Source organism: Odocoileus virginianus, chromosome 2 (genome assembly GCF_023699985.2).
Source record: "Odocoileus virginianus isolate 20LAN1187 ecotype Illinois chromosome 2, Ovbor_1.2, whole genome shotgun sequence".
NCBI lineage: Eukaryota > Metazoa > Chordata > Mammalia > Artiodactyla > Cervidae > Odocoileus > Odocoileus virginianus.
The window spans coordinates 44,970,080-45,095,309 of record NC_069675.1 but is presented as its reverse complement, the minus strand read 5'-3'; the positions used below and the strand labels follow the sequence as shown (position 1 = coordinate 45,095,309).

The window sequence follows — 125,230 nt, the reverse complement described above, 5'->3', positions numbered from 1 at the left end:
GTGATGATGTCCAGCCATCTGGACAGCAATAAATATATGATCCCAAATATTTATCCAAATAAGAGACTGAATTCTAGAACTTATTTTTGGAATACTTTTCTGTAATTAAATAATTAACACTTTGATAACTTGAATTTTTATATTAAGGACAATTCTAAAAGAATTTTAAAAGTTTTGGTTTTGGAAGTAGAAGTATTACTTTGCTCTATATGGAGAGCTTATACAGTGTGTAAGTCTAAGTCTCACTTCTTGTTATGGTTTTTCTAATACTTCAGGTTTTGGTTTCAGTCCACTTTTATTTAAAAATGTACTTTAGAGCTAAAACACTTTGTTAAAAATTTCTTAATCTGGGGGACATGGAGTGGTAAAGAGAGATTTACTTCCCATGATTTTTCTTCTGTACTGTATGAATGTTTTACCAAGTTCATGGATTACTTTTCCAACAATTAAATGGAAACATTTTCAGTAAAATATTCAATGCCTTTCAGTGTTTTTCATTAACCTATTTTTGCCTTTTTAAGTACTTTCCAGAATGGAAGGAAGTAGGCAAATGAATGTGAGAAGTTAGGGAGAAGTGACTTAATTGACTAAAGCATATATCTGTCCCTAGACATGCAATGGTAATTTATTTTAGACAATTGTCTAAATGTAAAGTATTTTCAGTTTTCAATCCAGAATGGCTGAACTTATTTTTATTGTTCATGTGTCACTTGATAATAAAAGATAATTTTGGATTCTGAAAAGTATTTCTGTAACTGATAGAATTTAACCTTTCAAATCACTTAGTTCAAGCAATAAGCTCCCATATTTGTCAGGTTAAATAATGGTGCTGTATTTACTCTAGGCAGGGTCTCCACGGCTAGAGAATGATCTGCCCAGGGCCTCTCACAGAGGAGGGATTGTGTGCATGTGTGTGTGTGTGTGTGTGTGTGTGTGCGCGTGCATGCGCGCGCACACGCACGCGGTCTCAGTCGGTCAGTCGTGTCCAACTCTTTTCGACCTGATGGACTATAGCCTGCCAGGCTTTTCTGTCCTCGGAATTCTCCAGGCTAGAATACTGAAGTGGGTTACCATTTCCTTCTTCAGGGGATCTTCCAGACCCAGGGATCGAACCCATATTTTCTGTGTCTCCGACACTGGCAGGTGGATTCTTTACCACTGAGCCACCTGGGAAGCCCTTTGATCTATCCAAATTGGAAAATAAAACAATGGTTTACTTCTGACTTTCACTGTGCAATCTTAGCAATGTTTCCCCTGTGCTAAATATTACTTATTGGAAAATGATACTCTGATAACAAAAACTTTGAAGGAAGAACGTTCATAAATTTTCAGTTTAATAGAACAGCTTAATGTTTTGTCCATGTTTTCTTTCCTAGCCTTGCTTGTAGGCACATGCATTTTTACATGGAACAAACTGTATGTTTGATTGGGCTTCTCTGGTGGCTCAGAGGGTAAAGAATCTGCCTGCCAATGCAGGAGACTGGAATTTGATCCCTGAGTTGGGAAAATCCCCTGGAGAAGGGAATGGCTACCCACTCCAGTATTCTTGTCTGGAGAATTCCTTGGATAGAGGAGCCTGGAGGGCTAGAGTCCATGGGGTCACAAAGAGTCAGACACGACTGAGTGACTAACTCACTATACTGTTGCTGCTGCTGCTGCTAAGTCTCTTCAGTCGTGTCCGACTCTGTGCGACCCCTTAGACAGCAGCCCACCAGGCTCTGCTGTCCCTGGGATTCTCCAGGCAAGAATACTGGAGTGGGCAACCCACTATACTAGGTTGGTATTAATCTTAGCTAATCATCAGAATCACAGGAGAGCAGACAAAAAGAAAAATGCCCTAGTTCAGAAATCACAGGAACCCCTTACAATGGTGAAGCCCTTTATAGTTTATAAAACTCTTGTACACTCAGAAGTATGAATACATAAAATCAAATTTATTTGCTATTTTATGAAATAGTTTCTTAATTGGCCAACATTTTGCCCCTTTATAGTACTACAGTAATCTTTTGTGAGATTCTGAAGTGACATTTGCTTTATTAAAGAAATAAAATTACTAGAGAAACCAGATCTACTGATTTCCTTTGCTTCCTGGTTTTATTTAATTTCAGTTGTGATCTTTTAAAATCTATTTAATTTATTTTAACTAGAATAATACATTTGTTAGGTAAGGCAGCAAAAAGGGAATTTTCTGAGGTTTCTTAGCAAATTTTGGCAATTTCCTTAGCCCTGCATTGGATGTTTTAATTTCGACTTCTGTGAAAGAAATGGGGCTTGTGGATTTTGATAACGGCACACAACAGATATTAAGTCATCAGGTTTTGATAGAACCAGGAGGTCTAATGACAGGATTTAAAGTGAGATCTATGGAGTCCTTTGAGTTTGAGTGTTGGGTTCTTGGGAGGAGGAGGAAGATGGTAGAGTGTATCCTGCTGTATCGTTAGTGGAGCTCTGAGGATGGGATTGATTGCTTCTGTTCCAAAGTGAAGAAACTCCAGGAAGTATTTTGTCTAAACTTGCAAATAGTAAAGCAATGCTTGTGTGTAGGTTGGTAGAAAGAACAAGGGTACTTTCTTTTAACCTAGGCCCTGGACTCGGTTCTTTCATGGTGCCACTGTTCTTACAGTAACCTTAAAGAGGTGCTCTGTTAATATCTTAAAATTACAGACTAAGAAACTGAGCTTTTGAAAGTGTCACTCACTTGCTCAAAGCCAGTCATCCAAGTTATAACAGAGTTGGATTCAAAGTCAGGTCTGCCTGCTCTGAAGTCCATCATCTTTTCATTGTACTTTTATTATTATACTGAGGAAACTATGATTAAAGGTTTTTTTCGTTTTGCTTTTCTTGGCAATTTGTTCCAAGATTGAATGATTTCCTTTTTCTGGACATGAGTGGGTTCTTAATTTCTCTGCCTCTGACCTATGGCTGGGCTGGACCAGACCTTCTGTTGTTTCTCATTCCTCCTGCTTAATCCATACACGGGGGTGGGAGAGGGGGACTCTGCAGGAGCCAGGGTATTAAACAATCCTTTTCTCTGACTTCTTCTTGGCTTCCCTGTGATTCAGATGGTAAAGAAACTGCCTGCAATGTGGGAGACCTAGGTTTGATCCTTGGATCAGGAAGATCAGCTGGCAACCCACTCCAGTATTCTTTCCTGGAGAACTCTGTGGACGGAGGAGCCTGGTGGGCTACAGTCCATGGGATCGCAAAGAGTCAGACATCACTGAGCAACTAACACTTCACTTCTCTTTTTCTTACTTTTTCCTTGGTACTAAGAGGACAAACTTTGTAGTAACTGAAATTGGGAATCTTAGGAGGGAAGGTCCCACTCGTGGGGTACACGTCAGCAACATTTTGCTCCTCCATCGTGGCTTAAGCAACCTGTGAGTGGACCCTCACTCCAGCTCAATAGTGAAAAGAGCCTGTTTTCATTTCTTCTTTTACCAAACGCAGCTGGATAGCACAGGTGCAGGGCTGGGCTCTTAAAATAAAAGTCTTTGTTCCATGTTGACGTGGTGCTATGGAAACCCCCTTGCTGCTTCACCTGTTGTTCAGATTAATGAAATGATGATGATCTGTTTTCCATTGTGCCGTTTTCAACTTCTCTGAGACCTTTCATTTATCCGTGGACATTTCTACTATCTTCACGTGTTAAATACAGTGGGCTTATACATGGTAACATTGAGGATCCCTTTCAAGCTTTAATACTCTGTGCCCATGTTTCTGATGAGGGCTCAGATCTTAGAATTCACCATCTTTATTTTGTTTCATTTTCTCAGCAATATTATTCTAGCAGGAGTAGCTGGGTCTGCAAATCAGTCTTGGTGGTTAGAGTAGGTTATCTCATCATCTTGTCTTCCCATTTGCCCTGTATCAGCAACCCTCTGGAAAGCAAGGATCAAGCATCATTTAAAACCTTGAAGAAATCTCCATGTGTATGTGTGGGATCACAGAAAACAATGGATGATTTAATTTAACATCAGGGAAGTTTATTTCCATGACAGTGGTTCTTCCTTTCTGACCTAAGAGTCAAAGGTTACTCTCAAAAGTTGTAAATCTTAAGAAATAAGACTTTAAGAAATTGATATTTATATATCATATGACATCCCTTATATGTGAAATCTAGAAAGAAGTGATACAAATGAACATACTTACAAAACAGAAACAGACTCATAGATTTAGAGAATGAACTGGTGATTATCCCAGGGGAAAGTTGAGGGGAAAGGATAGTTAGAGAGTTTGGGTTAGATATGTACATACTCTTATATTTAAAATGGAAAACCAACAGGACCTAGCATAGAACACATGGAACTCTGCTCAATATTATGTGGCAGCCTGGATGGGAGAGGAATGTGGGGGAGAATGGATACATGTCTTAATATATGGATGGCTGAGTCCCTTTGTTGTCCACCTGAAACTCCTAAAACATTGTTAACAGGCTATACCCCAATACAAAATGAAAAGTTTATTAAAAAGAAATGGATATTTATAAAACAGCCATGGCATTTTTTCTGGTGGTCTAATCAATCGTTGAGTCTTATTCTTCTTTTTTGGGGGGTGGGTTTCCCTGGTGGCCTATTCAGTAAAGAATTCGCCTGCAATGAGGGAGACTTGGGTTCAATCCCTGGGTTGGAAAGATCCCTGGGAGAAGGAAATGGCAACCTACTCCAGTATTCTTGCCTGGAGAATCCCCATGGACATAGGAGCCTGGTGGGCTGCAGTCCATGGGATCGCAGAGTTGGAAATGACTGAGCGATTAAGTCGAATCAATCTTTGAGTCTTATTCTCTCTCTTTTTTTTAAATTTAGGAATAGTAATACCTCCTTTATGGGATTGTTGTGTTAAGTACATGAGAAAAAGGATGTAGCCCTGCTTAGCAAGTGTTTGACACATTTTAGGCATTCAGAAAATGTTCACTTAGGGTCAAATAATAACTTACATTTTTTTCTGCTCATGAGGGCTAGCTGTTGATTGACCTTAAGGCTAAAAAATTGGCCCCATGATCTTGAGAAGCTAGCAATATTTAAGCTAGCAATATTTTAATGAAACAAAATAAACATATATGAAACAATTAGAGAACAGCTGAAGTCAGGGCATGACCAGTTGTTGTCCTGGAGACAAAATTCCCCAACCAGAGTAGACAGATTCTCACAGTGATGGTCTCTGAGTCAGATTTTCAAAGAGAGCGGTGTGCCAGCATAGCTGACCACCCCGAGTCAAGGCTGCAGGTTGTGGGTTCCAACAATAAGGAAAAGAGGAGCCCTCTTGCATTTACATTTCTGCGGCCCTTCCTTCTGCAACCTGATATTGAATCCAAAGGAAGGAAGAAGCCCTAGAAGCTCTGATTTTGAGCTTTATGAATTTGTTTTGCTACTTTTATAGAAAATGTCTGGTTCCATTAAGAATCAGTCAACCCCAATAGAGGCTCATAAACTTTAAGATTAAAAAAATATACCCATAGTCAACTTGGCAAATTTATGTTTTATTTTGGTAGATGGGCCCTTCATTTTCAAAAGAATTCCCCATAAATGTCCCTTAAAAATACGCTAACCTTTCAGAGACACATGGATTTCACTCAGTGATTTGCCCTATAGGTCAAGTCATGAATACTTAGGATAGGTTCTTCCATAGATTGATTAGGTGGGTTCTTATTAAAGGAAAGATTCTGAGAAAATGCAGCACAACTGGGACCCTCAGTCAAACTGATTCAACTCTGTGCAAGCCCATCTAACGCAAGCTAGTCTCATCCAACCAATCAAAAAAACACACGGGTATTTGAGCCAGTGACTCTGAGGCTCAGTCATTCCCTTTGGATCAGAAGTTAACAAAGCAAATTGCTGTCAGTGGCATGGGAATACATTCCCCACCATAGTAGAGACAATGCAAATCTCCACGTCAACCGCATGATATATTATTCTCACACAGGGAAGGAATAAATGAGAATGTGGAAACAATTTCTACAAATCAAGGATTTACTCCAAAGCCCACATTCTCATGGCATGGCTTTATCTATCTAAAAGGTGGTTGACAGCATTTATCTCATGGAGATCCAGTGAAGATAAAATGAGATAATTTATCTATATACTGCAGGGAATAATATCTGGCATTATGAACAATCAATGGTGGCTTTTATTATTGTTTTTCATGTTATACTTTTATTATTTTTATATTATTAGCTCTTTCATGTCCTTTTGATTCATGTGAATTAATAGATTCTTGATCACTTGTTTACTCTTAATAAAAATCATCAAACAAACAAACAAAAAAGAAGTTAACAAAGCAGCCTGGCTCCAGTTGCCCTCTAGTCTTTCCTGCCACCTCAGGGAAGCCTGGGGTCCTTTTCCACTCACTCTATGTGCCAACTTTTCAAAGCCTCCTTGCCTAAGTCTGCTTGAGAAGGTAGAGGAAGGGGAAATGGGCAGAGAGCCTCAAAACTGACTTCTAGTGTTGGCTCAACTTCAACTACTAAGTCACTGAAAGTTAAGCTTTGTTACTGTTGTTCAGTCACTAAGCTGTGTCTGACTTTTTAAAAATTAATTTATTTTTTAATTGAAAGATAATTGCTTTACAGAATTTTGTTGTTTCTGTCAAACATCAATATGACTCAGCCATGGGTGTACACATGTCTGACTTTTTGTGACCCCATGGACTGAAGCACTCCAGGCTCCTTTGTCTTCCATTATCCCTCAGAGTTTGCTCAAATTCATGTCCATTGAGTTGGTGATGCTGTCTAACCATCTCACCCTCTGCTGCCTCCTTCTCTTCCTGCCCTCAATCTTTCCCAACATCAGAGTCTTTTCTAGTGAGTTGGCTTTTTGAATCAGGTGGTCAAAGTATTGGAGCTTCAGCTTCAGCATCATCCTTCCAATGAATATTCAGGGTTGATTTCCTTTAGAATTTATTGGTTTGATCTCCTTGCAGTCCAAGGGTCTCTCAAGATCCTTCTCTAGCATCACAGTTTGAAAGCATCAATCCATCGGTGCTCTCAACACTTTGCAGTTGACTAAGTAATTAACTAGTTAATTACTTAGTCAACTACAAAGTAAGTCAGTCAACCTTTCGAGGGCTTAGTCTCTCTCTTCTTTTTTTTATCTGACTGATTTTTCTGGCCATTTCTCTTCAGTCCTAATGTTCTGTGAATTCACCTTCAACTCTTTTATCCACACTTCATGATTAATTCAAACCAAATCTCAATCACTCTGATACTTTAAATTGGTTCTTCTTGGGGTGATAGTGTTCAATTTGGCACTGTTCTAATTTTCCTTGTTTATACCCATTTTAGGGGATGAGGGTTATGTTTTATTTTTTACACAGACTTCTTGATGGTAGAACTTGTGACTTCCATGTCCTTATATCTCTTCACAGTGACTTGACTTCTTAGGGCCGTTGTCAAATGATATTCTTCCCGGTGAGTCTATCCTTTGTGTTAGAGTTTTTCTCATGTCTATAAAACATTCTTAACTCAAGAATAGAAAGTTATCAAAATTTTAAATAAATCCTGGAAGTTTTATAACTCTGATATTTCTTTTTAGAGTAAGTGTTGGAAATAACTTTATACACAATTTTTTTTTGGAAGATTTCTTCTTTTAACTGAGATTGTTTGATAAATCTGTCTGGTGAGAAACATAAGCAATCCTTTCCAGTTGTGAAAGAGCAGTGATTCTTAGTCATTTAGTGCAAATAAGTTCTTTCCTGTCCACTCAATGACTGCTTACCTCTGGTCAAACCAGTCTACCCAAAAGTGTACTTCCTTTCCACTCAAAGAGGAAATGCCCATCATGTGTGCACAGAGGTAGAGAGAGTGGCATGGTGGTGGATGGGGGTGATGTTGGTGGATTTGAACTAGAATTTTTGGGATTGTGAGAAATGATGCTTAATTTCTAGGTGGCTGGCTCCAGAAGGTGCGATTTCCTATCCTTACATGAAATCAGAACTTACATTCATTGTGACTGAAGGCAGCAAAGAGCAGGTACACTATACATGGACAGCAAAGCAAGAAGACCAGACAGGTGGATTCCAAGTGTAATGGGACTCTTCAGGAAGACCTGGATGGTCAGATCCAATGGAGTTTCAAGCAGGTGGTTGTGTTGAGCAAAAGGAGGTTTGAAATCAGAGGGCAGGTATCTGAGAGACGGCTTTTCCACCTGGGCAAGTCTCTCAATCTTTCCGATTCTATTTCTTCATCTGTAAACTGGGTTAATAATGTCACACTCTATGAGTTTGTCTATCCAAATAACAAATAAGCACAATCACACACACAGAAAAACAACCCTTATAATAGTTACACAAACATATATCAACCATAAATAATTCATACTCATTTACTCATTTATTTATTTAACAAATATTTTTCAACTGAGGCACTGTGCCTCATGCAAGGCACTGAAACAAGTATACAAATGCATAAAGATGAAGGTACAAAAATTCTAGTTCAAAGTCTTAATACACGGTAGAAGGATCATCAACCAAAGTATGAGAATAAAGAATGACTTTCAGTTGTTCTCAAGCTACTATTGTGATCTTCAAATATTGTTTTGGTGCATAGTTTTCAAGCAAAACACTATCAGTTTCTTTATAATGGACGGAATGCCCTATCTTTTAGGAGCTTATATTTTGATGGGAAATAAAGACAGAAATATTTGGGTCTCACACAAATCAAATACATAAATGATGGATGGTAAGTACTGAACACAGTGATGCAGGGAATCAAGAGAGTAGACTGGGTGAAATCAGCAGAGTTTCTCATTTTTCAGAGATGATGAGATGGGATCTCTGGAGGTCAGCTGAAAATAGAACCAAGTTTTCATTGATTTTCAGACATACCTGCTGATAAATAGCTAATAAATTATGAAGTGAACAAGTTTGATATTGTGCCATTGCACAAATTACTTGTGCCTCATTATTTTGGAGTGTGTCATGAATCTGACAACACAGGTTAAAAGAGCATTTGCAATTGTCATATCAGATAGTCCTATGAAAACAGAACTTGTTTGATTTCACTTGTTAACTGTGACTACAGAATAAGTAACTGGAAGACATGCATTCCTTTTTCTTCCATAAAAATCAGGTGTAACCATATTTCTGAGCAGAATGCACAGTTGAAAACCATGTTGAGGTTGAGGGTGGAGATGCTCTTGTCAGACACCAGTCTATGGGTCTGAGTGTGTGTTGGGTGGAGGCAAGGAGGGTTGCACTGTGTCATTTTCCTCTGTCTGATTAGTGTCTCCTGTTTCAAGAACTTTGGCTTTTTATAGTCAATTTGGGAAAATAATCCAAGAATAAGTGTTGGGTCAGAAGTTGTAACAGGATGAGTTGAATATATTCTGAGTCCCCGATTTACTTATCTATTTTCTTAAAATGTTCTGTGGTGTTCATTTTCCTTGTTATGTGTCTTCAAGTTTTTTCAATACTCAAAGAGTGGGAAGGGGGAGGGGAGGAGAAGACAAACTCACAGCAGAGCAGGAGGCCTCAGACCCAACCAGTCCTTGGGCTTGGGGCTCTTTTCACAACTGCTGAAATCCGAGGAAATCTTTCTATCTTAGGGCAGCTGCTCTGGTCAATAAAGTCAATGGAGACTCTTTGCTAGATCACCATTACTAGAGTATTTAATTCCTAGGTTATCATCTGGCAGTGGAACCCTGGTACAGCGCGTGGCAGACCAGCTGATCATCACCTCGACACAAGTTCTCAGAAGCCTGTGGCCTGGGCTCTCAGGGGAAAGACCTAATGAGAACTCTCTTTAGAGCTACCCAGTCTCTCTGTTTCTTTTTGTCTTTCTCTTTTTAATTCCCATTTCTATTATCTTTTGCCTTTCTTCCAGCTCTCGTTGGGCTTCCCTGGTGGCTTAGATGGTAAAGAATCTGCCTGTGTTGCAGGAGACCTGGGTTTGATTCCTGGGTCACAAAGATTCCCCTGGAGAAGGGAGTGGCAACCCACTCCAGTATTCTTGCTTGGAGAATTCCCTGGACAGAGGAGCCTGGTTGGCTCTAGTCCATGGGATCATAAAGAGTTGGACACAGCTGAGCAACTAACACTTTCTTTCACAGCTCTCTTTATTTTTCCTTTTCCCTCTAATTTTTTAAAAAAATATTAATTTATTTGGCTGCACTGAGGTTTAGCTGCTCTACATGGGATCTTTGATCTTCTTTGCAGGATGGAGGATCTTCAGTTGCAGCTTGCAAACTCTTGGTTTTAGCATGTGGGAGCTAGTTCGGTGACCAGGGATCGAACTGGGATCCCTGCCTGGAAGCCCCCTGTCTTAACCACTGGACTACCAGGGAAGTCCCCTTTTCCCTCTAATCTTTTTCCAAATGTTCTTTAATTCAACACACTATGGAATTAAATTGCAAACATGAATTTGTTAAATAAAACACTGTGTACCCACACACAAAACATTTTCTATTTGTTAAAACAGACGAAGAGAATTTAAGCAGCTCCCCCAGAATGTAGAAGTCTAGGATAGATTATCCATTTAGATTGGTGACCCTTAACCCAGAATTTCCTCATTTCTGGATCATTTTCTTTGGTGAGTAATGAAAGAAAACATATGTGGGAAGCTCAAATGTGGATCTTTGAGTCTGTGGCGAATACAGAGACATGAATGGGGGTAGGGAAAGTTCTTATTTTATTCAGGTCCAGGGAACACATTCAAGCTTCTGTTTGGTGGCTGAGGATCTTAAAGGGCCCAAGGTGAGTGTTTGTAGGTCATCTGCAGCCTCATGAAGTTAGGGACATCTGTGTCTTCCTCTTCACTGTGCATCTTCCCTCACCTACCCACCAGCCCCCAGGACACAGACCCAAGTGCTCATAAATGTCTATAGAAGTGAAAGAATCCAGGAATAGGTGTAGGGGCAGAAGTTGTAAGGGAATGAGTTGAATATATTTTGATTCCCCAAGTTATTTATCTATTTATTTTCTCATTCCTCTCTATCTGTGATGCTCATTTTTTTCCTTGTTATGTGTCTCTTTCCAATAGGGAAGGGCAAAAAACCCCAGATCTGGTTATTAAAGGACTTCAGTAAATGAGCCTTCACCTGTGTCCATGTGAACCAAGTGGGTGAGAAGCCAGGTCTCGGCCGGCAGGTAGTCCCAGAAGAGTCTGTGATGTCTTAAGGCTCCAGAGCCTCCTTTCCAGAATGATATAAACACTCTTAGTTCACCATCCTTCTGGTGAGAAGAGAGCTGAATGGTTGGACCACTTGAAACCACGTGCTGATGTTTGGAGAGCATGTTTCTTTTTCTTTTTTTTCAATATGAAATTTTAGTCTTTTGGGAAATGCACCTTCCACCTTAATCCTACAACACTTAAAATATTTTTATTTTGTATTGGGTTATAGCCGATTAACAATGTGGTGGTAGTTTCAGGTGAATAGAGAAGGGACTCAGCCATACCTATACTTGTATCCATTCTCCCCCAGCCTCCCTCCCGTCCAGGCTGCCACATAACATTGAGCAGAGTTCCCTGTACTATACAGTAAGGCTACTATTCATCAGGTCATTGAGTGCAGATAAAATCCCAAACCTATAGGATTACGATCAGAAAAGGAATGAAATTAAGGCTCAGAGCAAAATTCCTCAAATAGCTACTGTCCAGTAATTTCAAGGACTGTTTGCCAATCCTACAAAATTTTTATGTTCCATAAGGGTTTCAGGCAAGATGCCCTGGGGGAGGAAATACACTGAACTGAGGTTGATCCTTAGGCCTGTGGGTGAAATATTGTATCAATAAATGATTCTACTTTATGTCTCAGTATTTCCACTTTTCAGAAGGTTGAGAGAATTATCTTGCCTTTACAGATCAACTCGGTGAAGAGGAACAGAATGTATTATTATTGCAAATTGGGAGAAATGAAGATTTCACACAAAACTAAAAGGCCTCCTTGTGGAATCACTGCAGGGAGATTATCCACTGAGCTCAGACATGGGAACCAAGAACCTATGAAACATTAAAATCAGAAAAGATTGTGGATTGATCGCATTCTCTGTGACATGCCCTATCCTAAGTGAATTACATGCAATATTTCATTTAATGTTCATAGTAATACTGAGACAGAGGTTTTACTTCTATTGCTTTATTATAGACAAAGAACCTAAGACCTAGACAGGGTAAATAAGTTTCTAAGTGATGAATCCCCATGTCAGAGTGCCTTAGCCCATGGCTTCCCACTCCAAGGGTTGGAGCACTGGAGTGATTCATGAGAACATCCTTTTGTTGTTGTTGTTTAGTCACTATGTTGTGTCTGACTCTTTTGCTATCCCCATGGACTATAGCCTGGCAGGCTCCTCTGTACATGGGATTTCCCAGGCAAGAATGCTGGAGTCGGTTGCCGTTTCCTTCTCCAGGGGATTTTCCCCACCCAGAATCAAACCCGTCTCTCCCACATTGACAGGCAAATTGACAGCAGATTCTGAGCCACCGGGGAAGGCAGAGAGCACCCTTGGGGTCAGGCAAATCCCAGGTTGGCTACTGTTTGGGCAGAGGATGAAGCTATGTATCTTTCCTGACCTCCAACATGTTATGGGCCCATCCTGTCTGGTTCCACAAGGCTCTGTAGACATTCCACTGCTCTGTGTGGGATTTCTGCTAGCTTGTTTCTACACTAGGCTGGGAGCTCCTTGAGGCTGAGAGCTCTATCTTGTTCACCATGTTTCTGCAGAACATAGCACAGAGCCAGGTACTGAAGATGCTAAGAAGAAAATTTGTGGAATGAATGAAGGTGGGCGTCCATACAAATGGATATTACCTATATTAGTTAGGGTTGCTTGGTGTAGAAGCACAAACAATTAACCCCGTGACTTGAGTGAGGACAAACACATGGCTGAATGTATGTGTACATGGCTACATGCATAGATGGAAGGGGGAAAAAGTAGAGGAGAATGCTTCTGTCCTGGGAGCTGGGAAATTTACTGAACTGTGATCTGAAATGTTTCTATGACTCATCCCTATATTCCCTCCTACCCCTGAAAGGCTCAAACTATTCAACATGAGTGGTTTCTTTAAAAAATGTTTTTAAATTTAAACTTTTTATTTTGTGTTGGGATATAGCCAATTAACAATACTGTGATAGTTTCAGGTGGACAGCAAAGGGGCTCAGCCATACATATACATGTCTCCATTCTCTCCTAAACTCCTTCCCATCCAGGCTGCCACATAACATTGAGCAGAGTTCCTTGTGCTATACTGTAGGAACTTGTTGGTTATCCATTTTAAATATAGCATTGTGTACATGACCATCCCAAACTCTTAAATATCCCTTCACCCCTGGCAACCATAAATTCATTCTCTAAGTCTATTGAGTCTCTTTCTGTTTTGTAAGTAAGTTTGTTTGTATCATTTCTCTTTAGATTCCACCCAATTGTTTCTTGTTTCTTTTAGACACTTCTTTGTGGGCCTCATGAGGAACCTGATTGCTCACAACTTCCTTCTCACATGCAGCGTATATGTGTTCTGTTACCATATCAAGCCACTTAGAAGATGCTGAGCTTTCTGGGCTGAGGTTTTCAAGGCTCTAGGACTGGAGATGGGGCAGTGGGGCTAGGTAGTATGGTATTAAACAAGGTTAGGGTCCATGTTGCTTTCAGCCTAGTGCTGGACACAGACTTGGTCAGGTGCTGTGGGGGTTCCAGGTGCAGGGGGCCATGGAAACTAGCGCAAGGGTGTGCAGTCTGTGAACCACCCAGGCTGTTGAAGGAGGATGGGAGTGAAACCAGCAGATGTGCTCAAGGTTCTGTTTTCAGTTCCCCAAAAGATCTTCTCCTTGACCAAAGCACTGTGACCGTTGCTATGACAGTTGCTATCTTGGTCCTTGGGGTTCTCTCTTGTTAAGATTTCATTACTTTTTTGGTCTTAGGCCAGTCACCATGAAACTCAGTAATAACCAGTCTGGGGTTGGGGTGGTTTGGGTGTGGTTGGGGCCTGAGTACTGTGATGGTGGAAAACACTGGGGATCCAAAGAGGGACCCTTGGTTAATGAGTTATGTTTCCAAACTAGACCAACACCCCTAGTTGTCTTGGGCTTGGATGACTCTCCATTTCTGCTGAGGGTCATGAATTCCTCCCTTGAGAAGTCTTTAATTAGTTCATTGATGCATCTGGTAAAAACAAAACAGGTAGAAAGAACACTGACTTCAAATCTTGATTCTGTCTCCGAGTGACCATGTCATACCATACTTATTAGTCTCTAAATCTGTTAATGAGCGATTCAATTTCTAGCTCCTCTCACTCAAAGTTCAGTGATTCTTTGCCACTGAAAATTGCAACCATGAATAGTAGTTTTCAAGGGACTGCATTTTAGAATTTGGGCTCTTGATCAGGCTGCCTGAGTTTGAAAAGAGATTTTAGTGTTTCCTGACTTAGAAAATGACCTTGGAGGCCGTATGTACTCTAAGTCTTAGTTTGCTTATAATACAAACTACAAATGGGTTGTTGGTGGATTCATTGACATGATCTCTGTTAGTGTTGAGACATTACTATCCGTTACTTTATCATAGTTACAAATCTGTTACAACTTGGTATGTGTTGCGCCACCAACAGTATTACAGAAGGTCTTCTCTGTGTAATTTTTGTTTCCTACCTTGACCATCAATATTTTGTTACTGGTTGGAGGTTGTTCTTCATTTGTTCTTTGAGCCTATCATGAAATAAAAACTTGTGTTTTTTTCCCAAATAAACTTACTTACAAAACAGAAACAGACTCACCAACTTAGAGAGCGACCTTATGGCTGCCAGGGAGGAAGAGATAGTTAGGGAATTCGGGATGGACATGTATACTCCGTTATACTTAAAGTGGGTAACCAACAGGGCCCTCGTGTAGCACATGAAACTCTGCTCAATGTTACGTGGCAGCCTGGGTGGGAGGGAAGTTTAGGGGAGAATGGAGACATGTACATATATGGCTGAGTCCCTTTGCTGTCTACCTGAAACTATCACAAAATTGTTAATTGAGTATAGCCCAAGATAAAATAAAAAGTTTAAAAAAACATATATTTTTTTAGAAGGACTCATTCAGAGAAAAGATCCATATTCACTGTAAAGTTCAACTGTTTTGTTAGTATTGAAAAGTGAAAATGAAGTCACTCAGTCCTGTCGACTCTTTGCGACCCCATGGAATGTAGACTATAAGACTCCTCTGTCCATGGGATTTTCCAGCCAAGAGTACTGGAGTGAGTTGCCATTTCCTTCTCCAGGGGATCTTCCCAATGCAGGGATCGAACTCTGGTCTCCCGCATTGCAAGTAGACTCTTTACCATCTGAGTCACCAGGGAAGCCCTTTGTTAGTATTAGAGAAGTTAATTGAAGCTTAACTAGTACTGTTACAAACCAGTAACATCGAAAACTTACACAGAAACTTCCATGTGCAAAACTATGAGAAAAACTGATGTTTTGGGTTTAGTAATCATGGTTTAAGTCATAGTTCTACCTCATATGAACTCTGTAATCTTAAGCACATTATATAACCTTCTTAGTTTGTGCATCCATAAGGCAAGGTTAATGCCATCAGTGCCTGTGGACACCCCCTTCTCTTCTGTTACTGGCTGAGCTGTCTGTGTTCCTAGGTAAGGGTAACATCTCCACTTGTGCTCCACCTTTCCCACCTCACATACTCCATATGCCTCAGCAATTTTTCTTTCCCTCTCCTACAGCGCCAATCTTCTTTCTCTGCTAGACGATTCTCATAAGCCTTTGTCAGGAAGGGAGACATTTTCCCCTACTGTTTTAGATTCTTCTGGCTGGTCTGACAATTAAATTGACCTGAGACACATTAATAGGAGAAAACATAGTTTAATCACATGGATAAATGGGAGAGATCTAGAAAAACTGAGTAACTTGCCCAAATGGCTGAAACCGTCATCTTAAATACCATCTTCAGCTAAAGACAAAAGAGGATGTTGGAGGTAGTGATTTGACACTTCAAAGGAGAGGAAGGCAAATCATATGAAGATGGAAAAGTAATGTTTGGTATCACTTCGTGGCAAACAGATGGGTAAAAAGTGGAAACAGTGACAGATTTTATTTTCTTGGGCTTCAAAATCAATGTGGATGGTGAACATAGCCATGAAATTAAAAGACGCTTGCTCCTTGGAAAAAAAGCTATGACAAACCTAGACAGCTTATTAAAAAGCAGAGACATCACTTTGCTGACAAAGGTCTGTATAGTCAAAGCTATGGTTTTTCCAGTAGTCATGTACAGATGTGAGAGTTGGACCATAAAGAATGCTGAGTGTCTGGAGAATCCCCATGGACAAAGAGCTTGGCGGGCTGTAGTCCATGGGGTCACAAAGAGTTGGACACTACTGAGTGACTAACACTTTTTCTTTCACTTTTATGGTTAACTTTTTCAACAAATGTGCCAAAGTAATCCAACAGAGAAAATTGAAATCTTTAAAAATAAATGGTGCTGGGGCAACTGGATATCTGTATGAAAAAAAAAATTTATGTTAACTCTCACACCTCATACTCTATGCAAAAGTTAATTCTAGATGGATCAAATTGAGCACCTATCTTTTCTCCCAGACCTGCAACTTCTGTAAGCGTCCTCATTTCATTAAATCAACTCCATTCTTCTAATTCCTGAGGCAGAAAATCCTGGATGCAACCTTGTCTCCACTGTCTTTTTCTGCACCCACACTGTCAGCATGTCCTGTTAGTCCTGCTTTCAAAGCAGCATGACTTCTTGCCTTGGGTTATTCTAGTAAACTCCTAGCTAGGGGTCCTATTACCATCCCTGCCATCATCCCACCCCTGACAGTGTATTCTCATCTGAGCGCTCAAGAAAGTCTTGTTATGTATAAGTCATGTGAAAATATTTTGCTCAAAATCCACCAACATTTGTCTTACTTCCTGTACCCAACGGGAGCCTGTAGGGCCTGCCCCTCCCGCTGTGACTCTGTACGTCAACACTGGGTACTCACCCACCTTAGGACTTTTCATCCATTGCTCTTCCCGCTGCCTAAAATGATCTTATCCACCTACCATGATTCACTTCCTCACTTCATCTAGGTCTTTAAATCTAAATGTTACCTTATTAGTGACAGCATTCCTCATGACTGATCTGAGCTTTATAACCTCACTCTAACAATCATCGCTCTCTTTCTCTGCTATAAATTTCTATTTAATACATATCAATTATTTAAGATATTGTTTATGTATTAATCTTATTTATCATTTATCTCTGCAGCTAGACTATAATCCTCACAAGGGCAGGGAATTTTACCTGTGTTGTATCTCCAGCATTTAAAACAGTGCCAGCAATATTTTAGGCATTCAGTCAATACTGAATAAAAGAATGAGAAAAGGAAGTCTCTCAAGGAAAACTTGGAGGACCCTACACTGGCATATCCCCACCTTCAGCCGGGTTGCTATTTTTGTCCTGGGCAGAGACAGTGTTTCAACAGGGTTTGAGACTTACCAAGCATGAGAATATCAATCATTTGTGAGAGAAAAGAGGTCCACGTCTATGGCATGGAGCTGGGCATCACCTATTTGGAAATAAAAATAATTGGACATTTGAAAGCAGCATGTGGATTGCATGTACACTAAGACACAGTTAAAAGAACCAAAACTTCCTGGTAGTTGGGAGTGGGTTTAGAATAATAATAAATATCTAGTGTCACAAGATTGGGATAGTCCAATGGCTAGCCCTCTACTTCCACCCACCACTCCTAAGCCACCAGTTCCACCCACAGAACCACCCCATGGACTCTCGGATGCATCATTTCCCCTCTGGGTTTGTATGATAAAAGACATTTGCATTAAATTAAGACAAAGCTATGGATTGTGGATCCTGGAGTCTTTTTTTTCCAGCTCTAATGTCTATATGTACATTAGAGTAGCTTCAAAACTGTGCTGTAACTTTCTATTAACTTTTTTCTTTTTAATAAGAAAAGACTTTTCCATAATTAACCATGGGTCTTAGATTTGGTGCTAACACATCCCACATCCCCATAGGATCTTAAGCAAGTTGATAATTAAATGTATCATTTGGATAAAACGAAAGAGAGAAAAGAGGGTGAGTTAAGAAATAGTAACAAAAAAACCAATCAAGAAATGGATGGTGGAGAGAAAGAATTGGGGGACCAAAAGGGAGATAGAGTAGGAGGAAGCAGGAGCAGATGCTGATCGATGGAGGATGAGCAGTGAAAGAGAAAAGGGAAAGAGGAAGTGAAGATAGATGCTTGTCTGTTTGTTTTTTTACACTGTACCTGGTCCAAGCACTGACAGTTCCAAGACCTAGCTCTTTCATTGTGTCCCCCAACCTAGTAAGTCTCTTTGTATTTTTTTGAGACGCTGGACTTTAGTGAGCCCAGGTGGCTGCCTGGCCTCTTCTTCCCATAGAAGGTGCCACAGATCTATAGACTATTGGTTTTTGCAATTTCCCTAAACCATTTTCCTTTTTGATGCTGTCATTTCATGGGGCTGATTCAGCTTCCTTGTCCTATTAAACAATAAGAGCATTAGTGATTTTCTGATGCTGACTCATCTGTACAGATGGACGTTTGCTGAGAACTGAACTCTCATTCCTGCTATCACCATTATGTTAGTTTGCTTGGGCTGCTGTGACAAAGCAGTTGTTGTTGTTCTTCAGTCCCTAAGTCATGCCGGACCCCATGGACTGTAACCCACCAGACTCCTCTGTCCACGGGATTTCCTAGGCAAGAATACAGGAGTGGGTTGCCATTTCCTCCTCCAGGGAATCCTCCCGATTCAGGGACCAAACCCGTGTCTCCTACGTTGGCTGGTGGATTACCATTGAGCCACCAAGGAAGCCCAACAAAGTAATGGGCTGCCTAAATAGTTTCACAAGATGGTACGGGCAAACCAGAATGAACTTTTTGGCCAACCTGATACCACGAACTTGGTGACTTAAAACGACAAAAATTTATTCAGTTCTGGAGGCCAGAAGCCTGAAATTAAAGTGGTTCCTGCTTGAAGCTCTGAGGCAGAAGCCACCACAAGCCTCTTTGCTAGCTTCTCTGGCTCCCCAGTGATCCTTGGGGGGCTTTCTTGGTGGCTCAGCGGTAAAGAACCCGCCTGCAATGCAGGAGACATGGGTTGCATCCCTGGGTTGGGAAGATCCCCTGGAGGAGCGCACAGCAACCCACTCTAGTATTCTTGCCTGGAGAATCTTATGTACTGAGGAGTCTGGTGGGCTTCAGTCCGTAGGATTGAAAAGAGTCTGGCATAGCTGAAGCGACTGAGCACACACACACGCGCAGTGAACCTTGATGTGAATTACCTCGCAGTTACTTTATTCCAATCTTTGCTCTCATCTCCACATGACCTTCTCCCTGTGTTGCTGCATGTCTAATCTCTTTATAGAAGGACACTGGGCATTGGATTTAGGGACCACCTTAATTCCAAGTGACCTCACTTTTTAAAAAAAATTCATTTTGAAAAAATTAGAAATTAATAGGAAGCTGCAATGACAGAACAGAGATGTATGGTGTGCTCTTCACCTATTTCCCCCAGTGGTTACTTCTTACATAATTACAGCACAATATCAAACTCAGCAATGTGACATCACTACAATGTGTATGTATCATGCTATGTCATTTAATCACATGTCTGAAAGTGAAACTGTTAGTCATTCAGTTGTGCCTGAGTCTTTGAGACCCCATGGACTATAGCCTGCCAGGCTCCTCTGTCCATGCGATTCTCCAGGCAAGAATACTGGAGTGGGTTGCCATTAGCTTTTCCAGGGGATCTTCCTGACCCAGGGATCCAACCCGTGTCTCCTGCATTGCAGGCAGATTCTTTACTGTCTGAGCAACCAGAGAAGTCCTATCACATTTCTAGATGTATATAACCACTACTGCAATCCAGAAATAGGATTATTCTCTTATCACCAATTTCTCCTCGTATTTTTTTTAAATTTTTAATTAATAAATTAACTATTGGATGCACTGGGTCTTGGTTGCTGCATTTGGGCTTTCTCTAGTTGCAGTTGTGAACCTGGTTGTGGCGGTGATATTCTTTAGTTGCGGTATACAGGCTTCTTACTGTGGTGCTTCTCCTGTTGCAGAGCACAGGCTCTATAGAGTGAGCTTGGGCTCTGTAGTTGTGATGCACAGGCTTAGTTGCCTCACAGCATGTGGAATACTCCAGAGAAGGGATTGAACCTGAGCCCCCTGCATTGGCAGGTAGATTTTTAACCCCTAGACCACCAAGGATGCCCACCAAGTTCTCCCTTTATAGTTACATTCAGTCTTCTTTTCCTCCACCATCCCTCACCCCTGGCAACCAGTAATCTGTTCTCCACCTCGATAGTATTATAATTTCAAGAGAGCTGAGTGATGAAGAATTGATGCTTTTGAACTGTGGTGTTGGAGAAGACTCTTGAGAGTCCCTTGGATTACAAGGAAATCAAACCAGTCAATCCTAAAGGAAATCAACCCTGAATATTCATCAGAAGGCCTGATTCTGAAGCTCCAATACTTTGGCAACCTGCTGCGAAGAGCTTGATGAGCCGACTTATTAGAAAAGACCCTGATGCTGGGAAAGATTGGGGGCAGGAGGAGACAGGGATGACAGAGACGAGATGGTTGAATGGCATCACCGACTCGATGGACATGAGTTTGAGCAAGCTTTGGGAGGTGGTGAAGGACAGGGAAGCCTGGTGTGCTGCAGTCCATGGGGTCACAAAAAGTCAGACATGACTGAGTGACTAAAGAGCGACAACATCAACAACAACAATAATGTTATGTAAAAAGAATCTTGTACTGTGTGACCTGTTGAGACTGGCTTTTTTTTTCCCCCCCACTCAGTATAGCACCCCACTCCAGTACTCTTGCCTGGAAAATCCCATGGATGGAGGAGCCTGGTAGGCTGCAGTCCATGGGGTCGCTAAGAGTTGGACACGACTGAGCGACTTCACTTTCACTTTTCACTTTCATTCATCGGAGAAGGAAATGGCACCACAGTCCAGTATTCTTGCTTGGAGTATCCCAGGGACGGGGGAGCCTGGTGAGCTGCCGTCTATGGGGTCGCACAGAGTCGGACATGACTGAAGTGACTTAGCAGTAGCAGCAGGATCATCCTAGTTGTTGCATATATATCAATATTTTGTTTCTTTTTATTGCTACATGGTATTCATGAAATGGAATTATCACAATTTGTTCAGCCTATCATTGAGAGGCATGTTGAGGGATCTGCAGTTTTTAGTTATTACGTACGAAACTGTTATGAATAACTACGAACAGGTTTTTGTGTATGCATACTTTCTCATTTCTTGGGGATGAATGCTGTGGAATGCAATTGCTGGTGTATTTTGTTTAGTTTTTCAGGAAACCAGCAAACTATTTTCTAGTGTTGCCTGTATCATCTTACATTTCCACCAGCAATGGATGAAAGATCCAGTTTCAGGGCATCTTTACCAGCATTTCAGTATAATCTCACTTTAATTTGATTATATCTGCAAGAACCCTATTCCCAAATGAGGTCACTTTTACAGGAATGGGAGCTGGAATTTGAACATATCTTTTTGTAGGATACAAGTCAACCCATAATACCTGTTTCTACTTCCTTGAGTCAGAGCAGGTCTGTCTTCAAAGTCTTGCTTTATGAAAAGACCCTTGCATGGTATTAGAGGTGCCATTGACTGTTGAGTTTTGCCTCCAGAGATGGATGAGAAAGTTTATGTCATTTAAAGGGACCTTACTGAGTCTTTCTGAACTTTGTTCAGCCCTCCAAAATTTCAGAGACTTGATAATAATAAATATTCTCAAGATGGACAATGTCAATGTCATCTCCCTACCCTCTTTTCCCATGAGAGTCCTTTCCCACTTTCTCCAGTACAGACAAAGGAAGGGGAAAAAATGGAAGAAAAACTGGATTATAAAGTTCTTGAGGGAAAGGACACCATCTTAGTTACTTGTGTACCTCTTTTAGGGTATCAGCTGAAAAAGGTGCTCAGTAAATGTTTGTTGGATGGATAAGTAGATGAGATGGGAGAGGCTAGGATGCCTGCACAGAAGTGGGGAAAGAGAGTCAAGGTTGGTTTTATATGTGGCCTCCTCCTGACCTCCCTGCTTCCCAAACACATAACTTTTCATTCATAGGATCCTAATATCTGGGTCAGGTTAACTACATTCTTTTGCCCATAGTTGAACATCTTTTCCATTCCATTGCTGCTTATGTATGTATGCCTCTGATTTCCAAATGGAGAAGTTCCTGAGAAGGTAGCATTTGACTTTCTGTTCTGTGCAGCACCCTAAGCTCCAGAAGGCAGAATTGTATAGGTGTCAAGAGAGCAGAATTAAGCAGGTGGGGATTTTATCCTTGGCCCACCATTTACTATCTGTGTGGCTTTGACCTATTACTTATTCCTCTTAACCTCTCTTACCTGTAAATTGGGTATAAGATATTTATGTGAGCTTATCTTGAAGTACAATGCATATACAGAAATGTGCACAGATTATAATTTCACAGCTCAATACATTTTCACAAAATGGCATGCTTCACATTACCAAGAATATAAGAAGCCTCATCTTATATTCTCTTAGGCACTATCTTAGCCCAAAGTAATTCCTATCCCAATTTATAATTGTATTTTTCCTGGTTTTGAACTCTTCATAGATGAAAATATAGGGCATATCTTTTGTGTTTGGTTTCTTTTGCTGATTGTCATACTTATGAGAGTCATCTATATTGTTTGGTATAGTTATAGTTTAATATACAAGCATGCTACAATTTAATGACTCCTTCTACTGTTGGTGGACATTTGGATTATTTCTAGTTTGGGGCTTTTATGAATGAAGATGCTCTGAAAAATTCTTACATAAGTTTTTTTGGTGGGCAGGGACATGTTCATTCAAGGGCAGGATTGGTAGGTATTAGGGTATGAATATCTCTCAGCTATATAGAACCTGACTTACACTTTAATAAACATTTTGTGTTTTAACTGTGTTTTCTGGTAGCTCAGATGGTAAAGAATCCATCTGCAATGCAGGAGACCCCGATTGGATTCCTGGGTCAGGAAGATCCACTGGAGAAGGAATAGGCTAACCACTCCTGTATTCTTGGGCTTCCTTGGTGGCTCAGCTGATAAAGAAACCACCTGCAATGCGGGAGGCCTGGATTCTATCCCTGGGTTGGGAAGATCTCCTGGAGAAGGGAACGGCTATCCACTCTAGTATTCTGGCTTGGAGAATTCGATAGACTATAATGGGGTCACAAAGAATCGGACACTACTGAACAACTTTCACGTTCTTTCACTTTAACTGTGTAGTGTACTAAAAACTAAATTAGGTTGTGGAAACATTTAATGGGGTCTTTGGCCGATGAGTGAGTGAGTGAGTGAGTGAAGTCGCTCAGTCGTGTCCGACTCTTTGCGACCCTGTGGACAGTAGCCCACCAGGCTTCTCTGTACATGGGATTCTCCAGGCAAGAATACTGGAGTGGGTTGCCAGTTCCTTTTCCAGGGGATCTTCCCAACACAGGGATCGAACCCAGGTCTCCCTCATTGCAGGCAGACGCTTTAACCTCTGAGCCACCAGGGAAGCCCTCTTTGGCCGATAGGAGGCCCTCAATATGTATTGTATTTAAAATGTAATGAAGGCATCGTATTCCCTTAAGTCAAAGTGCCGTAATGGACTTAAATATTTCCCTATTGCTTCTTCATCCACATTATTATCATTGTTTTGTCACAATGAATGACTCTGTTTCTAGCCATTCCCTTCTTTTGAAAGATTTTCTGTTGGTAAATTAGATTCAACTGGATCAAAGAATATGTGATCATAAGAACCATTACCCTGAAAAGGGCTCTGAAGCCTGCTGTGAAGGGGAAATCAAAGAGGCACTAGTCTCAATCCCGATGACATATATAACTAAAGAGAACTTATTGTAAATCCAGGAAACTACTCTATACCCTGTGATGACCTGTATGGGAACAAAATCTAAAAAAGAGTGCATATATGCATACGGACAATTGAATCACTTTGCTGTACGCCTAAAACTAACACAACATTGTAAATCAACTATATTTCAATAATAAAAAAAAGAAGCAAGCCTCTCATACCATGGCCCAGGAGAGGGCTATGAATATAGATGGCTTATGGGTTTCATGAAAGAGTATCTTGTAGCTAAAGTAGGGTAGACTAGAATGGAGGCTGATGATTTTTATAAATGATGGTATGGTTTTTATCAACTCAATATTTAATTCCTTAGAAGATAAACTGGATCATTAGAAAAAGTGTTTAAAAACCTTTAATCAAGGAACTTCCCTGGTGCTCCAGTGGTTGAGAATCTGCTTGCCAATGCAGCAGACTTGGGTTTCATCCTTGGTCTGTGAAGATTTCACATGCTGTGGCTGGGCAACTACTGAGCCCATGTGCTGCAACTACTGAAGCGCGCATGCTCTAGAACCCATGCTCCACAACAAGAGAAATCACCTCAGTGAGAAGCCCCTTCACTGCAACTAGAGAGTAGCCCCTGCTCATTGCAACTAGAGAAACTCCGTGCAGCAACAAAGACCCAGTGCGTGAGTGTGTGCTAAGTCCCTTCAGTTGAGTCCAACTCTTTGTGATCCTAGGGACTATTGCTTGCCAGCCCCCACAGTCCATGGGATCCTCCAGGCAAGTACACTGGAGTGGGTAGACCCAGTGCAGCAGTGCCCCCCCCACCAAAAATAAAAAGTTAAAAAACAAAACAAAACAAAAACCCTTAAATCAGAAAGGAGAGAGAAATCACAGGTGCAAAGATTTACTTTATTTATTCATTGTCCCCCCAACATTAGCATGATTAAAGCCAAAGAGGGGGAGGGGGATGAGGTGGGGAGATGGGTCAGAGGATTGCAATAGGGGCTGATCTGTGGGAAAAGGGCCTGAGGAGGGGTGAGGGGCTGGGACCGAATTAGCCCAGGTGACTGGGGAGCCTATAGACCTCTTGCTCTAACATTCGTTCTTATTGAAGCTCTTGGCGAGGGTGGTAGTCAGGCTCTTGTGGCTGACCTCGCATGCATAGACGTCATGGCTTAGGTACTCTGAACTGGGCAGTGTCAGGGTGCTGCTGAGGCTGTAGGTGCTTTTCGTGCTGTCCTGGTCTGTGAAACTGTTCTGGAAGTTGCTGCTCTGGGTAACCCCATCCACTGTCCACTTGACATTGATATCTTTGGGGTAGAAATCATTCACCAAGCACACGACAGAGACAGTATCAGTCGTCAGCTGCTCGTCAGATGGTTTGAAGAGGAAGATGGATGGCTGAGCATCAGACCCTGAGGACGGAAGAACAGAGAAGGGTGTTTGAGTAACAGTGAAGTTCTCTACTGGGGTGCACTGTCTGGGGATGACCTTGGAAATGCAAAAGACAGATGTGCAGAGAGCTGCATGCTTTTTTTGTAGTATCCAAGGGCCACCCAGGGAAGTCAGGAAGCAAATTCACAATTGCCATGATTTTGAGTTTCCCCTTAGCCCCTATTCCTTAAGAAAGCTCTGAATTTTTTGTACTCTTTGCAGCCATTCTAAGGCTGCAAAATAATATGAATTTTACAAAAAAATGAAGTGAAATATCCCATGAACATACTCTTCTTTGGGTCAATCCTTGATAGCTTTAAACATTCTCTCCTGCATTAAAATATTAAATAATTAGGATATTTGATATAGAAATTCTTGTAAGTCCTTATATCTTCCAGGGGATCATCTCAACCCAGGGATCGAACCCAGGTTTCCCACATTGCAGGCAGATTCTTTACTGGCTGAGCCACCAGGGAAGCCCTATCAACTTTTTAATGGAGTTTAAAAATTCATTAAAAGATTTTTTTTAATTCCTAAATAATTTTAGAACAGTTTAAAATACTTAAATAGTTTAAGCAGTTTGAAAAGAGTTTTAAGTTTTCTGACCTTATCTTTCTTTCCTTCATCTGTGTTCCCTGCCTCCTACAAGGGAACCCAGTGCAAGAGGGCAAGAAACAAAACCACTTCATCAGACCCTCCTGAAGTGAGAACAGATCTAACAAGATCACTTCCCCCTTGCCTCTCCTAGTCCTGTGCAGTGATGTCAGGCTGTCTTCCACTTCTGGGTTTCCTTTGGGCATGTTGGGGTGAGACTCACCCTGCATGAGTGAGCCCCAAACTCTGAGTCTGGGTCCAAGAGTGTATGTGTGGGTGTCAACCCCTTCACCCTCTGTGATCAGGTCAGCAACTCTCCCACTCCTTGCAAAAGGCCTCAAAGTGAGACCCCCCAGCCCTGGCCTTATGACTGTCGCCATATGAGGCAAGTCTCAGGCAGACTCGCAGGGTCAACTGTAACTTCAGCCACCTGCCCAGGAGAAACTGATGAGCTTCACTTTTGACTGTGAGCAGCTGCCAGATGGCCTGCTAGAAATCCCCTTGGTAGGCCTTTGAGTTCTTGAATGGGAGAGCATGAATTAAATAACAAATTAAGAATTCTTTCCTGGGAGAAGTCACAGATAAGTGAACAGATTTTATAAAGCTATAAACCTCCATGTTAACCAAGCAGTTCAATATCAGATACTTAATTTTTAATGTTTTGATATTTTCCTTTCTTTTACCCTTTGTATTATTTTTTTTCAGAGAATTTTATAAAATAGCCTATGCAGTAAAATAAGATGAATTCTAGAAAAAAAGGAGATGAAATATCCTATGAAGATACTCCTATTTGGGTCAATCCTTGGTAGCTTTAAACATTCTATCCTGCATTAAAATATTAAACAATTATCATATTTGACATGGAAATTTTTGTAAGACCTCGTACTAACTTTTTAATAGAATTTAAAATTCATTGAAAGATTTTTAAAAGGCCCTAAATTATTTTAGAACAGTTTAAAATACTTGCATAGTTTAAACAGTTTGAAAAGAGTTTTTAAATGGCCCTAAAATAGTCCTGTCAGGTTGTCTGCAAACCAAAAATAGTCTTTTTCAAGTACCACTTTTGAAATTAGCCAGAGTAAGCAACAATGACAACAACAAATTTTTAAATGATTTTAAAGGTTAAAACACCCAGATTAAAAATTTTCTATCATGGAATGAGGGGGTTGGAAAATACTTTTCTATTTTTTATTTATTTTTTTATTATTATTTTTTTTTTACTTTTTTAAACTTTTCTATTTTTTATGAAAAATTTATAAAAAATGCCATTGAGTTTTTATCAATGGCATTTATATACATTTAGATATTTTGTACACCTGAAATATAATCTTACTGAAGCCATTACATTTCTGAAAATTAAAAACATCACAAATTTATCTTATTTTTTTCCAGCAATATACCTATAATGATATTTAGTTTGAACTTTTAACTCAGTAAAAGTTAACTGATCAAAACCTGAATGGCCAGATTGCTAGTCTTCAGTTAGATTTTTGCTGGTGTGAATTTTGCCCTAAAAGAGTTTTATGTATATAGAGAAAATTATATGTATGTATAAATATATAATATTAACTTTTATATATATTTCATTTTGATTGAACATTTATTACTTAAATATATTTGATGAGAGAATATTGAAATAATTATAGATCACTGAAAAAATAACTAAGTTCTTTATAGACCCCTACTGGAAATTTTTATTAAGCAGATACAAAAATATAAATTTTATTTTGGGAATTGCTGATAAAAATCAGGCTTCTCCCTATTTTCCCCATGTTAGCTGGTGTCCATCACATTTCTGTTCTCTACTGTTAGCGACATGATTCGTATCACTGTGTCAGGAAAGCGGGCCATAACACAGCTGAATGGGCGATCACGGGGTTGGCCATGCCTTTCGCGGCCTTTAGCGGCCGGGTGAACGGCCACTATAGCCCAAGGGCCTGGCCACCAACATCGTTCAATCATGAAAGAAGACCGCCCCGAAGTCTAAAGACAGCCGTGAGGTCTACAGACCACGTTAGCAGAGCCACGGCCTCCACAGCGGTACCAAGACACCACCAAGTAATAACAAAAATCATACTCATTAAAATATTTCCTATCTTTTTAACGTCCGTGAGCATCTAAAAAGTGCAATTATTTTATTTTCCTTCTCCTAAACAAATTTCTTCAAAGCTGAGTTTTTGGGAACAACCCTCTTTCCTTCATTTAAAAGAGGAGATGCATTTATACATTTCTAGTATTGTCTAACAAAGAAATTTGTTGTTTTTTTTTTTAAAAGAGTAATCTGTCAAGGTATAGATCCCCTATAGCATTTCTGAATATTGACAGTTTATCACTCATTTTAGACTCTAAAAATAACACTGCTGCTGATTCTCAATCAAGCAGAAATTTTAACATAGAGAAGTATATTTTTCTAACGTCTTACTGATTTTTTTAGTGCATTCCATTAATTTTTATTGGTATAAAATAATTTATCAGACAGAGAGAGAAGACAAACACATTTCTCTACTTTTTTGTTTTGTACATCTAGCAAAAATCAGTACAATATTTGGCAAATCTCAATGAAAATTAATTCACTTTGGCTCTTTAGAGCTGCAAAGATTCCTTTCTAAGGAGATATTTGAAATTTTTTCATATCCTATCCCAGGGACATTCTACAAATCTTAAAATGTAAAAAATTTAAGTCTCTGTTCTGATTTTTAAAAGCTAAACATCTTTATCTTTGAAAAAGTGTCCTTTTTCATCGACACTTATTTTTTTCCCCTTTGAGTCATTTGGTTTAGATTAAATTAATCTTTTTTGTCTACAAATCCAGTTTTGGAGCTGAGTTTAACTTTTCAAACTGATAATAAATCTGAAATACTCTCATTTACCCATCTCTACAAAACCCATATTTAAGCCTCTAAAAGTCCATATTGGCATTTAGACCCACATTTCAGAAGGTAATAGAGAAAAATTATTTATGTCTAATCTCCAAATGTGTCCCTTGGCCAAAGATGATCCACAGATTTAACTTACTTTCCTCTCAACAAAAACCGCTTTTCGCTGCTAATCTCTTTCGATGGTCAGATACAGAGAAAATCTGGCCATTTAGGTGCCACATCAACTAACTAGCTCTTTGCTATTCCTTGAGACAAACTGATTTCCAGCGCCCGACTCATCTGATTTTTCAGAAGAATCCCATTCTCTTCAAAACTGACCTCAACTCATATCCCAAGCATTAAAACTCCCAAATTTCACAGCTCTATAAGAAAAAGGAGTTGAAAATTGCACTTACGTTTGATTTCCACCTTGGTCCCGCTGCCGAACGTAATTCACAGTGATGTCCCTGATATATCCCCCTTAACAAAAACCTCCTTCTGAAGCCAATCACAGGAAAAAGCCCAATCCACAGAAAAATCCAGCCATTTCTCTGCCTTTCTCTCCACAAACCCTACTCTCTTTACAAATTCAATGATTTGGCTGTCTGTTCAGCTTAAAAATTGACTGTCTTCTGACTTTCTCTCTTTTACTTTTTGGGTCACCAGGCATGACTCATGTAACCAAAATGTCACAAATTTGCTCACTGATACAAGAGGACAAAAGTCTCACAAACAACTGAACAAAAATGTACTCACGTTTGATCTCCACTCTGGTCCCTGGGCCGAGAGTGAACCACAGTGATTCCCTAATTTCCGCTTGTACAAATACCTACCCTGAAGGGGCATCAAGCCCCCTTCCCCAATTACATTCAAATTAATCCTAAATTTACCATCAGCTAGACTCCTATGGGAGAATTTCCCTTTCCTTCCTCTGTACCTAACCTGGGAATGAAATTTGTTTTAGCCCTGACACTGAATTAATGAAAACAGGCAAAAAGGAACAAAAAGTAAATAATTAGTCAGAAACAGCAAAGGATTAGCTGAAAACAATACTTACTTTTGATATCTAGCTTGGTTCCTCCGCCGAAAGTATTCACACAATGGTTCCTCTTAACCTTGTTCCTATACAAAAACCCTTTCCCTTCCTGACCATTGAGCAAAGCTCTGTTTCAGAACAGATCCTTTGCTCACCAATACATTTCTGAAACTATCACTCAGGCAAGTTATTCCCACCCAGAGACTGACTGGTTCTTCATAGAAAATGTGCAATCAGTTCTCCTGTTTGATTACAGATGAACTGTAACTTTGCCCTGGAGGATGGCAGAGTCTGGTTTCATAGAGTCAATGTACGGATCATTTCAGAGACACAGGGATCATAAGACACAGACAACTGAGAAAGGAAAGTTTGGATTTTACTCACGCTTGATTTCCAGCTTGGTTCCTTGACCCAACGTCCGCCACAGTGATAGCTGTATGTTATCTCGCTGTATAAAAACCCTTCTCACTAAAGGGGAACAGAGCTTTGGGTCAAGCCGCTGAAGCTTAACTCCCAACTCAAGCAGGTGTGGAGGCCCTGGGGCTTCTCTGATAGAGAATGTCTGTCATTCTTAGGTGAATTCTAAAATCCTAGATGATTTATTTATGTCTATGGCCTAAATAAATGGTCCCATATGTTAGCAATCTCCCACATCTGGACTGCTGCTTACCTATTTACTGGAAAGCAGATTGAATATAAATTAGAAAGAAAGATAAGCTCATTTAAAAAAACACTGTACTTTTAGACAGTTGAAGCATAGTTGATTTACAGTGTTGTGTTAGATACATCAAAGTGATTCAGTTATACACACACACATATATATTATTTTTAACATTCTTTTCCATTATACACTATTACAAGGTATTCCAGTAGTCATGTATGGATGTGAGAGTTGGACTATAAAGAAAGCTGAGTGCTGAAGAACAGATTCTTTTGAACTGTGGTGTTGGAGAAGACTCTTGAAAGTCCTTTTGACTGCAAGGAGATCAAACCAGGCCATCCTAAAGGAGATCAGTCCTGAATGTTCAATGGAAGGACTGATGTTGAAGCTGAAACTCCAATACTTTGGCCACCTGATGGGAAGAGCTGACTCATTTGAAAAGACCCTGATGCTGGGAAAGATTGAAGGCAGGAGGAGAAGGGGATGACAGAGGATGAAATGATTGGATGGCATCACCGACTCAACGGACATGAGTTTGAGAAAACTCTGGGTGTTGGTGATGGACAGGGAGGCCTGGTGTGCTGCAGTCCATGGGGTTGCAAAGAGTTGGACATGACTGAGAGACTAAACTGAACTGAACTGATTGAATGTATTTCCCTGTGCTATATATAGTAGGACCTTGTTGTTTATCTCTTTAATATTGTATATCTGTTAATCCCAAACTCCCAATTTATCTCTCCCCCATCTTTCCCCTTTGGTAACCATAAATTTGTTTTCTGTCTATTTCTGTTTTGTAAATAATTTCATTTTAAAAACTGTACTTCTTTATACCTTCTCCTGGGGTGAGGGGGGGTGGGCTTGCACATGAAAAACCTCATTCAATGTCATTATGAAACTTCTTAGCTTTTCTCAGTTAATAATACTGAAATAATGTTTTTTCTATTTGAACCTCTCTTTTGCCACCATGTTGTTTAAAAAAAAAAAAAGACTAAATGTATTAATATATCAAACCAAGGCCCATGTCTTATTCCGAAATATATTTTGGAGTGAAGCTGTAGATGGCCCATGAAACAAAAACAAAGATCAAAAGAGTAGAAAAGTAGACTTTACTTGGTTAGTTGTCTCTTGTCATAGGACAGGTAGAGCTGGAGGGGTACCCACCATGCCACAATGAGCTGAACCGGGTATATGCTGTCTTTGGAGCTGCTAGAGAATTGTGGCATGCCTTGATGTTTCCATGGTAACTCCATCAAGGGCCCTGAAGACCTCATTTTGCTGTGAGTCCAGCTCTACTTATTCCAGTCCTGTTTCCCTTTTAACTTTCATTCCCACTTCAGCATACTAAAGTCTTTACTGTTCTCCTGAGACCTCCAGCTTCTACATAGCTTCCCCTCTTCTTGGAAACATTTTTGTTCACCTACCTTAACTTGTGAACAACCAATTATCTTTCAAGACTCAATTTAAGAGAGACTTTCTGTTGGATTCAGTTCAGTTCAGTTCAGTCGCTCAGTTGTGTCCAACTCTTTGTGACCCCATGAATCGCAGTAGGCCAGGCCTCTCTGTCCATCACCAACACCCAGAGTTTACTCAAACTCATGTCCATCGAGTCAGTGATGCCATCCAGCCATCTCATCCTCTGTCATCCCCTTTTCCTCCTGCCTTCGATCTTTCCCAGCATGAGGGTCTTTTCCAGTGAGTCAGTTCTTTGCATCAGGTGGCCAAAGTATTGGAGTTTCAGCTTCAGCATCAGTCCTTCCAATGAACACCCAGGACTGATCTCCTTTAGGATGGACTGGTTGGATCTCCTTGCAGTCCAAGGGACTCTCAAGAGTCTTCTCAAACACCACAGTTCAAAAGCATCAATTCTTCGGTGCTCAGCTTTCTTCACAGTCCAACTCTCACATCCATACATGACCCCTGGAAAAACCATAGCCTTGACTAGACAGACCTTTGTTGGCAATGTAATGTCTCTGCTTTTTAATATACTATCTAGGTTGGTCATAACTTTCCTTCCAAGGAGTAAGCGTCTTTTAATTTCATGGCTGCAATCACCATCTGCAGTGATTTTGGAGCCTAAAAAAATAAATCCTGACACTGTTTCCACTGTTTCCCCATCTAGTTGCCATGAAGTGATGGGACTGGATGCTATGATCTTAGTTTTCTGAATGTTGAACTTTAAGCCAACTTTTTCACTCTCCTCTTTCACCTTCATCAAGAGGCTTCCTCTTCACTTTCTGCCATAAGGGTGGTGTCATCTGCATATCTGAGGTTATTGATATTTCTCCCGGCAATCTTGATTCCAGCTTGTGCTTCTTCCAGCCCAGTGTTTCTCATGATGTACTCTGCATATAAGTTAAACAAGCAGGGTGACAATATACAGCCTTGACGTACTCTTTTTCCTATACAGAACTAGTCTGTTGGTCCATGTCCAGTTCTAACTGTTGCTTCCTGACCTGCATATAGGTTTCTCAAGAGGCAGGTCAGGTGGTCTGGTATTCCCATCTCTTTCAGAATTTTCCACAGTTTATTGTGATCCACACAGTCAAAGGCGTTGGCATAGTCAATAAGCAGAAATAGATGTTTTTCTGGAACTCTCTTGCTTTTTCAGTGATCCAGCCGATGTTGGCAATTTGATCTCTGTTTCCTCTGCCTTTTCTAAAACCAGCCTGAACATCTGGGAGTTCACAGTTCACGTATTGCTGAAGCCTGGCTTGGAGAATTTTGAGCATTACTTTACTAGCGTGTGAGATGAGTGCAATTGTGCAGTAATTTGAGCATTCTTTGGGATTGCCTTTCTTTGGGATTATCTCCCAGCAAACAACTCAATTTTGTAGAGTACAGAGGCAGGTCACTGAGCCTGTAACACCTAGTTGCCCTTATCTGCAGTTAGATTCTTTCTGCCCTGCTGGATTGTAAGCTGTTTGATGTTTCATTGCCTTATATTTGGAAGGTCTAGTCTAGTATCTTCACTTGGTAAATGCTCAACAAACATTTGCAGAATGAATGAAAACAACAAAACAAAGACAAAAACAAAAAAACCATAAATAGTTGAAAAATCAAGACTAGATCAGGGCCGATAAATTATAAAGGACCAAGGGTTAATACTGACTATGGTAATAGTAAGTTTTACAAAAGAAATTGTGATAGTAATTCTGAAGTAGGCTCAATACTATATACAAGACTGCATATGAAATGTTGCTTAAAAAGTAAAAGAAAAAAGTTGTGGTAGGCATATATAATGGAATATTACTCATCCATAAAAAGGAACAAAATTGGATTATTTGGAGTAATGTGGATGAACCTGGAGTATGTAATACAGAGTGAAGTAAGTCAGAAAGAGAAAAATATCATATATTAATGCATATATATGAAATCTAGAAAAGTGGTACTGATAAACCTGTTTGCAAGAAGGAATAGAGATGTAGACATAGAAAATGAACTTGTGGATGCAGCAGGGGAAGGAGAGGATGGGATGAACTGAGAGAGGAGCATTGACATATATTGTGTGTAAAATAAATATTAAGAGCTAGGGGGAGACTGTTGCATAGCACAGGCAGCTGTTTGGTGCTTAAGGGTGACCTAGAGGGGTGGGATGGTGGGGGGAAAGGGAGGCCCAAGAGGGAGGGAATATATGTATACTTAGAGCTGATTCACTTATAGCTTATAGTAACTAACACAACGTTGTAAAGCAATTATCCTCCAATTAGAAAAAAAGGTAAAAGAAGAGAAAATAACTGACATCTTCAACATAAACTAATTATGACTGAGCTTTGCAATGGAGCACAAAACAGCCAATAAGAGGATAAAGTAGGTTTCTGCATAGTCACAAAGAAGGTGATTGCAAAGATATAGGCTGAATGGTATGTATTGTATGATACTATGATCCCATTTTAATTGAATATGTATGGATATGAATAGAGGCTAATTGCAGAAGGAAGTACAATCAATTGTGCTGAGTAATTGTCTCCTAAAATTGATTACAGTAGTTGTGGAAGAAAGAGGAGCCATGTCTTCTCTTTCTACTGTACTATTGTAGATTATTTGATTTTTAAAAATTATGGGAATATATTCATTTTTTGATTTTCAGAAACACTAAGGCTGTACCAATTTCGATAGTTTGATATCATCAAGTAGAATTCTCCATAGTCATGTGCAATTGTAAATATAATTTTTAAATGATATATACATGTTTAATTTTTCTTTGTCATTCAAATACTGTTTTAATAATCTTTAAATTAAGAGTGCAAAAAAGGTAGGAGTTTTCCTGTTTTGTATAGGAGATATTGTTTTAACAATGTAGGATATGTGGGTGTGACGTGGGGGCTGAAAAATGTATGTTCCTAAGTGAGTAAATAAGAGGTTGAAAGTGAAGCATGTAAGTAAATGACTATTAAAAGCAGAATTTGCTACTAATAAAAGATGCTTGTTATAAGAACTGTTGTGCAAAAGCTAGTTTTTTTGACCACACACAGTAGGATCAATAGGAATGGTTGTTGTGATGTTTGCTGTAACATCATATGGATCACTGAAAAGTGGCTGAGAACCTTAATGTGTATGTTTTTTATTATTTGAAGGCAAAGGATGTCTTAGAAGCAACTGTGAGGACCTACCATTCTACAGAGTGTCCAGGATGGGCCTTGATAAGATTGATTTACTAAGGAAAAATAGTCAATAAACTAGTCTGAGGGGTTCTTAGATTTATGCATGAGTGATGGAAACAGAAAATTTAGGGGAGCATTCCAAAAAACTCTTCACTAAAGCTGCTTTCCATGTGGCTGCCAACAAAGTCAGATTCTTAGAATAAATTCTCAGCAGCTCATGGCGTGTGTGTGTGTGTGTGCTCAGCGGCTCAGTGTTTGACTCTTTGCAGCCCCATAGCCCACCAGGCTCATCTGTCCTAGGGAGAGAAAGAAAAAACAAAAGAGAGAAAGACGAAATACATGTGTATAAGTCATCCTGAAAACTGTTGAGAAGCTTTCTGATCAGTGTTCTCAGGTCTAGCATTTCAAGAAACACCTTTTTTTTTTTTTTTTTTAATTTGACACAAGTAACCAGCCTATTTGAAAGGTCTGTCTCCCATCAGTACCATACAGAAAATCACCCAACATGTCAGAGACACAGTGACACAATTTTGCAAAGTTTGAGGACTGAGGGCTTCCCTACCTGCCTCCTGAATGTTTGCATCTGATAATCCATCCAGAAGTCTGTGGTTCAAAATTTTTTCCAGCTCATCATTCACAGTAAAGTCCAAAGTAGGTGTGGTTCTTTGGCTTCAGCTTGATTCCTTCCTCCTTAGGATTATAGTGTCTGTCCTTTTTACTAGACTTAAGCTGATATTTCAAAAGGTGAGGAGGAAATTCTTGAGCCACATTTTTTGGTGATCAGAACCTGATCAATTGCTATTCTCTTGGCTAGAGTGCCACAAATGGACATCTGACTTGAATTCCCAAGGGGCAAGGATGGCCCCCATTTGCCCAGAAGGAGGGAGACAGAGGAGGTCACTTGAGAACTCACTGCTTCTTTGCTGCTTTGGGGCTGTGTCTATTTCCATCCATTTCTGAAGAAAGACATGCTGAGAGAAGCAAAGTCCTTTGCCCAACCACGTGCAAACACATAAGCTGTACTTCTGACCTGAAATTCTGGTCCTGCTTTGGAAAATGTAGACACTCATCTTGTTTCTGGGCCTTTCCAGGTGGCGCTAGTGGTAAAGGATCTGACTGCTGGTGCAGGAGATGCAAGAGACTCAGGTTCAGTCCCTGGGGCAGGAAGATCCCCTGAAAGAGGAAATGACAACCCACTCCGGTATTCTTGCCTGAGAAATTCAATGGACGAGGAGCCTGGCAGGCTACAGCCCAAAGAGTTGCAAAGAGTCAAACGCCACTGAGTGCCTGAACATGCACAGAAACACATACATCTTGTTTCCACGAAGACATGAAGGCGGCAGGTCTTTTGTTCTGGTTTTTCTTTTTTTTTTTTTACTTTCTAGAGTGAAAGAGAAAAGAGTAGCAACATACCAGGGCTTATGTACCCTTGGAGAAGCTCTGACAATGAAATTTACATATTGAATGTTGTGGTTTCCAGTTGGTTTTACACTAGTGATGAACCTTTCAAGCTCTACCCTGGAGTCCCCCGGCCCCTTGTTTGTCTACTTGGCATGCAACCCTGTGTCCCCCTCACCCTACTGCACAGAAATCCATCGCAGACAACTACTGTGATTGAGCCAGCTCTGCGTGCAGCCATGGAATCCCTGAATTCAGGCTTGGTTCCTCACATTTTTGCCTTTGTTGTCAAAATCTTCAAATCCTTCATGAACACTCTACTCTGCTTTCTGCTGACTCAGGACCGCTTAGTGAGAGGTCCCCTCCCACCCCTCTGACCACTCCCCCCTTCCTCCTCTTCCCAGTCTTGCTCATCTTGACTAAGAACCTGGGCTCTGAATCTTTTCTGCCCACTGACCCGCATTGCCTCCTTCCCTTGATATGAATATATGAATGTCCTGATTCCATTTCAAAAGGATTTCAATCTCACTCTACTTTCCAGTTCCGCCCTGCCCCGCCCCCCCTTCTGTTCAGCTCCAGGGGTCAGTTAAGCTGCTTACCACACAACCTAATATTTTGCTGTTGCTGTCTCTGCCCTGTTCTTCCTGTACTTGTGGGTTTCTTTCTTTTTTCTGATTGTACCACAAAACTTGTGGATTTCAGATCCTTGATAAAGGATTGACCCTGGGGCCCTTGGCAATGAGGATGTGGATCCTTAACCACTGGACTGCCAGGGAATTTGCTTTGGGTTTATTTCTTTAAAAAATCATTTTTGCAATTTAGGTTTTTAAAAAAAATTTGTGTTTATTTATTTAAAATTTATTTATTTATTTGGCTGCTCTGGGTCTTAGTCAAGGCACACAAAATCTTCTTCATTGCAGCCTGCCAGATCTTTAGTTTCAGCATGAGGGATCTTTAGTTGTGGCATGTGGGATCTAGTTCCTTGACCAGGGATGGAACTCAGGTCCCCTGCATTGGGATGGATTCTGCATGGATTCTTAGCCCCTGGACCACCAGGGAAGTTTCATGATTTTGTTATTAAACAAGGGGGAAGTATTGTGATTGAATGTGTGAGTTTAATCCCTCTTCTTAAACTAGATTTTTCTTAAATTGGCTTCTTTGGTTTCTAAGTGGGGTTAAACTAGGCTTGTTCTTGGCTCTTATTCCCATGTTGCTGTTCAGTCGCTCAGTCATGTCCAACTCTTTGCAACCCCATGCACTGCATGCCAGGCTTCCCTGTCCTTCACCATCTCCTGAAGCTTGCTCAAACTCATGTCCATTGGATCAGTGATGCCATCCAACCATCTCATCTTCTGTCGTCCCCTTCTCCTCCTGCCTTCAATCCTTCCCAGCATCAGGGTCTTTTCCAAGGAGTCAGTTCTTCACATCAGATGGCCAAAGTATTGGAGCTTCAGCTTCAGCATGAGTCTTTCCAATGAATATTCAGGGTTGATTTCCTTTAGGATTGACCGGTTGATCTCCTTGCAGTCCAAGAGAATCTCAAGAGTCTCCTCCGACATCACAGTTCAAAAGTATCAATTCTTCAGTGTTCAGCCTTTTATATGGTCCAATCTCATATCCATACATGACTACTGGAAGAACCATAGCTTTGACTAGACGGACCTTTGTCAGCAAAGTAATGTCTCTGTTTTAAAATGTGCTGTCTAGGTTTGTCATAGCTTTTCTTCCAAGGAGCATCTTTAAATTTCATGGCTTTAGTCATCATCTGCAGTGATTTTAGGATCCGAGAAAATGAAGTCTGTCACTGTTTCCATTGTTTTCCCATCTATTTGCCACGAAGTGATGGGACCAGATGCCACGATCTTTGCTTCTTGAATGTTGAGTTTTTTTTTCTTTTTTTAGAGATTCAAGCTTTTATTTTTTTTCCATCATGCAAGTAAGCTTACAACTATTTATAGTGTTTCAAAACAAAGAAATAATTGCATTATTACCAGAGTGCCAAATTACCAAGTAAGACAACCAGTTACTGATTACTTTTGGGAGGTTATTTTCACAGAACACAGCAACAATTTCCAAATTATAATTTACTTTCAAGATCATTGTTATATCATGAGACCAGGACATGCTGATAATTGTAACAATCACACAAAGTCTCCATCTTACAGGTGGAAAAAAGACTGTTATTCTGGTGAAAGATCTCAAGTAAGCACCGTATCAAAGACTGATAGATAAGTCTTTGAAAGAGTTTACAACAGAGCAGTCTCTCTTTCCTCTTGTGGATGCAGGGAAAATGCAGCCTCATCACTTTTTGAGACTTCCTGTAAATTATGAAGACTTTCATATCTGAGGCCCATCTCTGGAACATCATTAGTTAACATGAAAAGCAAAAAGCAGACCTGATGGAATAGTGATAGTGCACCCACCACTATCACCACCAGCAGAGTGTCTTAGTCTCCCAAAGTGGTCCTGGTTGAACTGGCACAGTGTCTTGGACTTTTGATAAACAATACAGGCAGGGAGAGGGAGATGCAGATAAAATCAGGTTGACCATAATTGATAAATGATGTAGCTAGGTGACAGCACATGGGGTCTCTCCACTTTGCACATGTTGAAAATGTTGGTAATAAAGAGGGAAAAACTTTAAGGACAAAAAAGCAGATTGTACAGCTCTATTTTTCCATTAGGCGAAAAAATGGGGAAAATGGTAAGATTTACTCAGAGACAAAATAAGCAGCATATAGCACTAATCTTCCACATAACACAAGGCCACATCTGAAGCCACAGCTTGATGACGGTGAGCGCATGTCCACACATACCAGCCTGCCCATCAGTCCGGCAGCCAGTAGGGTTCCTGGAAGGCTGGAGAGGGTAGGTGTGGATCTCATGCACTGGCAGAGGGCCTGTGTCCACAGGTAGTTCTTGAGGTCCTTGTTGACCAGGAAGCCAATTGGGCCAACAGCAACTTAGACAAAACTCAATGGCTTGACAGTGATGAGGCATGGTGCGGACCTTGACAAAGGTTTACCAGGAAGGAGAAAGGCCCAGAGGCAGGAAGAAATGCAGAATAGTGCAGAACACACAGCAAACTGCTTCTCACTCTTAATCTCAATCTGTGTCCAGGAGGTAGCATGGATCCCTGGCCAAAGCCAGAGATCCTGTAGGTGGACCTTGGCTGGTGACCCCAGAACCAAGGGACAATCTGTTTTGGTTGATGGCCAATGCCATATGCACTAGCTTCATTTTGCAGTGGCAACAGAAAAGCTTGCCGCAGACGGGATGCATGGCTGGCAGGAACTTGAAGCCCAGCAAGTCACAGGCCCTGAAGTAGCAGAGCTTGAGGAGGCACTGGTCCTATTGTTGGATGACTCATGAGTGCCCATGTTAAAGACAGGTGGCAGAGGCCATAGCCAAGAACAGGGTACAGCACACATCTGAATCATGTGAGTTTAACCTATAAACAAGGAGGGGTGAGATCAAGTAACATGTGGTACAAATGTAAAAAAAGCAAGAACCTCACGGGGAAGCAAAAGAACATGATCATAAATGCCATATTCCTGTAACTGAACTCCAATAGGAATACAGTGCACAGAGACCAACACGAAGAGAAGGCAGACAGCCAAACACATAAGGTCAGCCAGGCAGAGGGCCAGCAGGAGGTAGGATGGAGACTTGGGCAGGATCAGTCGGACTTGTTTACCCCAGGTTCTGGGGTCTCCACGGGCTGCCTTGCTGCCCCTGGCGTGCCCTCCTTTCCTTTCTCTGCACGGGCCCTTTCACTCACAAGGCAGTACTGTAAGGGACTGAGCCACAACTCCTCCTACTCCTCCTTGATTATCTCCACAATCTTGTCAGACTCAACGGAGCTGTGGTTTGAAAACCACCCAAAGATGCTCTGGCTGTTGTCAGGTTTCTCCTGGCTAAGGATCTGTTGATCATCCCAGAGGAGCCACTGGATTGGAATAGAACGAGACACCACCTGGTCCGCAGGGCCACTTCCGTATTCTTTGATGAGCACCGTATTTTGGAAATAGGTGTTCCACCCGAAGTAGAACTTGATTTTGTAGACCAATTTCGCGAGGCCAAGCTCTTCCACCTCCAAGCTATTCAAGTAGCTGAGGACCTCTTTATCTTAGTTATTCAGAAAGGATGAGAGCTGGGAGTGGTTCTGAAAATCCTGCCCCCAGAAGCCTGGAATATTCTGGATAAGGAGGTTCCTGTGCTCTAAGCGGTGCAGCCGCCAACTGCACAAACTTGCGGGAAAGCCGGAACTAGGCCCTGTCCGCCTGGGTGTTCATGGTCTCCAGCTTAGGCTGGACGTTTCAGCATACCCGTGCTGCCCTCTGTCGCTGCAGGCCCTGACCCTGCATTCTCCATCTTCTGTCCCACTGGAACGGAGGCAGACTCCCCAGTGGCCCCTTTCTTCAGCTTCCCACCTGCTAAGGCTGGAGACCCCCTCCCCACTTCACTACAGGTGTCTGGGGCCTTCTTCACAGCGGGGCTGTGCCGATTCCCAACGCGGGGGCCATTTTTCGGCCTTCCCACGGTTTCCATGAAGATAATGTTGGTCACCAGGTGCTCCGGGAGGGATGTGGCCTTCCCCGGGCCGGGCCTGGTCACGACCTGCCCGTGATTTCTGCCGCCTGGGCCTGGAGTGCGAGACCACAATCTAGGGGGAGCCGGCAGGCACCCTCTTCCCGGGACCGGTGAGGGTGGCGCGGGCGCAGCGGTTTCCAGGCCACCCCAACCCGCGCCAGCCTGCATCTGTGCTGCCTTGGTCTCTTTCCCAAGCTTCTGGCGCTCTGGGGGGTCTGGGTCGCGTGGGACGTCGTCAGGAGCAACGTGAACTCGGCCTTTGGCCGGGCTTTTGCCATGACTTTTGGCGCGGGAGGACTTTCTACCTTTACTTCAGCCGCGCGTGGTGGCGGCCCACCCGACTCAAAGCCACGCAGAGACAGGCTCCTGGCGCCGGCTTGCGGTACTTGAATGTTCAGTTTTAAGCCAACTTTTTCACTCTCCTCTTTCACCTTCATCAAGAGGCTCTTTAGTTCCTCTTCACTTTCTGCCATAAGGGTGGTGTCATCTGCATATCTGAGGTTGTTGATATTTCTCCCGGCAATCTTGATCCAGCTTGGGCTTCTTCCAGCCCAGTGTTTCTCATGATGTACTCTGCATAGAAGTTAAATAACCAGGGTGACAATATACAGCCTTGACGTACTCCTTTCCCAATATGGAACGAGTTTGTTGTTCCATGTCCAGTTCTAACTGTTGCTTCTTGGCCTGCATACATGTTTCTCAGGAGGCAGGTAAGGTGGTCTGGTATTCCAATCTCTTTAAAAAATTTTCACAGTTTGTTGTGTTCCACACAGTCAAAGGCTTTAGCGTAGTCAGTGAAGCAGAAGTAGATGTTTTTTCTGGAATTCCCTTGCTTTTTCTATGATCCAGTGAATGATGGCAATTTGATTTCTGGTTCCTCTGCCTTTTCTAAATCCAGCTTGAACATCTGGAAATTATCGGTTCGTGTACTGTTGAAGCCTAGCTTGGAGAATTTTGAGTATTCCTTTGCCCCGGTACCTGCCCCCATACTAATCAGCATATTGATTCAAAGTCTCTTAGTCTGGCGCTGGGGAGAGAAGCGCTCACTTCCCTTAATGTGACTGCTTCCCTTAAGCTCCTCAACCACCAAAGTGCCCTGTTTACCTTGGCTGAGACTAGACTTCCAAACCTAACAGCACACAATTGAAGAGGGCAGGACAGCAAGAAAACAAACAACAAACCAAAAGAAAAATATCAAAAAAGCAACAGATTGAAGCAAGGAATAATTGGACTTTTATGTTGAATATGATAGACTTGTCCACCACTCTCAAACTGCCCTTTGCAAGGACAGAGAAATATAAAAATGAGAATAAATATATTTCATGAAGCATCACAAAGGAGAAAGAATAACTGAGGGAAAACTGCAAAGATTGCAATTGTGTGATTGAAATGATGGAGGAACTAGAATCTTCCATTCCTTGGAAAAAATAGGCAGAGATCTTTGAAGCCTCCAGTATTAGTTTTGCCCTCAAAGCCCTCAGAAAAGCACATGCACCTCAGAGCTAAAAGGCATTGGGTGAACTTCCCTGGTGGTCCAGTGGCTAAGACTTTGGGCTCCCAATGCAGGGGACCCAGGTGTGACTGCTTGTCAGAGAACTAGATTCCATATGATGCAAGTAAAGATCCCAATGAAGACTGAAGATCCCACACAACTAAGATCTGGTGCAGCCAAAAAGTAGAAAAGGCATTGGGACTGGAAGTTAGAAGGGGGGCCCTGGAAGGTGGAATAACACTGGGCTACCTACCACTCAGCCTTCAGGTCATGTGAATAGTGATGGCAATAAAAAGGGATCAATTGACAGGTATCCAAGAGCGATGAGATAAAAGTTTTATAAGGCACCGGAAGGAAAAAAAGTAGTTAAAAACCTAAACCAATGTAGCAAAATTCAGGAAAAGGAAATTAAGAAAAAATCAAGAGAAAAATACGATCAACAGAAATGTAAAATAAGATGGGAGGACCAAGTACAAATAGAACAAACTACATAAATATCAAGTTATCCCAAAACTTGAAAATAAGGCAAAAAAGAGATATTGACACAAATTTTCTCCTTGATCAAATTCTACTTAGGCTACTCTGAACTCTCTTCTCAAGCAGGCCCTGAATTTTGGGCTTCTCTGTTTGTCACTACTTTGTCCAGTTTTAGCATGAATCCTGCTAAAGTCAGTTTAACCAAAATTCCCCATCCTGGGTCTCCTTACCCTCACCCCTTGATATCTAACTCAGTTTTTTATACTCCGTCATCTCCCAGACAGTATGTGAGGACTCTGGCCTGCCGTCAGCAAGACTCCCATCATATAGGTTCAGCCAGACTCAGAATTACCGCTGCTGTTTCCTCTTAGTAATTTTCCATCTACTGACCCCAACTCCAGCCTTCTCAACTTGACTATAAATTTCCACTAGTCCTTGTATTTGAAGCCCAGTATTTGAAGTCCTCCCCTTTTGTATAACCTCATTGTTGCATTGCGGACCCTACACTTCCGGTGATGGTCCTGAATAGGATCTTCCTTGTTTGTATACATTGAGTGGCTTGTGGGAGCCTTGACCAGAGACCGAACCAAGACCCTGGCAGTGAGAGCACAGAGTCCCAACCACTGGACCACCAGGGAATTCCCAAGCCTTTTTACCATTCTTTAACAATCATCATACATAATTTTTCTTCAACACTATTGGTCCTTTTCAAGGTCATTTGATTTACTAGGAAAATAAAGTTTGTTTGGCTTGTATTTATTACTGATAAAGATTCAATTCCAAAAAGTTAGACCTAGAAAAAACTGATATGAAAATGATAAATGATTTTTGTATGGGAAGACCATAATACTTAAGGTTTTATTGCTATATCTGGGCTTCCCTGGTGACTCAGATCTTAAAGAATCTGCCTGTAATGCAGGAGACCTGAGTTTGATCCCTGGGTTGGGAAGATCCCCTGGAGAAAGGAATTGGCAACCTATTCCAGTATTCTTGCCTGAAAAATTCCATGGACAGAGGAGCCTGGTGGGCTATAGTCCATGGGGTCACAAAGAGTCAGACACAACGGAGTGAATAACCCTTTAACTTTCAAAATATTAATCAATTTTTTGTTTTGTTTAGCAATCTTATTCCAGCCTTGATAGGCCTGTGTCTGTGCTGACTAAAGAAAGGGTGGGTCTCATGACATCCTCAACTGACTCTATCTAATCAGAAAGAATTCCTCAAAAGGAGAGGTCTGTTTACTTTTAGGAAGTGCAAGGATGCAGTTAGGAAATGAAATGTCCATTGCTGTCTGTTCTTTGTGTATTTTGAACCCAAAGCTGATGAATTAGGATATTTTGACTATCATATAAAAGATACAATTCACCAAGAAGTCTTGTGATGGACTTTTATCACAGTGCATTAAATATATTAAAATATTTTTGTTAGAGACACAATAAGAACTTGAGAAAATGACAGTTACACTAAAGTATGTATATACTTTCCACATAGAGAAGTTGGGGTCAACACAATGAAAAACTTGAACCTCTCTCCCCGACACGCATCATTTTATCTTGTGTGGAATCGGAGAACAGACCATAGTGTGTTGTGTTGGCATAAACATGTTAAAGATTAGGTGTCTCCTTCCCAAGTATGTTTATGTAACAAGGGACACTTCCAACTGTAGCTGGGGATATTTCTGGGTTCCCTGGTTAAGAAGCACAAGTTTAAATAGATTCTTTCTAATCTTTTTTTGTTGTTCAGTCACTCAGTCATGTCTGACTCTTTGCGACCTCATGGACTATAGCACCCAGTCTTCCCTGTCCATCACCAACTCCCAGAGTTTGCTCAAGCACATGTCCTTAACCATCTCATCCTCTGTCGTCCCCTTCTCCTCCTGCCTGAGGAGACTGGTGGACTGCAGTCCATGGGGTTGTAAAGAGTTGGATACGACTGAGCAACTGAATGCACAGATATCATCTCATACAGAGGCAACGTTTAGAAATTGAAAGCATTCTTTTTCTTGTGATGATAACTCTTAGGATTTACTTTCCTAACAGCTTTTATATGCAGCATACAGTGGTGTTAATTATCTTTATCAGGTTGCACATTATATCCCTAGGACTTATTTATCTCAAAACTGAAAGTTTGTGACTTTTGACCACCTTCATCCAGTTTGCTTTTTGAATAGCTACATAATGTGCACATTCCTCATCTCCCAAAATAAATGGAATAATTTGCCCAAGAAGAGGTAGACACTAATTTAGAAGAAATTTAGGAGTTTGTCAAAGAACTAACTCCTCCAAAAGAACCTAATACAAGGTAGTTTTCAAGAAATTTCTTTATATAAGTTTTTTTTTGTCTTGAAACTGATAATTTCCTAGGTCAAGCAGTTACACGTAAATGTAATACTTTTCAATTTATTCTCTGAATTGGCATGAGTACGATACTGTGGGTAGACTGGAGTAATCCTCAAAAGAAACCTGGGACTCCTACAGATTAGAAGGCCTCATCTCTATTCCTTTAACCCTAAATCCAGTAATTTCTGCGGCCTTTTAAAGTGCAGTGAAGAGAAAGAGTAAACAATATTTAGTCCATCTTGTAATTGACCCGGCTGGAAGTTTGACGTACAGCAGACAAAGGGTAGTTGCCACAGGTAATGGCATGCACCAGGAGGGGTCCACCCAAGTGTAAGCCACGTACACAGGACACATCAACCTAGGGAAAAACCAGGATTGCAAAACTATACACAAAGTGTCACAAAGTGTCATTGCCAACTCCACGAAAAAGACAATTTTTCACATCCCTCAATATTTCTTGAATTACACAGGCATCTCATAAGGGCTTGTACTCACCACTGTGCTCTCAGTAACTAACAGGTGTCTGGCATACACTTGGAGTGAAATGAGCAAAGATTGTTCTTCCATCACATGGTATTTGCTGTTTTCTCCTCTCTTGCTCTGGCACCCTCCAGTGATAACTTTACATACTTTATGAAGTCCTGAAGGTCCTGTGTGGACCACATAAACTCTGGAAAATTCTTAATACCAGACCACCTGACCTGCATCTTGAGAAATGTGTATGCAGGTCAGGAAGCAACAGTTAGAACTGGACATGGAGCAACAGACTGGTTCCAAGCTGGGAAAGGAGTATGTCAAGGTTGTATATTGTCACCCTGCTTATTTAATTTATATGCAGAGTACATCATGAGAAACATTGGGCTGGATGAAGCACAAGCTGGAATCAAGATTGCCAGGAGAGATGTCAATAATCTCAGATATGCAGATGACACCACCCTTATGGCAGAAAGTGAAGAGGAACTAAAGAGCCTCTTGATGAAGGTGAAAGAGGAGAGTGAAAAAGTTGGCTTAAAGCTCAACATTCAGAAAACTAAGATCATGGCATCTGATCCCATTACTTCTTGGCAAATAGATGGATAAACCATGGAAACAGTGACAAACTTTATTTTTTGGGGGCTCCCAGATCACTGCAGATGGTGACTGCAGCCTTGAAATTAAAAGATGCTTACTCCTTGGAAGAAAAGTTATGACCAACCTAGACAGCATATTAAAAAGCAGAGGCATTACTTTGCCAGCAAAGTTCCATCTAGTCAAAGCTATGGTTTTTCCAGTAGTCATGTATGGATGTGAGAGTTGGACTATGAAAAAACCTGAGCGCTGAAGAATTGATGCTTTTTTCAACTGTGGTGTTGGAGAAGACTCTTGAGAGTCCCTTGGACTGCAAGGAGATCCAACCAGTCCATCCTAAAGGAAACCAGTCCTGAATATTCAAAGTAAGGACTCTTGCTGAAGCTGAAACTCCAGTAGTTTGGCCACCTGATGTGAAGAACTGACTCACTGGAAAAGACCCTGATGCTTGGAAAGAGAAGGGGGTGACAGAGGATGAGATGGTTGGATGGCATCATTGACTCAATGGACATGAGTTTGAGTAAACTCTGGGAGTTGATGATAGACAGGGAGGCCTGGCATGCTGTAGTCCCATGGGGTCGCAAAGAGTCAGACACAACTGAGCAACTGAACTGAACTGAAGCCCTAAAAACTCCAGATGGTGGTGCTTTAAATGGGGTTGTCTGGGCTGAGTCTGGAACCATGTTAGACTGAGTAGAAGATAGACCTAGTATGATCTTGGAGGGTCTTTGTAGATTTGTGGACTGTTTGATCTGGAAGAGACAAGCCATGTCTAGCTTCATTCATTAGAAACAGGAAAAAACTTTAGTCCCTAAGAGAGGAAGTGATTCACTTGAGGCCACAAAGGGGTTAAGGACTGAGTTAGCAGGAAGAACCCAATTAAAGCACCTCCATCACTTTTCCTGAGGCCTTTGGCAGAATCTTCATAAACCAGGAAAATTCTTTGCACAGTTGCCATCTGTTCTCCTCAAGGTAGAGCGCATACTTTAATGCATTTTCTCAAAGTCCAGTGAAAGAATGAAAAATGAGCCTGTACAGCATGAGAGTATGATCCTTTCTTCGGCATAACTAAGCTACTCTGGAACTCAGTCAGGATACAAACATCACCCTTAACACTGAAGAGCCTAAACTACTGATTTTTATAACTGACGACACCAAGGCCTTCCTTAATAATACTAAGTTTGTAAGAACATAGTCACGGTTTGAACCTTTGCCTTCTAAGAGCCATTTTGTTATTTCACTGTGAAAGTGAAAGTTGCTCAGTCATGTCCCATTCTTTGCAACCCCATGGACTGTAGCCTGCCAGGCTCCTCTGTCAATGGAATTCTCCAGGCAAGAACACTGGAATGGATAGCCATTCCCTTCTCCAGGGGATCTTCCCGAGCCAGGGATCAAACCCAGGTCTCCCACATTGCAGGCGGACTCTACCGTCGGAGCCACCAGTGAGACACCAAAATACTGGAGTGGGTAGTCTATCCCTTCTCCAGGGGACCCTCCCAACCCAGAAATTGAACCAGGATTTCCTGCATCACAGGTAGATTCTTTACCAGCTATAATTTCACTAAATGCTGTCAGTTGGAATAATCTTTAGCCTGATAAGTACATTAACTAAGAACAATGATTTGTTGTTGTTGTTTAGTTGCTCAGTCATGTCTGACTCTTTGCAAGCCCATGGACTACAGCATGCCAGGCTTCCCTGTCCTTCACTTTCTCCCCTCTCCTGGAGTTTGCTCAAACGCATGTCCATTGAGTCAGTGATGCCATCCAACCAACTCATCCTCTGTGGCCCCCTTCTCCTCCTGCCCTCAATCTTTCCCAGCATCAGGGTCTTTTCCAGTGAGTTGTCTCTTTGCATCAGGTGGCCAAAGTATTGGAGCTTCAGCTTTAGCATCAGTCCCTTGGATGAATATTCAAGGTTGATTTCCTTTGGGATTGACAATGATAGGTACTCTGATAGATATTTCCCAAAGCTTGAGTGATTTAATGCATTAGAAATCTGTCACTTGTGCAAAGTTCTGATTGGCAGTGGAGAGTGAGGTTTCTGTCCCATGCCATCTCCAAGGGATCCAGGCTGAAAAATGTCATCTTTAGCATAAAGCTCCCATAATGAGTGGCAAGAGTACAGATCATGAAAGAAAAACCAATCTCAGAGTTGCAGCCAGAGGCTTTGGGGATGATGACTTACATAATGAAATTCAGAGGCTTTGGGGATGATGACTTACATAATGAAATTCTCCATAGCACAGGGAACTCTATTCAATGCTCTGTGGTGACCTAAATGGAAAGGAAATTCACAAAAGAGGAGATATATGTATACTTATGGCTGATTCACTTTGCTATACAGCAGAAAGTAACACAACATTGTAAAGCAATCATAGTTCAATAAAAAAAAGAAAAAAAGCTGATGATTCTAAAAAAGAATATTATTCTAATCTCCTATTATGATTTATATTTTTAAATGGTGATGGTAGTTGGTGGTTTAGTTGCTCAGTCGTGTCCGACTCTTTGGGACCCCATGGACTGTAGCCTGCCAGGCTCCTCTGTCCATGGAATTCTCCAGGCAAGAATACTGGAGTGGGTAGCCATTTCCTTATCCTATATTTCTAAATATAGGATAGTTTTCTGGTAGTTTACTCTCTTTTACTATTTCCTGAAGTATAGGGATTTTTTTTAGGTTTTGGTAAAAGTTAACCATACGTTTATCTGGACCTGGGCATTGATTTAAGTGAAATTTCTGTAACAACATATTTAGAGACAATCAAGGAAGTTGAATAGAAACTGGATATTAGCTATATTAGGGAATTTTTATTTCTGTATTATAGTGGCATGGTGGCTGTTTAGAAAAACTCATCAGTTAGCAGTGTACTGAAATTCTTAATGGATTCACTTCAAAATACTTTGGTGTGTTGTGTGTTTTATATATCTTTTATAAAGTTGACCACTTCTATAAACATTAAAAATAAAAATAATTGAACAGAAACAGTGTCACTGCTATATTTAAATCGGATAAACAACAGAATCCTGCTCTATAGGACAGGGAACTCTGCTTGGTGTGTGGCAACCTGGATGGGAAAGAAGTTTGGGGGAGAATGGATACATTTATATGTATGGCCGAGGCCCTTTGCTGTCCACCTGAAACTATCACAACATTGTTAATCAGCCCTACTCCAATATAAAATAAGAAGTTAAAGAAATCAATAGGGGAAACAGAAACATAAAAAAATTCCCATTAATGCCAGAAAAAGAGGGAAAAAGAAACAAAAGTTTGGACCCAATAGAAAACAGTTGGCAAAGTGGTAGGTTTTAATCCAGACAATTAAAATCAGATTAAATGTGAATAATCTAAACATACCAATTAAAAAGAGACTGTCAGTTTAGATAAAAAGAAAAACCCAACTAGATGCTGCCTACAAGCAAAGATGATGGTGAAGTTGTGATCAGTTCAGTTCAGTTCAGTTCAGTCACTCAGTCGTGTCCAACTCTTTGCAATCCCATGAATCGCAGCATGCCAGGCCTCCCTGTCCATCACCAACTCCTGGAGTTTACTCAAACTCATGTCCATCGAGTCGGTGATGCCATCCAGCCATCTCATCCTCTGTCATCCCCTTCTCCTCCTACCCCCAATCCCTCCCAGCATCGGGGTCTTTTCCAGTGAGTCAACTCTTCACACATGAGGTGGCCAAAGGATTGGAGTTTCAGCTTTAGCATCAGTCCTTCCAATGAACACTCAGGACTGATCTCCTTTAGGATGGACTGGTTGGATCTCCTTGCATTCCAAGGGACTCTCAAGAGTCTTCTCCAACACCATAGTTCAAAAGCATCAATTCTTCTGTGCTCAGCTTTCTTCACAGCCCAACTCTCACATCCATACATGACCACTGGAGAAATATTTGGGGTTTTGAAGGTGACTGACTTGGGTGGTAGTTGTACAAAGATATTTCCTTTATAATTACTTGTTATACTTCATTTTGTGTACTTGATATGTATATTCCCAATAAATAAAGTTAACTGGCCAAAAAAAAAAAAAAAATCCACAAAACCCAAACAGTGTCAGGTTGTTGACTGTGACACCCTCAATCTGAAGTCAGAGTGCAGTTATAAGGTTCTGTCAGTAGATGACAGTGCTGTATAAGCCAACAAGACTACAAATGTCTTTGGTGGCATCACGTTTGCTTGATACTTTGTGGTCCCTGCTTCCCTGATAGCTCAGTTGGTAAAGAATCTACCTGCAATGCAGAAGACCCCGGTTGGATTCCTGGGCCGGGAAGATCCACTGGAGAAGGGATAGGCTGCCCACTCCAGGATTCTTGGGCTTCCCTTGTGGCTCAGTGGGTAAAGAGTCTACCTGCAATGCAGGAGACCAGGGTTTGATCCCTGGGTTGGGAAGATCCCCTGGAGAAGGGAAAGGCTACCCACTCCAGTATTCTGGCCTGGAGAATTCCATGGATGGTATAGTCCATGGGGTCTCAAAGAGTCAGACACGACTGAGCGACTTTCACTTTCACCTGTGGTCACTATGGCCTTGTGTTGGTGTCTGTGTATTTGAAGCTGCAGTCATGTCACTTCTGCCATTCTTTACAGACTTTTTTTTTTTTTTTTTGTATCTAAAGATCTTCTCTTTTTGGGTCCTTTGTCTGATGGGACTGTCTCTGGGGTCTTAGTTGAATGGGGCTGGAGCCAAGTCATGTGGCTGCAGTTGGGCTAATGACTGGGTTATGATTGGTAGGTCTGGTGCCCGGGTCATGGATGGGTGTGGTTTATGACAGGTCCCTGGGTAAATGAGAGTGTCCCTGGGACTATGGTCAAGCAGGGCTTAAGCTGAGTCATAGGCTGCTTCTTGGTTAGCAGTTGGGTCTTCAGATGACAAGCCTGTTATCAGGGCATGTATGGGTTTATCTCCTGCTGGGTACCTGGGCAGAATTCTACTCAGGTTGGGTAGGGTTAATGAGTGGGCAGAACCATGGTACTGCAGGGCTGGAGCTGGGTCAAGGGCAACTTCAGGGTCAGCTATTGGGATTAAGGTTGATAAGCCCTTTACCATGGACATGAGTGTGGCTCCTCCTTGATCCTTTGCCATAAAGGGATCATGGTAGGACTACAGCCAAGTGGAGCTTGCACCAAATCTAGCAGGTGCTACCAGGACCGTTTTGTCTATGGATAGTTGCCAAGTCATTGTTTCTGTGGGTGGATGTGGGAGATTGGGGGGGGGGGGCACTAGTGATAAAGAACCTGCCTGCCCATGTAGGAGACGCAAGAGAAGTGGGTTTTCAATTAAAAAATGGGCCAAAGAACTAAACAGACATTTCTCCAAAGAAGACATACAGATGGCTAACAAACACATGAAAAAATGCTCAACATCACTCATTATCAGAGAAAGGCAAATCAAAACCACAATGAGGTACCATTACACGCCAGTCAGAATGGCTGCTATCCAAAAGTCTACAAGCAATAAATGCTGGAGAGGGTGTGGAGAAAAGGGAACCCTCTTACACTGTTGGTGGGAATGCAAACTAGTACAGCCACTATGGAGAACAGTGTGGAGATTCCTTAAAAAACTGGAAATAGAACTGCCATATGACCCAGCAATCCCACTCCTGGGCATATACACTGAGGAAACCAGATCATGAAAGAGACACGTGTACCCCAATGTTCATTGCAGCACTGTTTATAATAGCCAGGACATGGAAGCAACCTAGATGCCCATCAGCAGATGAATGGATAAGAAAGCTGTGGTACATATACACAATGAAATATTAGTAAGCCATTAAAAAGAATACATTTGAATCAGTTCTAATGAGGTGGATGAAACTGGAGCCTATGATACAGAGTGAAGTAAGCCAGAAAGAAAAACACCAATACAGTATACTAACACATATATATGGAATTTAGAAAGATGGTAATGATAACCCTATATGCAAGATAGAAAAAGAGACATAGATGTATAGAACAGACTTTTGGACTCTGTGGGAGAAGGCAAGGGTGGGATGATCTGAGAGAATACCATTGAAACATGTATATTACCAATTGTGAAACAGATCGCCAGTCCAGGTTGAATGCATGAGACAAGTGCTCAGGGCTGATGCACTGGAAAGACCCAGAGGGATGGGATGGGGAGGGAGGCGGGAGGGGGGTTCAGGATGGGGAACACATGTAAATCCATGGCTGATTCATATCAATGTATGGCAAAAACCAATACAATATTGTAAAGTAATTAGCCTCCAACTAATATAAATAAATGAAAAAAAAATGCTTATAACAACTAAAAAAAAAAGTATGAGAATATGTTTCCTTTTCAAGTGCATATAGAGACTTTCATGAAGATAAACTTACCCTGTGTCATAAAATAGGTAAACTTCAATAAAACAGAAATTCTTAGAAAGTTAGAAAAACTCAGACAAACTGACATAAAAAAACATAAAATCTTATTGTCCCTAAGCTGTTAAAAACATTGACTTTGGAATTAAAAACTCATTCCTGAGAAAAAAATTCCAGCCACAGAGTTTCCCTAATAACTCTGTTAACCATTTAAGAAAGAAATATGAGTAGTACCCATGTTTCCAGGAAATAGAGGAAAATGCAAAATTTCCAAAATCATTCCATAAGGACAAACTTACCCTTGTATCAAACCAGAGCAGACAGTACAAGAAATCTACACACCAAAATCTGCAATGAACACAGATCAAAGTCTTAGCAAAGTATTAGCAAATGGAATCCCAACAATTAACTTAGAAAGGGTTCTGCAAGGTGATGAAGTGGTTTAACCCAAGAATGCAGATTTTTTTTTAGCATTCAAAAGAATCAAACCATGTTTTGTCCAAGAAAACTTAAGTGTCTAGGAAGTGAATCCTAAAAAATCTTTAAAATAATATTATTGAAATATGTGCTTTCAGCAAGTCATAGGAAACAAAAGTCCATTATATAAAAATCATGATATAAGACTCACATATATTTCTATGTACTAGCATTAAGAGCTGGAAGCAAAATTTACAATGGCTTCACAAACCTAGAAATGCTTAGGGATATGTTAGCAAATCATATTCAAGTAGTGTACAAGGAAAATTATAAAATATTGCAGAAATAAACTTTAAAAATATTAATAGGTGGAAATACCTAGAGTTCATAGATCTAGTCATATTAAAATGAACAATTCTCTTCACTGAATTTAAAGATTTGACTCAAAATCTAAGCAGTTATAGTTTTGGAAGGTAAAAATATGTATAAATTTAAATAGAAATACGAAGGAACTGAAAACACAAAAATTTTAAAAGGGGTTATAAAACAATGTTTAGCATTTAAAATACTTGAATTCAAGGCTTACTTGGAAGCTATAACAATCAAGCAATTTTGGTGTCAGTAGGGCTTCCCAGGTGGCCCAGGGGTAAAGAATCTGCTTGCCAATGCATTCGCTGGATCAAAGAGAAAGCAAGAAATTCCAGAAAAAACTGCTACCTCTGCTTCATTGACTACACTAAAGCCTTAGACTGTGTGGATCACAACAAACTGTGGGAAATTCTTAAAGAGACAGGAATACCAGACCATCTTACCTGTCTCCTGAGAAACCTGTATGAGGGTCAAGGAGCAACAGTTAGAACCTTACATGGAATAACTAACTGGCTGGTTCAAAGCTGGGAAAGGAGTATAACAAGGCTGTATATTGTCACCCTGTTTATTTAACTTATATGCAGAGTACATCAAGTGAAATGTTGGGCTGGATGAAGCACAAGCTGGAATCAAGATTGCCAGGTGAAATATCAACAACCTCACATATGCAGATGATACCACCAAAGAATTGACGCTTTTGAACTGTGTGGTATTGGAGAAGACTCTTGAGAGTCCCTTTGGCTGCAAGGAGATCAAACCAGGCAATCCTAAAGGAAATGAATCCTGAATATTCATTGGAAGGACTGATGCTGAACCTGAAGCTCCAATACTTTGGCCACCTGGTGAGAAGAGCTGACTCATTTGAAAAGACCCTGATGCTGGGAAAGATTGAAGGCAGGAGGAGAAGGGGGTGACAGAGGACAAGATGGCTGGATGGCATCACTGATTCCAAGGACAAGAGTTTGAGCAAGCTCTGGGAGGGAGGTGATGGATAGGGAGGCCTGGTATGCTGCATACAGTCCTTGGGATCTGCATAGAGAAACGGAGTATTTCCTGCCATATCAGTAGAAAAGAAAGTCACAGTTTTCAGTGATTGCAGCCCTGCAATGTGAGCCGGTTAGCCCTAAGGGAACTCAGGAAGGAGAAGAATACCTGCCATCTAGCATCCATCAAACTACAGTCACTCCCTATGGTGAGCCCCAGGAGGTGGAAAAGAGGATACTGGCTGCAGATAGCTGAGGAGCATATCAAAGAATGATTTCAGTGAACCCAGACTCTTGTATCTTCCCGTAGATAGAAAAGCACTAAATTCCTTAAGCTAGGATGTCTAATTTTCTTTAATTACCAATAATCTTTTGATGTTCAGACTACCTGACCTTTGTTGCAAAACTTCTGTATAACCTCTCCTTGATCCTCAGAGCAGTTCTCTCAGGGCTTATAACATGGCTATGTTATTTTATCTCTGCTTCAAAGCAGACCAATTGAAACAGCTGGCCAATGTGATTGGAAGCTCTTATGGTCTCTACAAAATCAAGTGTATCAAGCATAGCCCTGGAAAGTGTGTTAGTCACTCAGTAGTGTCCAACTCTTTGTGACCCCATGGACTGTAAACTGCCAGTCTCCTCTGTCTGTGGAATTCTCCAGGCAAGAATACTGGAGTGAGTTGCCATTCCCTTCTCCAGGGGATCTTGCCAACCCAAGGATCAATCCTGGGTCTTCTGCATTGCAGGCAGATTCTTTATGTCTGAACCACCAAAGAAGCCCATAGCACTGGAGGTAGTAGAAAATATAGAAATACATAGAAAAAGGAAGTGAATATACATGTATGTGAAGAAACCTTATGTAATAAATCCCAATGGGCAAGGTAGTTCCACATGTTGAAGATTTTCAGTAGCAGCTGAGGTCATCCCTCTGAAGGCCTTTGGAGGATTTTGAAACAGAATATATCACTGTGGGAGGGATATTCTCATCGTGTTGACAGAAGTAATAAGCAGAATCTTCTGATTTGATGTCATCAATTGTCAGGGTAAAATCTATGTCATACCCTCTGCCACTGAACCGGGATGGAACCCCAGAGATAAGAGTAGAAGCCTGTTTAATAATGAGCTTAGGAGTTTGTCCTGGTTTCTGTTGGCACCAGTACAAGTCATCATCCACTTTTTGGCTGGCTTTGCAGGTGATAGTGACTCTGTCTCCTGGAGTCACTGACACCGTTGCTGGAGATTGTGTGAGGGTTATTTCTGCTATAGTCTCTATTTAAGGGAGAAAATAGAAAAGATAATTCAAAAATATCATATTCAGCGAGAATGACAAAAATCAATTTCATATACAAATGCATTTTTGGGGGTCAAGATTCAGAAGAGGGAAATTATTTTTCTTATCAGAGATCCAGAGGAGCAGGAAGATGAGGTGAGCCTGGGAGCCCATGGTCTTGGCAGGACCTTCACTTGTGGTCAGTGTCTTTACCCATACTTTATATGGCCTCTGAGATGTTGAGGGACTTACATATGGAAGCAATATGCAAATAATATGTTATGTGGGGATGGGACGGGGAGGCAGTGTTTAAATGGCAAAGTGTGAGACTTCATGCATGAGCGTGGTTCATGGTGTTATTGTCATAGCTTTGCTTGCTTTCAAAAGGGCCGTGACTAAAATCTAAACTCCTGGGCAACTATCATCCTCTTTCCTTTGCTTTGCTTTTTTTCAACCAGACTGTTCATTATACTGCAAGATTCAGCGCTCCATCTTTTGCCATTCTGATGCTAAATAAACTGGGGTGATACATTTGTTTAGTCACTAAGTCATGTCCAACTCTTTCATGACCCCATGGACAATAGCCCTCAGGCTCCTCTCCGCTTGGGATTTCCCAGGTGAGAATACTGGAGTGGGTTGCCATTTCCTTCTCCAAAATAAACTGGGTTGATAGATACCATGTCACTATTCTTGACATCACCAACCACTCCCTTTCTTTGGGTTGCATACTCATGAATGTATTCTAATTATTTCAGTCATGGTTGAATACGGGATTCAGAGAGGCGTCTGTTTAACGCTGTTTCCAACTGCACACATGGTTCTAGGATTGCTCAGCTCTTTCTTACAATATTTACACACATGTTACTTGTCCTAAACTGAATTTCTTACACGGAGATTTTTTTCACATTTAAATTTTTTATTTCCTTTTGACTCAAGTGAATTAATGCCTACTCAATGGTACTGGGTAGTACCTAAAATAATTTCTTTGTATACCATCCATCTACATTTAAGAAAAACTACATGAAGCAATTGAAAGTGGACACTGAGAATTGTAGCTAAATAGTAGGGCAAAGAGATGAAGGGTGAGACAATAAATTGCTACCATCAATTTGAAAGAAGGTAAGATATGTACCTTGCTTTTCCTCGTTTGGATGTATGTTAGATGCTCAGTCATGTCCAACTCTTTGTGACCCCATATACTGTAGCCTGCCAGGCTCCTCTGTCCATGGAGGTCTCCAGGCAAGAATACTGGAGTGGGTAGCCATTCCCTTCTCCAGGGGATCTTCCAAATCCAGGGATTGAATCTGGGTCTCCCGCACTGCAGGCAGGTTCTGAGGTTTTAGTATCTGAGCCACCAGTGAAAGCCCTGCTTTTTCCTAATCAAATTCTTTTTATCTGATGTTCACTCAAAAACTTATATGATAATGTTCATGGAAGTGTTATTGATTGACCATAATAGTGGGAAGAGTTTAAATGTCCATTAACTGTTGAATGGAAAAGCAAAATGTCTCATAATCAACGCTATTTGATTATACAAGGACATACTGTATGGCACAGAGAACTCTGCTAAATATTATGTAACAATCTAAATTGGAAAAGAACTTGAAAATAGATGCATGTATAGTATTAACTGAATCATTTTGTTCTACTCCTAGAACTAACACAACACTTAGTCAACTATACTCCAATATAAAATCAAAAGTTAAAAACAAAAAATATCATTGGCCATAAAAAGGAATGAAGTACTATAATATATTACAACATGGAAAAACTTTGCAAACACTATGGTAATTGAAATAAGCCAATCACAAAAGAACATATATAGAATGATTTATTTATATGACGTATCCACAACAGGTACAGACATAAAAGTAGATTAGTGGTTAGACTTGGGAATATTTGATGATGGAGGAAATGGGGGGTAACTGGTAATGGGTACAGGATTTCTTTTTGAGAATATTCTAAAATTATCATGGTGATGATGACACAACTCTGTCAGTATACTAAAGTCTATCATATTGTACAGTATAAATTAGTGAACTATATTGTATATGATTTGTAATGCCATAAGTGGGAGTGTGTGAGTACTCAGCTGTGTCTGACTCTTTGTGACCCCATGGACTGTAGCCCACCAGGCTCCTCCATCCATGGAATTCTCCAGGCAAGAATACTCTGGAGTAGGCTGACATTTCCTCCTCCAGGGGATCTTCCTGACCCAGAGACTGAACTCACTGTCTTGTGTGATTCCGGCATTGCAGGTGGATTCTTTACCACTTGAGCCATAATGCCATAAAGCTGTTACTAAAAGTCTAGGATTTCAAGAATAAGAGACCTTGGATGAGGAATAACAGGAATATGTAAGTAATAAAAACCAAAAGAGCTATTTGTAAGTCTGGGGCTTTATGTTTTGAGATGTGTTTTGAACATTTAAAGATGATCCATTTTTTGGAATTATTGAGAAAGAACTTTGTCCTAAAATGGACAGTAAAATTTACGTGATGCTCTCCAACTAGGTAGATGACCTTGAAGAACTGCTACCAGCTATATTTGGCTTTATTCATCTCATTCCTATTAAATGGTCCTGCAAATGTGATTTTTAAAAAAATTATCTTGGGATTTTGATTTTGATTAGATTGTTCCACTTTCCTTGAATAATGTTCTGGGGTCTATGGTGTGTTTTGCTATTTTTCCTAAATATTTGATGCTTTGGATGCTCTTGTAGATGGTGTGCTTTGTAATTTTAATTTTTATAATTTGTTGTAGTGGTAGAAAAATTAAATTGCTGTTTTCTAATTATTAACCTCAAATCCAATGGTTTGCTATTTCTTTTATTAAATGCAGTTGTTTGTTGTTTATTTTGAATTTTCTTTGCATACACTCCATTCACCTTGAATTATGATAGCTTTAATTCTTCCTTTCTAATTCAGTCTTTGTTGTTATTTTTGCCTTATTGCACTGGCCAGAAGAGGTGTATCTTTAAAGTCATCCATTCATGGGACTCTGATCTAATGCCATTGGCAATGAAATTGTGCCTAAGTATGGTTGTTTATTTTAGTCTGAGAAAAAATCCAGGACTTGGAGTCCAAATCTTGTCATGGAGTTACTTTTCAGAACTTTAAGTCTTCCAAATAGAGGTTGAGATGCTAAAACTGAGCTTCCATAGTAGCAGCTTCTTATAAAGGAAACAACTGGTGTAAATTGAAAAAGAAACCCTCTAAGGTCAATTGGAAGGACTGATGCTGAAGTTCCAATACTTTGGCCACCTGATGCGAAGAGCTGACTCATTAGAAAAGGCCCTGATACTGGGAAAGATTCAAGGCAGGAGGAGTAGGTGATGACAGAGGATGAGATGGCTGGATGGCATCACCAACTCAATGGACACAAGTCTGGGCAAGCTCTGGGAGTTGGTGATGGACAGGGAAGCCTGATGTGTTGCAGTCCATGGGGCCACAAAGAGTCGGACATAACCGAGCAACTGAACTGAATTGAACTGAAGGTCAAGTGGAGGTTTTTGTTTTAGGTTCAAACACTGTGGATACCCGTTAACCACAGTGATAGCAGTAATAAACTGCAGCATCATCAGGCCCCAGGCTTCTGACGGTGAGAGTAAAGTCTGTCCCTGACCCACTGAGCTAGGCTGGGATGCCAGAGGCCCTGCTGGAGGCATCATAGATGAGGAACCTGGGGGACCTGCCCAGGCTTCTGCTGGTACCAGGCTAATTAGCTACTAATACCCTGATTGGAGCTGCAGGTAAGGGTGACTGTTCCCTCTGGAGTCAAACCATGGAGGCTGGAGACTGTGTCAATGTGGCTTCCCCAGTGATTTCTGAGATTGGAAATAAAGTGGAAAAAGTCACTTATGTACCTGTTGGGTACATAAGTGTAGATCAAGGTACATCCTTGATCTACACCAAGCTTTAATTATTGTGCTTGCTGAGGAACAGTGCAGGACCCAGGTGCATGAACACAGTTTTCACTGACATACAGAACCATTCCATGTTCTTCTCACCTGGGAGCCAGAGGAACAGGAGGCAGAGAAGCTGAGCTGGGGCTTCCATGGTCCACTTAAAGGCAGATCGGAGGCAGATCTTCCCAGAGCACTGACTAAGGCATAGATATGGCTTTAAGCAGCAGGGTGGGCTGGGAAGAACGTGGAAAGCATCTGGGGCGGGGGAGCTGGGCTTCCAGCTGCAGAAACCACTTGCCTCCTCTTCTGTACACTTGAGCAGCCCATCCCTAGGTGGTCAAGTTAGAAAGCCTGTTGACTTCATCTGAGAGATGAATTTGTCTCCTCTGGTCAGAGAACTTTCTTCCTGTCTCCTCCTGATTAAGTACTTATCTAGATTCAGAGAGATGGTGTTTGATATAAGCCAGTTGGAAACAAAATAAATGCCTGTGGTCCTATTTTCCTCTTTAAGGCAGCAGTGTGCCTAGATATCTCCCCTGATGCATGACTGCCTCAGAATGGATTCAGGAGTTTATCAGAATTTTATCTTTCAGATAAAACATTCATTTGCTGTTTAATGCTATTCCCAGGGGGCACTTCTGAAGAAGTCATGTTATAGTTTTTATTTTTATTTTTCGATCATGCTGGATGACATGTCAGATTTGAGGTCCCTAACAAGGGTTCAAACCTGTGCCTCCTGCAGTGGAAGTGCAGAACCCTAACCTCTGGACCACCAGGGAATGCCAAGCCTTATTCCTTGTTAGAATTTGTGAAGAGTAACACCAAATTAGGGCAGGGAGCATGGTTGGAAGGGTGACCACAAGTGCGCAGATCAGCAAGACCATGGTTCATCATCCCCTTTCCCCACTCTCAGTGTACTGATACCATATCTATGAAGACAGACAGTGGTTCTGTCCATGCAGGCAGTGAACTTTTCCTTGGCTGATTCTCCATCCTCTACACCACTCAATTCTATACAAAGCATCCATCTCACCCAGACTCAGGTCTTTCTCTCCTTAATAATTTGGGAAAGGTATGTTCAACTCTTGATCTAAATGGAATCCAATCTGGACATGCTTGTGTTCTTGAGAATTGTGCACATGTGGTAGAGAGAGCTTGGCCCAAGGATGTTCCCCTGTTCTGACTGAGCAACCTTTAGGTTACGTTCTTTTGCTCTGATTTCTTATTTCCTATAACTCTGCTCCCTCTTCTCCCAAATCAGTTAAAATCTATTCAATTCCCCAATTTTTCTAAATCTCAAGGAAGCAGTCTTATTAAAACTACTCAAATTTCTAAATGAATCTTCATCCAGTCAGAAATTATGGCTTGGTCCACAGCCAGATGATATCCACCCAATGGTCCAATATTATCATGGCAGAATAAAAAATGCAGAGTATGTCATATGGACAAATAGTATTACTTCATGTTATTAATGTGTAACATATATGATATATTTGTTAGACGTATGTAACTATGTAAATACATGAATTGAAGATCCAAAAATATAAGGGTCACTGGCTTAAGGAATGCCAGCATTTCATGAGGCCTTCCCATTTTAAAAAATTATGAACAAAGGATTTGGTATTATTTCTATGACTCTCATAATTTCTGATTGAGATATGATAGGATTGATTGAGAAAAAGCATCAGAAGCAGAGGAAGCTTGCCTTCTGATGTTGTTATTGTTATTGCACAGTGGGTGAAAAGTCAACTAGAAGATTTACAAGAGTGTTCTTCCTCATACCCACAACTCCCTCTAGACGTGTACAGACGATCATCCATCCAGGAATGCCTGTCTGCTCAAGGGCAGTCTTGTTTCCCCCAAAATATCTTTTATGAGAAAAATGTGGTTTTGAGCCATACGAGGAGGCACTGGGAAGCAGAAGAAAGAACTGGAGAAGCAGGAAGGAGTGTTCGATCCTCAAATAGTGGTTGAGGCACACTATGCTGGTGGAGTAATACTTATTTAAGTATTCTGACTTAGCATGATGGAGAAAGATGTAGTCTGACAGATATACTATTGGCAGATTATTAGGTTATTTTGAAGTGAAAGGCTATTTACTTTTTTGTCAAATAGATTTTTTGAAATTCAAATGTCTTCTATGAACAATATGGTATCTTTAACAAAAACCCCTTTAAATAGAGCCTCATAAACCATACAGAAATCCCCTGATATCCTGTTAAAATGCAGATTCTCATCATTAGTCATAAACCAGGCCTGCTATTTTGCATTAACAAGCTACCAATGATGCCAATGTTTGTGCTCGTTTTTGGACAAACTTTGAGCAGCAAATTAATTGCATATAAAAAAAAGTTCTGTTACTCCAGAGTTTTTTAAAACCAAGAAAATCTCATCTCTTTGTCAAATGATTTCTGTACCCTTAATGTATTGTCCTCATTCTTTCCTGTTTGTTACTTAAAAACATAAGTATTTATGGGGCCATTCCTTAGCTGGCAAAGTCCTAGTTGGGGAAAGTGACCACTCTAGGCTGTCTTCTGATAACTTCCTATTACCACCCTCAATTCTTTTTTTTTTTCCTCTCGTGAGCTTTCTATTTTGTATTGGGGTATAGCTGATTAACAATGTTGTGATAGTTTCAGGTAAATAACAAAGGGACTCAGCCATACACACACATGTATCCATTCTCCCTCAAGCCCTCTGCCATCCGGGCTGCCACAGAACACTGAGCAAAGCCAGGGAGGCTGGAGACTATGTCAGCACGATTTCTCCCATGGTTTATGAGATTGGAAATAAAAGGAAAAGTCATTAAGGTAATCTGGCTCATACCTTTGTCTTCCCAACAGGTCTAGGATCCTTGATCTATACTGAGCTTAATTATTGTGCTTGCTCAGGAAAGGTGCATGACCCAGGTGCATGGATACAGTTTTCACTGACATGCAGAATCATCCCATGTTTCTCTCACCTGGGATCCAGAGGACCAGGAGGCAGAGAAGCTGAGCTGGGGCCTCCATGGTCCATTCTGTGTCCTGACAGAGGCAGACCTTCCCAGAGCTCTAATCTGCATAGATATGGGCTCTGGGCATCAGGGAGGGCTAGGAGGAACATGCAAAACAGCTGGGGTGGGGGAGCTGGGATTCCAGCTGTAGAAACCGTGTGCCTCCTCTTCTCTACACTTGAGTAGTCCACTCCCAGGTGGTCAAGTCAGAAAAGGCTGTTGACTTTGTCTGAGGGATGAATTTGTCTCCTCTGGTCAGAGGATTTTCTTCCAGTGTCCTCCAACTTCATTATTCACCTAGATTCAGAGAGATAGTGTTTGCTATAAGCCTGTTGGAAATAAATTCCATGCCTGTGGTTCTATTTTCCTCTTTCTAGCAGCAGTGTGCCTAGTTATCTCCCTTGGGGAATGATTGAATCAAATGGATTGAAGAGTTTATCTTCCAGATATCCCTTTCCTTTGATGCTTAATGATACTCCCCAAGGGCACTTCTGAAGAAGTCACATTTTTCTCTTTTCAAATTAGAAAGGAGTAACACTGAATTGCAAGGAGAAATATCAATAACCTCAGATTCACAGATGACACCACCCTTATGCAGAAAGTGAAGATCTAAAGAACCTCTTGATGAAAATGATAGAGGAGAGTGAAAAAGTTGGCTTAAAACTCAACATTCAGAAGACTAAGATCATGGCATCTGGTTCCACCATTTCATGGCAAACAGATGGGGAAACAATGGAAACAGTGATAGACTTTATTTTCTTGGGCTTCAAAATCACTGCAGATGGTGACTGCAGCCATGAAATTAAATGACTCTCGCTCCTTGGAAGAAAAGCTATGACCAACCTAGACAGCATATTAAAAAGCAGAGACATTACTTTGCCAACAAAGGTCCATCTAGTCAAAGCTATGGTTTTTCCATTAGTCAAGTATGGATGTGAGAGTTGGACTATAAAGAAAGCTGAGCGTTGAAGAATTGATGCTTTTGAACTGTGGTGTTGGAGAAGACTCTTGAGAGTGCCTTGGACTGCAAGGAGATCAAACCAATCAATCTTAAAGAAAATCAGTCCTGCATGGAAGCAACCTAGATGCCCATCAGCAGACGAATGGATAAGGAAGCTGTGGTACAGCAATCAGGGCAGAAAAAGAAGTAAAAGGAATCCAGATAGGAAAAGAAGAAGTGAAACTCTCTCTGTTTGCAGATGACATGATCCTCTACATAGAAAACCCTAAAGACTCTACCAGAAAATTACTAGAGCTAATCAATGAATACAGTAAAGTTGCAGATATAAAATTAACACACAGAAATCTCTTGCACTCCTATACACTAACAATGAGAAAACAGAAAGAGAAATTAAGGAAACAATACCATTCACCATTGCAACAAAAAGAATAAAATACTTAGGAGTATATCTACCTAAAGAAACAAAAGACCTATACATAGAAAACTATAAAACACTGATGAAAGAAATCAAAGAGGACACAAACAGATGGAGAAATATACCGTGTTCATGGATTGGAAGAATCAATATTGTCAAAATGGCTATACTACCCAAAGCAATCTATAGATTCAATGCAACCCCTATCAAACTACCAACGGTATTTTTCACAGAACTAGAACAAATAATTTCACAATTTGTATGGAAATACAAAAAACCTCGAATAGCCAAAGTAATCCTGAAAAAGAAGAATGGAACTGGAGGAATCAATCTGCCTGACTTCAGACTCTACTACAAAGCCACAGTCATCAAGACAGTATGGTACTGGCACAAAGACAGAAATATAGATCAATGGAACAGAATAGAAAGCCCAGAGATAAGTCCACGAACCTATGGTCACCTTATCTTCGACAAAGGAGGCAAGGATATACAATGGAAAAAAGATAACCTCTTTAACAAGTGGTGCTGGGAAAACTGGTCAACCACCTGCAAAAGAATGAAACTAGAACACTTTCTAACACCATACACAAAAATAAACTCAAAATGGATTAAAGATCTAAATGTAAGACCAGAAACTATAAGACTCCTAGAGGAGAACATAGGAAAAACACTCTCTGACATAAATCACAGCAGGATCCTCTATGACCCACATCCCAGAATTTTAGAAATAAAAGCAAAAATAAACAAATGGGACCTAATGAAACTTAAAAGCTTTTGCACAACAAAGGAAACTATAAGCAAGGTGAAAAGACAGCCCTCAGATTGGGAGAAAATAATAGAAACAAAGGATTAATCTCAAAAATATACAAGCAACTCCTCCAGCTCAACTCCAGAAAAATAAATGATCCAATCATAAAATGGGCCAAAGAACTAAACAGACATTTCTCCAAGGAAGACATACAGATGGCTAACAAACACATGAAAAGATGCTCAACATCACTCATTATCAGAGAAATGCAAATCAAAACCACAATGAGGTACCATTACACGCCAGTCAGGATGGCTGCTATCCAAAAGTCTACAAGCAATAAATGCTGGAGAGGGTGTGGAGAAAAGGGAACCCTCTTACACTGTTGGTGGGAATGCAAATTAGTATAGCCACTATGGAAAACAGTGTGGAGATTTCTTAAAAAGCTGGAAATAGATCTGCCATATGACCCAGCAATCCCACTTCTGGGCATACACACCAAGGAAACCAGATCTGAAAGAGACACGTGCACCCCAATGTTCATCGCAGCACTGTTTATAATAGCCAGGACATGGAAGCAACCCAGATGCCCATCAGCAGACGAATGGATGAGGAAGCTGTGGTACATATACACCATGGAATATTACTCAGCCATTAAAAAGAATTCATTTGAATCAGCTCTAATGAGATGGATGAAACTGGAGCCAATTATACAGAGCGAAGTAAGCCAGAAAGATAAAGACCATTACAGTATACTAACACATATATATGGACTTTAGAAAGATGGTAATGATAACCCTATATGCAAAACAGAAAAAGAGACTCAGATGTATAGAACAGACTTGTGGACTCTGGGAGAAGGCGAGGGTGGGATGTTTCAAGAGAACAGCATTGAAACATGTATATTATCTAGGGTGAAACAGATAACCAGCCCAGGTTGGGTGCATGAGACAAGTGCTCGGTCCTGGTGCACTGGGAAGACCCAGATGGATCGGGTGGAGAGGGAGGTGGGAGGGGGGACCAGGATGGGGAATACATGTAAATCCATGGCTAATTCATTTCAATGTATGACAAAAACTACTGTAATGATGTAAAGTAATTAGCCTCCAACTAATAAAAATAAATGGAAAAAAAAAAGAAAGCTGTGGTACATATACACTATGGAATATTACTCAGCCATTAAAAAGAATTCAGTTGAATCAGTTCTAATGAGATGGATGAAACTGGAGCCCATTATACAGAGTGAAGTAAGCCAGAAAGATAAAGACCATTACAGCATACTAACACATATATATGGAATTTAGAAAGATGGTAATGATAACCCTATATGCAAAACATAAAAAGAAACACAGATGTACAGAACAGAATTTTGGATTCTGTGGGAGAAGGCGAGGGTGGGATGTTTTGAGAGAACAGCATGGAAACATGTATATTATCTATGGTGAAACAGATCACCAGCCCAGGTTGGATGCATGAGACAAGTGCTCGGGCCTGGTGCACTGGGAAGACCCAGAGGGATCGGGTAGAGAGGGAGGTGGGAGGGGGGATCGGGATGGGGAATACATGTAAATCCATGGCTGATTCATGTCAATGTATGGCAAAAACCACTACAATATTGTAAAGTAATTAGCCTGCAACTAATAAAAATAAACAACAAAAAAAAAGAAACTCAGTCCTGAATATTCATTGGTAGGACTGATGCTGAAACTCCAATACTTGGGTCACCTGATGGGAAGAACTGATGCACTGGAAAAGACCCTGATGCTGGGGAAGATAGAAGGCAGGAGAAGGGGATGACAGAGAATGAGATGGTTGAATGGCATCACTGACTTGATGAACATGAGTTTGAGCAAGCTCTGGGAGTTGGTGATGGACAGGGAAGCCTGGAGTGCTGCAGTCCATGGAGTCACAAAGAGTCAGACATGTCTGAGTGACTGAACTGAACACTGAATTAGGCCAGGCACCATGGTTGGAGAGTGACCACAGGTGCACAGATGAGTAGGACCCTGGCTCATCATCCCCTTTCGCTACCTTCAGTGTACTGATACCATATCCATGAGGACAGACAGTGGTTCTGTCCATGCAGGCAGTGAACTTTTCCTTGGCTGATTCTCTATTCTCTACACCACTCCATTCTGCACAAAGTTTCTGTCTCACCCAGACTCAGGTCATTCTCTCCTTAACACTTTGTGAAAACTATGTTCATACTCCTGATATAAATGGAATATAGTCTGGAGATGCTTGTGTTCCTGAGAGTTGTGCACATGTTGTGGATAGAGCTTGGTCCAAGGATTTCTTGCAGTAGAGACTGAGCAACTCTTTAGGGTACGTTTTCTAGTTCTGATTCTTATTTCTTATAAATCTGATCCTTTGCTTAAAGCAGTAAAACCTTTATTCTTTCCCAACATTTTTCTACATCTCCAGGAAACAGTTTTATTGATACTACCCAAAGTTTCAAATGAATCTTCATCCATTCAGAAATTATGGCTTTGTCCATATCCAGATGATATCCACTCAGTGGTCCAAACTTTATCATGGCAGAATGAAAAAAACACAGTGTATGTCATAGGGACAAATAGTGTTGCTTCATATTGTTTGCATGTAATATATATGATATATTTATCAGACATGTATAAATATGCATATCTGTGCCTAGATGATCCAGAAAGCTAATAGTCACCAGCTTAAAGATTACTTGCACTGAGCTTGCCCACTTTAAAAATATTATGATCCAAAACTATCAGTATTATTTCTATGGCTCTCAAAAATTATGTTTGAGATTTTGCAGAGAAGAGATAAAGAATCAGAAGCAATGGAAACTTGTCCTGTGATGTTGTTGTTGTTGTTGCTTTTTTAGGGAGTACAGGAGGTGTAAAGTCAGGAGAAGATTTACAGAAGTGTTCTTCCTTACATTCACATCTCTCTGTAGAGGTGGACAGACGATCATCTAGGAATACCTGACTTCTCTAGAGAAGTTTTGTTTGCTCCATACAAAATACTTTTATTACAGACTGAGGTTTTGAGTCACATACTAGGAGGCACTGAGATGTAGAGGAAAGAACTGGAGTAATAGGTAGGAGTGTTCAGCCCTTAAGTGGTTGGAGAGGCACAGTAGCTGTTGGAGTAACATGTGTATTCAAAGTATTCTGTATTATCATGATGGAGAAAGGTGTCGTCTACCATATTGACTTCTGGAAGATTAATAGGTTATTTTGCAGTGAAGGACTATTCAGTTTTTGTCAAATAGACTTTTTAAAAGCTCAGATGTCCTCTTTGAAAAACGTGATACCTTTAATTTAAATCTCTTTAAATAGAGCTTCATAACCAGATAGAAATCCCTTTATATCTTGTTAAAACACAGATTCTCATCATTAGCCATAAGTCAGGGCCTGCTGTTTTACAGTTGTAACTTTCTAATTTATCGACTTTAGCATTTCCATCTAGGTTAGCCAAAATCAGGTCTTTCCTGCCTCCACATCTAATAAGTGAAAGGTTGTTGCTGAACGATAAGACGCCGGGATTCTTGGCCTCTGGTGGAGACAAATTCAATCCAGGGCCAGAGACGAGGCTGGATCGCTCAGAGCTCTTGTGTAATAAAGTTTTATTAAAGTATAAAGGAGATAGAGAAAGCTTCTGACATAGGCATCAGAAGGGGGCAGAAATAGTACCCCCCTGCTAGTCTTCAGTTGGATGTTATATAGTCACTGGCAGTCTGTTGATGAAAAGAAAGGAATGTCTTTAAAACTCAGAATGGCACCAGGCCCCTCATCCATAAGATGCATTTTGTGATAATCTTGGCACCAGATGATTCATCCCAGGCCATAAAATGATTGACTTGAATCTTGTAGAAGGGCAGATTACCATACAAATAGTTTCATTTACATAGATTAGGGGAAAAATATCTGAGTATAACATACTGGTTTGTCAAGTAGGTTCCGAGCCATTTGGCAAACAGACTTGAAGACAGAGTCTGGGGTAAATGCATAGCACATTAATATAGTTTAAGACAAACATTTCCATAAGAAAAATGTATTGGTTAACTCAAGGTTTGAGAATAGTTAGCTTCAGGTGAAACCAGGTGTCATGGCAACACAGTATTTTAAGAGAAACCTTCTTTTAAATTTGTGTAGAGAAGGAAAAAAATATCGCTAGTTTGTTTCCTCCTGCCACTTAAGAGAGATAAAAATGTCTGACACTTGCAGCCTATTTCCTCCATTTGGAGACCCCTGGCCTTCCTGCCTGTTACCCTCTCAAAAGTACCACCTGACTTTCTAGCTCTGTGTGCCATTATATGCACAAATCCATGTACACGTTTCCTGAGCTCTTCAGATTATATTGCCTGTGCCTTTTATCCCATTTGACCCAAGCTTCCCTTTAGAAGCAGAGTTCTTCCCTGGAGCAGATGGTCACCTATACTCTTGGATGGACTATGTTCTCTAAACATACATATTCTTCCACCATTGTGTATCATCCAGTCCTGAAGAGAGGCATGTTATGAACATGTAGGTCATTAGCGTGCAAGCCAGAGAAGGATACCGCGCTGCAGGAAGGTGAGGCTGGATGATGCACACAGAGAACTGAAGCCCACCCAGCTCTAAAAGGGCGTCCAGGTGGGATAGTTGGGGAAAGCTGGCATGAAAGTTTGAACTTAGAGTGTGGCAAAGAGGGTGACTTCACATATGAGTAGGGCATTCACTTGGGCGGGGAAGCTCAGTGCAGTAGTCAGAGCCCAAGCTGGATCATGTAAGGGGTACAAAGTGGTGGGGTGTGGGCAAGAAGCATCACAGCTGAGCAAAATATGTGAGTGTATGGGTGTAGAGTTGTCTGCAGGGCTAGTATATGACACTGGCAATAAGAGATTGGTTTCATCTGTGAGGGGTTGTTGATTACATGAGTAAATATGTTAAGGTTAACTCAAAACAAGACTCTCGTTGTGAAGATGCAAATAAGGTAAGAAAATTTAGTAGAATTAGTTATTTTTTTGAATTTTATTTGAAGATAGTAATGTAAACTCATGTGGCATAACGTTAAAGATACAAATGTACTTATAGATACATAGTTAATTGGCCATGGGATGAGAGCCTGGATTAGGTTAAACTTGAAATCCTGGATGGATGAGATCTCCTGAGTACTGATTCTCTCTAAGTGGGCTCAAGATCAAGACTGTAACATCTGGAGAATTGCTGTGAGTTGCAGTGTGGACAGGGAGGGTGGAGGCAAGGCTGGCCCTGCCATTACTATCACAAGGCCACTGAGTCCCTAAGCCCTCATGTAGTGTCTGAAAAGAAAGAAAACTTTGAAAATCTATGTCTATGTCACAGAGTAGGAAAGCCCATTCATGCAGAGTGGTTCTGCAGTCATTTATATCAATCATAGCCCATAGATTGGCTGTTATATGGTTAAAAGATATTCAATCCCTTTTGATATCATTGCTATCAAAATCCATTAAAAATATATCCACAAAAGCAAAGTTATTCCTATTTAGGAAATGAAGATACTATAATTTATGATGAGAAACAGATTATGAAATGCATGTGAACACAGGTCTAATCAAATATATATTGACCATTGCTGCTACTTATTTTATAGCAATAATTTGCTATAATTCTTTAAAAAGTGTGTGTTTATGTGAATGTACATGTGTGTGTGTGTTTGTATATGTCCAAATCCTTTCTGTTTCTATGCTTATTCCCAAACAAGATCATGTTCTGTTTATGTCCCTGGATATGTTCCTGTATCTCTTGGTTTATAGTCTATCAGAACTTGAATAAAATTTGTACCCAGCTGTTGTGTGAGGGTTGTAAAAGTCTTAATTGTGTTGAATTGGTTCATAGGGCTTTTCAGGCCTCTATATATTTCTACTTTTCTGTCTATTCATTCTATTAATTTTTGAGAGTTTGGTATTGAAACTCCAACTAAAAATCTCCATTTATCTGCTGAAAAAATAGTTGTAGTATATAGTGGAATTATATGTAATTTTGCTCTGTGTTTTCTAAGTCTCCAGTAAATGTGTTATGATACTTTCATAATTAAAAAAATGAAAATGATGGAATTAGAGACCCACCACAATCATCTTAAATCTAGATCCTCACATTTTGATAATGATATTAAAGTGCCTATTGTCATGTGGGGAAAAAAAAAATCATGGTCTGTCTCAGGCTAGTAACTAAGACAATAAATTAATTTAAACCTCAGGTTAAAGATTTTTAATGATTTAATTTCAAAATATTATTTGATAATCCTTTAAAGTAGTGAATTTTCTCCCCAGGAAAATGCTTGTATATAGAATATTTGACCAAGGTGTCATTATAATTCTCCAGAATAAGAACAGATCTCTTTTAAGCACGATTATTTTACATTTCCTAGGTCTTGATGTTGTAGTGTAAAATAAAACGGTTTCACTAACACTACCGAAACATACTGATTGACCTTGGAGGATTATTTGGTAGATTTTCAGGTGTAATTAACAGAAACCACAACTTCACTGCATTAAATAACAGAGTAGTCAAAAAAAAGATGACGTCCTGAGCAGGAGGCTGAAAGACAGGCTTAATCTAGTGTGTACTTTATATCACGAAGATCAAATTTCTTTCTACCTCTCTATTTCCCCCTCCATTGTGCTAATTTCATATGAAGAGAAACTTTAGGGCAGATTGCAATAGATCTCAGGAATATGTGCTCTTTGCTTAATATGTGATGTCCATCCATGCATCCATCAGATATCTGAACATCTCTCCATGTGGCCAAGCTTAGGAGATGACCATCCTGTTACTGGTTACTGCAGATCATTGCAGTCAAGCACATGGCATGTCTGAAAGGTCAATGTACTGTCTCGCATTTCATCCCTGGAATTGTCTTGGAATCCGGATTCCTAAAGTCAGTCTAGAGGAACTAAAGAGCCTCTTGAAGAAGGTGAAAGAGGAGAGTGAAAAAGCTGAGTTGCAACTCAACAGTCAAAAAACCAAGATCATGGCATCTGGTCCCATCACTTCATGGTAAATTAAAGGGGATAAGATGGAAACAGTGACAGATTTTATTTCCTTGGGCTCCAAGATCATTGCAGACTCTGACTGCAGCCATGAAATCAAAAGATACTTGCTCCTTGGAGAGAGAAGCTATTACAAACCCAGAAGCATTTTAAAAAGCAGAGACATCATTTTGCTGACAAGGGTCCGTCTAGTCAAAGCTATGGTTTTTCTAGTAATCATGTACCGATATGAAAGTTGGACCATAAAGAAGGCTGAGCACTGAAGAATTGATGCTTTTGCACTGTGGTGCTGGAGAAGACTCTTGAGAGTCCCTTGGTCTACAAGGAGATCGAATCAGTCAATCCTAAAGGAAACCAACCCTGATATTCTTTGGAAGGACTGATGCTGAAGATGAAGCTCCAACACTTTGGCCACCAGATATGAAGAGCTGACTCATTGGAAAATACCCTGATACTGGGAAAGATTGAGAGCAGGAGGAGAAGGGTGTGGCAGAGGATGAGATGGTTAGAAAGCATTGCTGACTCAGTGGACATGAATTTGAGCAAACTCCAGGAGATAGTGAAGGACAGGGGATCCTGGTGTGCTGCAGTACATGGGGTCGCAGAGTCGGACATGACTTAGTGACCAAACAACAACACCAAAGCCAATTTGCCAAATAGTAATTGAGACTTTTGAAAAGGCAAAATAGATTCCTGGGTGGAGGGAACAAAAATGTGAACTAAACCATCCAAAATCAAAGTCTGAGTGGAGGATTATAGGAGTAAAATATAAATAAGAGCTTCAAGGAGGAGTCACTATAAATCTAAGGAACATAGAGGATAAAGGCTCCTTTCTCTCCTGTAGCTTAGGAAAATTTCATTTTTCAAGACATAATGGAGAAGTACAAAGCAAAAGATGATTTTCACTAAAAATAGTGTCAAATATGTTAAAAGATGCTCTGTTAAAACTGCTTCCAGTTGATCTTTCTATATAGTGCCAGAGTATCAGTTCTTATGACTAACCTGTGAGTTGGGTGGTTTCATGATGCAGGGACATGGTAAATTGCAAGCCCACAGTTCATGATTAAACAATGATTTGAATACTTGGCAATTAGTGAGATTATGACTGACTGAATTTCCCCAGGAAATGTAGGTTTTCAACCAATTTCACCAGTCTGTTCCCTTTTCTTCTGCCTCTATGTATGTTAAGGGTTGGGGATACACTAAACGGATTTGGACACCCTTTGCCCCATTCGTCCTGAGTAATGAAATTGCTCAAGGGAGAGATCTTAGAGGGAATGAAGTAGAAGCAGCAGCAAAAATGTTGTTTATTTATTATCTGACCATTCCATTAAAATGAAAGCTCTAAGAGGACACATATTTCACAATTCATATGGAAACACAAAAGACCCTGAATAGCCAAAGCAGTCCTGAGAAAGAAGAATGAAGTTGGAGGAATCAACCTTCCTGACTTCAGATTATACTACAAAGCTACAGTCATCAAGACAGTATGGTACTGGCACAAAAACAGAAATATAGACCAATGGAACAAGATAGAAAGCCCAGAAATAAACCCATGCACCAATGGTACCTTATTTTTGACAAAGGAGGCAAGAATACACAATGGGGCAAAGGCAGCCACTTCAATAAATGGTGCTGGGAAAACTGGACAGTTGCATATAAGCAAATGAAATTAGAACACTTCCTAACACCATACACAAAGATAAACTCAAAATGGATTAAAGACCCAAATGTAAGACCAGAAACTATAAAAATCTTAGAGGAAAACATAGGCAGAACACTCGATGACATAAATCAAAGCAAGATCCTCTATGATCCACCTTCTAGAGTAACGGAAATAAAAACAAAAGTATAAAAGTGGTGCCTGATTAAACTTAAAAGCTTTTGCGAAGCAAAGGAAACTATAAGTGAGGTGAAAAGACAACCTTCAGAATGGAAGAAAATAATAGCAAATGAAACAACTGACAAAGGATTAATTTCCAAAATATACAACCAGTTTATACAATTCAACACCAGAAAAACAAACAACCCAATCAAAAAATGGGAAAAAGACCTAAACAGACATTTCTCCAAAGAAGACTTACAGATGGCTAACAAACACATGAAACGATGCTCAGTATCACTCATTATTAGAGAAATGCAAATCAAAACTACAATGAAATATCACCTCACACCAGTCAGAATGTCCATCATCAAAAAGTCTACAAACAATAAATGCTGGAGAGGGTGTGGAGAAAAGGGAATGCTCTTGCACTGTTGTTGGGAATGTAAATTGATACAGCCACTATGGAAGATGATATGGAAATTCCTTAAAAAACTAGGAATAAAATCACCATATGACCCTGCAATCCCACTCCTAGGCATATACCCTGAGGAAACCAGAATTGAAAAATACACATGTATCCCACTGTTCATTGTAGCACTATTTATAACAGCTAGAACATGGAAGCAACCTAGATGTCCATCAACAGATGAATGAATAAAGAAATTGTGGTACATATGCACAATGAAATATTACTCAGCCATAAAAAGGAATGCATTTGAGCCAGTTCTAATGAGGTAGATGAACCTAGAGCCTATTACACAGAATGAAGGAAGTCAGAAAGAGAAAGATAAATATCATATACTAATGCTTATATACAGAATCTAGAAAAATGGTACTGAAGAATTTATTTGAAGGGCAGCAATGGAGAAACAGACATAGAGAATAGACTTATGGACATGGGGAGAGGGGAGGAGAGGGTGAGATGTATGGAGAGAGTAACATGGAAATTTACATTACTGTATGTAAAATAGATAGCCAACAGGAATTTTCTGAATGTCTCAGGAAACTCAAACAGGGGCTCTGTATCAACCTTAGCGGGGTGGGATGGGGAGGGAGGTGGGAGGGAGGTTCAAAAGGGAGGGTGTGTATGTACACCTATGGCTGATTCATGTTGAGGTTTGACAGAAAACAACAAAATTCTGTAAAGCAATTATCCTTCAATTAAAAAATAAATTTAAAAAAAGAGAAAACTCTATGAGGACAGAGGTTCTGTTTAATTAGTTGAAAATGTCCTCTGCCTGGGAGAGTTTATGCTACTTTTGCTTGAGTAGTTCTATAAATATTTTTTGATTTTATGTAAGAGTAAGTGAAGAAATGCTCTAACAGCTCTCTGAAAGTGAAAGTGTTAGTTGCTCAGTTATGTCTGACTCTTCTGCAACCCCATGGACTGTAGCCTGTCAGGTTCCTCTGTCCATGGGATTCTCCAGGCAAGAATACTGGAGTGGGTAGCCATTCTCTTTTCTAGAGGATCTTCCCAACACAGGGATCGAACCCAGGTCTCCGGCATTGCAGGCAGATTCTTTAACAGAACTCAAGGACTGAAACTATTTCACCTATTACCGGTAAGAGGTGCTGTTACACCTTAGATCTGTTGATGACAGATTCAGGAGAACTTGAGATGTATTGAGAAACTGGTTGACCAAAAGAACAGAGCCCAGGCTGATTCATAACTATGAAATGTTTGGCTTTGGATGTACTGAAATGCCTAAGAGCTGTCAAAGGGGGAATTTCTAATATTGATTTAATACTCAAAAGGTAGCCCGAGTTAGAGATATAAATGTGTGCACTATATCCTCGTTCTATTCAGTGGCATAAATATATTCCTTTTTCCTACACAATATTTATGTTTCAATAGGTTCTAAAAGTGTATTCTCAAAACTTACATTCTACAATGATAATAAATTTATGTTTCATGTTGACTCCAGCAGGTTTGAAAGAAAACAGTGAGTAATGATGATATTTTACAATTAGAAAATTTCTGGGCTTACATCATATTGAAAATTATGATTTACTTTTTTCAGTTTTATTCTGATGTAATTGATATACAGCCTTGCATAAGTTTAAGGTAAACAGTATAATGACTTTTTTTTCAAGTTACAAATTTCTGTTTTTAAAAATTTATTTATGTATGGTTAATTTACAGTGTTGAATTAGCTTCAGGTGTATAGCAAAGTGATTCAATTATATATATTTATGTACATAAACACACACACATGCACGCATATATACACTTTTTCAGAGTCTGTTCTGCTACAGGTTATTACAAAATATTGAATATAGTTCCCTGTGCTATGCAATAACTCCCTGTTGGTTATTTATTTCCTATATTAATGTGTATATATTAATTCAAAACTCCAAATTTATCCCTCCCCCACTCTTTCCCCTTTGGTAACCCTAGGTTTGTTTTTTATTTCCCCTTTGGTAACCCTAGGTTTGTTTTTTATGTCTGTGGGTCTATTTCTGTTTTGTATATATGTTCATTTGTATTTTTTAGACTCCATATATAAGCAATACCATGTGGTATTTATCTGTCTCTCTCTGGCTTACTTCACTTAGTATGATAATCTCTAGGTCCATCTGTATTGCTGCAAATGGCATTGTTTCATTCTTTTTTATGGTGGAATAATATTCCTTTGTGTATAATTTACCACATCTTCTTTATCTATTCATCTGTTGAGGACATTTAGTTTGCTTCAAGCCTTGGCTATTGTAAATAGTATACAGAATAGTGATTTGACTTGATTACCACAATAAGTGCAGTGAGCATCCATCATCACATGTAAATACAAAAGGTAAGAAGAAAATGTTTTTCCTTGCAATAAGAACTCACAGGATTTCCTCTCTTAACTTTCACATATAACATACAGCAGTGTTAATTATATTAATCATGTCACACATTACATCTCTAGTAGTTATTAATTTTACACTGGAAGTTTGTATCTTTTGATTGCTTCATTCAATTCTCCCACCTCAATCTCTGCCTCCCATAGCCACAAATCTGATCTTTGTGAGGGAGCAAAGTTTCATCTGTATTTACAGCTACTCCCCATGGTTTGCATTTCCGCCTGAGCTCTGCCTCCTGTCAGATCAGTGGCAGCATTAGATTCTCATAAGAGTGTGAACTGCATATGTGAGGGGTCAAGGTTGTAAGCTCCTTATGAGAATCATCCCCACCCCTGGTCTGTGGAAAAACCGTCTTCCTTGAAACTGGTCCCTGGTGACAAAGACACCTACAGGTCACCCAAAGTTGCTGTCACATGGGCAGCTTATCAATCAAACCAGCAAGGGGAATTTCTCAGTGACAGGGAGGACCCAATTTCTCTTTTAAGGTGTTTGTCCAGATTAAACCAGGTCCACTCAGGAGAACCTGCATTTTGATTAACTGAAAATCATCTGATTTGGAGCCATATGACATCTGCAAAATCCTCCTACCATTGCAATATTTTCTGGGTTAGAAGCAAATCACAGGTTCTGCCCTCGGCCAAGTGGAGGGGATTTACAGGGCATGGACACCAGGCGTAGGAGGAATGGGCCCACCTGGGAGTCATTCTGCTACAATCGTCATTCTAGCAAGATCTCCTTTCATTTTCTCCCTCCCAAGTGACCCTCATGCCAGGACAGTAAATATGGACATTTCCCCGGGTGATGGGCTGTGGACAGTATCAGACAGACCACTCAAGATGGTGTTTCCCTCCTGTTTTCTCATATTTCTCCTGTTACTTCCCAAGAAACATGAATGTGAACGCAAGAGAGAAACATGAATGTGAACGTGAAAGTCGCTCAGTCGTGTCCGACTCTTTGCAAACCCATGGACTATACAGTCCATGGAATTCTCCATGCCAGAATACTGGAGTGGGTAGCCTTTCCCTTCTCCAGGGGATCTTCCCAACCCAGGGATCGAACCCAGGTCTTCCATATTGCAGGCAGATTCTTTACCAGCTGAGCTACAAAGGAAGCCCTCCTAAGAGAGGAAATAGCCAAATTTGAAACAAGTGGCATTACTGAAATAAATTGATAAACAAATAGTATTATGAGTATAGACTTGTCAATGCCTGAATTAAAAAAAGATTCAAATCAAAGTCCTAGCCTCTACCTTAACAACCCAAAGAGGAGGCAAAATCCAAAGAAAGCAGAAGAAAGAAAATAATGAAAATTGATGTAGGAATCACTGAAATACAAAACAGAAAATCAATGAAACCAAAATAAGCACCCCAAAATGGAACACTGTTATTATCATGACTAACAAAATCATTACTTTGATGTGTAGTCAATTGATAAGAGTCCCTATTCCAGATCCTCAAAAGTCAGAGTCCTTTTTTAAAAAATTAATTTTTATTAGAGTATAGTTGCTTTGCAATGTTGTATTAGTTTCTACTGATAGCAAAGTCAATCTGCTATATGTATACATATGTCCCCTCTTTTTTGGATTTCCTTCTCACTTAGGTCACTAGAGAGCACTGAGTAGGGTTCCTTGAGCTACATGGTAGGTCCTCATTATGTATTTTATACACTTAGAGTCCTTGGCTTAGCAGTGAAGGATCCACTTGTATTGTAGGAGCCATAGGAGATGTGGGTTCAGTCTTTGGGTCGGGAAGATCCTCTGGAGAAGGGAATGTCAACTCATTCCAGTATTCTTGCCTGGAGAATCCCGTGGACAGAGGAGCCTGGCAGGCTACAGTTCATAGTGTTGCAAAGAGTCTTCTAATTAGAGGATTAAATCTTTAAGCAGACTATTTCTTAAGAGTTTAATCCATACTTAATCAAAATCAGCAGGATGTGACTCATGGTAGAATTCTTTTGTCAAAGGGATATCAACTGGGGCAGCCACCAACTAGGCTCCAGATCATTCACATTATGTAATGGAAATGATGTGTTAATCTGTATGATGTTTTATTGAATGAAAACCAATCTCTCTGCTTCTTCCATTGTGAATAGTAATCTTGAAATTGTGTTTAGAACACTTGATAAAATCCTAATTCCCATAGAAACTGGCAGAATTAATCAAAAAGAAAATTATGATGTTACATAATCTCCTAATACATGATATTCATAATGTCCAAATTTTTTAATAATACTTTGGCTGGTGTATTAATTCTACTGCCTCTCATTGACAGCAAGAGGGCTTCCCTGGTGGCACTAGTGGTAAAGAATCTGCCAACCAATGCAGGAGATGCAAGAGATGCAAGTTTGATCCCTGGGTCAGGAAGATCCCTAGAGTAAATAATGGTACCCTACTCCAGTATTCTTGCCTGGAAAATTCCAGGAGCATAGGAGCCTGGTGGGCTATAGTCCATGAGGTTGCAAAGAGTTTACTGAGAGTGCATGCATACACACACACACACACACACACACACAGGAAAGTGACTCAGTTATACATACATTCATTTATATGTGCATATATACATTCTTTTACATATTCTTTTCCATTATAGTTTATCACAGGATATTTAATATAGTTCCTTGTGCTATACAGGAGGACTTTGTTGTTTATCCATCCTGTACACCAATTTGTATCTGCTAATATCAAACTCCCACTCCTGTCCTACCCCACCTCCCTCTCCCTTGGCAACCACCAGTTCATTCTCTAAGGACACTCTTTCTTGAATCTGATCTTCCTACTCTGTGCTTGTATTATCTAAATATATTCTGTCATATGGTTTTTTTTTAATATGGTTTTTTTAAAGAAACTGAGTCATTTTATTAACTTATAACAATTGCATAAAATCTTATAGTTTAACAAATATTTTCACTCTGCTTATCATCACAACAATCTGTGATCGCAGTGTTATCACCTTCTGCCAACGAATACAAGCTTCTGGCAAACCACAGCTGTGTCCTATGAATTTCCATATCACTATGCCCACACACAGTAAGGCAATCAAAGAGAATTCCCTGTTATAAATGAGAACATAGGTCCAAACGGTTAACTTGTCCCAGCCCTGTGACTGTATAGAGGTGGGACTTTGGCTTTGGCTTTTGGCTCTGAATTCTGTGACATTTGCCCAACCTGGATGAATGAATATCTCTCAGTGAATGTAGATATATGGATTTGATTCCTAAATGTTTTAATCGTTCAAGATAATGTATCTAGGGACATTTTCAGATTGACTTCTCTGGGTTTTTTTTTTTTTTTATTATAAGTTTAAAGTTTTTATGTTTTATATTTGAGATTAACCTATTAGAAAAGTAATTTTTGTGTATGTTGTAAGAAATTTGATTTCATTTTTCACCATATGTGTATGATACATTATTCTTAAAATTTTTATTGGTTAATTGATTCTCTAGCACATTCACATTTGCATTAAAATGACTATTAAAATGCACCTAAATGGGGATTCTATTGATTGACTTTGCAGAGTAAAGCCAGTTAAATTTTCTACTTTGGGCAATTCTGTGAAACTTGGGGAAGAGATAATCTTGATTATCTCTTAGATTATCTTCTAATAAGAAGATATTGGATTAATTAATTAGAAGATTAATCTTCTAATAAGAAGATAATCCTCTTCCGATCAAGATAAATTATGACTTGTTAGAAGTCTTAAGAATTAAAATGTGCCTACAGTGTTTTGGGCTGGTGAAAGAATAGTACCAGAGGAACATCATCTAGCTACAAGGAGGGCAGAAAAGATCCACAGGTTGAAAAGAAAAAATTTCAGAGGAGCAGATATGCCAGCGGAAAAATGCTCATAAATTTCCTGGTACTTCATTCCCATGACCGGGCTTTCCTGGTGGCTCAGCGGTAAAGAATCTGCCTACAATGCAGGAGACCTGGGTTTGATCCCTGGGTTGGAAAGATCCCCTGGAGAAGGGAATGGCAACCCACTCCAGCATTCTTGCCTAGAGAATCCCTTAGACAGAAGAGCCTGGTGAGCTACAGTCCTTGGGGTCGAACAAGTCAGACACGTCTGAATGACTAACACTTCACTTTTTCCAGTATTCTTGCCTGGGAAATTTCATGGATAGAGGAGTCTTGTGGGCTACAGTCCATAGGGTCACAAAGAGTTGGACATGACTGAACACAGCACTGACAGCCACGATCAGGGCTGGAACAAAGCCTGAGCTTTCCTCTTTCCTACAATCATGGATGGTGGAAGAGGGCGGGCAGAGGTGAACAGAGAAAGGCAGGTGACTGCAGAAAAGAGTTTACACTCTTTACTAAGCAATCTGGGTGATGCATCATTAAGAGGATTCCAGAAAAGAAAACGGAGACAAATTTGAACATCTTAAATTGTCCACAGTCCAAACTCTATCTTCTACTTTTATCCCAGAAACTAAGTTATAAAAAGGTTTCATTAATCACAATCTATGAGCATGTTCAGACTCAGTTCTGGGGTGGTGCTGTGGGAAAGTAGAGAGGATAGAAGAAATGAAGAATACTTAAACTATACAAGATTTTGAGAAGTAAAAGACTTGGTTGATCAGCCCATCAAAAATAATAACCAAAAAAGAAATGACACTTCAAATTTGCAAATATACCACGGGAGGTGGGATATGTGTCTGCTGAAAGAATATAATATACAAATGAAATATGAGGAAAATATTTCAAAAAAGATGTACTTTTGTAGTATGAGACATTTTCTACATGTGATTTTAATTTAAAAGATAGCAAAAAGACATTCAAAGCTGACATAATTGTTCAGAAAATGATATGAAAAATGAAGTTATACAGATATAGATTAAAAACAGAAACTAAAGCAAAGCAACTAATAATTATAATATAAATATATAATCAGAGGATGAAAGACTGAGTAGAGGACACATAGAACAAGATTAAAAAGAGTAGAATTTGGAGAAAAACCAAATATATTTAAGTATGATACTTGTAATTCTTCCTTTTCAATTCTGTTTTTTGTTGTTATGATTGTTGCATTATTGAATTGGCAAGGATTGACCAATATATCTTTTTTTAAAAAATAAATTCATTCAGTTTTATTTGAAGAATAATTGCTTTACAGTATTGTGTTGGTTTCTGCCAAACATCAACATGAATCAGCCATAGGTTTACCTATTTCCTCTCCTTCTTGAACCTCCCTCCGTCTTCCCTCCACATCCCACCCTCTAGGTTGTTGCAGAGCCTCAGTTTGAGTTCCCTGAGTCATATGGCAAATTGCCATTGGCTATTTATTTTATACATGGTAATGTATATTTCCTTGTTACTCTCTCCATAGGACTGGTATATCTTTAAAGGACTTTTCTAGTGGCTTAGATGGTAAAGTATCTGCCTGCAATGCAGGAGACCTGGATTCGATCCCTGAGTTGGGAAGATCCCCTGGAGGAGGGCATGGCAATCCACACCAGTATTCTTGCAATCCAATGCCACTGGCATGAAATTGTGCTTAAACCTGGCTGTGTATTTAGGTCCAAAAAAAATTCCAGGGATCAGGGTGCTAATCTTGTCCTGGAGTTACTTTTCAGGACATTAAGATTTCTAAATAGAGGTAGAGATGCTAAAACTGAGCAGACACCACAGCAGCTGCTTGAAAAGGAAACAGCTGGTAGAATGAAAAGCCCTCAAAGTGTTGTGGAGGTTTTTGTTCAACCTTGAATCACTGTGGTACCCACTGCTGTACTGATAGCAATAATAAACTGCAGCATCTTCAGGCTCCAGGCTGCTAATGGTGAGAGTAAAGGATGTCCATGACCCAACTGTCACTGAACTGAGCTGGGATGCCAGAGGCCCTGTTGGTTGCAGTATAGATGAGGAGCCTGGGGACCTGCCCAGGTTTCTGCTGGTACCAGTCTAAGTAGCTGCTAATACTCTGACTGGCGCCACAGGTGAGGGTGGCTGCTTCTCCTGGAGTCAAAGCCAGGGAGGCTGGAGACTGTGTCAGCACAATTTCTCCCATGGTATCTGAGATTGGAAATAAAAGGAAAATTCAGTAATTCAGATCATACCCGTTGTCCTCCCAACTGGACCGGGGACCTTGAGCTTTAATTATTGTGCTTGCTGAGGAAAGGTGCAAGACCCAGGTGCATGAACACAGTTTTCACTGACATGCAGAATCATCCCATGTTTCTCTCACCTGGGATCCAGAGGAATAGGAGGCAGAGAAGCTGAGCTGGGGCCTCCATGGTCCATTCTGTGTCCTGACAGAGGCAGACCTTCCCAGAGCTCCAACCTGCATAGATATGGGCTCTGGGCATCAGGGTGGGCTGGGAGGAACAGCTGGGGTGGTAGAGCTGGGCTTCCAGCTGCAGAAACCACATGCCTTCTCTTCTCTCTGCTTGAGCAGTTCAGCCCCAGGTGGTCAAGTCAGAAAAGCCTTATTCTGACTTAGTCTGAGAGATGCCTTTGTCTCCTCTGGTCACAGAATTTTCTTCCTGCCTCCTCTTACTTCGTTATTCACCTCGATTCAGACAGATGGTGTTTGCTATAAGCCTACTGGAAACAAAATCAATGCTTGTGATTCTCTTTTCCTCTTTATAGCAGCAGTGTACCTAGTTATCTCCCTTGGTGAATGATTGAATCAAAATGGATTGAGGAGTTTATCAGAATTTTATCTTCCAGATACAGCATTAATTTGCTGCTTAGTGATACTTCTCATGGGCATTTCCCAAGAAATCATCTTATTCTTTTTTAGAATTAGAAAAGAGTAACAACAAGTTAGGCCAGGAAACACAGTTGGAAGAATGACCACAGCTTCACATATTAGCAGGATTTAGCTCACCCCCTAATCCTGCCCCCAGTGTACTGTACTGATACCATATCCACGAAGACAGATGATGGTTCTGTCTGTGCAGGAGTCAACTTTTCCTTGGCTTATTCTCTCTTCTCTACACCACTCCATTCTGCCCAAAGCATCCATCTCACCCACACTCAGTTTGTTCTGTCCTTAGTACTTTGGGAAAGGTATGTTCTACTCTTGATCTAAATATAATCCAGTTTGGGTACACTTGTATTCCTGAGAATTGTGCATAAGTGGTAGAGAGAGCTTGGTCCAAGGATGTTCCCCGGTACAGACTGAGCAACTCTTTAGGTTACATTCTCTAGTTCTGATTCTTATTTCCTATAAATCTGCTCTTTTCCCTAAAGTTGTTAAACTCTGTTGCTTTCTCAGCCTTTCTCTACAATACAAGGAAACAGTCTTATTAAATACTACTCAAATTTTAAGTGAAACTTCTTCCATTTAGAAATTATAGCTTGGCCCACGGAGAGCTGTTATTAATCCAATGTCCCGGACACTATCCTGGCAGAATAAAAATTACAGGGTATGTCATATGGGCTAGTAGTATTACTTCATATTATTTGTGTGTCTTATATACACTATATTTATTGACGTGAAGTGAAGTCGCTCAGTCGTGTCCAACTCTTTGCAACCCCATGGACTGTAGCCTACCAGGTTCCTCCGTCCATGGGATTTTCCAGGCAAGAGTACTGGAGTGTGCTGCCATTTCCTTCTCCAGGGCATCTTGCCAACCCAGGGATCAAACCCGGGTCTCCTGCATTGCAGACAGATGCTTTACTGTCTGAGCCACCAGGGAAGCCACACATGTAAATATGTGTTTTGATAATCCAAAAATGTGAGGGTCACTGGCTTAGGAATCCCTGCTTGTCCACATTTTAAAAATTATGAACAAAATCCTTCAGTAATTATTTCTATGACTGTCAAAACTTTTGTTTGATGAAATTCCCTGAAGGTCCAGTGGTTAAGACTTTGTCTGCCAGTGTAGGGCCTGTGGGTTTGCTCCCTGACTGGGGAGTTAAGATCCCACATGCCTTGCAGACAGAAAACCAAAACTTAATAAATAAAAGCAATATTGTAACAAATTCACTAAAGACTTTAAAAATGGTTCACATTAAAAAAATCTTAAAACTTCTATTTGAGATACGGTAGAAGACATTGACTAAGGTATAACACTGGAAGCTGTGGAAGCTTGACCTGTGATATTGCTATTGTCTTATTTTTAGTGAGTACTATGGGTGGAAAGTCAGGTAAAATATTTACAGAAGTGCAAGTGATCATTGAGGAATATCTGTCTTCTCTAGAGCAGTCTTGCTTTCTCCATTCAAAATGTCTTTATGACAAAATGAGGTCTTGAGTCATATACTAGGTGGTAATGGGATGCAGAGGAAAGATCTAGAGTAAGAGGAAAGAGTGTTTAACCCTCAAATAGTGGTTGAGGCACAGTAAGCAGGTGGAGTAACACTTTTATTTAAATACTCTGTATTTATCATGATGGAAAAAGGAAGTAGCATGTCAGATTTACTTCTGAAATTTTTATTTTGTGATGAAAGGACTATTTATTCTTTGTCCAATGGATTTTTTAAAATTCAAAGTCTATTTGCATATATTAATATTATTTATCTTCTCTACATGCCTGAGTTGTAATTTTTGTAAAACTATTTTTTATTCACTTATAGTTGAATTATTAAATCAGAGTGGATTGAAATCTGATTGATTATATTCTTTGTCGCCAAAGATGGAGAAGTTCTATATTGTCAGCAAAAACAAGACAGGGAGCTGACTGTAGCACAGATCATGAACTCCTCATTGTCAAATTCAGACTTAAATGGAAGGAAGTAGGCAGAACCACTAGACCATTCAGGTATGATCTAAATCATATCCCTTACGATTATACAGTAGAAGTGACAAATAGATTCAAGGCATTAGATCTGATAGACAGAGTGCCTGAAGAACTATGGATGGAGGTTTGTGACATTGTATAGGAGGCAGTGATCAAGATCATCCCCAAGAAAAATAAATACAAAAAGGCAAAATGGTTGTCTGATGAGGTCTTACAAATAGCTGTGAAAAGAAGAGAAGCTAAAGGCAAAGGACAAAAGGAGACATATACCCATTTGAATGCAGAGTTCCAAAGAATAGCAAGGAGAGATAAGAAAGCCTTTCTCAGTGATCAGTGCAAAGAAATAGAGGAAAACAATAAAATGGGAAAGACTAGCGATTTATTCAAGAAAATTAGAGATTCCAAGGGAACATTTCATGCACAGATGGGCACAATAAAGGACAGAAATGGTATGGACCTAACAGAAGCAGAGGGTATTAAGAAGAGGTGGCAAAAATACACAGATGAACTATACAAAAAAGATCTTCATGACCCAGATAATCACGATGGTGTGATCACTCACCTAGAGCCAGACATCTTGGAATACAAAGTCAAATGGGCCATAGGAAGCATCACTATGAACAAAGCTAGTGGCGGTGATGGAATTCCAGTTGATCTATTTCAAATCTTAAAAGATGATGCTGTGAAAGTGCTGCACTCAATATGACAGCAAATCTGGAAAACTCAGCAGTGGCTACAAGGCTGGAAAAGGTCAGTTTTCATTCCAATCTCAAAGAAGGCAATGCCAAAAAAGGTTCAAACTGCCACACAATTGCACTCATCCCATGGACTGCAGCCTACTAGGCTCCTCATGCACTTTCCAGTGCATGAAAGTGAAAAGTGAAAGTGAAGTCTCTCAGTCATGTCCGACTCCCTGCGATCCCATGGACTGCAGCCTACTAGGCTCCTCTGTCCATGGGATCGCAGGGAGTCGGACATGACTGAGAGACTTCACTTTCACTTTTCACTTTCATGCACTGGAAAAGGAAATGGCAACCCACTCCTGTGTTCTTGCCTTGAGAATCCCAGGGATGGCGGAGCCTGGTGGGCTGCTGTCTATGGGGTCGCACAGAGTGGGACACGACTTAGCAGCAACTTAGCAGCAGCAACAGCACACGCTAGTAAAGTAATGCTCAAAATTCTCCAAGCCAGGCTTCAACAGTAGGTGAACGGTGGACTTCTAGATGTTCAAGCTGGATTTAGAAAAGGCAGAGGAACCAGAGATCAAATTGCCAGCATCCATTGGATCATCCAAAAAAGCAAGAGAGTTCCAGAAAAACATCTACTCTGCTTTACTGACTATGCCAAAGCTTTTGACTGTGTGAGTCACAACACACTGTGGAAAACTGATAGGAATACCAGACCACCTGACCTGCCTCCTGAGAAATCTGTATTCAGGTCAACAGTTAGAACTGGACATGGAACAACAGACTGGTTCCAAATAGGAAAAGGAGTACGTCAAGGCTGTATATTGTCACCCTGGTTATTTAACTTATAGGCAGAGTGAATCATGCGAAATGCTGGGCTGGATGAAGCACAAACTGGAAACAAGATTGCCATGATAAATATCAATAAACTCAGAAATGCATTTGATACCACCCTTATGGCAGAAAGCGAAGAAGACCTAAAGAGCCTCTTGATGAAAGTGAAAGAGGAGAGTGAAAAAGTTGGCTTAAAACTGAAAATCCCCTGTCGCCCACAATGGCGGCAGAGCCCGCACTCCCTCTGCATCCCGTCATGCACCGCTTTTTAACATGGACGGCCTCCTTCTGGATACGAAGCGGTTCTACTCCCCATGTTTGAGGAAATCTGCAGTTGCTACGGGAAGAAGTACAGCTGGGATGTGAAGTCCCTGGTGATGGTCAACAAGGCGCTGGAGGCAGCCCAGGTCATCATAGACCCCGGTCAGCTCCCAGTGTCCAAAGAGGAGCTGGTGGAGGTCAGCCAGGCGAAGCTGAAGGTCTTCCCCGCGGCCGCTCTCATGGAGAAGCTGATCCGGCTCCTGCGGAAGCACGACATGCCGTGCGCCGTGGCCACCAGCTCAGGGACCGCGTCCTTCCAGATGAAGACCAGCAGGCACGAGGACTTCTTCAGCCTCTTCCGTCACATCGTGCTGGGCGACGATCCCGAGGTGAAGATCTGGAAGCCCGAGCCGGACATCTTCCTGGCCTGTGCGGGCCTGTTTTCTTCCGCTCCTCCCGCGGACAAGTGCCTGGTCCTCGAAGATGCGCCCAACGGGGTGGACGCGGCCCTCGCTGCTGGGTGCAGATGGTCATGGTCCCGGACAGAAACCTAAACCGAGACCTGACCACCAAGGCCACCCTTGTCTTGGATTCCCTGCAGGATTTCCTGCCTGAGCTGTTTGGCCTGCTGCCCTAGAGTGAGAGGCCACCGGGGCCCCGCCAGGAGTCGGCCGGAGGGAAGCCCAGAAAGCTGGAGTGAAGCCCAGCGCCCAGACCTCCACCGGAACCGGCCTTCAGCCTCCAAGCCTTCTCAGCCCAGGAGGGCCTGGCCCACACTCTCAACGGGGGCCGCAAACCCTCACTTGACACAGAGAAAGTAAACACAGCCCAGAACACAGATGGAAATTCTCACTCAAATAATCATGTTTAGTGTCTGAATAATTTAGCTTCATGTCCTTTATCTTCTTTGGTGTTCTCAACCCTGGCTGGCAACTGTAAAATATGTATGCATATATGTATGTGCTTGTATGTATATATATGTAGGTACATATTTATTTATATTTATAGACATCGAGTACTGTATCACTCTGTTTCATTTTAATGGGCAATAGCAACTGACGCAAGTGTGGTGGTAATTGTTTGGTTTGTAACCTGGGTGGGAAATGCACATCATAGATAAGCTTTTAATAAGCGAGTCTCTATCAGCAAACGTTGACATTCTTCCTGTGTCCTTTAAAGCGCTCTGGACCTGTAGTCAGAGCCCGTGACCTCTATCATCCATTGTTTCCTGTTAGTGTGAACATAATTTGTAGCCTACGTCTTAAATCGAGGTTCATATCTACGTTTGAGAACGTTTTCTACCTCAGAGAAATCATTTCCTTTAAGATCATTTATTTTTCTAGTACGCTCTTTGGTACAGATAGAATTGGACTAGACAATTCAGTCTTGGTACCACCAAGAACCCATTTGGGGAACAGTTTACCAAACATTATTGTCTGGTGATGTTAACCCCTTCTAATAGATTTCCTCCAGAAACCTGGCACGCTGCAGTCCATGGGGTCAAAGGAGTCAGACACAACTTAGCAACTCAACAGCAACAGACTTCCTCAGCCTTTCACGATGGGAACATCATTGAAAATGAGAATAATATAATCATGGGGTGTTCCTAGTGGTGTGCCCACACAAGTGTTCACTGTTATTGTCATTAAGCTGATTTTCAACAGTGTAAAGCCTTAGAAAAATGATAGAAAAGTGTGTGCCTGCGATGATTGTTCATGATTATTTCTGGCCTTTGACCAGTTTTGCACCATTTCAGCTAATTGATCTCAATATTTCTTGATGGCCTGTATATGTGTCTGTTCTTTGAATTCTCCCTGAAATTGCTTGTAACATTTTTCTGTTTCCCTCACCACTTAATTTCATTGAATAAAAGTTTTCATACTTAAAAAAAACCAATATTCAGAAAACTAAGATTATGGCATCTGGTCCCATCACTCCATGACAAATAGATGGGGAAACAATGGAAACAGTGATAGACTTTATTTTTGGGGGGCTCCAAAATCACTAAAGATGGTGACTACAGCCATGAAATTAAAAGACACTTGCTACTTGAAAGAAAGCCATGACAAACCTCGACAGTATATTAAAAAGCAGAGACATTACTTTGCCAACAAAGGTTTGTCTAGTTAAAGCTATGGTTTTTCCAGTAGTCATGTAGGGATGTGAGAGTTGGACTATAAAGAAAGCTGAGTGCCAAAGAATTGTTGCTTTTGAACTGTGGTTTTGGAGAAGACTCTTGAGAATCCCTCAGACTGCAAGGAAATCCAACCAGTCCATCCTAAAGGAAATCAGTCCTGAATGTTCATTGGAAAGACTGATGCTGAAGCTGAAACTCCAATACTTTGGCCACTTGATGCAAAGAACTGACTCATTTGAAAAGACCCTGATGCTGGGAAGGATTGAAGGCGGGAGGAGAAGGGGACGACAGAGGATGAGATGGTTAGATGGCATCACCAACTCAATGTGCATGAGTTTGAGTAAGCTCCGGGAATTGGTGACAAACAGGGAGGCCTGGCGTGCTGCAGTCCTTGGGGTCGCAAAGAGTTGGACACAATTGAGCAACTGAACTGACTGAAGAGTTCATTAAGTGGCAATTGGCCATGTGGTTATTGTTTGTGTTTATTATTGTTAGTAGTAGTAGTATTAGTAATAGTATCAGTAGTAGGAATAGTCATATTTCCTTGAATTTGTAATTGTAACAGTAGTAGAAATAGTCATATTCCTTGAATATGGGTTCTTTTTGTTGGTCTAGTTTTCTGTCTTTAAAAATACTTCTCAGAGTGCTTTTCAGAGAAAAGATTCAAAGACTGTGCCATGATGGAACTCTGCTTAATGTTATGTGGCAGCCTGGATGGGAGGGGAGTTTGGGGGAGAATGGATACGTGTATGTGTATGGCTGAGTTTCTTCGCTGTTCACATGAAACTATCATAACACTCTTAATTGATTATTCCCCAATACAAAATAAAAACTTAAAAAAATAAGTTACAAGGATATATTGTGCAACACAGGGAAAATAGCCAATATTTTATAATAAGTATAAATGAATGTAGAGCTTCCCTGGTGGTTCAGACTGTAAATAATCTGCCTGCAAAGCAGGGTACTCAGGTTCAATCTCTCTGTCTGGAAGACTCACGGAGGAGGGCATGGCAACCCACTCCTGTATTCTTGCTGGAGAATTTCATGGACAGAGGAGCCTGGAGGGCTATAGTTCATGGGGTCACAAAGAGTCAGACACAACTGAGAGATTTTCACATAAATGAATATAACTTTAAAAAATTGTGAATCTATGTTGTACACCAGAAACACATATCACACAACTATACCTCAGTAAAAAGATAATAACAAACTTTTTACACACTGTGAAAAGACCATGTTGTGGACAAACTCCTCTGCAGGCCTGAAATGGAAATCTCTTTTCAGAATAAATTAAATACAGGTTGGAGGGTTTTGTGTTGCCCAGAAAGGAAGGTTTCAAAGGACTGAAGTCCCTTGCAAGGATTATCCTTGCACCCTGCAAACCCTTCCTCAAAGTAAACCCTGCAGCTCTGAACAGACCACGTGGCACAGTGCAGCTGCTGTAACCACCAACTCTCAGCACATAACTGACCTGGGAGGAAGGTTTATGTTCGGGGCTGTAACACCGTGTGAGGAAGTACATGATCCTGCTGGCAGTAATACATGGCAGCATCATCAGCCTCTACCTTGCTGATCGTGAAAACAAATTCTGTCTCAGATTGAGTCGCAGTGAACCTCCCTGGGACACCACTATATTGGTTATCAGCATCATAGATGAGAATACTAGGAGCCTGGCCAGGTTTCTGCTTATACCAGCTTAAGTAATCACTAATGCTCTGATTGGCCCTGCAAGTGATGGAGATGCTCTCTCCTAGGGGCACAGCGATGTAGGCTGGAGTCTGGTGGAGCACAGCTTTCCCACTGGCAGCTGAGAAGGAAGCAAAACATAAAGTCACCACGGTTAACAAATCCCATGCCAGTTGCCTCTAGCAGAGTTTAGCTGCACTGGGGTCTCCAAGAAGGGATTGGGGGTCAGAGATCCACAGAGACCCTGGGCAGGATTTCCCAGTTAGCAGGGAAGAAGGCCCATCATCTCCAGGGGGTATCCCCTGCATACCCCTTCTCACCTGGGAACCAGAAGAACAGAAGGCAGGAGAGCTGAGTCAGGACACCCATGTTTCATCCAGGTCCTGCCTGAGGTTCTTTATTCTTGCCCAGAATCCCTTAGCAGCCTATTTATGAGGATCCTGAAGAGCAGAAATGGACTCTGGAGAAAGCATGCAAATCATGAGGAGTTAAGCAGTTCTGTCCTTGCAGCTGCAGAGCCAGTGCTGCTGCGGGGCTCAGGGCCTCCTGGGTGCTCACATCACGGATCCACATTCAGTCCCAGGGGTTTCTCTCTGGTATTTGTAAGATAAAATCATCTCTGCATTTTGTGTACTGGTCTAAAATCTAATTACAACAGGAAGGTCTTCTAAAAATTTAGAAAGAAAAATAGTTACATAGATCTCTAAGACTTAAACTTTAATTTGAACCTATTGTGTATTATATGAGCTATCAAGCTCTCGAGATGGGTGTGAAATATTGGTTCTAACTTCATAGATCCTTTTTAATCTTTTCTGCATTTCTCTAACACTTGCCTCATGATTTACAGTAAGGAGAAAGTACTGCTGTGACTTTTGCGTTTGTTCCAGTAAAGTTTTTTCAGGCTTTTAATTCAGGGCCTTTGTAACATGTCACACTTAGAAGCCTATTCCCTAGGGCCATATTTTAAAATGGAGGATTTTATCTGTTTATGGGCCAAGAAATTAATTAATTTAGAGCAGCAGTCCCCAATCTTTTTGGCATCAAGTACTGGTTGAGAGTCCCTTGGACTGCAAGGAGACCCAACCAGTCCATCCTAAAGGAGATCAGTCCTGGGTGCTCATTGGAAGGACTGATGCTGAAGCTGAAGCTCCAGTACTTTGGCCACCTCATGTGAAGAGTTGACTCACTGGAAAAGGCCCTGATGCTGGGAGGGATTGGGAGCAGGAGGAGGAGGGGACGACTGAGGATGAGATGGCTGGATGGCATCACCGACTTAACGGGCATGAGTTTGAAAACTCTGGGAGTTGGTGATGGACAGGGAGGCCTGGCGTGCTGCAATTCATGGGTTCACAAAGAGTCGGACACGACTGAGCGACTGAACTAAACTGGTGTCATGGAAAAAAATTTTTCCAAGGATGGGATAGGGGGAGTAGTTTGGGGATGGTTCAAGCACAGTAGGGTTTGCACTCTTATGAGAATCTAATTCTGTGCTGATCTGACAGGAGATGGACCTCAGGCAGTAAGGTGAGCAATGAGGAGCAGTTGTAAACATAGATGAGGCTTGCTCACTTGCCTGCCCCCCCCATCTCCTGCTGTGTGGCCCAGTTCCTAACAGGCCTCGGACTGGTAGCATTCCATGGCCTGGGGTTTGGGAACCCCAGATTTAGAGTGTCATGACCAGATAATTTAATGACAATAGCTAGAATAATGGAATAAAATGGAATAGAGTAAAAAACGAGTATGTGATATGGTCTTATGGTAAGTCTGTTTTGTGGATTTTTAAAATATGTATTATACCTATGTTGTGTATATGCGTGTGCTGTGCTGTGCTTGGTCACTCAGTTGTGTCTGACTCTTTGCAACCCCGTGGACTGTAGCCAGGCTCTTCTGTCCATGGGGATTCTCTGGGCAAGAATACTGGAGTGGGTTGTCATGCCCTACTCCAGGGGATCTTCCCAACCCAGAGATCGAACCGAGGTCTCCCTCATTGCAGGCAGATTCTTTACCATCTAAGCCACCAGGGAAGCCCATATATGTGTGTGACTGTGATCTAAAAACTTAAGGGGCACTGGCTTAAGGATGCCTACTTTACCCAGTGTAGATGTCTTGTCTTTCTAAGATAGCATTAGAGACCCTGACAAAGTGGAGATGTATGTGCAAATCAGTCTCTGGGAGGTGAATGGGCATCGTGCTTGATTTTCTCCTAGCTAATTGATAGAAGGAAACAGCTCTCATCCCCATTAGTATTGATCTTCAAGTTTTCTCCCCAAAACATCATGGACTTTAGTTACCTCGAGTGATCTGTCATGTTCTATCACCTGGTTAACTGTTTAAGAATTTTAGAGCCAAGTATTAGAAACTGTCCTTCTCCAGTACCTAGTGAATTAAAGTTTACAAAGCATTCAAGTGACTCAGGTCAAAAGAAATTTATCTGGCTAGAAAAATCTCGTTCTTCTAACTAAAGAGCTAATAGTCCTATTTAAGGCAAAAGACAAGAAAACAGAATTTCATGCCTCAGGCAGTGAATGTAAAATACTTGGTAACCAGTTGTTACAGACTGGTGAATATCACATTTTTAAATATATATACCAGATTAATCAAAGAAATTTCTTAAGAGAAAAATTTCCTTGAAATAATAGGAGAGAATGAACAAGGGATATTTTCATATTAATATATTATCTTTTTTCTGAATGGTCATAAATTCTTATCATATCAACTTTTTCTCATCATGTATTTGGCTAGCCATAGTCTTGAATCTACAGTTTAAAAGGAAATTCTGTATGTTATAATGAGAACAAGTCTACTCTTTTAATGTCTCTGTACCTATGACTGACATTTTCCTGGGCTTTCATCAAAGATGATCACTGTGTGTGGATGGGCCTAGAGTCTGTCATACGGAGTGAAGTAAGTCAGAAAGAAAAAGACGAATGTCATATATCAATGCATGTATGTGAAATCTAGAAAAACAGTACTGCTGAACCTATTTGCAGGACAGGAATAGAGACACAGATGTAGAGAATGGACATGTGGACACAGGGCCGGGGAAGGGGAGTACGGGATGAATTGAGGGTAGCATTGACATATATACACACCATATGTAAAATAGATAGCTAGTGGGAAGTTGCTGTATAGCCTAGGGAGCCCAGCTCAATGTTCTGTGATGACCTAGAGGGGTGGGATATCGGGTGGGGGGGAGGGTGGTCCACGAGGGAGGGTATATATGTATATATATAGCTGATTCATTGGAAAAGACCCTGATGCTGGGAAAGATTGAAGGTGGGAGGAGAAAGGGATGACAGAGGATGAGATGGTTGAATGGCATCACTGACTTTATGGACATAAATTTGAGCAAGCTCCACGAATTGGTGATGGACAGGGAAGCCCAGTGTGCTGCAGTCTGTGGGATCTCAAAGAGTCGGACACGACTGAGCAACTGCACTTATAACTGACCCACTTCATTGTACAGAGGACGTGAACACAACATTGTAAAGCAATTATACTCCAATTTTTTTAAAAAGTGAAAAAAAAATATGGTCATTGTAGAAAATGGTGCTGGATCAGAACCCCTCAGGGGTATTAATTTTAAACTTTCTGCCTCTGGAGCTATGAGAGAATAAATTTGTTTTGTCTTAGGTCTCTAAGTTTGTGATACTTGGTTATGGCAGGCCTGGGAAACGAATCACTCACTACCTAATATGGAAACTTCTGTAGTGAAAAAACAAGAATGGAAATAAGGCTGTATTTTCTTCTGTTGTAAATCAATTCTTTTTTTTTAAATTAATTTTCGGTTGTGTTGGATCTTCGTTGCTGTATATGGGCTTTTTCTAGTTGCGATGGTGGGGGATGCTCTTCATTGCGGTGTGTGAGTTTTTCCTTGTGGTGGCTTCTCTTGTTGAGGAGCACAGGATTTAGGCACACGGGCTTCAGGAGTTGTGGCTCATGGGCTTAGCTGTCCTGGGGCCTGTGGAATCTTTCAGGACCAGGGATCAAACCCATGCCCATGTCCCTTGTATTGGCAGGCATATTTTTATCCACTATACCACCAGAGAAGTTCCAAATCAACTCTTTAAAAGGCTACTTTTACAAAGTATTTTTTTTTTTACTTAGCCTTTATTTTTTATTTATTTTTTATTACTTAGTCTTTTTTTTTCCATTTATTTTTATTAGTAGGAGGCTAATTACTTTACAATATTGTAGTGGCTTTTGCCATACATTGACAGGAATCAGCCATGGATTTACATGTGTTCCCCATCCCGATCCCCCCTCCCGCCTCCCTCTCCATCCCATCCCTCTGGGTCTTCTCAGTGCACCAGCCCTGAGCATTTGTCTCATGCATCCAACCTGGGCCGGTGATCTGTTTCACCCTTGATAGTCAACTTGTTTCAATGCTATTCTCTCTGAACATCCCATCCTTGCTTTCTTCCACAGAGTCCAAAAGTCTGTTCTATACATCTGTGTCTCTTTTTCTGTTTTGCATATAGGCTTATTGTTACCATCTTTTAAAATTCCATATATATGCATTAGTATACTGTATTGGTCTTTATCTTTCTGGCTTACTTCACTCTGTATAATGGGCTCCAGTTTCATCCATCTCATTAGAACTGATTCAAATGTATTCCTTTTAATGGCTGAGTAATATTCCATAGTGTATATGTACCACAGCTTCCTTATCCATTCGTCTGCTGATGGGCATCTAGGTTGCTTCCATGTCCTGGCTATTATAAAGAGAACAAAGTATACTTTAGCTTGAATTTCTGTGTATTTCAAGGCAACAGATGGTAAAATAAAAGACCAATCAGAATTTGAAACTTTGTGTTTGCTATCCAAAAGTCTACAAGCAATAAATCCTGGAGAGGGTGTGGAGAAAAGGGAACCCTCTTACACTGCTGGTGTGATAACTGAGATAAGCCATCTATCAAAGGGAGCTCCCCACCTGCAGGTCACTGGACTGAATTCCTGAGCCCTGAGACCTATGAATGAAGTGGGTCATCTTTCCTAAGTAACTGCACCTGTTATTGGCTATAGGAAAAATTCACTGATAAATATTCTAGTTTAAAGGGAGCTCAGAGAAGGTTTTGCAAGTGTCTTTATTACCTGAGTTGGTGGGGAAAAAAGTATGTTAGTCGCTCAGTCATGTCTGACTGCTTATGACCCCGCCAGGCTCCTATGTCCATGGGATTTCCCAGGCAAGAATAGTGGAGTGGGTTGCCATTCTCTTCTCTGGGGGATCTTTCCAATCCAGGGATCAAACCCATGTCTTTTATATCTCCTGCTTGGCAGGTAGATTCTTTACCACTAATGCCACATGGGAAGCCACTCTGTTTATGGAAATATTATCTTTACATGCCTGATTTTTCTGTTTTCTCAAGGCCATATTCTCTCTTCCTGTTATTTATTTCAAGTTAAGCAACATTTTGTGATTTTGGCTACTATCCCAATATATTCAATTTCAAAAAAGAGTGTAAGATTGTGATGCACCGAGGGGCCTCTGCAAGTGACCTACAACATCCCCCTCTTTCTGTGTCATAGTCTTCACCAGAGGATAAGTCCTTTTTCTTTCTAGAATGTTCCTCAGACTCATAGACCTAAACATCACATGCCCCTTCCCAGAGGATAAAACATATGCCTCTAACTCTTGGACAAAACAGACATGGAGGGCAGTGGTGCCCCCAGAACTCACCCCCATCCTCCTTCTCATCCCCACTCCATCCTCACCTGGGACCCAGAACAGGAGGAGCCTCAGGAGCTGAGCAGAATTTCATTTTGAGAGTTTATCTGATGAGTCAAAGCAAGACTAGAGCTGATCTTTTATCTAAGACTTAAAGTTCTCACCTGAAGTGTTTTCTTAGGGACCAAAATACAAATGCCCTGGTGGGTGCTGTCACGTGGAGGGCGCCAATGGGAGGATAAGGGCTTTCGCGAGAGGGTGGAGAAATAGAAAATGTCTGTGTTTGAGGGAAAACCAGAGATAAAATCAATGCTTCCCAATGGGAAAGAGATGTAATTAAATGTTTCCTTCATTTCCTTAGCCAGTTTTCTAGTTCTTTAGTACTTTTCCAGTTACATTTATACTTCTCTTTAATAAGCTTGCTGCTGCTGCTGCCAAGTCGCCTTCAGTCGTGTCCGACTCTGTGTGACCCGGTAGACGGAAGCCCACCAGGCTCCCCCTTCCCTGGGATTCTCCGGGCAAGAACACTGGAGTGGGTTGCCATTTCCTTCTCCAGTGCATGAAAGTGAAAAGGGAAAGTGAAGTCTCTTAGTCGTGTCCGACTCCTAGCGACCCCATGGACTGCAGCCTACCAGGCTCCTCGGTCCAGGCAAGAGTACTGGAGTGGGTTGCCATTGCCTTCTCCTTAATAAGCTTAAGTTTCATAAATATTCAATGATGCTTATTCTCTTTTCATGTTTATTTAAACCATGAAATAAATGTTTGTACTTTTTTGTACTCAGTTTGTACTTTTTAAAAAATTGAGATTAAAACAAATGCAGGGTAAATGGCAGAAATCTTATTGTGCAACTGAGTCAAGTTTATATAAGTTCATTGACCAGATCTTTTCCAAACACCTCTCTCAAGGAGTTTTTGGGTCAATAATGATTCCTATTGCAACAAGGTAGTTATTGTCACATCTATCACAATAGTTTGGTTTTTCCTGGACTTGAACATTATGTAAATTGAAGCACGCATTTTTTGTTTCTATCTTCTTTACCTTTGTTATTCCTTCCTGTGGATTTGAGTCAGTTGATCTGAAGGGTTTTCTTTTGTAATTTTTATAGGCATACCTGCTAGCAGTAACGTCTCTTTACTTTTGTTTATTAGGGGATATTTTTACATTTCTTTGTTTTCAAAAGATAGTTTCATGATAAAATTCTTGTTGCCCTTTTTTTTTTTTCCTTTTGGCACTTTAAATCTGTCACTGTTTTGTAATATCCACTGGTCACGATAAAAATTTAGTCAATGAGAGCAGTCCCTCCTTATTTGGAGTTTCACCTTCTGCAGTTTTGGTCACCAGCAGTCAGCTGCATTTTGAAATTACTGCTCTCTGCAGGGATCTGGTGGAAGTATGGTCAGGTCATGTGGAAATCTGTTATAAACAATGTGAAGAAAATCTTTCCTGGAGAAGTAAATGAGAATTGATTTAACATTATAGAATTACTATTTCACAAATCATAGAGTACTTGATTGTTAGATTCAAAGAAGGAGCACTCATTCATTTTCAGGCTAAACCGTGTGAGAACTTGTGGACTAGAGAATGAATGGAGAATCACATTGATTGATTTGCATGTATTGAAGAATTTTTGCATCCCTGAGATAAATCCCACTGGATTGTGGTGTATGATCCTTTTAATGTGTTGTTGGATTCAGTTTACTAGTATTTTGTTGAGGATTTTCCACTCTATGTTCGTCAGTGATATTGGCCTGTAATTTTCTTGTTTGTGAAATCTTTGCTGCTTTTGGTATCAGGATGATGCTGCCTCTTAGAATGAGTTTGGGAGTATTTCACTCTCTGCCATTTTTGGAAGAGTTTGAGAAGGATAAGTGCTATATCTTCTCTAAACGTTTGATAGAATTCATCTGTGAAGCCATCTGGATCTGGACTTTGGTTTGTTGGAAGATTTTTAACACAGTTTCAATTTCATTGCTTGTGACTGGTCTGTTCAAATTTTCTATTTCTTCCTGGAATGAATGGAGAGAGTGCTGGGCAAGGGGAGAAAGAGCTGTGTAATAAAGGGCCTTTATTAAGGCACCTTCACAAAACCCTAAAAGACACAGGCTTCTTTGCCTTGTGTGGAACCAGAGAGCAGAGTGAGGACCAGAGGCTCTACTTCCAGCCTTTAGACTGTATGCATTCAATATAGTTTAAAGAAGCAATTTAAACCTCCCCATAACTAGTGACATAAAACCATGATATACTTGGTTTAGAGAATACAGAGAAGTGTCCATTCCTTCTGTAAGCATCTAGTGGACACCATGTCCTGTGAGATTTCTAAATGGAGTGAAGCTTAGATCTAATCAGAACTGAGACCTTAAGGATCAACTTTCTTGTGCAGCCATCACCCTGTCCTCACAATACCTTCCAGGGGAACTGAGGGATGCAGTGAGACAGAAACCAAAAATTGACACATAGGTTAAACTAGCAGAGAACAATGAAAGTGTGGTATAAGCAGAGACTAACTGAATAGCTGAGGATCCCAATCTTGACCACACCACAGTAACTCCATTGCCAAGTAGAAATCTTTTACTTTCTCTTCTTTTGTCTCTCTCAAAAAACTGCTTTATTGATGTTATTCCAAATTGTAAGACAATCTCTGTACATTCAGGAATTAGAGCTTTGTCCACAGCACAGTGGTTAATACACTGAACCTTGAAATCAAACCATCTCAGTTGGATTGGAGCTCCATAACTTACTTGGTTGTATGATATCAATCAAAATTTTAAACTCTTTTTACCCCAGTATCCACACTTGTGAAATTGTGAAAACAGTATTAGATACTTTACAGTATATTTCTATATATTCTAAGTATATTTCATCCACAGCCAGGGTTCAGTGTCATCTTTTATCCAACAGGTTCTCAAGTCTCTTAATCTTAATTTATCAATCAGTTCTAAAGCCCATAGATCTATAGTCATGACCCTTCAGATTCTTTCAATGTGTTTTCTCCCTCTGCCCATTATATTTTGTCCTGTGAAAGACTAGAATGTCACATTGCTGTTCTCTTTCTATATATAATCCTTATTCAGTTTTTAAAACAGACTGTATTTGGAAGCACTCGGTTCTACAGTTGGCATCAAGTCACATGAAGTCTTTCCCCAAAATGATAAGAGAGCTCTCAGGTGGACTCCATAAACAAGGTGGGGGTCATATTTCCTTGTGAGTTTAATGTGTGACAAAGGAATTGCTTGCTAGCATCATTGACTACTAAAAACAACACATTCCACATCTATGAACACTGGTCTGACTCATGGACCAGGGGACACGGAATCTGCCAGATTTCAGAGGGGCCAGAAAAGCGAAGGGCTCTGCAGTAGGTTTAGCCTATGGTGCAAGCAGCCCTGCCTCCTGGACCAGTGAGGACACAGAGAGCAGATCAGAGACATCAGCCATCAGGACATAACTGACACTCAGAGAACACATGGATGAACAGGAGTCAAATATGGATTTCTTTCTAAACCAAAGCTAAGATAGGTCATACTGTGGGTCACAAGACAGTCAATAAAATTAAATGAATTCTAACTGTATAAAGTATATTCTACAAAAACAAGGAAATAATATTCAAAGTCAGTAACAGAAAGCAATCAGAAAAATCTTCAAATATTTGGAAAATAAATAAAAAACTGCTTTTAAAAAAGATAGAGTCAGAGAAGAACCCAAAGAGAAAAGTAGAGCTCATTGTGAATAGAAAAAAATTATTGTGTATCAAAACTTGCGGGAGGAAAGAAAGCTGAATTCATAGCAATAAACTTGTGTAGTAAAGATAAATTGCAATCAATCACCTTAGCTACCACTCTGATGTACTAGTAAAATTTTTTAAAAAGTTACAGTAAAAAACAAGGGTCTTCCATGAAGAGGGACGTGGCCATGCAGACTGTAACTCAGGTACAGTGACACAGGTGCAGCTTGTAGCACTAGAATCATCTCAGGGTGGGAAAAGGCATATTCCTAGCTTCAGATCTCCCGCCCATCTTTTTGTCTGGGTTGTTTGTTTGTTTTTTGATATTGAGCTGCATGAGGTCTCTGTATATTTTGCAGATTAACCCCTTTTCGATTGCTTCAGTTGCAAATGTTTTCTCCCATTCTGAGGGCTGGCTTTTTGCCTTGTTTATCGTTTCCTTTGTTGTGCAAAAGCTCTTTGCAAGTCAGACAGCAAAAGACAAATATCATATGATGTCGCTTACATGTAGAATCTTTAAAAAAGGTACAAATGAACCTCCAGAACAGAAATAGAGTCACAGACAGAGAAAATAAACTTATGATTACCAAGGGGAGAAGGAGAGGAGGGAGAAGCTGGGAGACTGGGGTTGCCATATACACACTAATATATGTAAAGTGCATGTTCATTCGCTTCAGTTGTGTCCGACTCTCTGCAACCGTGTGGAGTGTAGGCCTGCCAGGCTCCTCTGTCCATGGGGATTCTCCAGGCAAGATTACTGAAGTGGGTGGCCACACCCTCCTCCAGGGGATCTTCCCAACGCAGGGATAGAACCCATTTATAAAGTAGATAACTGTTAATAATAAGAACCCACTGTATAGCACAGAGAACTCTACTCAATACTCTATCATGACCTCTATGGGAAAAAAATCAAAAAGAGTAGATATATGTATACATATATGTAACTGATTCACGTTGCTGTATGGCAGAAACTCATAATACATTGCACATCAACTATACTCCAATAAAAATTAATTTTAAAAAGCGGCAAAAAGTGCACATTACTAGTTTCACAAGAGAAAATTTTGACAGTGGATAAACATCTTGAGTAATTACTCAGTGAATTCAGTGATGAGGAAAGTCAAAGAGGATTTTTAGACAATGTTACTATGGTTCCTTATATATGTGAGCTTTGAGCTGCTCAAAGGCCAAAAACCACTGTAGTGCAGGCAACTTTTTATTCTCCAGTTGGTTAGTGAGAGTGATGATCTGCTGGTAAAGTCATGAAGCGAGTGCCTTGAAGGGATTAAGTGGCAGTGGGGATGTCACAACCAGACTAGGGTGTCCTCCCGGCGACATGACTGAAATTCTGTGCAGCCATGAGGTCAGTAGGGAACCTAGTAGGTGCTCCTGGGAGACGCGGAAGCCATTGCTTGGAGGGAATACAGAGTGTGAGCACCCTTATGGGGAGAAAGATGGAGCTCAGGGAGGCTGTTCTAGTGATGCCTTGACCCCTGTTTACACAGAAGAGGTGCTCAGGCATAGGCCCCCACGACTGTGGTGTCTTCCTCAGGCTCCACAGACATTTCCACCTGAGCCCAGCCTGAGGACAGATTGTCCTCTGGGCACTGCTGCTGCTCCTGCCACCCTGAGGGTTGAGTCTCTGAAAAGCTTATGTTTGGGGCCATTATGCTGTGCAAGGTCCAGTGAGTGGCCTGCTCACAGAGGTATGTGCAGTGTCTCCACTATCCACATTGGTGATGGTAGTAAAACATCAAGAGAATTTTGGATGGATGTGTGTCTCCATTGTGACTATGTACAGAAATACCACTGAAATTTGCCATTTGTTTCTGTATGTGTTAGAAGCCTTGTATATGGGTGATTCTGAGGGACTTTCTAGTTAAGTATGGGCTTCTCAGATGGTGCTAGTGGTAAAGAACCAGCCTGCCAATGCAGGAGATGCAGGAGGTGGGAGTTCGACCCCTGGGCCAGGAAGATCCTCTGGAGGAGGGCTTAGCAACCCACTCCAGCATTCTTGCCTGGAGAATCCTGTGGCCAGAGGAGCGTGGCAGGCCACAGTCTACAGAGTTGTACAAAGTCAGACACCACTGAAGCAACTTAGCACGCATACACACTAATTAAGGATACAATTTTAATTGCAATCACTGTGGAACCCATTATTCTGAAATAGAAAATCATGTCTAATTTGTTTATTTCTTTAACCAGAAAGAGTATTATATTTTCCTAGCAATTTGGAATTATTTTACTTCAACCATAGCATGTCATGACACGTAACTCGCTGGCTCATTATTAATTCAGAGATATTTTTAGAACATTAAAGTATTCACTTTCTCTACAACAACAGTGGAAAAATTAGACGTTAGATGACATAAAATTGCAAACGTTAAAGATCCTTTTCCAGTTAGACTAATGTTTACTGTTGAGATGTAAACCAATGGCTACAGTCTATACTGGTTGGAGCAGTGGGGTGAACAATCTCACTGTGAAAGTGCAGATTGTTTGCAAAAACCCAGTGTACATGGGCCAGGACTTTAAGAAAGCAATGGGGACCCTACTTGTGGACACGGATGTTCAGGGTTAGTATCTGGGAGGGAATGTCCATCTCACTCTGATTCTTCCCAACTGATCTAGACAGGAGAACAACTTCTTCCCCACTAGTACTGACCCTCAGAATTTCCTCCAAAGAATATCATGAAGTTGAGCTGCTTCATGAACCGTTACATAATTGCAGTTCCCAAGTTACCTGTTTAGGAATGCTAGAATCAGCTTTTAGAATTGATCCTGGCAACAAGTGAATTAACTTTCAAAGAATACTTAAGTCAAAAGAAATTGCCAAGGAGAAAAATAATATATATGTTGTTCAGAGAGTTAATAGCTCAGTTTAAGACAGTAAGAATTTGATGAGACTTTTATGCCTAAATCAGTGATATGAAATACCTGAAACTCAGTTTTTTCAGTCTGGTGCATGTTCTACCATAGTTCTGTCTGTGTCTGTCTCTGTCTGTGTCTCTGTCTCTCTTCTTTGTCTGTCTGTCTCTGTCTGTCTGTCTCTCTCTATATATATATATTCATATAAAACAGCTTAGTCACAGGAGTTTTTGAGAAAAATATTCACTTGAGATGGTGGACAGTGTGAAAAAAGTGTGACTTTGTGTTTTTTTTTCTGAGTGATGCTCAGAAAACCTTTTCCTCTGTGGACTCAGGTAGAATCAGGTGCTATAGGATTTCCTGATTCCCTCAGCTCTGTGTGAGGACCTAAGACCCTCAATACCTGTGTGTTGGAAGCTACAGCCATGAGTCTACATGTCCAAAGGAGATGCTGTTTGTGAGAATTCGTGAGGAGAGCAATGACTGGCTCCTTTATTTGAATGTCTCAGGGTGGCCTGTGTCTATCACTGACACATTCCTTGGCTTTTACTTCTGAATGGTCCCCATGGAACAGGATTCTGGGCCACTAGTGCTCGGAGGACAGTCTGTCACAGCAGCTTCCTTAGGCAGACAAACAAGACCATTGTCCTGTGTCAGCCTGACGCAGGTCATGTTGAACTGAACAGTTCCGGAAAAATAGTGCCAATATCAAACTCTTTTTGTCCTGAAAACAGAATCTTGAAAATTGTCAAAGTAGAGTTTGCTGTCTTTTTAAAATTGGGTAATTTAAACCCAAGGCATACATGCTAAGTCACTTCAGTCTTGTCCATCTCTTTGCAACACTGTGGACTCTAGCCCTCCAGGTTCCTCTGGCCATGGGATTTCCCAGGCAAGAAAACTGGAATGGGTTGCCATGCCCTTCTCCAGGGGAATTTAAACCCAAAGAGAGGCTTAATTGACTATGAAGACAAATTAACTAATACAATACTCTGTAAGATTCCACAATAATGCTTGGTCTGCATATTCTCTTGGAAACATTCAAGAATAAAATTTTGAAAATGTTGAAATAATAACTGACCAAGGACGATGTTTGTCTTTAAACTCTGAACTTTCTGGACTAATCTCATCTGCTGAGAAAATCATGGTGTTGAGTTACTTGCAGAATGACATATGATCCGCATTTCACTAGTCACACTATTAGTTATGCTGTAATCTTATTCCATTTCCTTAAGCTTTCACTTTCTTTGACCTGGTCTTTTTCAGAAGGATTCTGGGCCTTCTATCTGGCTCTGAAGTTATCAAGACAAGGGGGATTTCTAGTATTGGCTAAACACAGGACGCCGCTGTGCTGAGAATTCCAGCACTTTATTTAACCATGTAGTAAAGAAGTTAAAAGAAATCCTTATAGTTTTGAAAAAGGGATATTTAAGACCCTGTGGAAAAAACATCAAAGCAAATGATGTAAACTGATACCTGAAGGCAGTTAAATTCTCTGTAATCACTTCTTTCCCTCCCTTGTTAACAGAGATGGAAAGATTAGAGCAGGAAAGACCCAGGGGTGAATGAAGTATTTAGTGGCCATTCCTCATATTATAATGAAAATACACTGCCTGCATCAGTATGTGAGAATGGTGATTTTCTGCCTTTAGGAAGCACTGGGCTCATGGGAGTGAATTTCACATTACTTAGTCACTTTTGACCAGAAGCCACGGATCACTCAAAGTCCAAATGCTCTTTGGAGCATCAACTGCCCCCATCTTTGTGTCCTTCCATAAATTTGCATATTGACTCTTCTAAAGCAGTGACCTGATCAGAGAATAATGGTCAGATATGGAAAATAAGTATATGAATGAAAAAGAAAATTAAATGATCCCATTACAAACACGCATCCTGGTCAGTTAGAAATATTTTCAATCCCACAGATTGGCTCTTCTCCTGGAATTCTCATAGACTTATGTTAAATGTAAAGCTGATTGCTAGAATGTTGAAAATCCATTATTCAAGGGAATCACACTAAAAGAGTTCATTATTTTATAACTATAAAGAGGAATTTGCTCTCACGCTTTTGGTTACGATGAAGTATATAAACAAAAAGATAAGAAACCTTTGATTCTATTACAGAAAAGAAAGCAAATAATTTGTGGTCACAACAACCCTGTTTGTACCCCTAAACAGGCAGCATCTTTTTGTTTGGAATTGAATAATAATGTTTCAAGAGTGAGTAAAATCATTTGTCTTCATATAATCGAATCTTCTAGTGTTGGTCATAACCAGAGTTTACTACACTCAGACCATGTAGGAAGAAAAAAAGACAGAATGAAAAACCTGTTGCAAAATGTGTCTCTGTTAACATTTGCAGAGAAAAAAGAGAACACAGTGAGATTAGAGAGAGAGAGAAGGAGAGAAGAGGAATAGTATGAACTACCATCCTCCTCATATCAAGATCTTCAAGGGGTGAGGCAAATAAAAACTTAAGACCAAAACTTGGAGCAGGATACACATGTGTGTATATTAGGACTTTGACCTGACTGTCCCTAGCACGTTTTGACATAAGGACCAGGTGAAAGTAGGTACAAATACAGATAGAATTTTCCCACTCAAGTGCTAGTTCAGAAGTTGTGTCAAGAGAGATGACTTGGGAACTCTTTCTGGGCTGCCTGGTGGCATTCTGGTTGTTGTCTGGTGGCTGATTTCCCTTAGTTGAGGTGCTGTCGAAATGACACTTCAGGGCATAAAACTAGGTACCAAATTTCTTGAAAAAATTTCCCGCAGTGATTAGAGAGTTCTCACATTGCTCCCTAAGCGGGTTGTAGATGTACATTCCCTTTCAGGGTGCTGAATATTTGTCTTTTTCTTAATGAAAATAATTGCCAGACAGCTTCTCTGGTTCTGGACACAGCATAATCCACATGCAGGAGGGCTGGTCTGGCTCCTGGACCAGGTGACATGGAATCTTCCAGATCTGAGTGGAGTCAGAAAAGCAAACTGCGCTCTGCAGCCTATGGTGCCAGCAGCCCTCCATGCGGTCCTGGAAAACACAGAAGACTTGATTGAAGACATCAATCATCTGGATCTGTTGACACTTAGAGCACTGAGGAAAAAGAGTAAAATGATTCCAAACCCACCTGACTTCAAAGTACAACAGGGAGCTTAGTGGATCCTCCAGGGGGAGCACGGCAGCCATTTCCTGGAGGGATGGTGGAGCATGAGCTCCATTAGTGGGGAGGAGGATGGAGGTTCTGGGAGGGCCGTTCCTGGGGGAACTCTGACCCCTGTTTACACAGAAGAGGACCCAGTGACTGTGACTAAGGCCTCCATGTGGCGCCTCCTCAAGGCCCTACACTCAGATCCATCTCAGCCCAGCCTGGTGTCAGCCTGTCTTCCTCTCACCGCAGCTACTCCTGCCATCCTAGGGCTGAGCCTCGTTGGGAAGATTCCATTTGGATCCTTATATTCTGCGTGGCCCAGGGAATGTCCTGCTCACAGATGTGTGTGCAGTGTCTCCAGGCTCCTCACTGCTGATTCAAATGAGAAATCAATAGACTCTTGAATAGAAACATGTCCTCTCCTTGAACATGTGATGAACATGTGTACACCCTGAATACTTGTGTTTCTTCATATGTGTTACAAATCCATGAACATAAAACACTTATTTCTAGATAAAATACAATTTTATTGATAACAATTTTCAAGATAATAATACAATTTTAATAGCATTTGCTGTGTAATCTCAAGCTGGAAAGGAGCTCATCTTTAGTAAGTTTTATTCCTTTAACCAGAAACAGGATTATATTGTTCAGGGAGATTTGGAATTAGTTTATGCCAATCATATGCTGTCAGAATATGTAACTAGCATGTCCAGTATTAGTTGGGAAATATTTTAGAGCGTTTAAAAACTGGGATCTATTTGAAGTACTCAGTTTCTACCAGGGAAGAATCTGCCTGCAATGCAGGAGACCCTGTTTTGATTCCTGGGTTGGGAAAACCCCCTGGAGAAGGGATAGGCTACCCACTCCAGTATTCTTGGGCTTCCCTGGTGGTCAGACAGTAAAAATGATGTCCACTGAGGCAATGATGCCATCCAACCATCTGTCAACTCCTTGTCCTCCTGCCCTCAATCTTTCCCAGCATCAGGTTCTTTTCCAATGAGTTGGCTCTTTGCATCAGGTGGCCAAGGTACTAGAGCCTAAACTTCAGCACCAATCCTTCCAATGAATATTCAGGATTGATTTCCTTTAGGATTGACTGGCTTGACCTCCTTGCTGTCCAAGGGACTCTCAAGAGTCTTCTCCAGCACCACAGTTCAAAACCATGAGTTCTTCGGCACTCAGCTTTCTTTATGATCCAACTCTCATATTTGTGCATCATATTACACTTTGATTTAAGAATGCTGAGTTTCCCTCTCTATGTGTTGATTTTTCTTCTTGTTTAAATATTTGTTTAAAGACCCTGTGTTTGTTCTTTTTCATTTTAATTGTGATATTAAAAACATACAGGAAAAACAGGCAAATATGTTAAGTATACAACCCATGAAGGTTTCCATATATCACTATCTGGATAAAATATCAAATACGTCATATCATACAGATTCCTGACTCTTGCACTTTGAAAACCACTGACTACTCCAACCAAGAACATGGGCATTCTGAAAGTTAGGGGAGAAGATGTCTACTTTCAGGGAAACCTGAGGTCCTGGTAGTCTAGGACAGAAGCAGGCGCTGAGATGCAGGGAACAGAGAAAAGGCATGAGTATGATTCAAAGCCAGGAAATTCTAGAACAGATTTAGTTGAACAAACTTAGAAGCTGTGGCTACGTGAAGTTCAAATTTCATCATGGTATTCTATCTCTAAAATGAGGATAATTTTCAGATTTTAAGAGAATATACATCATGATGATTAAGATTTTAAGACTAGGATTTTCTGCCAGAGAGACTGAGGGAAAGATAGTTATCTCAGAACCACTGAGAAAGTCCCTCCCTGGGGCCCCAACCCTGTCTATGAGCAAGTGTCTGAGTCTGGCAGGTCCATCCGTGTGGGGAAGGTCTGTGCTCCGGGGGACTGGAGAGCAGGTGGTCGGTCCTTCACAGTTAGTGATGCTGAGAGCGGAGCGAGAGTCAGCATGGAGCCGTCTGTGAGCATCTCAGCCAGCGGTCCAGACCCCGGGGAGCTCATGACAGGGCCTCCTGGGCTCTGGACCTGAGGGTGTTCCCACCTCCTTCCAGGGCTCCCCACCATTCCCTCCTCCCCCAGTTTGTTCTCCACGAGAGGAGCAGCTGCTCTGACCCCGATTCCCTGGGGGAAGCAGCGGCTCAGCTGAGCACAAGGGCTGAGCCCATGAGGGAGGGGTGTGTTTAGGGCCACGACATGTGCGGGTCCCAGTGAGGGTTCTGGGCACAGAAGTCACGTGCAGGGACCCCACCCTGGTGAGTGTGAGTGTGAATCTGTCCCAGACCCACAGTCACTGAGCCAGGCTGGCACCCCAGGAGCCTGGGGAACCCCTGTGATCAGTGGTTGAGGAGAGTATGTGGTTTGTGCCGGAAGCATGGCGGGCAGGGGTGTCCATTACTCTGGATGAGATGCGATGGCCTTCAGGAGATGGAGACGCTCCCTCCATGGCCACAGGCCAGAGGGAGGAGATGGCGTCAGCACCGCAGCCCCCCGGGAAAGTGGGGAAGAAAGGCAGTTAGTGTGAGTGCAAACATGGAACCGTAGTGATGAAGGAAAATAAATGATGTTGCTTATTCAGGTGTTTTTTTTTCACATGACTGTAATTCTGTGTATAAATTTTCTCTAGTTTTAAGTACCTATAACCTAAGCAACAACTAAAATATCCTTCAGTCAGTCAGTCAGTTCAGTCGTTCAGTCCTTAGGATGTAGATAAACCTAAGGACATGGGCATGATGTAATTATAACCTGGTATGATGTCAACATTTTGCCAAGTATATACTGCTGACTAGACCCCAAACAGCAAAGCACTGGCAGAAGCTCAACCAAGTCTCTTGTTAATGTATGTACTTAATTCTTCTTGGTTATTTTTAAAAGTTTCTGGTTTCATGAAAATATTCTACATCCTGTCATATGTGGCAAGCATATAATAAATAATTCCCCTCATAGCTACAAATCCTCTGGCTCTGTCTTGATGTCCATTATATTCCACCTGTGTTCATTGCCTTCTCTGAAACTATTTTTCCGTCTTGATAATGTATGCCTCCGTGTTTTAAAAAAAGTGAGACTGTACTGTATACACTTAATGTTTATGTAAATTAACATGCATATTTACCCTAAAAATGTTAGAGATGATTTTAGACCCTGGAATGATTTATGTCAATCAGAAATGATTTACTTTTGAATCTGGAAAAATGCTAGGTGTTGATCACTTTCATCCAATCAGGGAGACATGACCTGGAGGCTGGTCCTCAGCCTGGTGATTCCTTGCTGTTCCTGGTTCATCTCCTCTCCCAGGTGTGGCCCTTCCCCCATTCTACCTGAAGGCTTTGTTCTAATCAGGATCCAACCTTCTCTGGTGCCCATGGAGCCTTATTTCTATCTCTGACCACGGATATTACTGAAAGCTGTGCTTGGCTTTGAGGCCTCCACCATCTCTTTTTTTCCCTTAAAAATGTTTAGCTTTGAGGATCCCTTAGTGAGATAGCAAATGTGTTTAAGTGTCATTAAAGAGGAATAGGGCTCCCTTCCCTCGGCTTCACGACTTCTCAACTTGTCAAGTACCTCCTCTCTTTGCACTCCCTGTACATGAGATAGAAATTAATTACTAAGAATTTTCTTGAGTCTCCAGACAGTCCCCATACCTGTATAATTTGAGAGAAAGATTATCACTTACATAAGGAAATTCCAGGTGGAGTAAGGTGGGCACTAGCTGGAGCAGGCTGGGTTGGAGGAGGTGGAAGTTTGGGCTTTTAATAGGGTTGTGGAGGGACTTGGTAAAGGCACTTGTGTGGACTTGGGTTTGTGAGTTTTGAGTGTCTCTGTGGTTGGACAGATATAGGGCAAAGTGGATGCAGGAGAACAGGCTGAGAGGTGTCTTGATCCCATATTAACAATGGAGTCTGACTCCTTGCTACCTGGAGCCCCTCTGATGTGTACATAAAGACTCCGCTTGCCATTGCCAATGCAGGAGATCAGGTTCAATCCCTAGGTCAGGAGGATCCTCTCGAGCAGGGAATGGCAAACTGCTCCAGTATTCTTGCCTTGGAAATCCCACGGACAGAGCCTGGTGGGCTGTAGCCCACGGTGTCACAGAGTTGAACACAACCGAGCAACTAAACACAACAAATAAATATATCCCTTTTTTCCGAAACTTATACACTTCTTGGTTGGTTATAGAAAATACGATACTCCACAACTTAACAAAGTTGGAGTTACCAAAGATAAAGAGAATCTAAGGAATAATTTGAAATAAAGACACTGTGCAAAAGACCGTATCTCTCTAAGTACAAGATGAAGCAAACTGACAATGGAAACAAGTATTTACTGAGTGAAAACCTGGAGAATTCCATGGACAGAGGACCCGGGCAGGCTACAGTCCATGGGATTGCAAAGCCACGACTGAGCGACTCACACTGCTGCTCACTTTTCATTTTCACGTAAAAACTTTACCAGTCATATGACAACTATTTTGTATGTATTCATTTATTTAATTCTTATAACAAGTTTTAGCATTTTTATTGCTAAAGAAAATAAAATCTTTTATTTTCCTTCATTACCAATCAATAAACCAAGGGAAAAGGGCTTTACTGATGACGTTAGTGGTAAAGAACCCTCCTGCCAATGGGGAGATAGAAGAGATGCGGGTTTGATCCCTGGGTTGAGAAGATCCCCTGGAGAAGGAAATGGCAACTTACTCCAGTATTCTTGCCTGGCAAGTCCCATGGACAGAGGAGTATGGCAGTCTACAGTCCATGGTGTCACTAAGAATCAGACACAACTGAAATGACTTATCATGCATGCAAACCAAGGGAAAAAAGGTTAAATAAATCTCCAAATATATACAACTGTTAAATACAAGTCAAATTCTGAACAAGGATGCATGGTTGCATCCTTTTTGTCTCAGATGGGAGTAAATACCATTGTTATGTTTCTTTCCCTGAGCTTCCCTCCATATCACCCCAATGAGACAACGGTAACCTGGGTGAGAAGAAATACCTGACCTTTCACTCAGCCCCCCTTTCACAGAACTGGCTGCTATAGGACACAGAACCCCTCCAGTGCCTGCTGCTTCTGCCAGGACCAGGCTGTGCAGCTCATGGGACCTCAACACGTGGTGCCTGAAGAAGAGCTAAGACACTCATGATCCAGAGCCCTCACTGCAAACTCTTCCCCTGAGATCGCCACCTGTTACACAGACTCAGAACATCCGCTGTCAGTTCCCCAGAGAAGCTGCACTTTGAGCAGCTGAGCCACCCAGGCAGGGAGGTTTGTGTTCAGGACTGTATCACTGTGGGAGGATCATCTGTACCTTGATAACAGTAATAGACTCCAGCATCCTCAGCCTGCACACTGCTGATTGTCAGTGTGAAATCTGTCTCTGACCCACTGCCAGTGAACCTGTCTGGGACCCCAGTGTAACGGTTGGAAACCTGATAGATCAGACCCTGTGGTGACTGGCCTGGTTTATGTTGAAACCAACGCAAATAGGTTTTTCCATCACTATATTTCAGACTCTGAGTAGACTTGCAGGAGATGGAGACCGTCTCTCCAGGGGTGAAAGACAGGGAGAGCGGAGTCTGGGTCAGCACAACATCCCCACTGGATCCTAAAAGAAATGACAGAAAATTTTCAAGTTACATACAAATATTATGAGCTCTGATTATCATTTCCAATTTCTTTTTTTTTTCCAATTTCTTATTTTTGTTAGCTAAAACACTACTTTGTTTTACTCTCATTATCAATACTTTTCATCCATGCAACTAAAATGTACAATCACGATAATGACCCTGACATCCGTGAAGTGTAAAGAAGCTGCTAAACATCCCCGACATCATCCCCACTTCCTCTGTCACAGTCCTGAGCAGAGTACAGGCCCCCATCCTCCTCTCATCCCCGCTCTGTTCTTACCTGGGACCCAGAGCAGGAGGAGCCCCAGGAGCTGAGCAGGGAACCTCATGTTCAGAAGTTTGAACTGAGGAGTCCTGATAAGTCAGAGCAGGATCAGAGCTGAGCTTTTATCTCAGACTTGCAGGGGAAGATCCTCCCTGGGGAACGACATGCAAATCTCCTGGTGGGGGCAGCGGAGTAGACAGAGCCAGAGGGAGGGTGGGAGGGGTCAAACACAAGCAAAATGAAATAAAGCTCTTGTGTGTTTAGATGAATACCATTAGCTAAAGTTTATACTTCTTGAAACAGTGGGAAGAAGAATCTCACTGAGAAAGTGCACATTGACTGTCAGGACACAGTGTACGTGACCTGGGGCTCTAAGAAAGCACTGAAGACCCTGACATGTAGACAGGAGTGTCCAGGGTCAATAGTCAGAAGGGGACCACCGTCTTGCTTTTCTTCCCAGATGATCTAGATAACAGAGCAGCTAGTACTGACCTTTAGAAATTTCTCCAAACAACAGTAGGTGAGCTGGTTCAAAACCTTTCCAATAACTGCAAGTCTCAAGTTACCTGTTTAAGAATGTTGAAATTGGGTGTTAGAACTAGTCTTTTCCTGGCACCTAGTGAATTAAATTTCAAAGACACTTAAGTCAAAAGAAATTGACGGGGGAAAAATCATATAGCTCGTGCAGAAAGTTGATAGTTCAGTTCAAGATAAGGAAAAATGTGTAAGAGTTTTATGTGAAAGGAAATATCAAATGAAATATCAAAAACCCAGTTCCTTCAACCTAGTGTTCTTGCCTGGAGAATCCCAGGCACTGAAGTGACTTAGCAGCAGCAGTAGCAGTGCATATGCTACCATAATTCTATCTGAGTCTGTCTTTGTCTCTGTTTCTGTCTCTCTCTGTCTTTCTGTCTGTCTCTCAATATATCTATATGTATATATGTTGCTGTTTTTCTTTTTCTTTTTTTTCATTTATTTTTATTAGTTGGAGGCTAATTACTTTACAATATTGTAGTGGTTTTTGTCATACATTGACTTGAATTAGCCTTGGATTTACATGTGTTCCCCACCCCGATCCCCCCTCCCACCTCCCCTTCCACCCGTTCCCTCTGGTCTTCCCAGTGCACCAGGCCCGAGCACTTGTCTCATGCATCCAACATGTTGCTGTTTTTCTTTAGTTGCTGCGATGTATCAAACTCTTTGCGACACTGAGGACTGCAGGCCACCCACCAGGCTCCTCTGTCCATGGGATTTCGCGTGCAAAAATACTGGAGTGGGATGCCATTTCCTTTTTCAGGGGATCCCCCCAACCAGGAAGCCACATATATGTATGTATGTATGTATGTATATACATATGTGTATATATATATAGTCAAAGAAGTTCTTGAGGAAAAAGTTCACTTGAGATGATGGGACAACATGAAAAATGTATGACTGTGTTTTCTTTTTACCCAGAGGTGCTTCAAGAGAACTCTTCCTCTGTTAACTCTTTCTCATCAAGTAGAACCAGTTTCCACAGGATTTCCTGGTTCTTGTCAGTTCTGTGTGAAAAACTAAGGCTCTCACTGCCTATATGTTGGAAGCCACAGTCATGAGCCTGCATTTCAAAAGGCAATGGTGTTTGTGAGAAGAGCAATGATTGGATTCTTTATTTGAATGTCTCAGTGTGGTCTGTGTCTATCACTGTCACCTTTCTGGGCTTTTATTTAAGTCCGGTTCTTATGGAATCGGGCCCCAGGCCACCAGTGCTCAGGGAATCAGTCTATCACACCAGCTTTTATTAAATAGGGAAACTACAGGACTATTCTCATGGGTCAGCCTGATGCGGGTCATGATGGATTGAACAGTTCCTGAAAAATAATGACAATGTCAAATTCCTTTTGTCCTGAAAACAGAATCTTGGAAATTATAAAAGCAGACTTTGCTTTCTTAGACTTTGGGCAATTTAAATCCAAAATGAGACTAAACTAATGAAGACAAATGAACTAATACAATATCCTGCAAGATTCCATAATAATATTTGGTCTTTATATTCTCTGGGAAATACTCAAGAATAAAAATTTTGAAAAACGTTGAAAAGATAACTGAGCAAAAATGATGTTTGCCTTTCAACTCCGAACTTTATGGTAATAATCTCATTCACTCAAAAAAAGCCATGGTGTAGAGGTAGATAAAGAATTTTATATGTTCCATAGTTCACCAAAGTGTAACTCACCCTTTTATTTATTTATACTTCTTTAAGTTTTTGCTTTCTCTGATCTTGTGTTTTTCAAAAAAAATTATCCTGGGTTTTCTTCCTGCTTTCTGAAGCTACCAAGACAAATAGGGGTTTCTAGTAGGTGGCAGGCTGCTGTTCTGAAAATTCCAGCCCTCTAATTAATGATGCAGTGAACCAAGTCAAAAGATAAGCATCTGAAAGAAAAGCAAACAAATACAAAACAAAGTGAAGAAGCTATTAGAAATATTAATGCTAGTTTTATATGAATCCTTTAGCATCTATTAAAGTAAGAGTTGCTTTTATGTACTATTACTGGTTGAATTCTGTTCTCCTAAAAATTATAGTGACGTTTTAGACTCCAGGACCTCTGAACATGACATTATTTAGAAAATAGCCAGTATTGATTTAATTTGGTGATCATGATGTGGTCACACTGTGCTATGGTGGGCCTTTAATATAAGTGGCCTTCTAAGGAGAGGAGAAAGGACACAAAGATGGAGATCCAGAGAAGAGACCATGTGAAGACAGACGCAGTGACTGGACTTATGGTGCCAATGGTTAAGGAGACCCTGGGGCCCAGGAAAGGGAAAAAGGTGAGGAGTGCTTTCACCTCAGAGGGTAGCTGATCTAGCCTGGACAACAGCTGGTTTCATTCCTCAGGTCTTCAGTCCTGACAGAATACCTTTCTGTTGTTTTAGCCCATCAATCTCTAGTACTTTCTTAAAGAAGTCTTAAGCAACAAATAAATTCAGTCCTGAGAATGGAAACATAAATTGTGGGGAAAAGAATTAAAGTGAGAATTCTGTGGTGTTTTCTTTTATGACAAATCAAGTTTTCAGAAACTCCTTTTACAAAATATTCTTTAAGATGGATGAATTTCAGAGAGAATTTGTCTCTTTTGTGAACTTACTAGAAAACTTTTAAAGGTCTCTATTAATGCTTGTCTTATCTCATAGGGAACTATCCTAAGATCTACAGAAAATGTAAAACTCTCTTAAAAATTGATTCTCTGTCAGGAAAAAAGTCTTTAAAATATTCCTCTCCTACTTTAGACAGAAAGTATAAGATTTCTCATTCTAAAAAACACTCTCTGCCTCATGTATGTTAGCAAACCAGGCTGAGGCCTGTAAACAAAACTAAATAGCAGCCCACACTAGTCATGTGACACCACCCAGCAATAAGGAAAGTTTTTCAGGGTTGAATGTATAACCTCCATAAGTTCCAGGTGAGGGGCAGGCCTCTGTGAGTCTCCAATCTTGACTGTAGTCAACTGAATGAGGAAGGCCTTAGGCAGGCAGCTTCATTGTACTTTTGTCTCTGTTGTCAGATACTATTAGTTTCAGTTCCTTAAAACTAGAAGCCAGTGTATGATATGCATGACTTGGAGACTGTCCTGTTGGTGTTTGAGTTTGTTTTCCTGCTGTCATTTTTCTTTGGAATGAAGATTGTGACTGTGACAGCCTCTGTGCAGGGTTTTCTGCAGACCTGGCCACCCTCTCAGACAAACCCATGCTGCCAGGGCAAGGTTAGAGACACGCAGAGGCCTGTTCACCTCCTGGATCCAAACCCGGATCCCTTATGTGAACAGGTGAGAGATTGTCACTGAGGAAGAGTTGAGAGCGGTCCACCCGGCAGAGGGCGCTCCCTGCCACAGGTGGGCTGGGCTAGATCCTGCACCCAAAGGCATCTGTGATGTCCAGGGAGCTGGTTGCCTTTCAACCTGAAAGCAAATTTGTCACCCACAGTCCATGGAAAAGCATTTTAGTTTCTAGGAAGCAAAGAAAAGTCTATGTGACTGTATTTATCCTCTGACTTGTATAAGCTTTCTCAAAACACAGGTGAAGCAGGTTTGATGCCATGCCTCTCTGTTTTGCATCATTAAGTCCTTACTTTCCATGGTCATGATAGGATTGGTATCTAAATGTTTGACTCAGTTTTGTTTGCTTTCTCTTAAAATAAGTAAAATATTCCATAGATCTACACAACTGATCAATAGGATGAGTGAGGAAATCGTGTGCTGGAGATGGAGCCTTTGTCCATAAATGTTACACTATGTGCTGTATCCCACTCACCCATCGATGAACTGGACAAAGTACGACAATAATTCCATTGCATTGCCCACCCGAGCTTTCTCTGCCATATAAGCTCTTCATGTCCTCTGGGATCTTCACTCAAAATATATTCTTCTAAAAAGGCACAGATTCTCTGAATGTTTAATATTTTTCACTGTCTACATGTGGTTTTTTTCTTTGACCTCTAAGAACGTCTAGTTCACTTGAGAAATGGGGAGTGGAGAACACTGGAAGATTTTAGGCAACAAATCACAGATTCTAGCCCCTTAAGTTTGAGTTGAAGCTGCCTTTGAATGAGAATTTTTATGGTATCCCAAGATTGCAAGGGAAATAATTTTCTCCAATTTTTCATCCAGATAAGCAGGTGTACATGTAAAAAAGGAAACTATAAGCTGAGAATTCTCAAATTTAATGCTTTTTTTTTTTAACCGATTCATGATTTCAGGAGTTTACAAATCCTTATATAGAAGGGATATTCAAGACATTGTGGGGAAAAAATCAAGTTAAATCACTTAAACTGATATCTAAAATCAACTGAATTCTCTGTAACCATTTCTTTTCATCTGCCATTAACTCAAATGAAAGGTTCTGAACAGGAAAGACACAAGGGATGAATAAAATATTCTGTGGCCATTCCTCATCTTAAAAGAAAAACACATTGCCTTCATGAGTAAGTGAGAGTGGTTCTTCTCTGCCTTAAGGAAGTACTGGGCTCATAGGAGTGAACTTCGTGTCTACCTAGTCACTTGGACCAAGACCAGGACCGACGTCCAAGCGCTCTCTGAAGCATCAGCTGACCCCATCTTTTGGTGCTTTCAGAAATTTGCATGTTGGCTTCTCTTTAAAACAGTTCCCAGACCAAGGAGAGAATAAGAATCAGACATTAAAAATAAATACATATGTTGAATATTAACTAGTACAATATTTGCACTCCCTGAAGGAGATATGAAGGTATAAGATTAAGGAAGAACTATAGCCTATGATAAATTGCTGGAAACTTCCTGTGCAGATGTTACTCATATTCCATACCCTTGTCCTAGTCAATCAGAAACATCATGATTCCACAGATTGTCTCTCTGCCCTGGTATCCTCACAGCCTATGTGAATTATAAAACCAGTTATTAGCATGTATAGAAATCTATTATTCCAGGTAATTGCCCCAAAATAATTTATTATTTTATAAGGAAGACAACTTGTTTATTCTATTATAAAAATATAGCAAATAATTGCTAGTCACAATCAACCTAAACATGCAAAACCTCTTTGTTTGAAACAGACAATCATGTTTCAAAGTTCAGTCAAATCATTGTCAAGGTATAAACTAAACTTCTGGGCTTCCCTGGTGGCTCAGTCAGTAAAGAAACCAGCTGCAGTGCAGGAGATTCAGGATCGATCCCTGGGTCAGTAAGATCGCAGAGGAAGGCATGCCAACACACTCCAGTATTCTTGCCTGATGAGTCCCATGGACAGGGGAGTCTGGTGGGCTGCCGTCCATAGGGTCACAAGAGGTGGACATGATGGAAGCGACCAAGCACTCATGCACAAGCTCAACTGCTAGTGTTGGTCACTACACTTCTAGTGTTGGGAGTTCATGACACTTAGAACATAGAGAAAAAAGAGAGAATGAGAAGCAGGTGAGAAAATATGTCTATGTTAAAGAATTGCAGAAATAAAAGAAAACAGATTTAGAGAGAGCACAATAGAAGGAGAGAGGAGGCATAAAGTGAATTTCCAGCCTCGCAGCATCAAAACCTTCAAGGTGATAGGCAAATGAAGAGAGACTTAGGAACAAAACATGCAATGTGTGTTAGAAAATGGACTTGACTGCCTCCTGGTACGCTTTTGACACAAGGCCCAGGTGACAGCAGATTCACGCAAAGATAGGTCCAACTTAAACCCTCCTAACTGGAGCACCTGTTCAGAAATTGTGTCAAAACAAAGTTGTCTGCAATGACTTGGGAATCTTTTCGGGCTGCTTGGTGATTTTCTGGTCATTGTGTAGTTGATGATCTCCCTTGGTTGTCCAGATTATATTTCTGGACAAGAACACTTGATACCAAATTGCACAAAAAATTTTCCCCCAATGGTCAGAGAGCTTTCATGGGTCCCATAAACAAGACTGGGATGTGCATCACTTTCCAGGGTGTTGAATGTGTCTTTTTCTGAAAGGAATTGTCTGACAGCCTCTATGACTTCTGGACACTACATAGTCCCCATGTAGGAGGGCTGGTCTGGCTCATGGACCAGGTGACATTGAATCTGCCAGATTTCAGAGGGCTGTGCAGTAGGTTCAGCCTGCGGTGCGAGCAGCCCTGCCTCCGGGCCAGTGCGGACACAGAGAGCTGATCAAAGACATCAGCCCTCTGGACATAAGCGACACTCAGAGATCAGCCTGCTGAGCAACAGGAAACACATCAGGGAACCTAGTGGATGCTCCAGGGGGACATGGCAGCCCTTCCCTGGAGGGACTGTGGGGTGTGAGCTCCCTTAGTCAGAAGGAAGGAAGAGGCTGTGGGAGGCTGTCCTAGTGATGCCCTGACCTCTGTTTACAAAGAAGAGGACTCAGTGCCTGTGACCAAGATGCTCATGGTCTCTTTCTTGAGGCTCTAAGGCCATTTCCACTAGAGCCCATCCTGGTGTCAGCTCATCCTCTGGACACTGCAGCTGCTCCTGCCACCATGAGAAGCTGAGTCTCTATGGTAAGTTTGTGTTTGGATCTTTATACACCATTCAGGGTCCAGTGAGTTTCCTGCTCAGAGAAAAACATGCAGCATCTCCAGGCTCCTCACTGATGATTGTAGCAAGAAGTCAAGTGAATTGGTATAAAACTGTTCCTACTGTGAATATGTGTAGAAATACCTGCTGAAGTCCAGCGGTTCTCTGCATGTGTTACAAATTCTGTATGTATACTCTTTCTTACAATTTCTATTATAATCAAGAATCCAGTTTTAATTGCACTTGCTATGAAATCCATTATCTGTAAAGGAATGACCTCTAATAAGTTTTATCCTCTTAACCAGAAACAGTGTTATGCAGTCCAGGTGGAATTTGAAATTATTTAATGCAATCCATCCATGTCAGAGAATGTGACTAGCATACCTGTGATAAGCTCAGAAGTATTTTTAGAGTATTTCTAAAAATGGGATCTATTTGAAGTATTCACATTCTATACATCTATCACTAGAAACAGGAGTCAGATGCACTTTTAGGAAACGAACATTCATGGGAACACAAAGTATTTCTTTATTGCTTGATTTTCTTGTTTTTATGGCAATATAGTACCAAGATTCTAAGCTCCAAAAGTGATCCTGATAAAAATGTGACATAAATCTCCATGCTGCTGCTGCTGCTGCTAAGTCGCTTCAGTCTTGTCTGACTCTGAGACCCCATAGACGGCAGCCCACCAGGCTCCTCTGTCCCTAGGATTCTCCAGACAAGAATACTGGAGTGGGTTGCCATTTCCTTCTCCAATGCAGGAAAGTGAAAAGTGAAAGTGAAATCGCTCAGTCATGTCCAACTCTTCATGACCCCATGGACTATAGCCTACCAGGCTCCTCCGTCCATGGGGTTTTCCAGGCAAGAGTACTGGAGTGGGTTGCCATTTCCTTCTTCAAAAATCTCAATGAACGCTGGACAATTTGGAAATCTATCCACTGAAAAAGTTACCAATAAAGAAAATGTAAAGTGGAAAATTCATATTTGTATATTATCAGGGTAAAATGGAAAGCATAAGAATTAGATGACTTGAAATAACAAAGGAAAGTTTACATTCCTTTCTTGTTGAGCCAGTGTTTACCCAACATTTTGCTCTTATATTGTTTTCCAAAATTTCATGTGGACAGAAGCTCTGACTTGGGTCAAGTGCAGCAACCCAGCTGGAAACCATAAATCCACCTGAGGTGTGAGGCCTCATAAGGCAACTTCCTTGAGAGAGGAGAGTCCCGAAATCTGAGTCAGCATTCAGACTAGGGGTGCTGGGTCAGAAAACAGAAACCTGCTACTTATTCAGACTTTTTCTTTTTCTCTACTCACGGCTGCTGTGTGCATCCTTAATACTTGTCTGAATGCTGGAAGTGGGTCTCTGTCTCCTCGGCATCTGCCAGCTTTTGCACCCTTTGGACATTCCCTGTCACTGGTGGGAGCACCTCCCCAACCCAATCACATGGCGTCTGCTGGACCACCTTCAGGAGCAAGTACTTCTGGAGACTGCTCAGCTGAGTTCAGTTGACAGTGACTAGGTGACATGACCTTAGGTCTCTGCACAGGAACATCACTGAGCCCTTGATGATGGAAGATCTCAAGCCCTGGCCACACACTCATTTCCTGTGACAAGTGCAGTGGCCGAGACACAACAGGGGCTTCCCAGGTGGCACTAGTGGTGAGGAGCCCGCCTGCCAAAGCAGGAGACATAAGAGACATGGTTTCGATCCCTGAGTTGGGAAGATCTCCTGGAGGAGGGCATGGCAACCCACTCCAGTATTCTTGCCTGGAGAATCCCACGGACAGAGGAGCCTGGAAGGCTACGGTCCACAGGGTCCCACAGAGTTGGACATGACTGGAGTGACTTAGCAACAGCATACACAACCAGGAAACCAGGCGGAGGGCCCTTCCTCCTCGTGATTCCATAAAGAACACACTGGGTTTTCTCTCTAGGTTCTTTTTAGCAGTCCTCAACAGCACCGCCATTTTTAATCCCACGGAACAGAAGCCAAAGAGCAGTATGCGCAGTTGTGTTTGTCAACTTGATTCCATTTACATTTCTATTCCTGCAGTCTTCCCACAGCTTAAAATTCTTAACTTTTGAGAAAAAGAACTTGGCATATTATTCTGTATCCTTCCAATATTCTTTGGTGTAAATTCTATACCCTACCCCTTCCAGTTTATGTTATTTAAAAAAGATTTTAAACCCAGTTTAAGGAATTCTAATACTCATATTTTTTTTCTCTGAAAGTTAATTGAGATAAATCAGAGGTGTTAGCATTAAGATATTGTGCTTGCTATCGTTTCAAAAAAAAAATTGAACATTCATAACTCCAAATTTTCACTAAATTTTCCCCACTAATTCTGTCTGGGGACTGCTTGTAGGGGCTGTGATTTGACACATGATGAAGAAATAGGAAGATATGTAGGAAAAGAGGAGATTCAGAAAGTGTAGAAAGTGAAAGAAAAACTATTTTTAAATATTATGACATTTTATCTTCCTAAAAATCCCACCATCTATTCTGCTACAAGTCTGCCTCACTGTCTCCCTGATATACTGACTGTATTGGTTCTACATGTCACTGTACACAAGGGGGAAAGAAGGATGACCTCTCACTCACCTCTCCCTCTTCAGGTCTGTTGGCTCAGAGGACACTTAGACCCTCAATTCTCCTGCTGGTGCTGTCACTCAAGAACCCACATGGGGCCTTAACCTGTGTTGTCTGAAGTTGAGCAAAGACACTTCATCACCTTCCTGAGCCCTCAGACACATTCTGTTCCCCTGGGTCTCCAGCATCTTCCTCCTACACAGACTGGAGACTCTGCTCACCTGCTCACCACACAGTCAGCACATGTGAGCTGCAGGGCCACCAGGAGAGGGGGGTTTATGATCGGGGCTGAATCACTGTGGGAGGAGTTTCTTTACTTTGCTGGCAGTAATAAACTCCAGCATCCTCAGCCTCCACCCTGCTGATTTTGAGGGTGAAATCTGTCCCTGACCCACTGCCAGTGAACCTGTCTGAGACTCCAGAGGCCCGGTTAGAAGCTACATAGATCAGGAGTTGTGGAGACTGGCTGGGCTTCTGCACATACCAGTGCAAAAGACTGTTTCCATAACTATCTTCGAGGCTCTTACTGGCTCTGCAGGAGATGGAGGCCATCTCTCCAGGGATGACAGACAGGGAGCGTGGAGTCTGGGTCAGAACAATAGCCCCACCGAATCCTAAAAGAATTAGAGAAAAGTACAAGATTTCAGACAAAATTAAGAAGTAATTTTCAGAATTTCCCAGTTTACTTCAGACTAAATTATTATTTCTTTTTAATTCTAATTAATATCTAACATTTCTAGTTTCAAAATAATCCACGATTCACAATGTAAAAAGAGATTTCTAGGAGTCATGCACACTTGCCCACACTTTGTATCTATACAGTGTTGGGCAGAGCACACCTACTTGTTTCCTCTGTATTTATCCTCATTCTCATATTGCTGAATATCACATGCCCTTCAGAGGGCGAGGTGTGCATCTAACATAGGGGCAAAGACACAGGAAGAGCAATGCTGCCCCCAGAGCTCAGCCCCCATCCTCTTCCTCATTCCCTCTTCTCCTCCCTTACCTGGGACCCAGAGCAGGAGGAGCCCCAGGACTGAGCAGGAAACCTCATGTTCAGAAGTTTGAACTGAGGAGTCCTGATAAGTCAGAGTAGGATCAGAGCTGAGCTTTTATCTCAGACTTGCAAGGGAAGATCCTCCCTGGGGAACAACATGCAAATCCCCTGGTAGGGGCAGTAGCATGGACTGAGCCCAAAAGGGATGGGAGACTCATGAGAGCAAAGGGAGAAAAAGTGTCTCTGTGTGGAAGGAAGACCTTCAACCTCAATATGGATGCAGTTCACAATTTTTAAGAGTAAATGGCACAGTTAAATGTGTCTTTCCATTTACCATCCCCCCCATTCTCTAGTTTCTTAGAACTTTTGCATTCATGTTGTTGTAGTTCAGTTGCTAAATGGTGTCTGACTCTTTGCAACCATACAAACTGCAGCAAACTGGGCTTCCCTGTCCTTCACCATTTCCTAGAGTTTGCTCAAACTCATGTCATTGAGCCAATGATACCATCCAACCATCTTTTGCTGCCTTTTCCTCTTGTCCTCAATCTTTCCTAGCATCAAGATCTTTTCCAATGAGTCAGCTCTTCCAGTCAGATGGCCAACATATTGTAACTTCAGCATCAGTCCTTCCAATGAATATTCAGGGTTGATTTCCTTTAGCATTTATCTGGTTACATCTTCTTGCTGTCCAAGGGACTCTCAAGAGTCTTCTCCAGAACCACAGTTCAAAAGCATCGGTTCTTCAGCACTAAGCCTTCTTTACGATCCAACTCTCACATCTGTACATCATATTACACTTCTACTTAAGAATGCTGAGCTTCCCTGAATATGTGCTGATGTTCATTCTTTTTAAACTATTTGTTTTAAACTCCGGATTTGTTCTTTTTCAATTTAGTTGTGATATTAAAAAGCATACAGAAAGAATGGGCAGATATACTAAGTATATAACACATGAAAGTTGACATATATCACTATCTGGATAAAAATATAAACTATGTCACACTCTACAGATATCTCACTCTTAGACTTTGAAAACCACTAACTAAACCACTCCCAACCAAGCACTGAGTTGCTTGGTAACTGAGAGTTAGAGGAGAAGATGTCTCCCTTCAGGGAAACCTGAGGTCATGGTAGTCTAGGACAGAAGCAGGAGCTGAGATGTGTGGAGCACATAGAAGGCATGAGCGTGATTCAAAGCCAGGAAATTCAGAAGCAGATTTAGTTAACAAACTTAGAAGCTGTGACTACATGAAACCCACGTGAAGTTTAAATTTCATCATGGTATTTGTTTCTAATATGAGGATAATTTCCAGATTTTAAGAGAATATACATCAAGATGATTAAGTTTCTCCAGACTCGGAATTTCCACCAGAGAAACTGAGGGAAAGAGTTTTCTCAGAATCACAGACCAGTCCCTCCCTGGGGCCCTGACCCTGTCTATGAACAAATGTCTTTGAGTCTAGTGGTGAAATCACAGTGGGACAGGCCTGTGCTCCTGGGGCCTGGAGGGCAGGTGGCCGGTCCTCCAGGGTCAGTGATGCTGAGAGCCGAGGGAGAATCAGCATGGAGCTGTCTGTGAGCATCTCATCCAGGGGTCCAGACCCTGGGGAGCTCATGACAGAGACTCCTGGGCTCGGGAGCTGAGGCTGTTCCCACGTCCTTCCAGGTCTCCCCACCATTTCCTCCTCCCCCAGCTTGTCCTACACTGAGATAAGCAGCTGCTCTGACCCTGATTCCCTGGAGGAAGCAGCTGCTCAGCTGAGCCCGCAGGGGAGGGGTGTGTTTAGGAGCGTACATGTATAGTTCCCATTGAAGGTTCTGTGCACAGAAGTCACATTCAGGGTCCCCAGTCTCTGCACTGGTGAGTGTGAATGTGAAATCCGTCCCACACCCATGGCCGCAGCCTGGATGGGACCCCAGGAGCCTGGGGGACCCCCTGTGTCAGTGGGTGAGGAGAGTGTGTAGTTTGTTCTGGAAGGAGGGAGGGCAGGTGTGCCCATTACTAAGGATGAGATGAGATGGCCTTGCAGGAGATGGAGATGCCTCCTTCCACGACCGCAGATCAGAGGGAGAGGAGGGAGTCAGCACGGCAACCCCACTGGGAACTGGGGAAGAAGGGAACTTAGTGTGAATGCAAATATGGAAGAGTAGTTATGAAGGAAAAAAATGAATGTGCCTTAATCAGGTAGGTTGTTTTACCTATATGTAGTTCCATGTAAAATTTTATATAGTTTGAAGTATATGTAACCCCAACAATGACTGAAATATCCTTAGGATGTAGCTAAACCTAAGAATGTGGGCATGGTGCAATTATAACCTGGTGTGATGCCAACATTTTGCAGAATATCTACCACTGACTGGACCCAAAGCAACCAAGCACTGGAAGAAGTTCAGTCAAGTCTCTTGTTGATGTAGGTACTTAATTCTTCTCCGTCATTTTTAAAATTTGTGGCTTCATGAAACTATTCTACATCTTATCAAATAATATGATAAGCATACAAAAGTAATTTCCCTCATAGTTACAGATCCTTTGGCTCTGTCTCGATGTCCATTTTATTCCACCTGTGTTGACTGCCTTCTCTCAAACTGAGTATTTTTCCCCTTGATACTATATGCCTCAGTGTTTTAATAAAAGTGAGGCTGTAGCATATA

At 41.1% G+C, this 125,230-nt stretch overlaps 1 protein-coding gene, 1 long non-coding RNA gene, 1 pseudogene and 1 gene segment (V, D, J or C); 1 reads left to right on the top strand and 3 right to left on the bottom strand.

The window, feature by feature from the left end:
- Positions 1 to 24,678: 24,678 nt before the first annotated feature.
- Positions 24,679 to 112,085, bottom strand: LOC110132584 (immunoglobulin kappa constant-like). The segment is given in 2 exon segments: positions 24,679 to 25,205; positions 111,998 to 112,085. Coding segments are annotated over 2 exon segments (372 nt in total).
- Positions 40,052 to 62,613, bottom strand: LOC139031487 (testis-specific Y-encoded-like protein 5; annotated as a pseudogene).
- On the top strand, positions 86,106 to 87,794 carry PUDP (pseudouridine 5'-phosphatase). Its single transcript, XM_020886012.2, is given in 3 exon segments — positions 86,106 to 86,890; positions 86,893 to 87,360; positions 87,363 to 87,794. Coding segments are annotated over 3 exon segments (621 nt in total). The 5' UTR covers positions 86,106 to 86,853; the 3' UTR covers positions 87,479 to 87,794.
- A 7,406-nt stretch (positions 112,086 to 119,491) lies between the features above and the next one.
- LOC110132609 (uncharacterized) lies at positions 119,492 to 122,690 on the bottom strand. The gene is made up of 2 exons (XR_011492263.1): positions 122,588 to 122,690; positions 119,492 to 122,195 (listed from the first exon to the last, which is right to left on the bottom strand). It is a non-coding gene; the product is annotated as an uncharacterized lncRNA (long non-coding RNA).
- Positions 122,691 to 125,230: the final 2,540 nt, after the last annotated feature.